Here is a 135,105-nt window from a genome sequence, read left to right on the forward strand (position 1 = left end):
AAAGATAACACAGCTAAAAGTGCTAGCAATACCATAAATAAGACCAAGTCTAGACTACTTGAAAGACAGGTTTTATGTCTGGAATCCCAAACACTACAAGTTGGAGGCCCAACAGGAGCAAATTATTTTCCTCAATATAAACTCAACAGTTAAAATATATCAAGGACATAAAGCTCTAGGTGGGTTGGCAAGGTATCCTCAGAAGGGGGATTTTTTTTTTTTTTTTAATAAAACAGTTCTGCAGTTAGTAGTCATAACGACAGTACTATACACAGCAGGATTAGATAAAATCTTAGTACTAACATTTATTGACTGTAAAACATGAAGATATGAAGATGAACTGGATTTTTTTTTTAATAGTTGCTGAACAATTTTTGTTGATTTTTGTTTCACCTTGTAAAGAAGCATAAAACACAAAATTCAGCTGAAGTCCAGCCGATAGAAGGCAAAGTTTGTGTTCCCAATTGAGGTGGAAGAATGTGGGATAAGCTGAAACTGGGCAAAGGTTCCTCCACAGGACTTGAAAATTACTCTAACACATAAAAGAAAATAGGCTAAGCAAATATACAAAACAAATTCTTCTACCAAAAACTGGAAGGATATAATACATAAACACATATCTAATTACAAATACTCTAAATTGTCTTAACAATCAGGGCTTGATTACAGGCTATTTAACTAGACTTACTTGATCTATGTTTTTTATGCCTGCACATACTCACCACTGGGAGAGTACCTTCTGCAGCAGATGGGTCAGAAAGTCAGGGATACGTTCCAGTACTAACTAGTATTTCTCTACAGCATTCTGAAACCACAGTATCTAAGTAATCCAAAAATCTACAGAATGTTTTGGGAAAGACAGAGGTATGTTTTTGCTACACTTCGTATTAGTTAAACGCAATATACCAGAGAGAGCTCTAAAAGCTGGCTGCTTCATATAAAACTGTGATGCTTTATTAATATTAATTAACATAGCAACAACTTCCACTTTGTTCCTCAAAGCAAAGGAGCATCAAAAATAAAACTGTGATGCTTTATTAATATTAATTAACATAGCAACAACTTCCACTTTGTTCCTCAAAGCAAAGGAGCATCAAAACCCCTTTCATAACTATTTGTATAAAAATAACACCAGAATGCTTTCAGTACATTAAGAGGCACTTATTTACTTCAGACATTGTGACAAAAAAAAGTTGAATCATATTTTAGGAGCATTTTGTTATTTATGTCCGGTGGGGATAAGGCCTTCTGCTACACAGAACTGTTTATGGATAAAAAGGATCAGCTGCATAACACACATTTTGAAATCAGAATGGTGCAGTGGAAGATTTATGAGCCCAAATAAAAAGGTTGACATTTTCAATGCCTACATCCATAAGAAAACAGTACAGACAATTTTATTTCACCCCTTGTCAAAAATATTACAGTGACACTAATGACTTGGTTATGCCTTAGATTTCTGCAGAACTGGAGAAAGCAGAAAGTTAAGGTTTTGGTTTTTTTAGGACTGAGTGACTGCAGCGATGTATTTACGCCTGAAGTACTAGCTAGCACACCCACACAACACACTTCTCACAGACAAAGCTCCTCATCACCTGAAACCGACTTTTTAATATCTTTTTTTTTTTTCCCCAGAATTTCCAGATTAACGTCCAGAAGTTCAGCTGTATTTGTAGATAAAATAAGTTCTTTGGGCAAGTTTAATATTCTGGAGTAATACCAACATACTTTTGATAGCTCAGTACTACCCATCAAATTGGAAGGAGTCAACACTGCTATATAGAAATTGGGTCCAAAACAACTAACTTCATCTAGAACCTAAAGGGAAAGTCATCTTCATGGAAAATCAGAGTGGTTACAGATATCGTATTTCCCAATCAATCACTGAAATGTGGTAGCGTTTTGTTTGATAAACTCCACTTCAGCATGTCTTCGAATAAAATTATCACCTTCTTAAATGCTTTTTTCCCCGCTAACACAGGAAAGATTTTCTTTGTCTTCCTGGATCACTTATTACTTATTTCTTCAAATACCTATCAAGACAGCCAGTTTTATGACGTTATCCGTCATGTGTATGTCAGAGAGGATAAAGGGCTTGAAAATCAGTTACTGATAACTAGAGGTTTTTTATTTCCTTCACAAATTAGGTATTCAACTTCAAAGCTCAAGAGACAAACGTGTGTGAAGATAACCAAGTGCAGGTATGTTTTCTCACTTTAGAGTTTATTTTCCCACTTCTCAGTACCTTACAGTTCAATATATTCTATCCTTTTACATGTAGTTACATATCACAGAATCACTAGGTTGGAAGGGACCTTCAAGATCATCAAGTCCAACCATTAATCCAGCGCCACCATGTCCCCTAAACCATGTCCTGAAGTGCCACATCCACACGTTTTTTGAACACTTCCAGAGATGGCGACTCCACCACCTCTCTGGGCAGCCTGTTCCAATGCTTGACCACCTTCTCAGTGAAGAAATTTTTCCTAACATCCAATCTAAACCTCCCCTGGCGCAACTTGAGGCCATTTCCTCTTGTCCTATCACTAGTTACTTGGGAGAAGAGACCAACACCCACGTCGCCACAACCCCCTTTCAGGTAGTTGTAGAGAGCGATAAGGTCTCCCCTCAGCCTCCTCTTCTCCAGATTGAACAACCCCAGTTCCCTCAGCCGCTCCTCATAAGACTTGTGCTCCAGACCCATCACCAGCTTCTCTGGACATACTCCAGCACCTCAATGTCCTTCTTGTCGTGAGGGGCCCAAAACTGAACACAGGATTCAAGGTGCGGCCTCACCAGTGCCAAGTTCAAGGGCACAAGCACTTTCCTACTCCTGCTGGCCACACTATTGCTGATACAGACCAGGACGCTGTTGGCCTTCTTGACCACCTGGGCACACTGCTGGCTCATGTTCAGCCGGCTGTCAGCCAGCACCCCCAGGTCCCTTTCCGCCAGGCAGCTCTCCAGCCACTCCTCCCCAAGCCTGTAGCATTGCATGGGGTTGTTGTGCCCGAAATGCAGGACCCGGCACTTGGCCTTATTAAACCTTATACAGTTGACCTTGGCCCATTGATCCAGCCTGTCCAGATCCCTCTGCAGAGCCTTCCTGTCCTCCAGCAGATCAACACTCCCACCCAGCTTGGTGTCATCTGCAAACTTACTGAGGGAGCACTCGATCCCCTCATCCAGATCATCGTTGAAGATATTGAACAAGATCGGCCCCAGAACCGAGCCCTGGGGAACACCGTTTGTGACCGGCCGCCAGCCGGATTTAACTCCACTCACCACAACTCTCTGGGCTCGGCCATCCAGCCAGTTCGTTACCCAGGGAAGAGTACACCTGTCTAAGCCACGAGCCGCCAGTTTCTCCAGGAGAATGCTGTGGGAGACGCTGTCAAAGGCTTTACTAAAGTCCAGGTACAGTATATATATATATAATATCCCAGCCTTTCCCTCATCCACTAGGCGGGCCACCTGGTCGTAGAAGGAGATCAGGTCGGTCATATCCATCAGCTGTCCCGGCCGTGCCCCTCCCAGCTTCTTGTGCACCTCCTCACTGGCAGAGGATGGAAATCTGAAAAGTCCTTGACTTAGTGTTAAGTGCTACATCTACTTAGCCACAACTAAAAACCTCAGTGTGTTATCAATATTATTCTTGTACCAACTCCAAAACATAGCACTATACCAGCTATTGGGAAGAAAAAACAACGCCATCCCAGACAAAACTAGGACAGCTACGCAGAAGGATAATGTGGGCTATAGTTACAGGTTTTTTGTCAGCTATTTAGGACAGCCAATCCTGAATATATTTGAGCCCCCATAACTTTTGCAGATGAAACACCAAACAAGAAAAAAACATATTGTCTCTATAAAAATATTTGATTAGCAGGAAGTTGGATTATACGTATCAGATGAAGACTCTGGAAGGCAGTAAGCACGTAAAATCTGCATCTATCAAACACCAGCCACCTCTGTTTAAAACAGTTTGCTTTGCTCTCCGATTTCCTGAATTGCTCTGGAGACCATCTTAGCAAGGGCACAGCATTCAGACACGCTCCCAAAAACCTGCGGTAGTACAGGAAGAATTAAGCCATTCGCTGAGGAAGGCTCACGCACACCACACAATAAAAATCTTGCTATTGATCCAGGTAATAAATATCAAATTCATACGACAAACACCATTCCCACCAGTTCACTCTGCCTTCTGGGGCCTCCAGACACGGACACGAAATGGGCCAAATGCCCTGCTGCGGAGGTAGAGAGCCCAGCCCATTGCCCACACACATGTCCTCCAGATGGTTTAACAGCTATCGCTCATGGTCAGACGTGTACCGAAATAACTGCCGTTAGCAACGACTGCACCCAGCCTGATTTCCATAGGATAACACTACTGCATTCTTCACTGCATTATTCCAGAATTTGGAAGAAAATGCTGGGGTTTAATGCGTGTAGTTTTGCTGATCCTACAATATAAATTTAACTTCAAAACTAGACAGTTAAAAATACCCAACCCTATTTCTGGAAGAAAAATGAGATCTTGGATTAAGCCAGGCATATTTAATACTAAAATTCACCTGCGAGGAGATATGTTTTTATTTAATGAGAAAGCACTGAAAGAAAGGCAGATTTTGGTACTGGTATCTTCTGGACTTAATCCTCAACATACATTTTATTAACTCACCAATGCCAGGTAATGGTTTTATCATCTAAAAGGTATGTAACACCTCTGAAGTCCCTGTAAAGTTTGCTCAAGAGCTGAGACTCCAACTTTTTACCAATTGTGTTTCTAAACAAAAATGGAACCGACATCAACAGGTTTAACTTACATCACTTAAAGGGTATGCATTTTGTTTGATACTCCGTCTCACACACCACCTTATTAAATTCAAGGCTGCTGCAGAGATCCCAGGAACCATCACAGTGAAATAAGGAAAAAGAAAGAAATTACGTTTTGTCTCCAAATGACAGTGTCAACGATCAGTTTAGAAAACAGCACCTGAAGGACATGATTATTACCTTCTAATTTAAATCATGTACTCTGTATTTTTCCCCTTCTTGAGACTTGTCAGAGACGTTAATGAAACGGGCATGTGCTACCACTCTGCAAATTACACACCTCAGCACCAGGGCAAGGAGCTCGTACTTCTCAGCAGGGGTGAGGTCTGTTTATCTTCAAGTTAAAATAAGAAATTCTGGCTTAAGCAAAGCATTATTCAAGAAAGAGAGTGTAAAAATGCCGAGTGAAACTTCTTGGTTGCTTGACTGACAAAATGCCATCTTAACTTCTACTTGACCACAGAAAATATTTATTCTGGGTCTTATGATCTGAAGACGCTGGAGGCACGAGGGCAAAAAAAAAAAAACCAACCAACTCGTAACTAATTTCAAGCCATACTCACTTTCTTTGATGATGAAGCCAATCTCAAATAGAGAAGACTAGATTTTCTGCTACTTCACCGTTAAAAATGTTACAAACACTTCTATTACAGATCAAATAGACAACATGGCTGTGAACATATAGACACAAAAAACCTCCAGAACAACCCTAAAAAGTTCCTAAGTTACTCTGCCATTAAATCATCAGCTCCTGGAAGTACCACATTCTGTGTATTGATACTCCAAACAACAGACAAAAGTACTAGAATTTGTTAAATTGAGATACATATCACTGCAATATGTCTTGACGCTTGTAAAAGATATACCGTGTACAAGGTATACCTTCCTTGTGAGAGAATTCTTCCTATATACTGAATGTTCAGTTAAAATTTGTGTTATTTATCAGATCAATCTGATCCACAAAACCTAACTTAAAGCATAAGAAATTTGTCAGTGCGGGAGATGAAAGTAGTTTGAATGGTCTACCTAAAGGTGGGAAAACACAAGAAATAGCAAGAAACTTATCTACAAAGGATGAAAGGAAAAAAAAAAAAAAGGAAGCGAAGTACAGCCCAAATGCCTTGTGTTATAGCTCAGTGATGTAAGAAGCGATAAACCAAATTTACCCAGACAGTAGCCAAAGCTGCTAGAAGGTAATCAGTACAGTAAAACATACAGAGAACATAGTACCAACCATTTAGATTAAACAGGTAATTTAAGTGGATATATCCAATGTTAAGTTAATGACAAATATCTCTTGGTAACTTTTTTTTTCCTTTTTATCTTTTTACTGTCTGTGTATATGAATTAATTAAAAAAATAAAGGGAAATTCTAGGCCAAAACCTGTATTAAGAGTTACACTCAAGAGTGAACATCTGCAACCTGGAAGTAAATACATCATAAAGAGGTAACTTCTCTCAAACCAGCTACTGTTTACATACCATACTTCGTTACTCAGTACTTTTGTTATTTGTATAAAAATAATCTGCACGGATGCGTTACCTGCCTTAAAGATTATCAGGCATTGTACGGTCCATCACTTGGAAGACTCGTCTTAACCTACTGAACTAAGAAGTTGACCAAGGTTAAGATTTCTCAACCATTTGATTATTTCCTCAGCCATTTGAAGCAACAATTATTATTCTTTAACTATTTAAAGAAAACTCAAAATAGGCAAATTAAGCCATGAAGTACACTGAAAAATAAGTTTTGGTACACTGAAAAATAAGTTTTGTCAGATTAGGCTAGTTACTATTTAACGGAAATGAGCAGCTTCCTGTCATCAGGGCAAACAGCGAGAGGCTTCCATTTCAAGCCTCAAGTGTTTTGTGCTCCTGCAAAGATCTGCACCACAACTTTTATTTTTGTAATATTCCACATGAAATTTGCTTCCAGGCTAAATAAAACTAAGTATGTAAATGTACTAGAACATTTCAGTTCCTTCTTCCTGCTTCTAAGCATGTTCCAAGTTCACTAAATTTTGTCTTCCAAATAAAGGTCTTGGTTCTCCTTCCACTGCAAAACTCCTCCTCTCCTGATTTTTTTCCCTACCAATTCCTGTTTAGAGCCACAGCAAACTTTTATGTGGCTTATTTGACAGACTGCTGATGATTCCCACCCCTTAGACTTCTAGGATGAAGCAGTAAGGAACATCCAAACACCTTCTCTTAATGCTTGAGTAGCTGATTCCCTTGAGGATATTTTTTTCTCTTCCTCATGATAATTTTTTAAATGACACATAGATAAAAAAGTATCCTGTTCATGTAACATGCAGTACATGCATCATGTAGATAAAAAAGTATCCTGTTCATGTAACATGCAGTACATGCATCATGTGCTTGTTTATTTATTAAAACTTTGAGGTCTGCAAACACATGATGTTACATTTTAGCACTACCAATACATGGCACCAATACAAGTAGCACGATGAGGAAGGGAATGCATTTAGCCTAATTTCAAGTTATAATAGCTCAGACTTGCACTGCCTCCAGAGTTTACTAAAATGCTCATTAATCACTGCAAGGTAGAAATAATAATCAGAAACTTCCACCACAAAGAAATAAAGATTCCCACCAAAAGCCATTAAATGGAAGAGTTACAAGCAATACACAGTGTCAATGGTTCTTCCTACATCTTTGAACAACGTCCCGTCTAACCTGGCGTGCTTCCCACCACAGGAACGGTGTGCAGGACTCTGTCCAGGCGCGCTGCCTTTCCAGATAGGGCACAGCCTGACCTGTGCTGCCCTTGCAACACCCGCCTTGGGTCTGCCAGTAAAGAACGTAACTCTGGATCTCACAGTCATGCCCACAAGCAACTAGGTTCAGACTGGTGATGCTCTTCAGGCCAGACCTGTGGTCTGTGGCAACGGAAAGGCTAGTCTTGCTGTCGCAAGGGCTGCAAGCGCTTGGATCCGCAATTAGTGCTCTTGCAAAGCAAATTTCCTATTTAGAGCTGACAAGAGATAAGCAGAGCCGGCAGCAGTCAACCCAGCAGTCAACTCAGCCAGTGAGTGCAACCAACAGTTCCTGGTCTCGCGAATCCAACTGCTTGGAGAAGTTTTGACTGGGCAGTTTGTAACATCAGTAGTTTCACCAGTAAGTTATGTGAAGTACTTTGCAAAGGAGCATAACCGAAACAAGACACCTGCAGAGCGAAACACCATTTGTGCTGCGTTTTGCTTTACCAGTGTGAATGCGCGCTCAAGTAAGATAGCGGACATACACCTCTGGGGAGACACAGGCATCCAGCACGGAAAGTCTGACCATCCAGGTTTCTAAAAAGGAAAAGCCCCCATTGAACCTGGATCTCCCTTATTTTATTAGCAGTATGTAACTAAGAAACAAACTAATTCCACTTGCAGAATTTTTGTCAGTAGTATTTCAAAACCAAACTCACGCATATCGGAAAAGTTTGTCTGTTACCAGCATCGTGCAGAACACGGCTGTGTTACCACGCCTGCTGCCTCTGCCCAAGAGCCACCGATCTGTTTTGTGCGTGCTCAAGCACACCCTGAGCAGGGCGACGGCTCGCTCGGGCCGAACGCAAGCATATCTCCGAAAAAAAAAGGCAAAAAACCGCCAGGGAAGAGCGACCGAGGGAAGGACGGCGGTTAGGTTTGCCCGAACGGAACCCCATGTACAGCTTCCACCCAAACACATTTCTGCGTGGCGACACTCTCAACGGGAGTGCTTTGAGCAGCTTCCGCCGGGAGAGCCGCTCCGAGGCGGCGCCGGGGCTCCGCGGCGCCAAGACCCGCCGGGGCTGGAGGCGGCAGCGACGCGCCCGCGCCGGCCCCAGCCGCGACCCCGCGGGGGCTTCCCGAGCTCCGCCTCGGCCACCGCATTCCGCCCGCCGTGCTGAAACCAGAGTAACTCCGGAGCAGCCCCGCTGTGCTTCCCAGCGCCGCCCCGGCGCCCGCCACCTGCAGCCGCGGGGCAGCCCCGACCCCACGGCTGCCCCCTCGGCGGGGAGGCTGCCGGGGCGCCACCGGGCTGCTGGGGCCCGGCCCGGCCCGGCCGCCGAGGCGCCGCCGGCCCGCCCTTGCCGCAGAAGGGCTCCTATCCTCGTCCACCCCTTCGGCCGGCGCGCAGGGGCGGGGGCTGCCCGGTGCGGCGGGAGCGGGACCCCGCGCCGCGGGAGCGGCGGCACTTACTGTGTGGGCGCGGGCGGGGGCGGCGGCGCCTCCTCGGGGCTGGCGGCGGGAGCGGCGGGGCCGAGGCGGTGCGGGCGCGGCGCAGGCAACGCCGGCTCCCCGCGGGGCGGGGCGGGGCGCGGCCCGGGCGGGCGGGGGGGCGGCTCTGCCCTGCGCCGCCGCTCGCCCCGGGGCGGGAGGGGAAGGTCAGGCAGGCCCCGCTCGCCCGCCCGCCCCGAGTCCCACTCGAGCTTCTGCCGCCGCCTCCCTCACCGGGGCAAGCGGCCGGTGCAGCCGCGGGGACGGGGACGGTCGGGCGGCCCGCAGAGCGGGGGGCAGCCCGGTCAGACCGCCGCCCCCCGAGCGCGCGCTGAGGAGCGCCTCAGGTGGAGAGGAGGGGGTTAAACGCGCCGGCAGAGCAATCGCAGCTCGTACCAAGAGCTTGGGGTCCAGCCCCTCTCTGCTCCTTTCCCCGCTTTGCTACCAAAGGAGGAGCGACAGGCCCCGCGGGCAGAGCCGCCCTTGCGCTCCACCGAGCCGCACACCGAGGTGCTCGTCGCTCCCGCAGCACCTTGCGTAAGCGCGTAACCGGCGCAGGGGCACTCCGCTTGGTCTCGGCTGCTAGAGGTAGGAGTGTTAAAGAGGGGGGGCCCCCCAAGGCCGTCACCGGCTTTCCAGTTTAAATGACGCGGACGAGGGGTTTAAAAAAGCTAGTTGTGGAAGAAAATGACAGCAAGCACCAGACCAGCCTCATTCCACTATTCCACTGAGAAATGACTTCGAACCAATTACAACTGATAGTTATGCACTGAATTTACAAACAAAGTATGCGCGCACACCCCCCACCTCCCCATCAAAAAGCTAACACAAGGAAAGCTAAGGTATTTAAAAAAAAACAAACAAAAAAAAGGACAGGAAAGGAGAAAGGTCAAAACCACACAGATTTTAGAGCTAGAAGTGGGGAGTAATAAGAAACACCAAGAAACTCGGTAAATCATTATCTTTATTTTATAGAAAGTACTTTGATCAGTGTGCTGAACCTGCCATTAGAGATGGTTTTGCTAATTTTTAGTAAAAATAAACATTTGAAAAAGTTAAGCTTGGAGAAGGTATGTTCTCCAAGGTATTTCCTGTTAATCACTGTTGCTTTTTTCACACCTATTGCAACTAATCTAACACTGGGTGCTCTTAAGAGGGAGTGGTACCTACAGTTTATTTCCTGTAACTGGTAGCGAGGTTCCTAAAATGCAGTAGAACATGTATAAGCTCACCTTGTGCCACAGCGGCATGGTACAAAATCTGCATCTATTCCACTCTCCACCTTTCTCCATAAACATCCTGTGACATCAGCTGTCAGCTGAGAATTTTCTGGTGAAAAGTCACTCAGCGAGCCAGTTTAAGTACCCAGATGGCCAGAGGTTTAACTCTCACGAGTTACTAAAGGAAAAGTAAAGAACTTGGATCATGTATCTGTCTGAGGTAACTGAATCGACGAGTAACACAAGAATGACACACTCCGATTCTATTATGTATTGCTACATAGACAAACACCAGTCACAACTGCTAGTCTATGATGTTTAAAGGGGACATTATCAACTACATGCATAATTATTTTGTTCATAGATGGAGTAATGGTTGATCAAGCACTGGTAAATGCGAATTTTAAGTTCAGTTTGTGCACATGGCTATTACAAGCACAGAACCTTGGGTAGCCACCATTACCCCCCTTTTGGAGCAATCTGCATAGCCACAGGAGAAAGCATTAATTGCTGGAGGACAAAAGTCAATGGAAGTTATGGGCAACAGCTGGAGGAGTTTTGAGTTCAGTTCTTCCCCACAGACAAGATATAAAGTTGAGAGCGTTCCTTTAAAAGTTTCAGATATGACAGAAGTTACCTCATTTTGATCCATCACTACAAGAAAGCTACCGGTAATTTGGCTTACGATAATTGTTAAACATTAATGAACATTATACAGGCAAGCAACTGATTCATAAATGAAGCAGCAGCGGCATGGAATTCTAGAAGGTTGAGCTTCTGCAGGATTTATTGGGAAGATTATGAAGGTGTGGCAAATACATTGTGATTTTACATAATTTAGTTTTAAGAGTAGCTTATGGTAACTACAAACATTACTGAAAATGGCTGCTTACAGTCAGTACTTTTCTGGTATAAGCGTTAAGTTTGCCAGGATTATTCACAGTGCAGCTCTACTCAGAAAAACAACAACATGGTATGTCTTGGCAAATTACATATAAAACCTGCTCAGTTCACAGATAAGACAGTTTTTTGTGATTGCCAGTACAATAAACTGAGCTTCAAATATTAAAGCTAATGAGCTATAAATATTTAAGGACAAAACATCACGGAGATCATTTTATGATGCTGCCATGATTTTTGCATGTTTTCCTTTTCTGACTGCAACTTGTTAGTTCAGTGGGTGCATAAAACTAATGCATGTACACAAGCAGCTACAAAGTCAGGGTTTTAGTTGATTCTTGAGGAGTGTGCTACTGTTATCTCCATTGTTTTTGTTCTTTCATAAGAATAAGGAATATTAGAAACTCAGCTACTAAGCAGATAGGACATACGCATTGGACAAGTCTGTTTTGTAAGGTAGTGTCGCTTTTAGTCAGTCACTTTTCTGGTCCATCACTGTACTTAAACTGTTTTGATACCAATTCTGATTTCAATTCGTAAGTGTTGTGGAAGAACAATTTTAACTGAATCACTGAACAGCTGTACCAGTTTGAAATGCTGTCACATGTTTCTTCATGGCAAAATATTCACATTCTTTTTATTGCACAATTTGAAAATTCAGTATATGTGCATAAAAACCTTCATAGTGTTTGCACTGCAACTTGCAAAACATACATTTAAAATGACCTTAATACATTTTATAAAATCTTTTTAAACAATTTCATATTCTTAAGATAAAAGCATCCTGAGAATGTTACAAAGTTCACTTTACAAGCCCTTCATTTCTGCTATGCTTTATTTATCCCCATAGTTCCTAATTTGACAAGTTTATTTTACAGTTAATATCTTGGTGCTATTATTTCACAAAATATCTTTTAGGAAAAAGTACACCATTGGCATTCAAGTAATCCAGCCTCACATGTAATTTACAAATTAAACCTTTGTCAAGCTCTCAAATCAGGAAAAGTAAAGCAAAATACTTACAGAAACAGCTTTCATCTGACTTAGAAAAAAAAGTAAAGGCTTTGTGCATCAATAATTTGGTCAAACATTTAAGTTATGCAGTTTAATATTTTGGCAAAAAAAAAACATCTATCCCTTTCAGAAATCTTTTCTTTCATTTTACACCAGATGTAAACATACAGTACAAAGACTGACAGTATTAAAGTACTTTTCTATTCAACTTTTTTTTAGTACTTAGGAAAAGCACACAAACAAGAACGTAAGTGCTAAGAATCAACTGAATATCTTTGGGCTAAATAAAAGTCTTACTGGAAAAAAATGTAAAAATAAATTAGTTTTTTTTTTTCCTCTACAGACATGTAAATAAATAGTCTTTGAAGAAATTCTAGTGCCATATCCTAAAGCAGTATCTTCCTGTATCTTTTTGATCAAGACTAAAGCTTCAGACATAATCTTGACTCTTTTACTAGGAAGATATCCATTAATATTTACATATTTTTGTAAAGGGAGTGTTCAGGGATAAAAATATATTTCTTTTTAAAAGGTAAGCCTGCCATCCTGATGGCAGTGATTCAAGCTATAGAACAGAAGACAAGTTACAGAACATCCTTCAGTTTCTTATACCCTAGATTAGAGGAAGGAGATCAGGCAAGTTAGAGAGGTAAACAGCCTGGATTCCAGGAATGGAGACAGACAGTGGCTCATTATATGAATGCTTGCAGGGCTGGGAGTATCTACTCATAAAGGCCTTGTTTCTCTTCTACACACAGGTATAAATTTTTATTGTTGGCTGACTAAACAAGTTGAGAAGAGAGACAAGTTATGGTTGCCACAGTGAAAGAGTAACATTATCTAAGGTTTCCACCTGGACCAGCCTGCTTTTAGAAAGCAGCCAGGTGTTGAATATACACAGAGGCTGTGCCCAGATGGTACCCTCCAGGTGGGAGTGTAACTACCTCAAAAGGAAGAGTAAACCAATTCAGCAACTTCTTAGTAATATTCTAAGTACATAATTCAGAGTCACATACAGCTTTTGTTTTAGGCAACGATCAAAATCTGAAGGACCTTGCTAATCTTTAAGGCATCAGTGCATCAGGGACTAAAAGCTCCAGGTAACAAATATGGGTGAGAAAAAAAGAAAAAAAAAGCGCCTGTCTTTGTGGCACAAGCTATCTTTGTTAACTAGTTCCAGGAAAAATATTTTCAGTGATGGCAGAAGGGGAATGTTATACGCTGTTCCGAGAAAAAATATTAGATCATAAATTTCACATCATTTTTCAACACATCATTTAAAGGGCTGAATCTATCAGGCAAGACTCTCATCTTTACTGTTCCATCAGCACCACAGGAGAATATGTGATTTGCTGGTCCTGTCTCAATTTGCATGACTCCCGTCCCAATGTTTCTGAAGAGAGACTGTCGAGCATGCTCATTGATGAAAGTGTGAAGAAGACTAAACGTAGACAGACTCCATACCTGGAAAAAAGCATCAAAATATAAATCCCTTATAAGGATAATTACCACGATCTTAAAATTCACCAGTAATGAGTAATGGAGAAACTGGACTACATTTTGCATTCATTTTTCTGACATCAACTGTAAAAGAAAATATATATAGCAATCCGTAATGACAGTTATAGAACATTTAACATTCATTTTCTATAATTAGGGATATATATGTGGACAAAATAAGACTAAAAGGAGGACTGCAAAGTAAGACTAACATTTCATAATTAAATTAGTAAATGTGAAAGTCAGGGTTGAGAAAAAATACAGAACGTATGACATATCTAATTATTGCATGCCTATGGAAGATTCTTTTTGAATTTAGACATCATCACCATCTTCACCTCTGCTCCCTCCCCCTCATTAATACCTTTATGTTGCCTTCAGCAGATCCTGTGACAAAATACTCTTCTGTAGGGTCAACAGCAATTGCTTTGACTGGAGAATCATGACTCTGGAGTAACTGTTGCTGCTGTTTTTGGCGAAGATCAATTATACATGTAAAGCCTTTTCTGCCTCCAGATATTAACAGCTGATGTTTTGGAGCATATGCTAGCACAGTTGCTCCACTATCATGACAGATAAAAGCTGAAAGCCAAAGAGGAGTAATTTAAATAAACACACGGTACTAACCTCAATTTCATAGTACTAACTTTAATTTTCCATCAAACTCTAATGGTTCAAGACAGTAGCAACAGTGAGTTTGATGCTGTAATCCAACTGACCACAACCAGTCCATTTACTGCAGTATATAAGTCCAGGTTGACATCAGACATCCTGAAGTTGCAGTATTCTCAAATTAAGCAGTTACAGTCTAGATTAAAAAAATAATTGTATCTTTTTTTCTATCCCTGAATAATCACAAACTATTAAGCCTTGACCAGAAACAGATTCTTTTCAAACTCTCTAATGCTTGTTATTTTAAGGCCTATGTTTCCCATAAGAAATGTCCTCCTAAATTACTTGCCCAAATATCTTCTAAGTTTCCACTGGTTATATTAATTTTAATTTGCTGCCTTTCACATTTGTTCAGATATGTCTACTCCCGCAAATGAGTGGAGGAAGTAAATGAAGATTACAATTACCAGAACAAAGCTTAGTATGGCTGAGACTAGACACTACGAATCCTAACACGTGGCATGTAGTACACTGTACTTGTAGTTCAAAGGGTTCTCTAAATTTATGTTTAGAAATTCCACGAGTCTCACACATATCATTCACCATACTTCAATTACAAGTTCACAGCTCTCTTTGAGCCTAATTCTGTATTTCATATATGGAAATGTATTTCTTCTTCACTGCAAAAAAATATTAGTAATAAAGTTAAAGTTAAACCCCGCCAAATATTTATCACATTTCAAAAAGCATACTTAGGAATAATTCTTCCAAAGTATTTTTCTAATACTACATGTATACATGCACACACACACAAAAAGCATTTAACATTCCACAGTATTTGGCATAATACACAGAATAAAAGTGCCATAGAACTGGACAATCTTGGAAAGCAAAAATGCACTACTTGACAAATACAGCAGTTAAGTTTATCTTTTAGTTCAACTCTGAAAATTATTATATAATTATGGGATCTTATTTGTACATAATATATTACTTGTTCAATATATTAATAAAAATCAATAAATATTTTCTAGAAAATTTGGCATGTTTATTCATATACATACCTTCAGAGAACTGTTATATAATTGTGGCTTCTCAGGACAGCTTTTTCACTAGCAATGAAATGCTTAGCAGTTCATAAAGAACCATGTCCTCTCCTGTTCTCCAAACAGATAATGTACCTGCAAGTGCTCAATGCTATCTTTATAGTACCATTACTTGGTCTAACACTTAATTGATAAATTTTGAGTGGGGCCTCTCTGATTTATGAGTACAGACACGGCCATAGGAACCTTGAGTTGAAGGGTATGGATGCATATCCTGCAAATACGTATCTTATAACTGCTAAAAACTGTAGTTTGACAGTGTTATAGCTATTGTCTTCTCAATATGCTAGTCGCTACAAGGAGGAGACGCTCAGAATCTTTTAAAAAGGAACTGAAATTACAGATGTCTGGCTGTCAGGGATTGCATTTCTGCTGCAAAGATACAAGGTATGCAAAGGAAGGTGCTCATGTCCATGAAACCAATATATAGCACTAAATCATTTTTCAAGAATCTGCTTTTATATTCCTGCTGGTGCACTCACACAGGACAGTGAAAGATGTTTTACTGCTAATATTAAAACTACTTCCCACAATAACTTTTCCATAAAGACAGACACACATACACACATATGTATTTTTCCTGTGATAAAATATTTTGCTGATTGTGTTTCACTTACCATGCACCAAGCTATTTGTAGGTGAAACCAAAGTATCCCAAAGACAAATATTTCTGTAGAAAAAAAAAATACATTTTAATTCAGTGACAAACATTCTAAAGTATTTTGAGCACTTGAAGTCACCTGAACCTTAAAAAGATTGTTTCAGGCATAAATGTACTGTAAACAGACTTTCAGTGATTACTTTTGAGCAGATCCCAAATTACTTTCATAGTTATATATATACTGCAAGAACATGCCCTCTACACAACCATTCTGTGACTGGTTATTCTCATAAAGGATTCAAATTGAGATTACCATCTCTTGTAGCTGAATTCAGATAAATATTAGCAGTTTTTGCTATTTCTTCATCAAAACTTACTTAAGAAAGTAAGTTGAAATGAAGAGCTAGGCACAACTCTCTTAAGTCTACAAAAATAATTTAAGACAACTCATATGAATAGAACAGAATATTTCAGTTGGAATGGACCTACAGAGATCATCTAGTCCAACTGCCCGACCTCTGCATGGCTCACCAAAAGTTAAAGCATGTTAAGGGCATTATCCAAATGCTTCTTGAACACTGATGTGCATGGGGCATCAGCCACCTTTCTAGGAAGCCTGTTCCAGTGGCTGACCACCCTCTTGGTAAAGAAATGTCTCCTAATGCTCCGTCTGAGCTGCCCCTAACACAGCTTTGAAGAATCCCCACACGTCCTGTCAGTGGATACCAGGGAGAAGAGATCAGCAACCCCTCTCCACTTCCCCTCCTCATATGGAACATGAACAGAGGATTTGTGCTTCCCTGTGGAAACTACTTTAATAGGCACATGGAATTTAGCTGTAAACATTGCTTCTCTTCCCCTTCCACAAAGAAAGAAAGAGAGCAGAAATATGCACGTTGCTCTTAAACCACTTAACAAGAATCATCAAAAAAAGGGGCAGCTGGAAGGGGAGAAAAACATGGCACCACTTCATTTCTATGCATTATCACAGCAGTTCCTACCTGTTGTCGGAAGACAATCCCGCTGTGGCTATCAAAGATGATGAACTGATGAAAACAAAGTCATTGGCTGTTTTGTTATGACACTGCCACGTCTGAAAAATTGCAGTTTAGAAATTAGTAATTAAAAATGAAATGGATTTTGTGTAAGCATGAAATCTTAAATTTCCTTGAGAAAGTAAGCTGTTTTAAAAGCAATTTAAAGAACACAGGATATAAAAGTATGTATATGCCTTCTGACACTCTTAATTTTTCATGAAAGTGTACTTTCCAGTCCTGCATTATTGACAATTAATTAACAATTGACAATTACTGACAAATCTCAAAGAAGTTATTTCCGATATAACACTGCATTGTCTACTCTCCAACTTAGTGAGTATGGACAGGATTTAAGAACTTGTCTGTCATACGGATCACAGGATGGCAACAATGTATTATTAAATCTTCATTAATACTGGTTATTAGCATAATTCCTGAGCTTTCCGAACTATTCTAAAGGGGGAAAGAAATAAGAGAGTACAACACAAGTTTATAGAAGCAAATTTAGTTTTCAGCTTACCAAATACGGTTTAGGTGAAGTTCCAGTAAGTGGGCAACATTTCCAATTTGTTTGATATAAACTTATATATCCATCAGCATCAACAATTCCAAACTGAAAAAAGATAGATTAACTTTAAGTACATATGTATGTATTACAGAGAAATTATCCACAATTCAGAGAAACTACTTTAGATTTAAAGAACGTGATGTTTCTGCTAATTTACAATTACATTGGGGAGAAGCGGGAGTGAAGAGAAGAGCGTAAGGACAGAAGCATTCTGTCAGTTACCTTATTTCCTTGGTAATTGAATCTCATTCGAGTTACCCTTGAGTTGCCACCAGACCGAAAACATGTGATTTGCTGTGCATGACCCCATTCAAACATTCTTACACTACCATCTTGAGCACCTGTCAGGTCTGCAACAGAAAATATTTACACGACTTTTCACAGATGGTGTAGTAGCTGAGCAGGAAAGTTGCTTCCAAAATTTTAAAAAAATCTCACACCAGCTCACAACATCCTCAGAATAACTACTGCCACAATATGTGCCATAGTACCTGGCATACTATAGGAGTAGTGGGTACCACTGAAACTTAAACCCATGCTATTCAAAAACCTTACTGAACTATACTTACTCACTGTTTAAGAAATGTATTCAGATAGTGCTGAAAATGAAGCTATTTACTTGGAGATAATAATGTATGTTTTCCCTACTATCTTTCATCCAAGACACAAATAAAACAGAAATATGAGTACTTTTTGCTAGAAAAAGTATCACTGTTTCTAAAGGCTATTCTACATCCCACAGTATTTTTTTTTTAATTAAAAGTAGTTTCAGTAAAATAGGGCTTATAAGCAACTTTTAACACATATAATAAATTGCTGTGCTAGTAGCATACTAAGAAACAGGCCCAATTACTAAATATATAATCTTTACATAACTTTTTTCTTTTTTTAACAAAACTGAACTTACAATATGGTAATGTTGGATGAGAAGCCATTCTTCTGACATTATTAATAGCCTTCTTGAGCAGCTGTTCAATATACAAAATAATAGAAAACAATTAAACAATACTAGTGAACAAAAAGTTACTGAACTAGAATAGTGATTGCAGAGAGTTGTTTCCTATCAAAATTCCTACTGAAAGCAAGTACTGGGTTTAGAAATTCAGAAAGTCATCAGTTTCTTCCAAGACTAGTGTAGATCTTAACACTTTTGCAGCTTTATACATCTAGGTAAATATTAACTTTTTGCTTCAGAGATTTATGGATCCAAATATAAACACTTCTTAGACTGCAGTCTTACCTCTTTTCTTGCCAATTCCCTTCTGATTCCATTAAATCTATTGGAATATTCCTGAATATTGTAAGATAAGCAAGAGAGAGGCAGAAGCATGTAAAGAAAGAGGTGAACTGTAACAGAAGTAAAAAATAGGAAGGAATATATTTTTTTTCAAATCTAGTTAATTTGTTGTCATTGATTGAAAAATTATTATTTGTGGCCATCCAGAACAAGCAATATACCTAGCAACAGGTAAATAAAAAAAATTCTTCAAAGAACTTATAATTTTGCAAATACAGATCCAATGGATTTTCACTAGCACTTCTGTTCCTAAATTCCAAACTTTGCTTCGAGCAAGGTACAGTACCAAGAATGCTGTTTTTCTCAGCTGATTAATTCCTAACTGGGATGAGTTCAACATATGAAGAGGACTGAAGACATTAGACAATTAAGATAAAAACCTCATCTAATTAAATCATAAGTCCAGGCCACAATAGGAAAGAAACAGTAGGGATTTTTCATCAGGGAAATGCATCTGTATTTTCCTTGCACGTCTCTTCCCTTCTTTTCTTTCTATTAATGTACATAAGCATTAAGTTTTCACTCTTTTACTTCCTGTTAGTTCTCCTCAAAAGCATCTTACTACTTGGAGGACTGTCTTTCCTCCGAAAATTGTTGGGACCCTGTTTGCTTATGCATGTATTATTTACCTGAACATCTCAGAGAGAAGAGGGCATAAGTTTATATCCATGCCAGATGTTACCTTTAAATGGTAACACGAACAACAGTTTGTTGCCCAAGCACTCACTTTCAACACAGCAGCTTACCACTTACTACTTTCATGGAATCATTTAGGTTGGAAAAGACTTTTAAGATCTAGTCCAACTGTGATTTTCAATTGCTATAATTTTGTAGTCACTGGCAGTGACAGCAGATAGTAAATAGAGTATTTTAAGTATGCTATTCTCCCCTGGCCTCCAATCATATCAGGGTGTCAAATGGAAGGAGGTATGAATTACAAATTTTTACTTGCTTCATATTACTAAATATGATCCAAACAGTTGAAAAGCAATGTTCTCCAAATTTTCAGTTTACAAACAAAAACGAGGAAAAACACTTGGAAGGGAAATAATTGTCTTGCTAAATTTCCTGGGGTTTGGATTAGTGGAGTAATTGCAATTCTCTTGATTACGTTTTGGAAGCAGATTTAGATCTTTCAATTCTCAAAGCTTTATTCTTTGTTGAAGAGAAAGTCTTATGCCTCTCAGTTACCCAAATTTATTTCAGAACACTCTCCTGAAGATAAAAAAAAAATCTTCAAATGCCTATTTTTCTTTTTTTTTTTTTTGTTAAGTACTTGAAATGATAAGGAAAAAAGCTCAACAGTTTGGTAAAAGATTGGTGAATAAAACAATATATACATTCTAAGATTTAAGACAACACAACAGAGGGTGATATTGTTCAAACATACACCAATCAGTAACTAACTGCAATACTTTGCTCTCTAAACTTACAATTTATCTCTATGTGTACATGAAAGAACAATTATTCATGCTCATTCTATTTCCTCACCAAAATGAAGGGCTGTGTTGAGTTTTACAACTACTAACTTTTACCCAGAAGCCAATAGTAACCATCTTCCTTCATTCAACACACAAGCATGCATCATGATCTCCTAACCCCTACTGGATTATGCTTTGGAAAAATGCAAGCTTACAGAAACGTTCCTTTGAAAGACTAAATTTATGCTACCATAAATTTATGGTACAGAGTCTCTGATTTAGAAAGCAAGTATCATTAGCAAATAGTTCCATTATGAACGTAACTGACAATGGATATACCGCTAGCTCTCAGTTTCCACTTAACAACAGCTGATAGCTAGAACACCAATTGCTTTGTTGGAGAGTTGGGTGCTTTAGGCCTAATGTACAGTAAGGCTGAAGAATAAAAAAGCTTAAAATCTGTCCCACCAGTTAGTAAACTGGTGAATAATAGTGTCAGTCATACTGGCTTGGACAACAAGCTGTTGAACATGCTTGAGTTTCAAAGCTGACAGTATGAACTATTTACTTCAGCCCCCTCTTAGAAACACCTCCTGCAAGAACTGCATAAACACACTGTACTGAAGGATCTGATGGTGAGTCTCCTTACTTACCTTGTATAAATTATGTAGCGGGAAACAGTAACGAAGAGTAACAGAAAAAACTTAGAGCTAATAAATGTTTTTAACCACCCGAGTTATCCTAAGTCCAACAGTTTCCCTTGTTGATGGAAGTGAAGCAAAGACAACGAGACTGAAAAGCCAGTAATGGTAAAGAAGAGTGGACTAGATCTACTAATTGGGCTGCAAATTATGGAAAAGCAAAGATGGGAACAAGGATCAAAAGCACTATCCAAAGGAAAAAAGTAACAAACAGTAGCAACAGAAATATTTTCATGAAGCTGGTTTTCCTCCAGACTTGAGTCCTTCCACAGTAACACTATTTCCTTCCAAGAATCCCTATATTTTCCTTCATTTACTTTCTCCTTCGTTTAGTACCTTTGTCTCCCCTCCCTAGCGGGCAGGAGTCATTGAGTGCTGTAGTTGGTTCTCTACTCTGCCAGAGCATGCCAAACAAAATTTAGGTCCACAGTTTAACACAAAGCATAGTCATATATGTTTAGGTAAGGAAGTCTTACCACATATAGAATAGAACATCATGTAAGAATAGTTTACATTAATACATTACGTAATCACTTTGTCGAGAAATACGGAAACACAGAAAAATTCTACACATATGTGTAGTGCGCATATATAAATGGAAGTGAGAGGAGAAAGTGCTAAAGGCATTCAAAGAATACTGGCAGAAGAGACCTGATTGTGATACTAGAGATGCAAAACGGGCAACTAGGACCAGCAGCTCCTAAATAGGAGAGGTGTACGTACTGGCACAATACCCACTTTCATGTGTGGACAACATTATTGTTCTTATAATGCTCATTCCTTATTTACTCCTCCTAATCATCAAATGTTAAAAAAGTCAACTACAGTATGAATTAACATATAGTTCTTTCATTCTGACACCACTAATGGACTTGCTCTGAGCTGCTAAATGCCAGAGTGCAGCCACGTCACAAGTCAGTGATGGCAACTCCACCACCTCTCTGGGCAGCCTGTTCCAATGCTTGACCACTCTCTCGGTGAAGAAATTTTTCCTAACATCTAGTCTAAACCTCCCCAGGCACAACTTGAGGCCATTTCCTCTCTTCCTATCGCTGATTCCTTGGGAGAAGAGACCAACACCCTCGTCGCCACAACCCCCTTTCAGGAAGTTGTAGAGAGCGATAAGGTCTCCCCTCAGCCTCTGCTTCTCCAGACTGAACAACCCCAGTTCCCTCAGCCACTCCTCGTAAGACTTGTGCTCGAGACCCATCACCAGCTTTGTTGCCCTTCTCTGGACACACCTGAACACCTCAACATCCTTCTTGTAGTGAGGGGCCCAAAACTGAACACAGGATTTGAGGTGCGGCCTCACCAGTGCCGAGTACAGGGGCACAATCACTTCCCTACTCTGCTGGCCACACTATTTCTGATACAGGCCAGGATGCTGTTGGCCTTCTTGGCCACCTGGGCACACTGCCGGCTCATGTTCAGCCGGCTGTCAACCAGCACCCCCAGGTCCTTTTCTGCCAGGCAGCTCTCCAGCCACTCCTCCCCAAGCCTGTAGCGTTGCATGGGGTTGGTGTGACCCAAGTGCAGGACCTGGCATTTGGCCTTACTAAACCTTATACAGTTGACCTTGGCCCATCAATCCAGCCTGTCCAGATCCCTCTGCAGAGCCTTCCTACCCTCCAGCAGATCAACACTTCCACCCAACTTGGTGTCATCTGCAAACTTACCGAGGGAGCACTCGATCCCCTCATCCAGATCATCAATAAAGATATTGAACAAGACCAGCCCCAGAACCAAGCCCTGGGGAACACCGCTTGTGATCGGCCGCCAGCTGGATTTAACACCATTCACCACAACTCTCTGGGCTCGGCCATCCAGCCAGTTCGCTACCCAGGGAAGAGTAAACCTGTCTAAGCCACAAGCCGCCAGTTTCTCCAGGAGAATGCTGTGGGAGATGCTGTCAAAGGCTTTACTAAAGTCCAGGTAGACAACATCCACAGCCTTTCCCTCATCCACCAGGCGGATCACCTGGTCATAGAAGGAGATCAGGTTGGTCAAGTAGGACCTGCCTTTCATGAACCCATGCTGGCTGAGTCTGATGCCTTGGTTGTCCTGCACATACCCTGTGAGCACCCTTCAAGATGAACCGCTCCATGATCTTTCCCGGTACCAAGGTCAGGCTGACAGGCCTGTAGTTCCCACGATCCTGCTTCCAGCCCTTCTTATAGATGGGTGTCACATTGGCAAGCCTCCAGTCATCTGGGACCTCCCCTGTTAACCACGACTGCTGATAAATGACAGAGAGTAGCTTGGCAAGCTCCTCTGCCAGCTCTCTCAGTACTCTTGGGTGGATCCCATCAAGTCCCGTAGACTTGTGTGTGTTCAAGTGGTGTAGCAGGTAGTTAACTGCTTCCTGCTGGATTATGGGGAGTTTATTCTGCTCTCCATCCCCGTCTTCCAGCTCAGGGGGCTGAATACCCTGCGGATACCTGGACTGGCTATTAAAGACTGAGGCAAAGAAGGCATTAAGTACCTCAGCCTTGTCCTCATCCTCGGTGACAATGTTCCCCCCCACATCCAATAAGGGATGGAGATTCTCCTTGGCTCTCTTTTTGTTGTTAATATATTTGTAGAATTGTTTTTTGTTATCCTTTACGACCGTGGCCAGAGAAACCAAGACTACCCATTTTTCCTAAGTTTAAGTTGCTCAGTTTCCAGAGTTCAATTAATTTCATTTGAAGTCTCTGTCCTGCCAGTGAAATCTGCTTTAGGAGTTCATTTGCTGTCCTTTCTATAATACAGGTTCATACTAATATACCGTGCACTGCAATGGCACTTTGTACTAGAGCAGAAGTTGGTAATTTTAAATAAAAACTGAAATAGTCTGGAACTCAGAATGAAACTTAAGATTATGCTTAAAATAAAAGCTACCTTGATATTTCAAACAAATACTTCTACCCAACCTTTACAAATTTATATCCTGGAATATCCTGAATATATGCTTTTCAGACACGGTATTTGGCTTCAAAACATTAAAGACAAATTTAAGCTGCAACTTCTTACCTGAACCCTGATTCTTTATTTTTAAACAATGTATCTTAAGTAAAGAAAGCATAAATGACTAAAAATTCTGCTTGCTTAGTTGGTGTATCTTAAATTCTGTGCAGTATTTTAACCTATTAATTGGATGACTACAAACAATTCCAGCTCGCCTTGATTACACAGAAAAGCTACATTTAACTTATACGCTAATTGTAAAATATAACCAGCAACACTGAACAGACAAAAGGAGAGAAGTAGATAAGTACATAAGGCTAATCTTTGACAAGTGACTTACCACAGATGCACCCCTGCCAGTTTGTGTACTACCAAGCCAAGGCATATTGATAGGTGTGCCAGGATTACTATGAGTATAAGGAGTAGTTCCCTGAACATTTACTAGATCATCACGAGCATGTATAACTAAGAAATCATCAGCCCTATAAATGAAAAAACATTGTAAGTTAGATTCCAAACAACAACATTAAATACTATGCTTTGTTACACTGGTTTATACACAGTCAAGCTGTGATATTGGAAACATAGAAAGTATACCCTTTATTTTCTATTTCCACATCATCATCAACCCAGGTATAGATCTGTGTAGCTAAAATCGCAGAGACATCTAATTCTTGAATGTCATGACTCGATGCTATTGCAATGCAGTTCCGATTTGCCTGAAAAAGTAACACACACAAAGGCAGATACAACATCAATATTCAAAGCAGTGCTTTTTTAAATTTTCTCTGGATATGTTACAGTTGTTCAAAAACATACACTTAATCAAACCCAAACATTTATGTCTACAAATTCATAAACTTACACTGTCTTAAACTTGACATTTCCCTTTTAAAAGTTTATTTGCATCTGGCATAGCATCACACATTATTTGTATTTTATAACTTTCTCAAGCAACTCTTGTTTCTGCTTGCTTTCCTCAGAGAATAAACAAGACGTAAATATACTAAAATGCTTGCAACCAACCTCCCCTCCTCCACTTCTTAAGGCTTAAATGGTTAAACAGCAGAAAAGATTAATTCCTGGTTGTCTTCAACAGTGAAGGAAAAATACTCCTACGCACAAGCTTCATGAAAAAGTAGAGGCCACCTCTCCCTTCCCTCAACCCATTGCACAATAGAAAAACAACAATTTGTAGTAGAACTGTTTAATTATGAAAAGATAATTATGAAGTGCGTTAGAGAAGGGAGCGACAAGAGTTCAAGCTGTAGCAGCACAGCTGGCAAAGGATAACTCACCCATTCACAATGGGACTGCTACCTGTATCAGGCGATAGACACAGACTTCACTCAGTTTATCCTACCTCCTTTATACTCACCTTATTGACTGCAAAAGCCGTGATGATGTCAGACTCTTTATGGATTATTCTTGCCTTGCCTCCTGGGTATCCCAAATCTAGTTCTATCTGTATTTAAAAAGGAAAGCATATTTAAACGCAGACTTCTGTGCAACACTGCTTTTCATTGGAAGTACAAAGACCAAACATTGGATGATATCAAATTTCATGTATTTTTCTCAGTTTTAATTCTAACAAATTATGAAAACTATAACCTCTAATAATTATATGTATCTGTTTTGTGTGTAATAATCCAGCTTCCCCGCTGCCATGTTGAGATTACCGCAGCAACACAGAAAGCGTAACTTGTCACAGAAAGCACAGTACTGTGTTCATTCTCAAGTTTTTCAGGGATGCTGAAAACCAGCGAGGCTACATGCACACTTGGGGGATCTTGATAATAAAAAAAGTGAATCCTGATTTTTTGTTCTTAAAAAAATTTTCAAAATCTTTTCATGTTCTTAGCAACACTTTTTGCCACTGAAACTGATGAAATAATGCAAAAGAAGGTGCAGACAAGATCCTGAGCAGGAAAATAAATATGAACTTTGTCAGCTTATCTATTCACCATTCTCCACAATTAAATAAATCTGGAATCCTGCACATTACAGTACCACAAACTTTTTACTACCATATTTTCTTTTCTTTTTTTTCCTTAATGTGATCTAATGTTGTATTTGAATCTTGTCTACAGTTTTGTATTTTAGAAATACACCAAGGTATATGCCAGAACACAACAAAAGTCTAAATTCTGATGGCATAGCTACCGAATTTGATAATACACATTTTTCTTATCTAGTTGTTTAATCCAGCTTTCTAAGATATTTCTAGCTTCAGACAGAGTCTATAATAAAACTAGTTTAACACCATCTTTTGCAAAACTGAAGCAAATGTCAGCAAAGAATTTCTTAAGTGAGATCTGCACCATTACAGAAAGGAAGTATTTCATAATGATGTAAGGTCTAATTCATTTGACTATTACTACTGTGTACCTTATTGACGATGGGCTCCTCCACCACAGAATTTTTCATGCTTTCATTGTGCTCCTCTAATGACTTCACCAAGGAAACAACAACCACAGAACAAAGAATAAAGATAAGACATAACATGCAAGGTATCAAGGAAATCCTTAATTCCTTGTTGTGTACCCCCGCACAGAACAACTGAAACACGACAGCATGTTCGCACACACACACACATTTTATGTAGGAACAGTAACTATCATATTCTAAACTCCATATTCAGTACAGAAGATGCTGATTTACCTATTATGTACTGTAACAGCATCTTGTCCATCTCAAAAGTCAGATTTATTGCAAAGTAAGCGATCTCCACTGACATTTTATAAGCAACAAGAGAATACAAAATAAAGCCAACATACTTATGCTGCATAAGGCTGTCAATGATCCTACTTGGAAACACATAAAGCACATCTAAAATACTCCAAAATACCATTCCATACAACATAGCACCATGGCTGCATTAAATAAGACTTGATCAGAAATGGTGCATCTTCAAAGGACAAGTCTGTAGTGAATACAATTAGCCACAAATACTCAAACAAGCCAATATTTTAGTTGTGACAGGACAAAGATTAGCTCATACAGAACTACTTGCTGCCACGGATTTACTACTCATGAATAATCTCCCTCCTGCATGGTTAATTCCTGCTTCTTTTTCCTATGTTTCTGCTACTCCGTGGTTTTTCTATAAGACATGTGATCCTTTTGAACTATGTGGAGTAGGGGTAAAACAGAAAAGAAGCAACTAAAGATGAAGGAAAAACGGCAAAATTCCATTACAGAACCACAACTTTAAAACATTTAACTGAATATGGAAGCTGGAATCCAGCTAGACACTGGGGTAAGTTATCAGGGACAGAAATATTAACTCTTGTATGACCATTTTTCTTATTAAAATTGAATCATAACATGATAGAAACCAGTGGATAGACCCAGGATGACTATGTTAGGGACAAATGCAAACTTTCAGAACTTGACTGATTCGGTTACTGGTTTTAATCTTTGACATTTTCAAGTTTGACATTCTTTTGAGGCTACTTTTATGCTGATCTTAAAGAGGCTGACTGTAGTTAAGTGGTCTTAGTTGTCACTCTACAGTCAAAGACTGATTATGTTTGTTTTCAATGGAACAACGGACAACGGTTTTTAATATTAAATACTGTAGATTTAAGAGTCCTAGCCAAGTATGTTATCCAGTCATGCTCTAGAAAGTCAACAAGCCAGACAAATCACTTAAGCTCACAGATTGACCTGCAACATTTTATGCATTTTATATACCGTACCAACCTCGTTTAGGCATCGTTTCTTTGCAAAAATATTTCGGATGAAAGTTTCCTGGACTTCTTCCTGTTTAACCAAGTACTGCCAGAGCCTTTTCACAGATAGTGCAACATGACTGTTAGATCTACAGAACAAAGTTAAAATAAGAATTTACATCATGCTCATACTTCTAAGAGACTGTAATAGCTTGTATTCTAACCAAACTAGTCAGAAGAAATGCTTAAGCAAAACTACAGCTCTCTAAACAAGACCTATTCAGAAGCATTCTGGTACCATCTTCCTGACAAACCTGTGAAAGGAAGTATGAAAGGAAGAAGGAAAAGAACATGTATCATTTTCACTTCCTATCTTAGGACAAATGAGAAAAATTGCTTTAGTCCACCTCATTCTTTACAACAGGGATCATTTCTGTTTATAGCTAATGAGTGCTTCTATCACATGGACAAACACTTCCTGCTAGGAACACATCATCAACTATATAAAATCTCTGAAACAACCATGACTTTTCAGTAACAAAATAGGAAGGACTGTAGAATCAGATCAGGCTTCAAATGTTTATGTTTATCCCTAGAAACTGCATGCTCAAGCAAAACTTGTAAATACAAATATAGCTGCTTATGGCAGGTCAAAAAACATCAAACCTTGAATTGCTTTAAATCATAATTTAAAAATAATGGCAGGCAGCAGACAGATGTTAAGCTGTTCCTTTTTAATCAACTTAAGGTACTAAAACTAAGTACGACAGTTGTGAGGTATTTTACAACAAAAAGACAGACTTTCTGTTGATTCTGCAACCACAGGTGATTAAGATTATAAAAGGCAGAAATCTATTTGAAAAGCAACAGTTTAAGAAACGCAACAGTTTAAGAAACTGAGCATACTCTTCTGGCTGAACATGCAATTACATCAAGTCACAACTACACAAATATTATAAATAGTAAATATTTATTCTCTGATTTTTGGAAAAATACTGGTAAGAACATAATTTTATACCCTCTGAAGGTGGGGCAATTATTTAATTAATGGTCACTCATCTTTAATTATCTCTCAAGGCAAATTTGTTATTCTTTATTTTATTGTCAAGCGTAGTTTTTCCACAGAGACACTCAAAATTAGTACGTTAAGCTTCAATAAAACCTTAAAATCAGAAACTTTTGATTGTTTTTCATGATCTTGCTTTGGGCCAGAGATGCAGGAATTCTGATGTGTACCCACAATTTCAAAGTGGATTAGAGCAAGCTTAGAAACTGGCATTGTAGATTTATTACAGTTATAGTCTATCACATGCACTAACAACATAATGCTAGATGTATATTAAAGCTATTATAGTCAGTGTTTATGGAAATTAAACTCACCTGAATGGAGTGTTTGTAGGCTCAAGTAAAGTTTTATGACGAAGCAATGCAGGACCAGCAGCTAGGGCATCTTCAGAAGCATGAACTGAAATATAATGTTGAGGTGGACCCCCATACAGCTCCAGACGTCGGAGAAGAACTTGTTCCCAGCGCTGTAGTGTTTTCAAAACTGCATGGCATATTGGGGAGCTAACTGGAAGCTCTAGAAAAACAAGTAAACAATAATAAAAAACCCCTTCCCTCTCCATTATAAAACCTTGACGAAAATAACTGCACAGTTGAAGTGTATTTCAAGTATCTCCAAAAGCACGCTTTGTTCAAACCTCAACTTGGTACTTGCAAGTATAAACAGACGAACTGCTTTGTGCTAACATTGCTAAATACAGGAACAGACTTCTCCAATGCTGATGGAAGTTAAATAACATAGAGCAGATCCTCTTGGAAGCTATGCCAAGGCATATGGATGACAGGCAGGTGATGAGAGAAAGCCAACATGGTTTCACAAAGGGCAAATCATGCCTGACTAATCTGGTGGCATTCTATGATGGACTGACTGTGCTGGTAGACAAGGGAAGACAAACTGATGCCCTCTATTTTTGACTTCTGTAAGGCCTCTGACATGGTCCCACACAACATCCTTACCTTTAAACCAGAACGTTAAGATGGATGGATAAGAAATTGGCTGACTGACTGCATCCAAGGAGTTGCAATCAATGGCTCAATGTCCAAATGGAGATCAGAAACAAGTGGTTTTCTTCCACGGTGCATACTGGGATTGGTATTGTTCAGTATCTTTGATAATGATGTAGACAGTGGTAGTGAGTTTACCCTCACCAAGTTTGCAGAAAACACCAGGATGTGTGGAGCAGCTGATTCACTACAGGCAAAGGATGTCATCCAGAGGGACCTTGACAGGCTTGAGGAGCAGGCCCATGCAAATGTCATGAGGTTCAACAAGCGCAAGGTCCTGCACCTGGGTTGGGGCAATCTCCAGTATCAGTACAGGCCAAGTAACAGATGGGCTGAGAGCAGCCCTGTGGAGAAGGACTGGAAGGTACCAGTGAATGAAAAATTGGACATGAGCCAGCAATGTGCATTTGCAGCCCAGAAAGCCAACCATACTCTGGTATGCATAAAAGGAAGGGTGGCCAGCAGGGAAGGGTACTGATTAATCTCCTCTAATTCATACTCTCTCCAGCTCTTGGGACCCAGTACAAGAAATACATGGACCCGTTGGAGCAGGTCCAGACGAGTGCCACAAAAACAGTCAAGAAAGACAGAACACCTCTCCAATCAAAAAAGAGCGAGAGAGTTGGGGTTGTTCAACCTGGAGAAGAGAAGGCTCTGGGAGACTTTATTGCAGCCTTTCAATACTTAAAAGGCACTTACAAAAAAGATGGAGAAAGACTTTTTACCAGGATCTGTAGTGGTAGGACAAGGAGTAACAGTTTTACAGTAAGAGAGTAGACTTAGACTAGATATAAGGAAGAAATTGTTTACAATGAGGATGGTGAGACACTGGAACAGGTTGCCAGAGAAGCTATAGATGCCTCATCCCTGGAAGTGTTCAAGGTCAGGTTGGATGGGCCCCTGAGCATGCTAATCTAGTTGAAGATGTCCCTGTTCATTGCAAGATCCCTTCCAACCCAAATTATTCTATGATTCCACGAAACAGTACGGATGATGTAACCTGAGTTATAAAAAAACTACAGGGTTTCCACCAAGAAATAAATGTTGTAAACATTCTTGTATGATTAAGAGGCAAAGAAAAAACTAAGTACGCAGAGACTTCTGCTAACTACTGAGCATTCCTTCTCACCCACTCACCTTACCCGCCCTCCATGTTAATTCATAAATATACCTGTATGATAAACAGTATCAGAACAATTATTCCCAGATCATGGAAAAATTAAGAACTTCTGAGCTAAAAATAAAGCTACAACATTTATATTATTCAACACATTACTGATTTCAAATGCCGTTATTAAGTATGAAAAGACAACTCTGCTGCTTATTACCTGAAAGATCATGTCCAGCCAAAGGGTAGAAAGTCTTCAAATTGTGAAGTACCAGCTGAACCATTGCCAATCTCATCAGTGCCCAACTAACAAGAAAGCACTAGTAAGTTATTTACTAATAGGAAAGTATTTTTCACTTATTCACAACTAGGATTCAAATTTAGAGCTTTAAATCCTCATTATAAACTGCTGAAAACTACAAACATTATTTTAGAATATTATAGATACTTTCAATTCAAAAGTCACTACACCATGTATTAATAAAATGAGTAAAATAATCATTGTGAAAAATCAACTACTAAGTCTAGATAATGCATTGACATGAAATATCAAGTAACTGGTGTACTATCTCAAACGTAAAAGGCCAGAAATGCAAGTCTAGCCATTGCACAACATCTTGAATTCTAAAGAGGTACTTACCTGTATGAATTTGAATTAGAATGCTCTTGGTTATGTGAATTTGATGCAAACATATCTCCATCAGTATCTTCATCATCTTCGCCACTTTCCTGACTCTCTTCTGAATCATATTCCACTCTACTTTGCGATGGAAGAAAAGGCTAAAAATTTAAACAATATTCCTTGAGTATCTTCTAGTCAACATCTAGTTTTAAATTATCTCTAAAAAATACAATGATACAATACTTAATGCTTTTTATAAAAAAGCAGGCATATAATCTTACTCAGTTCTGTAACATTTGGAGTTTGTACCTCACGAAAAGGTTAACTGTCCATGAGTATTGCATACTTCAATAGCTTAACTATTTTTTACAGTACTCAAAATTATAATGCTGAAAATGAAAATCCTAATATTTTGCTTTGCACAGATATATCAAACCACACATAGAAGACACAAGCTTGTTATGTGTCAGAAAGAAACCAAAACCATCAGTGTATTTTTCCCTTTATTTCCTTCAAGGGCTTCAGAGGACTAAAGAACAAGAAAACCCTATACCCTGTCCACAGAGTTCAGTATTTATGATAAGCCCACCATCAGTGCCCCACTATGTTATCCAGTATTTGCAATTTCTTTTTTGTCCTTGCTCCCAGAACACTGCTTACATATTTATTTTGCTGATGTGGCTAATATTTGACATAGAAATGTGCCATACAACTCCATACAACTATGTAACTTTCTACATAGAAAAATCTGCCACAGCAGACCTGACAGAAGGCAATATAATTTGATTTATAGTAAGTATACACGTTCACCCATCTGAAATAGATAAAAAGCTTCTCACATTTCCTTTTTCATCTAAATAGCTGATCCGTAATTCCCAATACATTTGTACTCCGTAACAGTAAAAAGCAACATGTTTTGTTCATACCATTATCTGAAAACAAATTAATTTCCTAACAACAATTTTTAAGAAAGCTGTTTCAAAAATACCTATAGGCAGTTTTTTCGAAAAAGCTAAATATATGTAATAAAACCAGTCAGCTTCTATCACACATCTAAATCAATACATAGAATAAAAGCCAAGAAGAAAAAAAAAATCCCCACTCCAGAAGTGATAGAAGATACTTAGCTGTCACAATAGCGAAAAATTACCTTTGCAATGAAATAATCCCAGATACTAAGCTCAGGAGGAATAAATCTTTCTTTGTATGACGGAGATTCCTGGTCTACCAATGGCAAAGGTGGCAACTGAGAACTTTCTTTTGGAGAGGTTTTTGATGGAAGTCTGTAATGTTTTTGCTGTTTCTCTCCATCGTCTACAGAGGAAGAAAACACAGTATGTTGCTTTAAATTGTCTGCTTCACCTCCCTACTGCTTTTAATAAAGGTATTTATAATAGAAAGTAAAAATCTTCATTATAAGTATTCAGAGTTTTATCTTAACATTTCTGTAGCAAAAAAGCACTGAGAATGTTAATCCTCAAATATGCAAAATTAATACATAACTAGAACTCCAGAAGGGGAAAATCCACGGAACAAATAATATAGAATAGTAGAGTGCACCCATAACTGCATTAGAAGCTTTCTTCCTACAACAAAGATGACAAAAATTGATGCTCAAACAACACTGCAAAATTACTTTAATACGCACTACTGAATACTGATTATGCTTGTTTCTTAAGACAAGCCAAGAGTCTTATCTTTCAGAATATATAGTGCAAATCTAAGCTTGCCACTCCTACTCCAAGTTTTAACTCCATGTCTCCTTCCAGAGGAGGTCTATACCTTTTTTCTAAATGTTACAATTCCGATAAATCTGTATGTCCTGACAATATATTTCTCCATCAACTATAAAAGATCCCATTTTAGCTAATATAATCTGATACATACCTTATGAAACAGGGAAGGTATAATTATTTGTAATAATACTCTAACTCTCAGGACCTGAGAGGTCCTCTCACTTCCCCAAACACTGACTTTTTTCAGAATAAGAAGTGTCTATGAGAGATTACATTCTTGATTACAGTACTCAAGGTAAGAGCTTTATCCAAGCTATCAAAAATATCTTAATGCCATTATATCACAAATGAACGAACACCGAGCTTCATTTCAGATCCCTTATTTTCTTGTTAATTGAGAGGTATCCATTTCACAAACATGGAAAAATTAATGGCTTACTTAAAAAGATGCTCACATAACCATCTGAAAACCTGAAATCATTCTGGTTCTTTGAAGGTGAATTGTATTCCAATACAGACTCCCTGTTAGCAGAGGAGGAATGATATTGATTGTCACTGTCCCTGAGCACTACATTAGTGTTCTGGCTCTCCAGGACACTTCCGAAGTGGAAGGGACAAGGGAGAATGGGAATCACATGTGGAGATTTGATACAGCATGGTGACCTTCATTCATCTTCCATTACAGACAAAATGGACTTGAGTCCATTACCTATTTGATTGTAAAATTTGGTTTTTTATTTTCAAGTAGATACATGTAAAGCACAGAGATTAGTTTCTACACTGAAACAACTGAATAGATTCAAGACTTTGGTAAAACAAAGAAAGCTAAAACATTGCTTTTTGAAGTCCACAAAATTTTCAACACTTTTTTAACTGAGTACTGAACTCTTACTTTTTTCTTAAGCATTTTACAATCTCCCTTTTCCAGTTAAGGTTTGAAAACTATCACATCACCCAAAGGAATCAGAGAACACACTTAAGTTACACCCCACTCCTTTTTTTTAAGTGAAAAAAAAAAAAAAAAAGCAGTTGGTGAAGAATACAGAAAAACTTTTTGGCTGTTTCTTGTTTAATTAAGCGGGTTTTTTGTTTTGCATGTAGCAATAATGAGACCAGGCAGATAGTTGTAAAAGGTCTCATCTAAACACCTCTAAAGTAAAGGGAAATATGGGTTGCCTCATCATTTGAGTCTTGGCTCATGTAACAGCAGTAATAAATAGGCTCCAAGCAAGAAAATCTGCAGGCTGAACAGCTAACCTAGAGATTAAATATCCCTATCACTGACTTCAAGCATCGACATGTTACACCAGTCTGATTGCAAGGATGAACTAATATCAACATTACAAACGGGTGCTTTATTGTTTTAACCTTCTGGCTACTGAGGGCCCACAAGACTAAGATCCACTGAAGCTTCTGAAATTGCTTTCTCCTGTTAATACTGCTGAGGATGGCACAAAAAGAGCCAGCATTCCTACGTATGCCTGGAGTGAACCACTAGAAAGAAGTGCTTCTTATACCCTCTTTTTTTTTGTTCATATGTTTTCTCTACAGGAGACTTTCCAGTGTTGACAGTTGGCTGAAAGACTATTTCCTTCAAAACTCTTATGAGTACTCCAATCACTTGGAAACAGAAGGTTTAACACTCTGGACAAAAGAAAAACAGTGCTCATTTAAGTAATATTCCACATATAAGACTTACATACTCATAACAAACTGAGCCAACTGTAAACCCTGAGAGAGGTAAGATGTAAGTTGATTTAAAAAAAAAAACCCACAAAACACAACTTTTGGTTTTTTTATACCGCACAACTATGCTCTTTAAAACTATTTTTTCTTTCCCAAGTGGGCAAATTCTCTGTATTCACAGTGGCTGATGGAGATTTTTCATAGTTTCTGGTCATTTTTGGACCAGAAAAAAAACATGTTTTTCCAAGGATTTTCAAAACATTTTTGACCACATATGAAGATGACCACTATCACTACAAACAGATGAACCATAAAATAGTTTTTATATAGAGTCTAATAAAAGCTGAAGACAACATTTTTCATCGTGAAACTGGGTATTTTAACAGTCTATGTTGCACTACTATACCATATCATAATGTTTCTCCACCCCCACCCCCCATTAGGGATATTATTTTAAATCAACTTACCTGTACTAAAAGTTGCAAATATAAGAGCTGCAGTACAATGCATTTTCATTTCATTATTTAAAGCTCATCAGCTAAGAAAGAGCATGCACATGCATCACTGTATGAATGTTTAGCAATTGCTTAAAAAAAAAAAAAGAAATTCACTAGGCATGAAATAAGGAGCAAGTGTTGCGTGATACAGAAATAAGCAAGTATATGCTTGGAGGTTGTTTCTCTAAGCAGAATTCAAAAAGCAAATGCTTTAGTTTAAAACATTACTTTTCTTCCACTCTGTTGAATCATTCTTTGTATTTTTAAGAGTACTGCAGGCTAACCATTGGAAAAAAATTCAATATTTAGGGCCAATGAGAATACAACCATTTAAGTGGTTTAAAATGCGTACTACTAATGCTAGTTTCTTTTTTTGCCTTCTAAAAATCTTTAAATAAAGTTAAAAATTCATTAAAAATCTGACTTTGTCATTTGGGATTTCAGATCACCAATTATATTCACTTTGAAATTTCTCACATATCTCCAGTTCAAACTCTTTTAAATTTTTTTGAATTGAAAATATTTATCTTTGGTCCTGTTTTACTTATAAAAGAAATGTAAAACGTACGTTATTTTCCAAGATTATTGGACTATTTCAGACAAGAAAAATGCTTCTATTTCTGCAAGAGCTAACACATGCAAAGATATTCAAACGACCTTTTACCCACGTTACCTCCCTTTCACCTTCCCAGGAAGGGCTAAAAGGGAGATCCCTTTCAATATAGCAAAAAACTAAAATGTAAGTCAGAGTTACTGTGTTTTACTGAAGACCATGTACAGGCATGAAGCATCAACACCCCAACACCATATGAAAAATGCAAGTCTTCATTAAGAGATGTAAAATTATGAAGTTGTTTTCTTACAAAAGCATCATCCTTGATTGCACCCATCAGCAAATATCAGCATTGCTGGGGCCCAGAACAGAGTGAAATGACAGAGACATGACAAAGAAATACTGATTTTGAATCACACCTCAAGTCATTTTACTAAGTGTAAAGCCCTGCACAGATTTCTGTAATTCTTTGGGAAGCTATGAAAGCCAACTAGAACAGCAGCCTGGTGCAAGTCTACACTGGTGGACAATTTGACTTCAAACCTAAACAGAATTTGCATTTTGCAAATCACGAAGTTTTCAACATGATATTTTACTTATTTACAGGAAATATTGTGCCCATTCAATGTGGCCAAGGTGATAAATTTAATGAATTCAATACTCAACAGTAGCAACTGCAATTAAGTTCCATAAGTTGCAGTTCGATTACTATGTGTACACAAGACTGTAAATTCTTTGCTGTATTTATGCACCATTTAATGAATAGCAATTCACTGAAAAGTTCAAAGCCGGTATATTATTAAACTCTCAGATGTTCCTGAAGACATTATATACGTTGTGGGCATTTCAAGAAATGGTGAATGGCAATCTCTCAAAAAATTACATAAGCACAGCTAAATACTTGGTGGCATTCACAAACTTTGTTGACATTTCCTGTTCTGACAATCTAAGGCTTCTTCTACTGAGCCAAAGTAACTCCACCATTCACAGTCCAAACACTTCAAGTCAAACTTCTGATCTGTTTTAATGTCTGACTTAACCAAGAATAAGACAGTAATAGTATGAAAACAGACTTATTAATATACAATAGAAAGGCCACACAAGTAATGAAGTACTCAGTACTCCAAAGTACTGTAAGAAAACAAGCCCGACATTGCAGTCTCTAATTCTGAGCTGGGATTCAAGGCAATTACTCTCACATTGATGTCAAAGTTTCCATTACTAAAAATATCACAGGGAATTCTACATTAAAAAGCAGCAGTTCGGCATGGCTGTTGTAGGTCCTTACACAAGATGGAAGGATTTAAAACATGAAGAATCTGTATCCTTTTATCTATTCTGTGATAAAGCCATTCCTGGAGATAAAGTCTAAATATGAAGAATTTTTACTGTTGTTTCCGATGTCCTGCTGAAAACTGAATAGCAGATATAGCACTCTTGGATACAGTCTGAAGCACAATGTTTCCAGTCTGAAGCACAACTAATCCAAGTTCAGCTTTTGCTGTTGTTTTGTTTTAGATTCTGGATGAAACTTACCCCACAGCAGGTACAGCAAGCAGATAAAGCCAAGAGTTCTAAAGGTTTGTTTTTTCTTTACAATTGCCTAAGCAAAACTTGACCAAACACTAAATTAATCTTCTGCTTAGATGCTCTGTTATTCTAAGTCAGACGTTGATAAAATCTGTAATGGCAGTGTATTTTCTAGGAGGTCATGAATAATGGTTTGCTGACGGCAAGCAAAAGCTAGAAATTAATTCAGAGGATCTAACAAGAGAATTACATGCATAAGACTGATAGCAGGACTGTACGTCCGATGGATAAATTTTATGCACACATCCTCATTATCAAGGCATCTCTTTCTCAAAACCTCTGGCACGTTAGGCAAAACTCAGCACAGTAAGAGCTAACATTTTATTCTCCCTACCAAAGTACTCAGAAATAATACTTGTGTTAAAACTAATTTAATTGCTTGGAGAGTTAGGATAATCAGCGGAGAAAAATATCTTGTCTTAACCTGCTATGCTTTGTCTGATCTTTACTGTGAAAGAGGCAATAAAACAGTTTTTAATAGAAACTAATTCCTAACAGAGGTCAAGATTTTACAGTACTACCAGGAACTATTTTTTGGTTACTGTTTTTTAGTTTGTGTCTAAAAGAAAGGCCATATTATTTAAAAGAAATTTTATATCCAAAGCTATTATATGCTCAAGTCAACTAAAGTAAAGAGCAGAAAGTAAATCACATAACTTTATTGGCCAGCACTGTACATGATACTATAATCTCCTAAAACAAGTTTGAAACTTGGAGATCAACATCTGCATACAGATAAAGTCCTAAAGGATTGGGAGGAGACACAAGGAGAAGACATGCAGTACACATAGTGTTATTATATTAGAATTTGTAGAACTAAGAATTTTTGTCTTTTGATCTCCATTTGAGAGTGAAAATATTTCACAAAAATCTAAAAATAAACTTAAGGGAAAAGACTCTATGCGTAACAAAATCAGAAGCTATACAAAGTCTAAATCATATCACAGAAGAATGTGACATAGTTGACTGGAATGAGCATTCCAGTCACTTCTCAGTGTTCACTTAGGGGTGTCAGAAGAAAAAGTAAGAGATGACAGTACAGGCACAAAAACATAGCTGATTTTAATCCAACTGCTCTGCTTCACTGGGGGTCTATATTTTTTCCTACCTTTTTTTTTTTTTAATTTTATTAAAGTGACAGAGAAAGATGATTCTCCAAAATTCTTTCCCCCACAGTTGTTCTAGATAAACATACATTAAAAAAAAACAATAGACCTACAGAATCCTAGAATTATGTAGGCTGGAAGGGACCTGGTCCTATCCCTTGCTCAGAACATGGATGACTTAAGTAATGACCTAGTTTGTTCAAGTTCTGAATAACTCCAAAGATGGAGACTCCACAACCTCTCCAGGCCCCCTTTCCAGTGTTTGATTATCCCTACAAGTTAGTATTTAAAAAGATCCCTTCCTCCCTTAAATTTTCAGTTTCAGCTTCTTGAGTCTTCCAGCAGCAGTTTTACTAATTCTGCCATCTGACAGACAGCATTCATTTTTAATAAAAACATTTGATAGGCATTTAGTATACTTTTCAGAATACATTTAAAATTGTAATTGTTTTTACATAGTAAACAGAAGTAGCAGCAGCATTACCACACCTCAGTATACAGGTACTAATGCCTAGGAAACAGATTAGCCAACAAAAGCTAGTTCTGCCTTCCAACAATTCTGATACGGCAAATATTTTCACCTTAACAAAATGATAATGAGAAATATTTATCCAATACCACAAAGAAAGTTCATCAGATCTAGGATAAGAACTCACTTTTGATTAAAGATCTCTACTCAAAAAATACTTTTTAAAATGTCTGACAAAGTCTGTATTTAAACAGACTACATTTTCAGTTTTCCTTAAATGCCAAGAAAGAGATTTTTATATGTAACATACATCTACTATCAATAATAAGAAAATACTAATTATATAGTTTAAGTTACTATAGTAACTTATATAGTTAATATAATTATTATATATTCAGATGTGATGTACAAAGTCGCCATACTTTAAGTAAATTTATCTTCACAAAATCTTTCTTTTAAAAAATTAGATCACCTATAGAATTGTTGCTTTTCGTTTTATAGAAGTCCACCTAAATTAGAAAGCATAAATCTGTACCAAGAAGAAAAGCATTACAGAATTCATTCTGGATCTCAGGATAATTTATAATCATCTGAATTTAAAACCTGAAGATTGTTTGCTTTCCTAAGGGGTTCTCAGACTATCAAAACTGAATTATCATCAAGACACCTTTTCTTTGTAATGTCTAGAATGAACACTTAGAAATCCACATGCATAATAATGCTTATACTCAAAAAGCAAAAAACCAAGCAGCTCTCCAACAAAGATATGAAACACTTCTGATTCTTTCAAACCATGGTCAAAGTAATTTTGTATTTAATATTGATTTCAAATGAAATATAGTAAGAATACAACAGTACTGCCAATTTTCTTTTTTAAAAAGGCCCAGTTCAACTGCTGCTTTAATTACAAAATTTCACTTTAAATTTTGATGTCATGGCTTGCAAACAGAAGTTTTTCTGTCTTTCTACATATGCAAAAAAATCACACATAGCAAACTGCATGTAGAGGCCTCATACTAAATCTAGTTTCTTGCCTGAAGATTTGGTAGGACTATGAGTACTGAAGGCAGTAAGGGATTTGGAAAACCCCACGCATTCCATGGAGAACACTACTACCTGATGTGGGCTAGGCATTGGGAAGTGCCTACCTGCCAAAGAAAGAAAACATACTGTATTTGTAAAATGGGAATATATTCCTGTTATGAGAGAATTGGAAAGCTTTAAAATTAACATTAAAAACTAGGCTGTAATAGTACCATAAGTTTTCTCTTTAAAATGAACTTAACCCAGTTACACTACAGCAGTTGTGCTACTTGGAAACCTTATTTCAGTAACATACACTTCCTACTCCCTTCTACGAAGTATCTATGCCAATAATTCTAGATCCTTGTTTTTCTTTGCAGATCGAAAAACATACCGAATTCTTACTGAACATGTTAACGCATTTACTCTTAAGCTTTCAGAAGTCACATTGTTTCTTAAAAAACCCACAAGACAAATGTAAGTAAAACAATAGAACCAACCAGTTTTTGTCTTTAATTGCAGTTGTCCTCTGCTGGGCGTATGAGCTCCTCCTCCAAAGACAGCAGACCACATTTTGTTGTTAAGTGGATGAGCCATAATTCTATACAACTCATTGGTAGAATGTGTTGCCAGGCCGTGGATGAACAGACTCAGATAGACTGCAGTTAGAATTTCACAAAGTAAAACGGTGAGACCTGGCCGGGCTTCCTCACCAGCAGAATTCAAGAGACGTATTAGAGCTGTTATTCCTGTTTATTTAATTAAAAAAAAAAAAAAAGCATATATGTGTGTGTGAACATACTCTGGATTACCATGGATATTTTGACTGGCAACCTGTTATTTAGTACTTTCTAGTATAGAAAAAGTCTAAGTTTCTCATGCAGTTTTCAACTTCCTCTAAAAGTGGTATGCTATTTATTTTTAACAGTTCATTATAGCTTTTCAGCTTCACGTTTTAGACTAACAACTGAAGAAATACGTAGCAATTTCTCAAGGGGGGGGGGAACCCCCAAAAGTACTCAAATTTTGGGACATAGCTTAAATAAAACACTGCCAGCTTTAATTCAACTCCCTGGTACTGATTACTTACATGAACCTTTCTTCCCACCATGTCTCAAGCTCTCTTTTCTGGCTCCTCAATTCTTTCAGCAAAGGCTTAGCTCTTCATTCTCTACTTTTAATCCAGTGTCTCACAGTATATTCAATACATAGCATCCAAATAGTATTCTTAAAATAAAAATACTAATCTGCTCATTGACTTTCCTGTGGTGCTTGTTTCACCAGTTAGGTTTACAACTCTAGCATAGCATTCTAAGTTGAAATGCTATATTCCCACTTTACAGTAGTAAAACCAACCAAAAATCATGGGTATCAAGTTGAACTATGCATTGTCTGACAAGTGTTCTTTGACTCAACTGAACATCTTGTAGTGTTTGTATGCTCCCACAAAAAGTTGTAGAGTTTCATATGTGGCTCTGACTGTGTTGCTTTGTGCACATAAATGAAAATACAAACAGCAGTGGCCAAAGAATTCTGCTTTGTGTCATATTCTCCCATTTACACATAAAGCATGTGAAGCTATGAAAAAGAAATAATGAAATCAGTTCAAGGTGATGTTACCTACAAGAACAACTGCTAACAATCCCTTCTCTCATTTGTTAGAAATTTAACTCTGCAACTAACGAAATAAGGAGAAAACAGATGACAATCTGATTTCTCTTTAAAAATCTGTAGATTCAGTGACAGAACATTTTGCAGAAAAGAGAAAACAGTATAGTATGTAACACAAAGACCGCTTGAGGTTCTCCGAAAAGATGTTTTTTAATGTCAAATTTTCTTATTGAAAAAAACAAATCCCGTAATATGAAAGCATATTGTTTGGTTATGCTTAACGTCAGTGCTGTGAAGTGAAGCTCATACAGACATACATTACATAGCTTACACTGCCTCTAGTGTGACCAGTGTAGCTTCATTAGCATAGAATCCAGTACACATTAAGAACTACCTTAAGTCTAACATGGGTTTTAGAGCTGCAGAAAAACATTAAATCGTTACAAACTTCTCATTGCCAATAGTTTCAAGTTACTTCAAATGTTGTACATAACCTTCAATCATTCTGAGATGCAGCACAAACTAAGACAGTCTTTCGAGTCCTTTTCAAGAGTAAGGAAATAGAGCAATGGTGAGACTGATCTGTTGCCTGCAGGGGGAGCAAGTAGAGCACAGGACAACACTTCACCCTACTTTCCATTTACTTTCCCTTTTACTAGAGGCCCCACTAATTTTTTTTGGCAAGAGAAAGCAATATAAATCAATTTGACTTAGTGAATAACGCAAATTACTAGCCTACAGCTTCTGAAAAGTTAAGATAAAATTTGATTATAAGAGCGTATTTTTACCACACAGCTTTTACAAATACTAGTAGGAAGTCCAGAGCATAGCTACATGCTCTCACAGTGGATCCAGACAATTAAGTTTTCCTTAAGAAGAAAGAAAAAAATCAACTCTAGATACCTGGCCACTGAGCAGGTGATGTATTGGGAGTCACTGTTTCTTCTAAGCTTGCTGTTCTTAGAGAATGACGCTGAGTTAATAGCACTGTCTGATACACCGTTCCAGTGAACTGATTTGCTTGAAATGAGCTGTGAAACAGAAAAGTGGGATGTTGTATTTATAAAAAAAAGAAAGTTTTGTTTAAAACTATTCAAGTAATAGCCCCTTCTAGATGTAGGCAGGTGTGAGCACTGCCTTCTGGTGCACTATCTATTATTATACCATCGCTACAGTGAGACAGTGTATTGACCATTCTTTAAAAAGTAACTTTTCATAGACCTTTACCTGTAGCTGTGGCCATCACAAAGACATTGGTAGATGCAAGCAGAGAGTGATGCTGCTAAGGTATGCATTACATATATCTGTAAGACAAAGTTTTATGGAACATATTACACTCAAGATGAACACTGGTTAGTATCATAGCATTTAAGGCATTACAGATCTGTAACAGTGGAACAAGCACTGAACAGGGAGGATATAAGCATTCATGACAAAAATCACTTACAAAGCCACCTTCTCTTCAGAACCCATTTCAGATAAATCAATTAACTTTGCTGTGAAAGGGATGAGGAAGCACTCACGCCACCAATCAACAATCACACATCAGCTCTAGCTGCAACATTTTCAACTAAGAAACAGCAACGTATTAAACCTCTATACAACAGTCATAAGTGATTATACCCTAAGATGGTAGCAATATGTTGGCTCAGAATACAAAGGCTTTGCTTCAGAATGAAAATTATAATGCAGCTTAGTTTTTGACCAATTCTTGTGCAGTTCTCAGACACGCACACAATTTACTCAGTATCACACTGATCAGTATTTTTATCCTAGCTGACACTTTTCTTAATGTATCACAAAACATCCATATAGAGCTAGAGAATCTGTTGATCAAAAAGGTTCAGTTAAAAAAATGAGTTTATTATACTTATTTGTCTGTTCCCTCTGAAACTAAGCACAGACCAAGAACTGAGCAATGTCTTCAGTGTTCTCTAGAAAACCCCAGTAAAAGTAAACATGATTTGGGACCTAACACATACAAAACTCAGAGAAGATTTAACCTAACACTTTAAGTTTGGTTTCCAGTCCAGTGTTAAATACAGAAGGAACCTTACAGAAAAATAGCTTTAAAAAAATAGACTATATTTTACTGTATGAACTGTTATATATACTGTTTCACAAAAAAGTCTGAGTTTACTGCACTTCGCTGACAATCAGTTTTTATACTTCAAAACTTAATTTTACTTAGATCTAGGACTGAAATGCAGAGGTTACCATTAATATAACAGGAGTAATGTTCATATTGTCATGAAGACAAATGTGACACTGATAGGGTAGTACAACATGTTTTCTGTAACAGATGTCACCTTGAACAAATAGCCGGTCCTGAGAAAGGCCAGTCTATTTCAGCTTGTTGAATCAGATGCTCCACACCTCAACAATAAGTAATAATCAGTGGACATTATTCGAGCTCAAAATAAGTACTACAGGAAATATGTTCCACAGTTTTATTACTTGTCACAGGTAGGCACACCAAGAAGTTTTCATGCTGTCAGAAAAAGATTCATGACTTCAAACTGGACAATGAAAACAACAACAAACCCAAACAACTATAAAAAACACACCTTGTTGTTCTGAGTATCTGGATGAGGTGGCGAATCAAGGTTGATTATGGCATGTAATATATCATGAGTTAAGTTACCAAGATGTAGCAATGGATTAGCCACCACTGTTTTGGCACTAGCTGTGCAAGCAAATAGGAGAGGTATGGAGCTCTGCTCTGGTAGAGGGCTGGAAGGGATCTGTATTGACTGCTCCTAAAAACAAGCAAGAAACACACACAAAGTGACAGTACAGCTTCCTAAAGGGAACAGAAGAACTTTTGAAAGAGGGGAAGGGGATTCTAAACAACAAAAAAACTCCCCATAATCTACAAAAAATGTAACATGTTAAAAACAGTGTTACATTTATTATAAAACAGATGCATACTATAATAGGAAAACTTCAAGAATAATACAAAACACATACCCCAAAAAATCTAAAACAAACCTGACACCAAGAAAACACAAACTAAGCTCCCCCACATACCTGCTGAGATTCCTGCAATAGTAGAATTAATTCCATTCTGACAGATGCCAAACCTCCACCGTGAGAGCCATGAAGTATACAGTAACTAAGGAACATTCTTAGGAGAGACTGGTATTTCAGAAGCCACTGACGTCTTTTCTGAAAGTCTTCTTTCTGTAGCATATTTTTTTGCTGGTCAGCTAAGTCTTCGGTGTTTTCATGTAATGTAGCTTCCTCTGGTATCACACTAATTCCTGACTGTATCTCTTCTACTTCAACATTATAATCACAGGTCTTTTGAAGAGCTACCACTTCTCTTTCAAGCCACTGATAAAGCTGATACCTCAGCTTCCCACCATCTACCTCATAACCAGTGGACAGTGTACGAAGCTCTACAGTAAGAATTTTCAGGCACGCTCTAAACTTCAGCTGTGCTGAAATTACATCTTCTGATGGACTTAGAATATCTTTGTCATCAACTACACTAAAAGATTCTGTGTAGCTAGAACTTGTTTCGTATAATTTTTCAGTTTTCTTCAGGGGTTTTAACTTTTTCATTACCAGGGAAGAATCTTCACTCTCGTCACTTTCATCACTGTCTGACTGTAGTTTCAAGTGTTCATCTTGGAATACCACACTTGGCTGGCTCCAGTCAAAGGAAAGAGTTGAACTTGAGTGTTTTCCTGATGAACAATCTGAAGATGAACCTAAACCGTTCAATACTGGCTGTGACCAATCAACACTGGAGGACTGATCTTTTGTTTCCAACTCTTTAACCGGAGAAGATGGTGAGAAATCTTTACTACTATCCATTAAACTAGGGGATCTGCAGAATGACTTTGAACTGTTGACAACTTTGGGCATCTTTGATAACACTTCTAACGCCAACATAGGACAACCAGCTTTTAGATGAGCATATGCAGTGGTGAAAAACAGCCGTCTTTCGCCTAGGTTGATTTTGTCAGCTAATCCATTTTCTACTGTGAGGCAAATGTGTGTGGAAGATGTATCAGAAGAGCCAAAATGACGTCTCAACAAGAGAGGGTGTGTTCTTAAGTAGTTATAAAAGTTAAACACTGCAGGGTTACAACATGAGCCACCTCCTTCATCTGAAAAGACATTGTATCATGAGGAAAATCTACCATTCTGTACAAAATAATCCATCTGCAAATTTTAAATTCATCAGAAGGCTATTAGGTCTTAATATTCATTCTATTGTTTACTTCATTGCGCCCCCCTTTTCACCTTCCTTTTCACCTTTATCATTTGAGTATCTTGGGAGGGAGGACATTGCCAAACTTAATCACTACTAAAAAGAGAACCTTGTGTGGGAGAGCAGGTAAGACCTTTAATTTAAAACAGCTGCCATTTCTCTTCCTTGCAGTCAGGCCAGTTCTACTGTAGTCAAACAAGACCACATTCCTGTTCAGTTTAGATTTCTGAAATCTCCGTCACTAAACAACAATAAGATGTTACATCTTACTAAAGATTTTTACTTTAAAAAAAAAATTTTTTTTTTTTAATTTTGGACTAGTATTTGTTTTATCTACCTCTTAAAAAAATGCAACTTATAATAAAACTAGGAAATCCATAACATTTAGATGTATTGATATCAGTATTACATATATATGAATTGCATACAGATGGCACAGCTACTGCCAAAGTTATCTACAAGTAGATGAATTACACAGCGGTGCAGCACCTACACATTTTATTTTCGTGTCCAAAACCAGAACGTGAAAAACCCTGAAAAGATATGAGCATCAGCATAGGACAATTCACACAGCTTTCAAAGAGTCCATCTGAGCTGAGATAGACCCGTACTGTTGCCTCTATCAGGGGTTATGGCACAAGTAACTATACATAACAGGGAAAGGTACATGAAAAAGCACCTTTTAAGTAAGATAATAACGCAAAACACCACAAACAAGCCACTGAACTGATTAAAGAAGAATTAGTAACATTTAAAAAGTATTTTACACAGGAGGATGTGACCAAGAGGTAAATAACTGAACACTACATCCCTCATTTGCTCAAAATTATCCTGAGGCATGTAACTTCTACTAAAATCAGTTTTTAAAATTAATTACATAATTCTAGGGATTCAAGTCTTCATTTATCCCATCAGGTTTCTCTCAGTAGCCAGGACTGAAACCAGCTAGCATGCTAAATACTAAGGACTTGAAACATTTAACTTTCTTGAGAACATTAACTTTAGGAAATAATAAAACTGGTTCTTAGAAGGCCTATAAAGCTAGCAACTGAATAAGGAGAAGAATAATTTTAGGAGACTTACATGCTATTTCAATCACTACGTGGGCCTCCTTGTACCATAGAAAACATCAAAATATTTTCTATGGCAGTTTATCATTGTGGTCAACCATTCTTCCCAAGGACTAAATGCTACAAAACAATATGTCTTCCAGACTCTGCTATGTAACTGTGCAATCAGAGGTTTTTTCTCATGGAGTCAAATTAACTAACAAAGTTAATTTGCCTCATCATCTTTAAACTTCTGCTGGAAAAACAGCTGCATCACTGCAGGGTCATTCTCATTTTTCTGATACTCACATACCTAAAGGATAAATTAAATATCCATTCATAGGATACAGGATAATAAAAACACAGTCACCACAATTACTATAAAAAACACATACACTTGCTATAGCAAGCTATTTACTCACAATTGTGTGCAACTGTGCAATACCTGGTCTTATTCAGACTACGCTTTAAGAAACTACTACTTAAATGAACTAACAGTTAAAACGAACCTAACAGACAAAATACTTATATTCTTACCTCCTTCATCTTCAACAGAATGTTTAATCAAAGTGTCAAGAGCCTTGCTATAATCTTCCAAAATCCAGTAAGCCATACTTCGCAGAAAAGGGTCACAGTGCATGTTTCCTGAGCTCTCTTTTCCAGGAAACACACTTCCCAAAATTCTCTTCTGTAGTACAGATTTATAAGTACTAGATACTTCAAACTCCGACTCATAAAGTCTTGATATTACAAGAGCCAACTGAATGTCATTAAGTTTTTCAAGACAGACCTAATTGAAAATAAATATATTCAGAAGATCAAACATTATAAATTCTCCTCTGGTTAAAATGATCACAGGACAGGAAGTGACATGAATCTGTTCAGATTGAGATAAATAGGTCTATCAATTCCCTAAAAAATTAGCAGAAACTATGCAGAATACCTGTGGCAAACTATTATATGCAAAATGTGATTTGCAAATTCTTCAGTTTAAGTCTGACATGACTTTGAAATCAGTTGGCTTCAATAAATCATTGTCAGTGTTCACATGCCACCTCTTGAAGCTGGATGTGTTGGTTACGAAGCTTTATGGACCAAATCCTTCATTATCAAAATGATTAATTTCCTCCCAACTTTTCAATTCAAACAGACCCAGAACTAATTTTTTTTTTTTGTGAAGGGATTCTAGGAACCAACCCACATCACTGCCAAAAAGCCTTCATTTTCAGACCTGGAACTTCCTAATGAAAAACTGTTGTCTTCATATATGACAGGGCAAACAACCTGGAAGCAAGTTAGCAGTAGGTAGGCCTCTCAATATTATTATGGAGAAATTAACCATAGCACTTTTTAAGTACCACTAAAATGAGAGTAAAACAGAAACAGAATCAAAATGTAAAGACCAAGGATTTGTATTTGTCATTAATTTGGGAGGATTAGGGGTGGAGAGGGAAAGACCTCAAACAAACCAGAATCTTCAGGGGTCACAGTTATGCAAAATGCAAGTCATATACAATATATTTGTAAGTTTGGGACAGTCTTAAACATTAAAAAAGTTCATTATTTTATTACCTCCACTGCATCTTTTAAGTGTCCTGCCAGCAAGAAAAATGCTGCAGAATGTTCAAAACGCTGTTTGCCAAGCAAAGAAAAAGCATTCTTTAATGCTGCTTTACGCCATCTGTCCTCAGTAAAGTTGTTTCCAAAAAATTGTGTCATTTTAGTATCTTTTTGGGACCTGCATATTGAACATAATTGATAAAAGCATTATGTATTTTACGAGGTGCATTACACTCTTCATTTCCTCAGTTGCCAGCAGAATTTTACACACATCTTTTCAGTTTCATGCAGAGGCTCTCACCACACTGGGAGCATAGGAGGCTTCATATTTGGAAATAACAAAAACTTTAATAAATACAAAAACTAACTGTATCAGGTTAATTGAAAATACCAACACAGAAAAGCTCATTTTTCCCATGTGAGCTCTTAAGTGACAACGCAAACTACTTTTCAAAAAAGTTTACTTTACGTTATGAAATGCCAGTTTGAAAGAAAGACTTAATTTAGTTCTCTGAACTTAAGGTAAAATTCGTAACAAACACTTTTCTAGAAGATAGCCAGGTCGTTCCACAAACACCACAGGTAGTCTGCAAAAGTAAATCATAATTAAGCAATGATTGAAGTTACAGTATATTTGAGACTAAAACTTGAAGTATCTACCTTCAGAAATAACAACTAAATTACCTTAATTAATACAAGAAGCTTAAAAAACTTGTAAATACAAGAAGCTTAAAAACTACCCACTCAATGTAGTGACTAATTTAGAAATCAAATTTCTACTTTGAATGGTAATATTTGTGCTTCTTCTGGATTACCATCACATTCAACTTTTTTCCCAGAATTACACCAGACAGTATGAAACTCCATGTAAGAGCTTGCAAGTCTCCTACCTGTATAATCCCCAGATCACAGCTTTCTTTTTCATTGCGAGGTAAAAAATGGCTGCATCAAGTGGATCATTGTTTCGCTGAAAGGCTGCTTTAGCCACCTGTGAAGACAGTTGAACAGCAAAGAAACAACCAAAATTTAACTCAATTTTAAATGGGATCCTTGTTGCTTCTGGTATCTCATGCCCCATGGTGTTTGGAAGGTCTCTTTAATACAGGATCCCCTCCTCTCACTATGAGTCTGATGTAAGAATGCGTGAAGATACCACAGCTTCAACCGCTTTTCTTCGATATTATTTGGCTAACATTTCTCCAGTTCTAGAAGCTTTTTAGCAGAACAGATGGGAATGCCTACCTCTGAAATCAGTTCCTGAACTCATAACAAAATTAATTCATTAGTTGCTCTAGTAATCAAAGGATAGATGGAGTCTTGAAGAACAGGCTGGCACCAATCACACAGGTGAAAAGTTGTTTACAGGAGATGACTTTTGGAGGTTGGAAAGGAAAAAGGGGTAAATGGCAGCAAGAATAGTCCAAGACCCATGTATGGTAACCTTAAATGCAGGCCCAAAATACTCGGAATTTTTTAAATGCAAGGCAGGTTAAGTTTCATAAAGTGATGATTAATCGATGAAGATTGAAAAAGTAAAAGTAGAGACATGCATTTTACCACTTTGTGCTTTGTAGTCAAAGTATCTTGTGCATGTCACTTTCTAGCTCAACACACTTGGCTTTTCCAAGAGCTTAAAACAAGTAATAATGAGGTTAGGCTTACTGCCGCATCTGTGATGATTAAAATACATATTTAAAAAAAACACCACCACCACAAACCAAGCCAAAACAAAACAATAGGAGATTTTGTTATCATGGAAATGTATCTATTTGCAAGACAGATGTACAATATCTTAGTTAGACCCCACTTCCAATAGGTTTCTAAGGAGAAACTTTTTCTGTAACTTGTTTCCTAATTGTCTTAATTCCTTGTCTCTCCCTAATTTTACTACAGAAAACAATTATACACTCATTCTGTATCTTGAGCATCCACAATGAGCACTGTACACTGCCACCTTCCCAATGGAATACCTAAAAGCCAAAAATGTACTTTACACTGGAATTTGAAACCTAAAGTACTAAAAAAAGTTAAATAATAAAGTTTATGCAATAAATATGCAAATAATTAAGTATATGCAATAAACTATATGTACAGAAAAATACAGCACGAAACATTCAGAAACACTGAACATACCTAAAAATTTAAAACCACATAAATAGAAAGTAAACAGAGGACAACTGTTGGACAAAAGTTTGGTAATTTTGTTTCAGAATGCTATGATTACCTTTTCTATGCATCTCCGCAGGCTATGGATATTTCGAACCCACCATCCTATACCCATAGCTCTGAGTTCTGACCATGTTGGATCTCCTTTCTGCACTGCAGGGAGCATGCTCAGTAGTTCTTCTTCTGCCACTGAATGAAACGCCCAGGCAAAATGACTAGTAGATAAGCCTACATAATAAGCCATTAAAAAAAAAAAAAAAAAAAGATTCACTAATAAAATAATCCAGAATCTGAAGTCAAAGGGGTTGGAAAGGGAGAAGGGAAGAAGGTCAAATTGTTTATTTTGGATTGCTAAGTGCATTGCTGATGAGGCAACAGACATTTAAGAGTACTTGCAAGCATTGCATATCAAATACTACAGAAAGCTCATACAGATAAAAACACTTTTTTTCACCTGCAAACTCTTTATGTAAGTTTGCAAAGAACCGAGTTACTGACAGAAGCTCAAAATATACTTATAGTGGGTGGCATTAAGATTAGCCATGATACGAATTGCAACATTCTGGTTAAACTTTTTAAAGTTTTGAAAGGTAGGTTCACTATTTTGACTTGGATTAGAAAATGCAAAGTCTCAGATAATCACAGTACAGAACAGGTTTGAGGACAGAGATACAAAATGAAACTGGAATAAAAAAAAAAATCACATGAGGAAGACAGCAATTACTAAGTAGCAGCACAGCTGGCTATATGTAATTGCAACTCTAGTGAGGGCCAGGAGATGCTTCCTTGCACAGAGGCACACTCTGCTGCACCTCTGCAGATGCCTTGGAGGCACTTTCTTTCACCAATTTCTGAGCTCAGCCGGAACAGAAGTATCACAACGAAAATTATTCCGTCAGAGAGCTAACTCAGCATTACTCTTCTGGTAGTCCTGGCAAATCCCAGTCCCTGATGCAGTTGAGGTGTGACAAGCCATGAGATTGGAAATGCCACCAGCTGTCATGATAACTAATGAAAGGGTAAAGAAGCAAATCACAGCCAGTCCTGTATATTTGATTAGGCCTAATCAAATCCATCTCATTGTCTTCTGCAATTATCAGGTTGGAACTACTTAAAACTATACCAAAGAAAACTACTTGAAACAGCTCATTGGGTAATTAGAGTAAGCATATGAAGAAACTCAGACTGTAAGATTTTTTTCCCCCCCCCAAATACATCTTTTAAAAACTAAGTAACATACTCTATTTTCTACTGCATTATTCCTGCAGAAGGTTATTGGAACAACATGGTGCTAGAAGTACAGAAAAGCCAGTTCTTTTCATAGAATAGAATCATCAAATAGTTTCTGCTGGAAATGACCTTTAGGGGTCATCTAGTCCAACGCCCCTGCAATAAGCAGGGACATCTTCAACTAGATCAGGTTGCTCAGAGCCCCATCCAACCTGACCTAGAATGTTTCCAGGGATGGGGCAATAGAAAAAAATTAAAATGAAAAAACTGGGGTGGGGTGGGGGGGTGGGTGGAGACGACACACAGGACGACACACATCATTCAGTTCTAAGATTTCTACCTAAAATGAAACAGACATTTTCTGCTCCGGCATACATTCATATTGAACAATTTTTTTTTTTTAAACCAACAAAGTAACTCCTTGATTCTGCTGAGGCATGTCAACAGCACAGCAACTGTGTGTACAGCTAAGTCACCAAGATTCACCTCATCTAGGAAAACACATCAGTTACCTTGGTGAAGCAGTTGAGCCCGATGTACAGGAGGAAGTGAAGTTGTTAGAAACGTGTGAAGCCGAACAGCCAATAAAAATTTTAAGCCACACTCATCAAGAGTTTCTCCACCTGGAATTAAATATTTTTATACAAACTTTAGAGAAACTACTAAAATTAGCTATTGGGTGCCTCAACTGAAGAAATACTTTACAACCCTATGACTACTAATGCTTTAAATTCATAAATACAATAGCATTGTAATTCTTCCCTTCAAGGAAAAGTAAAGAGGAAAATTTCAAATATAAAAAGTTTTGAAGTCATTTGTTCTTAATGCAAAAAAACAGAAAAAGTGCTCTCATATTAAAAAAATCCAAAACCTTATTTTTCAATTTCTCTACATAATGCAACAAACTCTGTCCATTAAGAAAGTTGTCTCTTCAAAAATGAATTAGAAACAATTAAGGTAGGTGGACTGATGGACTAGCACTGGCATTAACAGTTAGTAATACAAAATTTTATTTTATGAAAGTCTGAAGTCTTGAAACTTTAGTTGAATAGCAAATACTGTGATGGCACAGTAAATAATACAGGCTATACTATGAAACAAAACTATGATATGCTTTCATAAGCCACAAAAATATTCCAAAATAGAAAAAATTCCCCAAAAATATTTTAAAGCACAGCAGTACACTTAACTGGGAAGAAACAGCTTACCCTGATTTCTGTCTCTGCTCTCTCCAATGTCAGTACTTGTAGTAGCAATTGTATCTGCCAACGCCATCAATGACATTTGCTCCATCCTTGTCAGACCTGGCAAGCTTGAATGAAGCAAGTGACGAGAAAGAACCTGAGCATGCTCTGGTCCAAAGTAAGTTGGGCTGTATTGAGAAAGATCAATGACTTTTGGTTTCGAACTGTCTTCATCTGCATCAAATGTAACAAATTCATCTGCACTTAGAACAGTATTTTGAAAGAGATCTTCATAATTGTCATTAGACATATCTTTTTTATTTTGACTATTAGACTTCTCTGAACAGGTATGAGATGAATCGTCATCTGCAGCAAGCAAAGCGTACAAAGGCAATGGTGGAACAGAGTCTATTTCGATATAGTCTGTCATCTCAGTTTTGCTGAACGTTTTGGGATCTCTTGAAGTACTTCCACTAGCACTGATGGTCAGAGATCTAAGCCTCTTATCATGATTAGGTTCAGATTCATTTATAGCAACAACTTCTCCAGCAATGCACTTCACCAGATGGGACAGAATGGCTTTTGCCCTACGTACTTTACCAAGATCCATGAGTTCCAACAGCTGATAAGGATGATACTGAGGTAAAGTGGGAGATAATGTATGAGCTGCTTCAAAAAGACCAGAATCTTCCATTTCTGTAGACAGATCACAGGCAGATCTTTTCCCACTAAGCTTCTGTGCAAGGCTGGTCATAGATCTGGTCAAGGTTCGCTTTGGTGGATGCAGACCTGAGGCGGCTGACTGGCTCTGTTTCATTGAGCTAGCTATACACGGCATACTTCCACTGCAAGAACCTGTACGAACTAGTTCCTGCTTGGAAGGAGATTGCCACTGGGAATAAACATGCATTTCACAATCCATTCCAACTACAAGAATGCCATCACGCACCCAAGACAAAGAGACTGGGAAAGGAGGTGACCCCTCTACAGATGAAACCAAGTCAACACAACGTAGCAGAACAAACCTAGAAAGGGCTGTAGCCTTCGTACTGCCACTATGGGAGATTGCTGCAATCTCCTTACCATTTTGTTCTTGCTTTTTCCCAGAAAGCTGACCAAACATATAAAGTTTTGATCCAATTCCTACTGTTAGAATATGTGAACCATCTTCCCTAGACATCCAGTCTAAGTGCACCAAGTGCTTAGTGCTAGCCATAGTATTTCCACCATGAGACAAAGAAATGTCTTGTCGGTTATATGCCACTAAATTACTATCAATACTAACACCAGAGTCTAACATGGTGCCTATCTCATCTAAATGAAGAGTCTGTTCTAGAATCCAAGAAGAACCCCCTGTAGATTCACATTCAAAAATACTAACATGCATTATAAAATCTTGAGAAAGATGACTATTTTTAGATGCTACCTGCTTGTATGCTACTGCTAATCTGTTTGTGTGTGCACAGCTAACTTCAGTTGGCCTTCCTGGAACATTAATAGCACTACTACTAAGAAGTCCATCCTCAATCAGTAACGGCCATTCCTCCCATAAATATGTAACATCACTATGTGCTCTATATTCTGGCATAGAAGCAGCTGATGATTCAGTGGTAACTCTGCATCTCCAGAATCGAACTTTTCCATCAGAGCATGAAGTAGCCAGCAGATATGGTGCACGACAAACAGGATATATGGAAGAAGAACTCAGATGTCCTAAAATTAAATAAAATACACTTTTACAGGGGAAAGTATTAAAAAACAAGTGAAAAAGTAAAGTTGTTATTGTTCAGCTATAGTTTTATTATTCCAAAATGAACAAACAAAAATTAGCATTTTCTCACAAAGAGGACTGTTTGCAGGGTCTCTCAATGAAGATGTGACAAAAACACTATGAAACCATTTTACCCGTTGTTTCCATTTCATGCTCTAGAGAACAGTCAAATTATGTAATTTAGACATGAATATTAATATCTATCATCTCTCCCATCAAACAAGTATTTCCCATTTAGATATCTAAAAATCTTCATAAAATATTTTTTGAAAGATTACAGATAGAAACCTTAGAATTTAAGTATAGATCCTACATAAAACTTCATGCATGACTGCAAAACCAAAACTGTGTTCCTATAATTCCTTTTATTGCAAGAACCTGGAATTCAATAAATACTATACTTTAAATAAAAGCTTTATTTTAGTATGTGTTCCCAGATGGACTTATAAAGTCAGGGGAGCAAGTTTTAGCAAAACTTGTGGATCCCCCTACAGATGTTTTAATTTTAACAACAAATACCAAACTTTCTATTATTTTGTTTCCATTTTAAGACCAAAGTCAGAAAGGCAAGAATTCCTCACTCTACTTTTTTAAAAAAAATTACAAACCTGCTGATGGCTTTACACTTATTATCTCTACTCCTTCTGGCAAATTCAACTCTTGACTATACACCATTTTGGAAGACAGAGTAAGCCAGCTGGTGCTCTGAAGGTTTGCTCTACAGGCCTGATATTTTTGAATGAAAGGTGACTGGATCTTCTCTGGATCTGGTGAAGAGTACAATTCTTCTGTTTGTGTTGCTGCTTCAGGTGTACTTGAATCTATCTTTTCATCTAAAAAAAGTTTGCATTGTTAATTTTAAAAAGTCAATGACTTTTTAACCTAAAGAAGTAATTTTACTCACCTTAAAAGTTCCAAAAAATACAGATAAAACATGACTTAAAATTTTACTTCCATCTTACTGAAATCTGATTCCTTCAGATTTAATGAGAAATGCTAGCATATCTCAGATTAAATACTTCTGAAATTCTGTAACTGCTGAGAAGTTTTAGCTTTAAACTTTAGACTTAAAACAATCAAACTGTAACCAGAAACACCAAAACTGCAGATGAAAGAGGTATGTATGTGGTTATCCATGGAAATTAACACTTCACGAAGCACAAAATACCTGCAGCTAGATAAAATTAAATTAAGACCTCCATGTCTTACCTTACAAATTGGGGAAAAGTATTTTTCAGAAAAGTTTTGTTAATATTTGCTTAAAATGTAGTATCTCTGAGATTATGTGATACAATCGCTTCATTACTTCTTTTAATTTAAACTCAACAGTTGAAGTATGAATTTGATGGATTTGGAACACGAAAATTGCCAACTGCTTGGTTGAAAAGCCTTATCAGTAATGTCCTCATCGCATAAGTAGATCAGAAAATTTGGATCTTTAGCCTTCTTATGAATTTATAAACTAATTGCAATAATACTTAAAATTTTAACTGAAGAAATTCTGCCTTTGAAAGCAACAGTAAGACAAATACCATTTGGTTTCAATGACAGAAACATGCATTAGAACAGATTCTTCTAGTATGTGGTGAATGCCTGATTTATTTTTTTCTTAAAATCTTTAAATATTAACACAAAACTACTTAAGTGTATCTTAGCTTACTTAAAAACTTTTCTAGCTTTTGTGGTAGTTTGGTGGTCTGAAAGAGAACCAGTGGATTTCAGAACTTCAAAATTGTTCGTAATTGTAATTATATCCCTGATGTTTAGGTGCTTCAGACTATGGTCCAATTGAGAACTTGTATGTAAACTCAAAAATTGCAGAACAAAAACTTCTGAGAAGCAAAATATCTTAACTGTTAGGCTGTACATCAAACTCCAGGCTCAGGCTGAACTCAAAAGCTTCAGCATTCTGAAGATTAAGAAATAATCACAAAAGGACAGGTTGTGAAAGACTGGAATCAAGGAATTGCAGATTCTTTTCAACAAGCTGAAATATAATTTAGAAAATGCTGAATAGCAGATATATTCACAAGATATTGTGTTTTTTTTAAACAGAAAACTACAAGAAAGAGGGCTTACCTACTGAGACAGGAATTGACTTCAAATGTAAATGCCACATATGTAGTAATGAATGGTTTTGCGTATACTCTATTACTATCAAGTAGAATTTTTCAGAGAATCCATTCTGCTGGTTTCCTGATGAAATTCAGAATAGGAAGATCTTAGGGGTTATTCACCTGAAAGCAGAACTAAACTTTGCTGGCTAGCAAATAATCATATTACGCTATTGCAAACTAATACTGAAATGCAGTGGTTTGACTACATCCAAGACTGTTATATCGGTTTTCTTAGTATTTTGTCACAAGCAAGAACCTCTACAATTATAGGTACACACGTGAAGAACTGTCAAGTGTTTTCTTTTAGAGAGGACAACGTATTTGCCTGAATTTGCTGTGTTTACAGTTAAATTCCAGAACGTACTCCCAGCTTTACACCTTTGTCTTTTACAGTTTCTTAGCTATATGTTCCTGGCAGCATTAACAGTTAAGAGAGTGAGCTAGACAGAGGTTTGGCCTTTAATATATAAAAAGTATCAAGCTACATCTAGAGAATAAATACCATGTCTACAGTTGGGAAAGTCACAGCCTGGTCTAATGGACAGGCTCATAAATCACAACCCAGCCAGACCAACTATATACTCTGAAATGCACCAGGGGTACAATGCTCCTTCCTAATATATTATTTGCTGTGGTTTCACTCTGAGAATAGATGACACAAGTTATAATATCAGTAGGAGCCCATTTCTGGAGAGTGCACTGAGCCGTTTTCCTTCCTCAGCACCCAAGTAAACCCATTAGGGCCTGTCCTGGTTTCAGCTGGAATAGAGTTAATTTCCTTCGTAGAAGCTTGTATGACACTATGCTTTGGATTTGGGATGAGATGATGTTGATAATATGCTGATATTTTGGGTTGTTGCTAAGCAGTCAAGGACTGTCTGGCTTTTCATGCTGGGCTGCCAGCGAGCAGGCTGGGGGTGCACGGGGAGCTGGGAGGGGACACAGCCAGGACAGCTGGCCCAGGCTGGCCAAAGGGGTATTCCATACCATATGATGTCATGCTCAGTATATAAACCTGGGGCGAAGAAGAAGGAGGGGGAAAGGGGACATTTGAAGTTACGGCATCTGTCTTCCCAAGAAACCATTACACGTGATGCAGCCCTGCTTCCCTGGAGATGGCTGAACCCCTGCCTGACCATGGAGAGTGGGGAATGGATTCCTGGTTTTGCTTTGCTTGTGTGTGTGGCTTTTGCTTTACTTATTAAGCTGTCTTTATCTCAAACCATGTTATTTATATTATTCTTCTGATTCTCTCCTCCCTCCCACCATGGGGGAGTGAGCGAGCGGCTGCGTGGGGCTTAGCTGCTGTATGGGGTTAAACCACAACAGAGCCAAGAAGGAATAGTTAGTTTAGTGACCATCTTTCCTGCATGATTCTTTCTTTACGTGTGCATCTACATAAAACTCCATGAAGAATAAGCTGTATTTGCCCTGTGGGTTTGACCTTGGGTTGCTTATGTTACTATACAAAAATGCAAGTGAATTCATTCTTTTTTAAAAAGCAATGAGCTAAACACAATGATTTATTAAAAAGGAAAGCATTGGGGTTTTTAAAACTAAAGAGCTTTACAGTACTACAAAATATTTTCAAATTAGAATGTATGCAAATCCTATGCTTCTTATTTACAGTTTTTCAGAGTCCAGTTAGCCCAATTTCTTACACTGCAGCAATCCATACAGACCTTCAGAACAGGTACAGATGTATAAATCTTTGCCATTTTCTACGATCAAATAGCTTCTTGTATTTCTTAAGTCCTTTCTACATATCACACTCAAGTTGTGAACATGTAACAAACTTATGCTGCAGAGTAACACTTCTTTTTATTCTCTATTTTGTTCCTAATTTTCAGTACCCCATTTGTGGTTTTTTGATCTCTACTGAGAGTTGGGTTGACATTTTCATACATCACCTCTATTCCTCCAAATCTCTTTCTTGACTAGAAACACCTAATTCAGAATTAATCACTATGTATATACAGTTCAGATAATACTTGCCTAAGTGTCTCCCTTTTCTTCTAACAATAATAAATTTTGTGTACCAAGTTATTATGCAACATTTGGACACCATTCCACAACTTTGCTTCCTGTTACTCAGCATTCCCTTTACTACTGCAGATGACTTGGTATGACAAAGTTTACTCTGACCCTGTTTTCCCACATTATTTCCCTGGAACAGAACAAAACAAAACTGACATGCCTATGTAACACAAACACTGATCCACTCTAAGGAAAACTCATCATTTATTCCAGATCTGCCCCAAGACCTACAAATCCACACACTACTCTTAGTATTGTATTTTATAGTTGTGTTTTGGGGGATTTGTTTGGCCTGTCATTTATTATACTATGCAAAGCCTAAGGAGCAGTATTTAGCTGATGTAGAGGATGAACATCCATCATGAAAGGATGCAATTAAGATTTGTCTATGTCATATACCTTGCAGCTACAGGCTCTACATTTAAAACATTTAAAACCCTTTCCCCCTCATGTAAGAGAGGTATCAGCAATGGAATGTTTAATATAGTACATGATGGGTATCTCATGGTTTAAGCTACTTTATCTGAAACTTGGTTGCACACTACTCTTAAAGGAAGAGAAACACCCATGAGTTTTATTAGACTACATTTTCTTCTTTGGTGTATATAAAGATCTCAAATAAAGTAAGGTATTTGACCTTAAAGTAGTAAAAGCTATGTCACAAGTTCTGTTTCCTCTGTAGAATGATAAATATAATACTTTGTCTTCAATGTTCTGTGAAAAAGAACTAGTTACCAGAGTCTGATAAATTGTTCTTTTCTTCAGGTTTTTCCTCCTCCTGGTTATTTAAAATGAAGTCTTCTTGAAAAACATGGAATAACTGCGTTTTCTTGCCATGCTAAGAAAGTAAAAACACACACAAGAAGTGAACATCATGGAGTATGCTGTTTAAGATTGCTCTCTAAGATGGAAGCTTTTAACTTGGTAAGTTATACACATCAATGAAAGTTTTCAAGAAAATGCACCTTCATTACATTCTTTTCATTTACAGGTACTATTAAACCAAAGCAAGTATATGTCAGAATCAATATTTAAATACTTACTCTTTACTTGACAGAGCGCTACACGTACAGCCTCTGTTATTAAAACTTTTTAAACAAGCTAATTATGGTATAAAATGAGTACAGAAAAAGAACTTACAAGTTCTGTGATAGCATCCAGTTCAATGATACATCCTGGGCGAGCTGTAGATTGCTGACTTATGATGTTAAAAACTTCACCAACATATTTCTGCTTAAAAAGAGGGGGGGGGGGTGGTCTTGTTAACTCAGTTTTGTGCATTTCTGTGGCTAGGTAGGTGCAACATCACTAAAGGTTAACTAAGTCATTAAATATACACTCATTGCAATCCACCAAGAACACGGGTAACATTCCCAGTTTTTTCAAGAGTCGCATTGTTTTCAATGGCTGAAAAGTGACAAGAACATCTGGAAAGCCTGGCTTTCAGCGGTTTATTGTCATTCCCCCAAGCTGCACTGTCATCTCAATTTTTCCTTAGGATTGACAGTGCACACACACAGTTTGTTATTACTCCTTGTAGTGCAAGCGTTTCAGAGCTATTTCCCAACCAAACACTGACCTGCCTCAATATGCAGAGTTTGATGTTAAATGGAATGCAGTACAGCTACAGTGCTAAAAAGCTTTACCATATCTGTTTTAACAAGCAGAGCTAAACTACCATAATCTGTTAAATCCTCAGCAAACAGCTTAGTCCGTTACCAACTAGTCTGAAACTAATGCTACTGAATGAAGTTCCAACCTCCAAAGAATTGAGACAGCTTTTCACTTACAGAAATTTGTGGATTGGAGAGCTCACACAAAAGTTTCTTAGCATCTATTACAGCTTGATATAATCTCAAATGCTGTCCGTCACTAGCCACAAAGCAGGCACTTGGAGAATTACAGTATGCACCTAAAAAATAAGAATGTAAAAAGTGCTCAAACATTCAAGCACCAACTTACTTTTTTTTTTTTGAAAGAGGCAATTATGAAGTTATGAAAGCAAACAATATAGCATGAGAAAAATTCTCTTGTTAATTTCTGTTGACAAGCAAGAACTACAAAGTTTAACACTGCAATCAGCAACCAAATTGAAGTGATGAAAGGAAATGGGAATACCATTTGCAAACCAGAGCAAAATCTACCTCTACTTTTAAATGTTTAACATATTCTGAAGTATGCACTAGCATCTCAGAACTTTACTGCACTACCTCCTAAAAGATAAAACACATAAAAGCCAGAATCACAGAATATTAAGGTTGGAAAGGACTTTTAAGATCATCAAGTCCAACCATCAAGCCAACACCACCATGCCCACTAAACCATATCCTGAAGTGCCACGTTCGCATGTTTTTTGAATGCTTCCAATGATGCTTACTCCACCACCTCCCTGGGCAGCCTGTTCCAATGCTCGACCACTCTCTCTGTAAAGAAATTTTTCCTAATATCTAAACCTCCCTTGCTGCAACTTGAGGCCATTTCCTCTTCTCCCAAGTAGCTAGTGATAGGATGAGAGACGAACACCCCCCTCACCACAACCCCCTTTCAGGTAGTTATAGAGAGCGATAAGGTCTCCCCTCAGCCTCCTCTTCCCCACACTGAACAACCCCAGTTCCCCAGAAGGAACACAGCAATTCTTCACACAGAAATAAACAACTTCCAAGTATCAGCAGCTTGGTAATTTGTGAACTAAAGGACCCATGCTTAACATTTTTTCCAATGCATTCAAATATATCTACATTATCTATTTAATAGTATTATTAGGTTATATTACTTTTATTCTAGAACACTTCACAAATGAGAAAATGAAACTCACCAAGGCAATAGCTGGGTATAAGTGTGGGCAGCCATGCAACATTAGAAAAAGCTGAAACATGGAGAGAATTGATCCGAGCAAGTTCAGAAACTCCACCAGAAAAGGACAAAGGCCCTACAGGGTCAACTCTCCAAAGAATAAGTTCACTGTAAACTGCATTGGGATCCTGGGATGTTACATTTGCATTGCCTCTACTTTGAAGTATTACTGGTGACTCCTGAGACTTTAAAGAATCATTTGCCTGCTTTGCATTCTCAACATCTGGTGAAATTAGAGCATTGTGATGTGAAGTTGTAAGCAGCAGTGGTAACACTGAGTGGCAAGCCAAGTCATTAAGATGAAAACGGTGACCACAGTATCGGTATTTATGTGAAATACTGAGTACAGTTGAAAAAGCAGACTCCTCAGCAAAACTCACTAGCCACTGGTTCAATGACCCATCTGCATGTTTGGAAATCATCATAACATTGGGTGTGAAAATACTTAGTTTTAAACTATTGGTTGATTTGCTGTGTCCAGAAGAGATAAGCATAGATGAAGATCGTGTAAGGCCAGGAGGCTTTTGTTTGCCTTGTTGAATAGCTAAGTCAACGTTTTTGGTACAAGCATACATCACTATACTTCTGCAAAGAGAGTTTGCATCACCCGTTGGAAATGCAACAGGAATTCGTGAGACAAATGACACCTGGAATTTTAAGAAAGAGAAAAAGAGTAAGTATTAAAGTTATTTTCTCATCATATTTCTCACTGAATAACAATGCATAATCCAGAAAAAACTGAAGTACCTGCACCTGGCGAAACATGCCAGGCTGGTATTCATCTAGCCAGTCCACATGCCATACCAGCAGTGAACCATCCATAGGATGTATACTGAATAGCATGTCAGCATTTTTATTCCATTCAGAAAGTAGCACTTCAATCTCATGATCAATAATAGCAGAAGATAAAGGAACAAGACTTGAATTTGCAGTAGTTTTCTCATCACTCAGTTCCTTCTTTTCTTGGTTTCCTTTTTGTTCATCTCCATTTTCATCAACTTCTAGAACACAGAGAGAGATATATTGTATTCAAAAGCAGAAGTATAGCAAGCAGTGTTATTCAGGCACAAGAGCACCTTTCAGGCCTTTTATAAGCCACTCATATAAGCACACATTTAAAACAATGAAAATTTTAACCAGAAATCCTCTAGTGGACCTCAGTCAATGACTAACAAACCAAAATAACTTACATTTTTTATAAATACTTTTAGTTTTCCCATTTTATATAAATTTTTGCATGCCTAGGCAGAACAAAAGCAGCCATCTCTGAACTGTATGTATATAAATTAATTGACTATATTATGTTACAGAATAAAACTATTTAAATTACATGAGCTTTAATATATAAAAAAGTAAATCCTAAGGTTGCACCTGCTTCTTTAAAAATGTTAAAATAACACACTCTCATGCAAAGGACTCCAGGTAAGTCTGAGTAAGTAATATAGTTTTCAGCATAAATAACTCAATCTCTGGAACAACCATAAACAAATTCAGAATTTCTAGACACGGATTTTTAAAAGTCACTTAGGTACTTCCAGCATAAGGGAAGGAAATGCACAGAAATGGTACTGTAATCTGTCTGTATCCATCCAGTTGGATGTTCGCATCCCGAGGGTAGTGGTCAATGGCTCAATGTTCAGATGGAGATCAGTGATGAGTGGTGGTTTCCCATCAATCATCACAAGGCCCTGAAGTCTCTTTTGATCTCTTCAGTCTCTTTTGACATCTTGATCAATGACATAGACAGGGGGATGAAGTGCACCATCAGCAAGTTTGCAGATGACACCAAGCTGAGTGGTGCAGTTGACACACCTGATGCACGGGAGGCCATCCAGAGAGACCTGGACAAGCTCAAAGAATGATGAAGGCCCATGTGAATGTCATGAGGTTCAACAAGGCCAAGTGCAGGGTTCTGCACCTGGGTTGGGGCAACCCCCGGTATCAATACAGGCTGGGGGATTAAGGGAATGAGGCCAGCCCTGCCAAGAAGGATTGGGGGTCCTGGTGGATGAAAAGTTGGACATAAGCCAGCAGTGTGCACTCACAGCCCAGGCGGCCAACTATATTCTGGGCTGCATGGCCAGCAGGTCGAGGGAGGCGATTCTGCCCCTCTACTCCACTCTGGTCAGACCCCACCTGGAGTCCTGCGTCTGGCTCTGGAGTCCGCAGCACAGGAAAGACATGGACCTGTTGGAGCGGCTCCAGAGGAAGGCCACAAAATTTGTATCAGAGGGATGGAACAGCTCTCCTATGATGACAGGGAGAGTTGGGGTTGTTCAGCCTGGAGAAGAGAAGGCTCTGGGGAGACCTTGTTGCTGCCGTACAGTACTTAAAGGGGGCTTCTAAGAAAGATGGGGACAGACTTTTTAGCAGGGCCTGTAGCAATGGGACACAAGGGGTAATGGTTTTAAACTAAAAGAGGGCAGATTTTGACTAGATCTAAGGAAGAAATTTTTCCTAATGAGGGTGGTGAAGCACTGGCACAGGTTGCCCAGAGAGGTGGTAGATGCCCCATCCCTGGAAACATTCCAGGTCAGGTTGGACACAGCTCTGAGCAACCAGCAGTTGTCCCTGGTCATTGCAGGGGGGTTGGACTAGATGACCTTTAAAGGTGCCCTCTAACAAAAGCTATTCTATGACTGTATGGTTCTATCCGTACATGTAAAGTTGCCTACTTATTTCACGTGAAATAATATTACAAATTACTTTGTTTATAACATGAAAGCCATTTGTCTATGATAAGACTTTTACCTTCTTCTGATCTGCCATCCATTTCATTAGACTCCTCCGTGGTAGTCTCAGGAGAATGATGTTCAAAACTTTTTTTAAGTTGTTGCAAAAATACTTCCATGGATAAGGTAAAATGAAGTTCTTTATTGTTTAGCCAGTGCACAACAAAAGGTCCACTTTTTTCTTCATTTTCACCAAGACTCAGAGATGTAATAGACGGGAGTAAAGGAATATCTACCAGAAAAAGACATTGAAATTTTTGAAAACCTAGTACTTGGGTCAAAAAATAATTTTAGAAAAAAATTTTTTAAGCAGAAACCCTACCATGAAAAAAATACACTAAGTGTATTGCTACTTGTCATTCCTTTCATCAACATCAACATCATCTACTTTCAAGTATTAAATTGCCTGACTTGTCTACTACAAGAGATGATCCACAGCTTTGGTACGCTTATATTAGGCTTACAGTATGGCCCTGTGCTGTTACATCTTCATGACAGTAACACTGTCTGTACAGGTTAATTTACCTCATCCTTTGATACTATAGCTCAGTAGAAACCAAACAATTTAAGTGTAACTTCCCAACATTTAGTCATACGACATACATACGACAGGGCTTACAGTAGAAAAAACCGGTACAGTGACCAGATTATGTCCACTGTAACACCATCACATAAAGCCAGGATTTCTGATTCCTATGGATTCCATTATTATTTTGCATTGCCCTATAATGCTACTTGGTGTCCCAGGCAGCTGTGAAAAATAAAGCAGTAATCACAAAGTGACAGAAGCAAATACCAGGCTGCTTGCAGAGTAACAGCATCTAAATTATGTGTGGCTAAAAGAGCATCTAGGTGATTTACTGCAACTTCTTCAAATGAGCCATACAGCAACATTCCTAAAAGCTCAACCTGCATTAATTTCCATCTAGAAGTCTCCATATATACTTTCTCATCTTCTTTTTCCTATTTATGTAGCATTATTTAAATTCCATGCCCTGGGAGACAAAATACTTTTTAGTCCAATTGTGCGATTTTTTTCATAGCCAGTGATGGCTTTGAATTACCCTCCAGTCTAGCCTAAAAAAATGATAACTGAGAGCACACAGATAGAAGAAAAGGACCATGAGGACTGCCAGCAATTTTGTCGTGGAAAGGGGATGCATTTCCATTCTCCTACCTCAAAACTACCAACTTGTAACTGATGCTCAGCTCTGGACAAAATCCTTAGTGAATTTTTATTTGCTTCATAAATCCTATTTGTGCCTTCCAGAAAACTTCTAAGGTCTCTGGATTCAAGAATTTTTTCTGGATTTGACTAAGAATTTTGTACTAACAACCACTGCTTATTCATTTCACTGAACTCTACCCAGGCTGCATACCAGTTCAAGTAATACTCTAGTATAAAAGAAGGTCTCAAGGATTCTGTTGCTATAAGAAAATGAGTTTCAAAATTAACAAGAGAACAGAAATGCAATAAAAATTAAAAGGACATTTATTCTTATATATTGACAGCATTACTATTCTTCAAAAAGCGAAATGAATGAGAGATAAAGCTGCTTCGACCTCAGTTTTTATCAAGTACTCTGAATGTTGTAGTAAGGGCAAATTTTCAGGTGAGAGATCATAAACCAATTTGGTTTAAATTAAGTCAAAGAAAAGACAACTAGGTTTTCAGATTAAATTTAATTTCAAAAGGACAACATAAAAAGATTACTTAGAGAATCTGGTTAGACTGAGGTATTTAAGGACTTGACTGTGAGGGACAACAGGTATTTCTTCAAATTGAGATTTAAGATGTGAAGGTTACTTCAAAGAGAGGTTCTGCATTGAAGAACAACCTGCTGTCCTCCAATCTAGTGAGTTAAACACCAAGTGATCCAAAACACAGTATCAAGATATACAATATTAACACAGATGACATAGAAGGAATACAAGATTGAAAAGGCCAAAGCCAAGTGTTAGAAACTTAAGAAAACCTTTTACTATTCTTTTACAGAATGGAATGAAAGTAATTTTGGGAGTTTGCTGTTGGGTACGTTTATATTGCAATATCTATCAAAGCAAAATTAATAGTTATTATGTATAAGCAAACAAGGAAAGAAGTGCATTAAGAGTACGTATTAAAAAAGATAGTGAAAGATTATGTGCTAGCCACATGAAAATGTTAGCTAGCTCCTTATGCAAACTGAAGACGCAGAAATACAGAGAGGAGAACTAAAAATCTCCAAGCAGTTTTGGAGAAGTTTTCCTTTATGACGTTGGATAGTAACATATGTAATGACTGGAGACATTTCCTGGAAAACAGAATGGCATCAATGGTACAGCACAAAACTGCAAGAAGCTTCCTTCTTGTAGGCTGGGATGTGATTCTAGTTATATCTGTTAAAAGAAACATGAAATAATACTAAAGAAGGTGAAGACTAACTCTAATCTTCCAAGAGCAAATGTTTACAGCTTGCTTAGCCCAGCAACAGTAATGGAAACCAATAGTTCTTTACAATCATACTATACAGCTACAGATATGAAATAATCATGAATGCCTTTAGGTCAAATTTGGCCTTTCAAACAAGGGTCAGTAGGAACAAAAAAATAATTTAAAAGTGCTATTTATAAGACAGAGTTTAACTAGTTTAAGAAAAGGATTACATAATACGTTTGTTCATTAAGTCTAGACACAGGAAATCACATCACAGCAGTAAAATCTTAATGATAGGCCATTCAATATTGCATTTCTATTCAGTTTTTCAATGAGCAGATATGCACTTCATTTTCAGCGTACACAAACAATTATGAAGACAGAAACATTAGCAGCTGTAGGGAATTCTCTGTGATGCCTAGCAACATATTCCTTGAGTGCAATAGAATACTGAAGTTTATGGAACACAAGATAAAGGCACGTTTTTCTTCGTTCAAAGACAGAACAGAAGTACAGGGATGTGTAGATACTTCAGAGACTTACTGTCAGGTACTCATTTGAAGAAGCTTGGAAATATTTGATTTATCAGTACACATACCGTACACAATTTCCAGTAAATTTGTAACTTCAGTTAAAAATACTTAGCCTTCTGCACCTCAGACCACTGTGAACCTCAGTTAAAAGATGACCAAAAATGAAAGACAGGATTACTGTAGAGGAAATTTATTCAGGTCATTTAATTACTGTAGAAGAAGGTTCTTTTGTGCATTAAATGAAACCAATATGCTAGTAATTTTGTATGATCATATAAATACTGTACAAATACATCTGAGAGTTAAGCCTACACAGACATCTAACCGAAATTGTAGGTCACCCTGTAGGAAGGACTTACCACACGTCTTACCTGTGGCTGGATTAATACTGGCAGCAATATGGAAGTGACAAAGTGCATTTGCATGAGGAGTGATGTTCCTGTGAACTTCGTGGGGATCTTGCTGATGTGGAGCATATCCAGTATGTGCTACAACAGCACCAGACCTCCTCCTTCCTCGTCGAAAGTGCCTCAGGTTTAACTGCATGAAGAATAAGGTGTCATTTTAATTCCTTTCAAAAAGAAAAAGCAGATTTCATCTGTAAGTGGTTTTCTAGACACTACTGAATGAAATTTTTCAGTTTAAAAGCTACTTTTAAAGCATCAGTGGAGTTTCTTGCAAAAATTACACTCCAGGTTGTGTCTGCAGTAGAGAGATACTAATGCCTTCAAATTCATTTATGAAGGCCCATACAGCACTTTGACATAGTAACTGCTTCATATTTCCGTGTGCAGACAATACTTATACAGTTTTTATACTTAAACAGAAAATACTAGTGTTTCATAAGCGTATACTATGCTTACTCAAGATACCGCACAAAGCAGCAGATCTGAATAATTTCATTTCAGAGACTGAAAAACTGGATCAATACTTTGGATCTAATCAGATAAGTACTTCCACTCCTATCAGAAGGGCCCAATGAGTTTTAAGGTCTTCCCCCCTTCATGCAAATATATGCTTCCAAGGGAAAAAAAAAAGAAACGAAATTTTTAAGATTGACTATGCCAGTATTAAAAAGTCTCACTCACATACTGCACAGTTCAAGTCCAATGTGCTGCAGATATCTAAACAGGCACCAAAATGTACAAGAAGATACAGGATTTGTAGTAAGGATGGTACTACCTTCCCGCCATTCCTTTTCACTTGCTCTCCTTTGCATCTTAACATAGCATGCTCAAGTAAAATAGTTTTCTCTCAATTTTTATGTAATTGTTATTTCTGATCTCTAATCATAGAATCATATAGAATCATAGAATCTTTGTGTTGGAAGGGACCTTTTAAGGTCATCTCATCCAACCCCCCTGCAACGAGCAGTGACATCTTCAGCTAGATCAAGTTGCCTCTTATTTTCAACATGAACACAGAACTGCCCCCAACTTGCTCTCCCCTCCCTGTTTTGCATATTTTTTCTTTGCTGTATTGTGCCTTTCATCCTGTCATATTTTTCATCTATGCCACATATGCTAAGCAAGCACCATGAGCATGCTAAATGCACTGTGATAAAAGCACAGTGCCCACATACTCTTTACACAGCTTTGTAGGAGACCACTAATGCTTCACCCTCCCCCTGCTTCCCACTGGTTAGAAAATACTATCCAGTAAGGATCATTTGCCTTAGAGATACAGCTTACGAGCAGTCTGCTCTACTTGAGGACTACAGCAGAAAGGCAACAGAGGCTATCTTTCTTCCCTCCGCATTATCACTGTTTTTCCCACTTGCAGAAGCCAGAGAACATCCCAGAACTTCAGAGGTAACAATGCATTTTAAGGCAGCATCATTAGTGGGTTTCACATAACCTACATACAGTACATGCTCCACACTGTTCCTAGCCCACTGAACTAGATACTGCAGAGCACTTTGCTTCAGTCACCAAAACAAAATAGGTAGTAGTGATGTAAGAACAGTGTGACTTCTAATGTGAAAGCTCAGTAGGACAGCTGTCAGCTTAGCCTTCCTAAGTCAGATTTCAAGTAAATTCACTCTTTCGTAACATTTTATGCACCTCTATGGTATTAAAGGATTTCAGCTTATGATACATGTTCAAGTTACTAATTATAACCCTGTCTAAAATTACATTTGTGTACATGCAGTTATTCTCATGTTCAATTTCAATTCTTACCTCTAAAGCATTTTGCACTTTTTCCTTACTTGAAGTATTTCTCTTGAAGTTATTTGTGAAGTTCACTGCTTCACTCCAATTGTCATATCCTCCACCATACAAGAGACTGTCATTGGGTAACAAAGTCTCTGCCCAGAGACGACAAACATTATCCTTACAGCAAGTCAGGAGTACATTGCAGACAGCACCACTAATGAAAGAAAATTTAAGGTGTGAAGAAGCTGCTTACTATCACAGAGCATCAAAAGAAAGCAACAGTACCAAACAGTTTTCCATTATCAGTTTTCAGAATTGCACCAAGTAACTTAAAGGTACTAAGGAAAGAAAAACTCAACAATACATTCTTAGGAAAACAAATGATGTATGAAAAGCTTTCATATCTATTCAAGTATCTGAGGATAAATTACCTCAAACTTCGTTATACAACTGTGGAAAACCAAATCATGGATTTCAGTTTACAAGATTAGTCATAGCTGGAATACCAAAATTTATGTTTTTCTTTTTAAAGTCCTTCACATAAATTCTGGATATCCATTCTCAATTCCCCAGATCTTACTGCTATACACCACTTACAAAATTATACACCCAAAACAGAGAAACCAAAGTAATACCAGGACTAAAACAGCCAATTTAAAACTACATATTTTTCATAATTACTATTTTTCAAAATGCAATTTCTGTTACATATATATCAAAAAAATCCTATTAACCTAAACTAGGCACTGAAAAAAAACTATGCAGATCATCAGGTTTCCAGTTTGCGTAAATTGACAATTTAGTTTTAGCTAAGACTCAAAACATATATGGATCATCTGACTGGACTGTCCAGCAGCAAACTCTCTTCGGTATCATGGCATAGGTGGGTTTTCAAAACTGATTTAAGGACTACAGTCATGGTTTTATGAAGAGTATTCTACTTACAGGTTGATATAAAAGACACCATAAACTTGCTCAAACACACAAAGGTATGCAGAATTCAAATGGCTACTATTTGGAATAATATAGCAAAAAGATGGTTGCAGGGCACAAAATTGCTAATGCTACTTCAGTCTGAGGCTGCAATTTACTGGTGAAAACAAGGGACAGGTGATTTAGGAATTGTCAGAACACAAAAAACCCCCAGACCCAAAATACCAGTTCTGAACTATCATTTTAATTCAATTTCCAGATACTGTTTATGACAGAGGTCTAGTTTTGTACTATGTAAAGAAATCAACTGAAAGACATGGGAATATTTGAATGTTTGAGAAATACAATGTAAAATGACAGGACATTTGAATCGCTCTGATTCCATTAGGACAGAAAGAGAGGAACATGCTGGGATCAAATGCATGAATGGTCATTTAAGACCGTGCAATCAAAACAGTGCAAAGAGGTAATTTTGCAACAGCTGATTTTATATTTAGTCCAACCTCTAAGACCATGTGCGGGACTCCCTTTCTTTCCAGTTCCTTCCCAGGTAAAAGGAGGCCGACCATCCTCTCAAGAACTTCAGTGTGAAGGAATTATATGAACACATACAAACAACATACCAGGAGCACAAACTCAATTAGTAACTGAAGTAAACTCTACAACATGTGTGACTGTTGACTGGGCACAAAAAGCCTCTAACTATATAGCTGGGAAGACCGTACAGTTTGGGGTTTTTTTGGGCAATTTACAAACCTCAGGTTTTTAGAATTACTGACCGTGGCATGAATTTACTTGTCTTCCTCCATGAAAATGCATTTACTGATCGAGGATGAGCCAAATAAACAAATGAAAAATCAACTTCTTTTGCTTGTTTTTCTGGACTTGTGCCAGGTGGTGTTATGGCTGATCGCCAGCTGTCTGTATTGTACCATACCTTCACAAGACAATCATCCTGGGAAAAGAAAAAAAGACAGTAAATAAGACTACCTTGCATAAGAATATGATGCACTTCAAGTACTTCTGGGTATGTTTCCTGGGTTTTTGTTTTTCTTTTAAGTAAAATACTTTTCTGATGACAGAAAGTAAGCTCGGTAAATAGAACTTGAACTGGTCTTAAAACATGGTAGCAGAGCTTCCTTTTAATCTCTCTTGCCATTACTAACTCAGATTTAATTTTGCTCCTGATTAGCTGCCAGTTTTTAACCACAAAAATGCAAGCTGTACTGGCTTGAACTGGTATTTAAATGTTATTTCAGCTGATTGTAATTTGATAGAAAACCCCCAAAACACAAATTTAAATTTTAGGAATGCAAAGTTCAAAGAGGACATCTCAAAAACCACACTCAGTACTGCTTTTTAGATACACACATACTTAAATTGAAAAAATCATGTTCCTAATGTCCTTGTCCTTTGAGAACCAGATCAGTTATTCTGGATCTAGATTTGTAAGTTGTTGATCAACGATTAAATATGAGTGGTTCTGAAATATTGTATTAACCTGGGTATGCTTAACATGATGCTATTGGGGGCAGTGGGAGGGTTTTTTTTGCTGACCAGCATCTTCTCTCATAAAAAAATTAAACAAAGACAACAGAAACGAAGATGCTTTTCAAAGATACTGCAGGCAGGTATTTAACTTAGTCATTTATGGTAAAAAATCCATTATTAATTTTCCTACTTTAGTTAGTGATTTTTCCTACTTATTCCTACTAATTTAGTAATCGTGCTTTGCATGAGTTTATCATGTAAGATAATGCAATAGGACATAAGACACTCCAGCCAAAAACTCCACAAGGATACTACCTCTATAGAAGCTATTTGCGGATTAATTTATTTTTCTACCATTCAATCACACCATAAACATTAGAATCCATTAAAACTTGACTTTTACAATAAATATTAACTCCTATCCATAAAAAAAAATGAAAAAGTCTATGTTGTCAACAGTGACAAACCAATTTTTTGATAAAACCTGTATTTGAACAATTTTAGAAGTCCTAGTTATCTTAAACATGACTGGGATGACTCTCCTTTCAGCCAATAAATGGCTAAAGACATCACAGAACATATGGCAAGCAATATGATATCCCAAATAAACAAAACAGGAATGGAGCATGAGAATTTGTTTCTTTGTTATTTCACACAATACACTTTATCATCAACAAAATCTTAAATTTCACTTCACATTGGAAACTAGCCTATTGGAATACAGTTTACCTAGAAAAAGACATCTACATTATTTAACAGATTTGTTACATCTTTCTGGCTTCCTTAAAGATAGCAAATGCCTTAAAAGTTAGACTTCTAAGCAAGTATAATGATCTGAAATGGCAAGCGTTAGAGAAAAAAACACACACAACTCAGCAAAACTTATTTTACTCATTTGTTCTTGATGCATACAACTGAATCACACAAAATATGCATGACAACTACCTTTTAAAAGCAAGACATTCACAGACTGAACCATCCTTGAATCTTTATGCTTCAAGCATGTATTGAGGGACATTATGATCCAAAGAGCAACAGGAAAGTTCAATGTACTACTACTAAATCAAACACTGTTCTAACCAATCTTTATGTGTACATAGTAATTTTTCATTCACGCTTCCAAGACAGGTTAGACCAAACTGCATGACTGTCTTCCATTCTGAAGTCTGAAACTCATCCTGTCAGGTTAATACTGCTCTGGATTCTGTGACACTTAAAGCAGGTTTTTACTAATCTCAGCAATTGCATTATCCCAATTAACCTTACATAATGTCATTTTGTTTCCTTTTTAATAATTCTGCAGTCTCTGCTAGGTTCTTTAGTTGGTGGCATAAACTTGATGCCTACCTGCATCTGTTCATGTATGCTAAAACTGCTTATACTGTTAAATTTTCTTTTTTTCAAAAAAACAGTAATCTGAAAAAAGAATTTTCCCCACAATGTACTTTGATAATTCCATAAATTCTCACAAGATGGGTCTGGACATTCTTAATGGAACTTTTTGATGAATGTCAGTGTGACTCCACCATCGAATAAAGACAACAGTATTATTTGCAGAAAACAATTACTCATTTCACATCCCTTAAAAAGTAGTTATCAATTCTTGTATGGATTTGTCACACTTTTTCACTGGATCCTCTACATTATCTGGATTTTCTTCTGCTTTGACTTGTTTGAATATTATTCTCTTACAAAACCTGACCAACAAGTTTTGTAGTATAAATAAGAAAGATTACTCTGTCAGTGTTTCAGGAAGTTAAAACATAAGACAGTGACATTTTGTTTCAATTTTTTTTGCTTATTTTGCCACAGGATTTTATTGCTTTTGCTGATAAACCACTCAGTGCTGAGCACACAGAACTAATCTGTAAGATTGATCACAGTGACATAACTACATGCAAACATACCTGTGGAGGGAAATGTGAATTCTCTTCTACATACACGAACAGGCATACAGATACACTTACACAAAAAGATTTTAAAGAGCTATTTTTGATCAATGTTGTCACAAAAATAGTGAAATACTGAATATATTTCCTTGCTAGAAGCATATCCAGCAGTGAACTCATCCACAGTTCTCCCCCACTGCCCAAAACTCTTATCTTTCTGTTGTCTTAATAATGTGGTACTGATTAAAAATGGGTATTTTCAAGTACTAAGCAGTGAATATTTCTTGGGCTCCCTCCACCCCCCAAACTACCTTTCTCCCAAATTCTTATTTACTAAAATGTAACGATCCATAGGATTACTGGAAATACTATGCAAAAAATTTAAAAAACTCATTTAAAAGATTTTTTTTAAAAAAATGTGTTTGTTTTGTTTGCTTTAATAGTTTATCTGGATTAGTACAAAACAAGTAGAAAAATTCTTACCTTGCCAGCAGTAGCAAAAAACTCCCCGTCTGGTGAGAATTTCATTAAACAAACTTGAGAAGCAGTTCTATGAAAGAGACAGTTAAAAACAGAATTTTAAGAACTTTTTCAGAAGTCTAAACAGCTTTTTTCTCCTTGAACTCAAGAAAGTGATTTAATTCTTATATGCAAGTATCCATTCTATTGTGTGAAACATCTTAAGCTTTAAGAAAGTCCAGAAGGACTAGCAGGTAAACTTGTGTGCAACACATGGTTGTGGTCACACAGGAAAAACAGAAACCCAAAAAGCTGCAGCTGAGGGTGCTACAATATCCAATATCCCAAATTATCATAAGCTGCTAACAGATTAAACCATATGCAGACATGCTCTACTTCCACTTCACAATCATTTGTATTTCAAATTGATTTCTGCTGTCCCGTATTATCTTCCGACTTATCTGAAAGACGCCTCCATTTCTTGTATTTCCTACAGCTGTAACTCAAGAAAACAAACAGGCAGAAAAAGAATAATGTAGTTAAGAAGTCTCTGAAAGCATTTTTTACACTAATGGTCACACTGGTAAAAGATGCCACATCAAAATAATCTAAACCTAAGTATGTAGTTAATTTTTGCTCTATTTTACTTTCATTGGAAATACTAATAAATGAGCTTCTTTTACAGGTTTTGAAGCATCAAGCTATTGCTGAAGTGACCAGCTTATTAATGGCAACAAGAACATACAAGAACTTAATTGTGCAGCACGAGTACAGTATACATTTTCATCTTGAATGTATTAGACACGTATAACAAGTTGCAAGGCCTAACTTTAAGGAAGGATTAAGTTAGCCATCAGGTCAACAGAAGCATGATGCATTTAGTGTGTGCAGTAACATCAGCAAGTCAATTACAAAAGCCGTGCATCAAAGAAAGCCAATTTCCTCCGAGGTTTAAGCAACATTCTCCTAGTAGGGCTACTATGAAGACATTTGGGAATGCATCCTTCAGACATTAAAAATTATTCTGGCAAAGGGTAGTACTGCAAAATCTCTACGTTGCAAACTTCTCCTTAAGAAAAACCTATTCTAAATCTAACTGAAGTACATATGCCAAAAGACATATAGGCATAAAAGGGGAACTGACAAAGCAAGTGTAGTGGGTTGACCTTGGCTAGAGGCCAGGTACCCACCAAGCCACTCTATCACTCCACTCCTCAGCAGGACAGGGGTGTAGAAAATAAGATAGAAGAAACCACCTGGGTCAAGATAAAGACACTTTAATAAAGCAAAAGCAAAGGCTGCACCTGGAAGGGAGGGAAAACAAAAGATTTATTCTCTACTTCCCATCAGCAGGCAATGTCCAGCCACTTCCTGGGAAACAGGGCTTCAGTATGCATAGCAGTTTCTCCGGAAGACAAAAGTAAAAAATGAATGCCCCCATATCCCTTTGGTCAGTTTGGGTCTGCTGCCCTGGCGATGTCCCCTCCCAAGATCTTGCCCACCCCCAGCCTACTGGTGAGGGGGGGAAATGTTGGAGAGGCAGCCTTGATGCTGTGTGAGCACTGCTCAGCAGTAGCCAAAACACTGGTGTGTTATCAACACCTTTCTAGCTGCCAGTACAAAGCACAGCACTGTGAGGGCTGCTGTGGGGAAAATTAACTGCATCTCAGCCAGACCCAATAAAGCAAGTTCTGTTGATCTTTTTCAGGACCTACTGGTTTAAAGTACACAACACTTAGCTCTCTCTCCTCTACAGAAGAGTTTAAAAGAGGGAAACAAGTGTTAGAAAAGTCATCCTATGGCAAGACCATGACTTAAATTGTCTTATAAACTGAAGTACTAAACTAAAACTCTTCTGAATGTACCAATACACAGACACAAAGATTAAAATCAACATGAATACAAGAGCAGCACTCAGAGATGCAGTAAAACAGAATACATCCCTCTTTGCATGACTGTTCCAAATATGCATAATAAACACAGAAAGAGTAAAAGTTGTGTGAAGGGGGAGATGTGTGAGAAGGCAAGAAAGGTGCAGTACACTGGACATAGAAGGAAGTTTATTTTAATCAATCCTTCAGGCACACTAATTTACAAATATGCACCTTCCACCTTACTTCTTGTACAAGGAACATAGTCTACTGGGACAGTCTTAATAGCAGCCGTCCCTCGGTATCTTATTAGTGTTCAATATAACTGAAGAACTACCTAAGAACATAAATTACCTCAAAACCAATCACAACTGGTCTTGTAAGAACAAAGAAATGTCACATATTCATGGGAAATATGATTCAAGTTTATCCCGTATCAATTGTATTTGTCAAATAACAGTATACAATAGGATTTCACTGAACTACACTAAGTATTTCATCTGAAAGGTATGAATCAGCAAGGAAAAAGGAATTACTTGTCTTTAGATGAGTTTCTTACTTGCATTTCCAGATACACTTCCATTCTCCAAGTCCAACATCTGTTCTTTCAGTATTGTCATTGTCAGAAAGGTTTTCCAAAGGAACATTAGACCAAAGCTGAAGACAACTGGAACCAGTCAAAAGGCGAGTGCCTAAAACAAATATTTGTAACAATATAACTACAAAACAAGTAGCACAATATAGACTTCTATAAAAGGAGAGGAAAAAAAAAGTTTTGCAAAGCTGAAACTGCAGAACAAAATATACCACATATTATCTTAACACATTTTCTATAGCAAAGTTACTGTAATAGCTGCATGCCTTTTACACATTCCCCTATGTCCCATGAATATAGATAGGGTCAGTCTGGCAAGAAGATACTCTCACATATTGCAAAACATTTTGATTTGAGTATCTACAGTTCAAATTGTGAAAAATAATCAAAATTTCAAAGTAGTTATTCTCTAAAAGAAACACCTAGAGCTACTGTACACATCCCTCTTTCACAACAAGTACTTACCATTTAAGCCATGTTTTCAGACATTAGATACTGCCAAGATTAGAATAATCCAGTAAAACCATACAGATGCACCTAGTATTTTGGCTTCCCTCTAACAAGCGACAAAGGTAGATTTCACTCCACTGTGGTGTCCTCTATCATGCTAGGACAAAACAAGGATCTCTTCCTTGCCCCCAAAGAATGGTGAAATTTAAATAAAAAATTAGTTGCAGTAACAAAGATAGGTGGTTCTTTTATTCTATTCTTACCTGTGGGATCCCATGTCAGATTATGTGCTATGGCTTCCAGTAAGATTTGAGCATTCTTCTGCCACTGATAATGTAATGTCTGAAATGTTAAGTATTCACAAACATTAGCATGAAAATGCTTCCTTCCCCTCCTTTCCACTTTTATAATAGAAATAGTATATCTTCACTGCACTCTCCAACTTTCATGAAGGTTGTGTTTAAAATAAATTACCACTTATCTAATAAAAATCGATTTGTTCTGATTTTTAAACAAAATGTATTTATATGGTCAGATTAATGGAAAGCTAGGTTTCTAACTTCTTATTTTAAGAACATAGTCTGAAAAAAATTCAGTACATGGAATCATCATGAGAACTGGAGATTTTTTTAAAGAGCAGTCTGGTTTTACTTTTGGAAAAAAGAAAAGATATATTAAAACTGAAATACACTAAATGCACCTGGTGTTTGATATCAGTAGTATTGTCGAATTAAAGGATTTTAATAAGGTCAAAATAACATACATGATACTCCCCTCCCTTCTTATTTTAAATATATGCAACAGGACAATCAACTATCTTCAGATTTTTGCATCATTACTTTATGCACTGCAACGATTAAATTCACAAAGTATTTATCTGGTCTGTTTTCATAATAGGTTCCAAAGTTTTGATGTATTGACTTATAACAGAAACTGAAATAATTACTGGAAATAATATTAAAAGCAAACAGGGTTTTCTCTTAATTCACAAAGACAGACATTTTTAAAGCCATCATCCCCCACCGCAAAAATATCGACCCAATAGATATGAAAGTTAAAACGTAACAAATAAACCTTTCAGAAGTGCAGTAGAAAACAGTAAGAAGTACCTGCAGATAAGGACCTAAATTAAATACCTTTGAAGCTTTTTTAAATTTTTTAGATCCTGAACATTCTAGTAAATGGAAGAGAGAGATACTCTTACAACCACCTAAATATGCTGAAAATTACTGCACAGAGGTTAACTGCAAGAATGCGGTAACAGAGTATTTCTTCAATCGTAAGGCTTTGAAAGCAAATCATGGGTAGAGAGTGTTTCCTCTGCTGCTTACAGTTACTACCCTAACTTCAAAGTTTCAAGCTAAGTGTACTGTTAACCTGCAAAGAAAAACGTTCAGGGTTGATTCAATGGCTCAAATGATCAAAAAGAGAGCAGTACTTCTAAAAAGATCAGATGTGTGTAGGAAGCCACATTTTGCCACTATTTTCTTCCACTGCTTTCCAGTGGTGTAAGTTACAGTATATTCAATACCAGCTATTTAATTAAAATAGAAAATACCGCTGGTTTACAGGTACATCAAGAACCATATGACTGAGCTGGTTAGTATAAAGAAGGGAATCCACTATATGGCTGTATAAACAATTTACTAATACAAACGGAGAGACCAAACCCCTGAAGAGGGAGACAGAAGCTCCTTGAGCAATTGCAGTCAAAGCTCTCATATCAAACTGACTTTAATTAGTCTCTAATGCTTCTAATTATAAGACTAATACTCTCCATGTACCAAGCATGGTTAAATAACTTGCTCTAAATCATATTATTAGCCAGAAATTAAGATTGTGGCTGCTAATTCACTAAACCACTGCCACTGAAACTAAGCCAAGCAATCAAGAGAATAAATATTGTCCTTATTGACCATTACAACACCAAAGTATAAGCGTTCAGTCAAATCTTCCAAAAAAGCCATAGACTTTTTGAAAGTATTACAGATTTGATCATGAGCATCTAGTTTCATAACCCAAAGTTAAAATAAGAATTGTAAAACACATCAGGACATAAAGGCTACACAGGATGGTTCAAAAAGGAATTCCTATTATAAGGGCTATACTCTTTGGAGAACAGGGCTGTGCACATCTTTTTGGGTTCTGGAATACTTCAGTTATGAATTGTAGGGTTAGATGATCAGTAATATGAAGCATTACAGTAAAACCTATTTAAAAAAACCCACATTTTAAATAACGTGTCTCTGCCCTCCTCCTACCATTTTAATTTCCCAAGGACCATCTTATGTCTCAATTTTATTCTAGCATTAAAAGAACACATCAAAGAAATTGTCAACTTTAAAGCAAACCAGAAAAATCAGTGAGGCTTTATAACTGAGTAAAGGAATTAAGGAGTGATGAATTACTTACATTATGATGACTGCTGTTCTGCTTCAAGAGGCTAACTGGCTCAAAGATACAAATCACCTTTCCGTAAGAAGCTGCAATCTAAAGCAATTTACATTTATATGTACGTTAACACACACAGAAGAAACAAGCTATAGAACAAACAAGAATAAAATGCAAATTGTTGATTCTACTTTTAACACTCATTGTAGACAGAACTGAAGCTCACATCCATATTCCCTTTTGATAACAGTAAAACAACATCTAGCAAAAAATCATGATGCAAGTGTTGACGAGAATAAAAATACAATTATTTGTTTACACATTAGTTCCGATGAACTACTGAGAGTACAGGTGGACATGAGCTTTTTTTAAAATCAGATCTAATATCAATATTCTTTCCACATTAAATTAGGTAAATTTAGACTCAAGGAGTCTGTACAGTTCACATTCTCAGAAACAGAACCAACAACAGTTCAGGGTACTTTTGTGGACTTCCCTGACATGAGAACATGCTACATTATAAAAAATGAATTCATAAGACTCGAGCTATGCAAGCTAAACAGAAAAACTACTAAATGCTAAAATAAAATACTTGATAAAAAGCTACAGTATGGTCAGCTTTAGCTGGTATTTTAAAGTCTTATTCCATCAGTGGTATCAGCGACCCCGAACTGGCATTAAGACAAAAGAGTATTTTATCTCAAAGTATTTACATAAAAGCAAGTTTAAAAGACTGGCTAAGAAGAGCCAAAACAAGCCTAATGTATGTTAAAGACCTCAAGCAGAGAGCCCGAGAACACTGTTATACAAGGCAATGTTGACTAAAATACTCTGAAATATAGATTTACAAAAATGATGAGTTTGCATAATGGACATCTTGCATTCTGAAGGGATGCTCAATGTTAAAAGGAGTACATGTACAGTTCTATATGCTGCAATAGTCAATTTCCTATTTCTGTGAAATTCTGCCTCAGAAAGTATTCCCAGTTTCCCTTTAAGAACATTAAAGAAAGTCAGAGTCACTTTATAAAATACATTTTGATTTTAGTATCAGCCACAACAGCTTTAAGAAAAAAAAGCACTAAACTGTCATACTTATTTACAGAGCTGTTAATTACAGATGTACACAATCTGTACAAATGTACATGTCTGTACAGATCCTAAAATCTGCACATCCATAGCTTCAAGAGAAACCCTCTACATTAAAAAGAACAGATAGTTAAATACATTTCTATCACACTAACAACCTAAACATCAGCCTGACCCAAAAATGCCAAGAATAATTTTGTCACAGTTGCAAAACGCCTGAAGAAACTTTTTCCTTACATCTCAGACTAATATTTCCCCTCTCTAATTCTCTTTAACTACCTCACTTACTCTTTTATTTTCATAATTCCATTCCATACACCAACAGCAAGAAGTTTATATAAACTTTTTCCAAGAATGAACAGTTCTTCCATTTTTCATTGCTTAGTGCGTTTTTAAAGCAAACTAACACTAGCATGCCAAAAACACAAAACAAATACTGTCCAGAGCAACTGCTACCCCCAAAAGTTTCCACAGGCTTCCACAATGATACAGCCTCTCAGAGTAGTCCACACAGAGAAGCATGCCACCACAAAGAATAATGGAAATTTGCGTGTTGAAGTAATTCTCAAACCACCCAGACATCAAAAAAACCCAAGTTCTGTTATCAGAAATAGGAAGCAGAGAAGCCTTACTGACTTGTAAGAGAGAGGTTACAGTCATTCCTAATGATAGACAGTGGTGTGAGTGCACTCTCAGCAAGTCTGCAGAATGACACCAAGATGACTGGTGTACCTGATTTGCTAGAGGGAAGGGATGCCATCCAGAGGGACCTTGACAACCTTGGGGAGTGGCCAATGTGAACTTCATGAGGTTCAACATGGAAAGTGCAAGGTCCTGCACCTGGGTCAGGGCAATCCCCAGTATCAGTAGAGACAGAGGAATGAATGGATTGAGAGCAGCCCAGCTGAGGAGGACTTCACGGTACTGCTGGGTGAAATATTGAACATGAGCTGGCAGCCCAGAAAACCAACCGTATCCTCGGCTGCACAAAAAGAAGCGTGGTCAGAAGACTGACGGAGGCAATTCTCCCACTCTAGTGGGACCCCACCTGATGTACTACATCCAGCCCTGGTGTCCCCAGAACCAGAAAACTGTTGGAGCAGGTCCAGAGGAGGGCCACAAAAATGGTCAGAGCTTGAACACCTCTCCTATGAAAAAAGACTGTGGGAGTTGGGGTTGTTCAGCCTGGAGAAGGAAAGGTTCTAGGGAGACATTATTGTGGCCTTTCGATACTTAAAGGGGACTTAAAGCTGGAGAAGGACTTTTGAGCAGGGCCTGTAGTTATAGAACAAGGAGTAATGGTTTTAAATTAAAAGAGGGTAGATTTACATTAGATATAAGGAAGAATTTTTTACAATGAGGATGGTGACACACTGCCACAGGTTGCCCAGAGAGGTTGTGGATGCCCCATCCCTGGAAGTGTTCAAGGTCAGGTCAGATGGGGCTTTGTCAACACAATCTAGTGACAGATGTCCCTGCCCACAAAAGGGGGTGGCTTGGACTAGACACAGAGATTGGTAGGTCCCTTCCAGCACAAACCATTCTATCTCTGTAATTCTTGCACCGCCACAAAAGAATAAAGCATTAGTCCTTGGGGCAACAACTTTGTCCACTCTCAGCACCCTGTCCAAAGTAGGATTATAACTGGCAGCATCAGATGCTCATTTTGTAAAGCTTTAGTATCATCCAAATAGATTCTTGATACACAGGTTTTTCTCCACCAGGCCTCCATATTGCACAGAAGCTCTCAACATTTTTCTCATTCATCAAAAGGTCTGTAACTCGTCCTAAGTTACATGATCACTCACTACCAAACAACAGACAATAAGATAATCACAGTTCCTTTGAAATGAACACACAGACAGCCTGCTAAAATAAACAAACAAAAAACCCCACCATACTATAGTTCATGAAATTACAAACCCTGGACTCAAAACTGAGCTTTCATACTCAAAATAATTAGTAGTTCTATTAGTATGAAAAAAAAAAAAGTCTTATTTAAAAATGTCTTATTTAACAAACTTATAGTTTTATTTACCAATTTTCCACAGGTAAACAATTTGCATGTAAACCAAATTAAATTTTTTTTTTCAATTTTTTTTGACCTCAGTAAAATAGTTTGTTCCATAAAGAAACCACTTCATGTACTTTGTAACACTGCAGTCACCAGCCATGACGCAAACAACTTTGATTACATACTTCAAATGATCTGAAGCTAAGACCATCTTCTTCTACCCTTTTAGGTATTTGTACAAACCAAACCACAAAAATAATTACATTTTTGTCAGGTTATTAAAAGTTTTGGCCTTAATTCACATGTTCACTAAATGAAGCGGAAAGAGGCTTGTAGCTTACATTGTGTGAGACAAAATCAAGTACTGCACCCACTCACAAATAAATCGTTGATTAAGAAGTTGCCTACAACCAGAGGGAAGAGACTGCATTCAGTAGCCTAAGATTAAACTGTCCTGTTTGTAAAACTAGTCCTTGCAAATCTATAGGAGACTTTTAAAAAAGTGTATATACATACACATACAAACACATGTAAATATAAACATAAACATATATGCTTTCTTGGGATGGTTAAAAATTCTCATTCATTTTTTCCCCTTATCTCATTCTTGGAAACAGAGAATTAAGTTTATCTCCAAAACTAGACTAGGAAGAGAAAAGATGGTGCCATGTTCCCCACACCCTTCAAAGCCAAGGGAGACGTGGGTCGTACACGAACTTCTACGCTGTTGGCATTTCAGTGTAGCTTCACAAGGCACTAGGTTCCCAATAAACTAGAATTAGGAGGCAACAATAGAGAAAAATTTCAACTCATTACTTTCATAACTAGAAAATAACTCTTTCACAAACCAATTTTTTCATGTAAAGGGAGAATGATGGAGATCCTTCAAAGAAAGTAAAGGCCATGGAGAAAATGCTTGATAGCAGCTGTCCATAAAGTAAAAAATTAAAAAGGTACATAATTCATAAGCTACAAATTATAACTGGATACTTTCTACAAAGGTTCAAAATTGCAACCTAAGTAAACTTCATTATTTGCATTCTGCTTCTTCCTATAGATTTTAAACAACAAAGAATAATCTGGATGTAAACTGAAGAGAAATCTCTGTGTCAATACTGATGAAGCAGCTGTAAGAAGAAATTTTATCCTTGCAACAGTGAATTGGAAATTTATTGATTAGTCTGGTCAATAAGTAGATTCCTACCCATTCATTGCTTAGTATTTTCAGCACTCTGCCAATACAACTAGTCTAATTTCTAACAGCAAATGATATCAACTTGCAGAATCAAAATGACCACATAGGTCTACTTAAGAAATTAAAAAATGTGAAAGTTTGTTAAGCTTGACAGTTTGATATATTCATATGTGCTAATTAACAATTCAAGGACAGTTTGTCATTTAAATGCATACAGAACTGCTATCGTGCAGTCAAAATGACCTTGCAAATTCACAGAAAAATTTTGTAAGATTAACTGTGGTCCGTGATCTGCATGTGTATTTCACCATCTGTTACTATAAGGCCAGTGAACTCAAAAAAACTTCCTAGTTAAAGCAGCCAATTGAGAAACACATGCAGTCTTTCTGGCTACAAGGTACCAGACACACAGAAAACATTTCCTCATTTTCATTTATGTTCCTTCACTACCTTTGCAAGAGTTTATGACTCAAAACATTGAAAATCGGGAACAGAGAGTGGCTGTCATCATCATAGACTTCACATGTAAACATGAACTGGTTTGCATGCAGAGGTCTTGCCTCAAGATGGACACCAGAATCTCACCAAAGCTCTTATCAACTCCCAAGGCTTGTAGTGATGTACAGAAGGCTCATGTTATCTCCTCACTAGGATGGGCTTAAAGACAGCAACAAAGTAAAAAAACTCTCTTGTATGAGCAAACATGTACCCAGAACCAATGCCTACTGAACTGGTGAATAGCTTAATCGCACTGTGACACCCCAATGGATAGAGCTACCTGGTTATTTTTCACTGTGACAGAACAATTGAGACAGACCTTTGTAACAAGGACTTGAAACCTGAACGTCTAAAATGCAACATTTCTGATCCAATTTACCTACATAAGAAAAAGAAAAGCTGAGAATTGAAGAAAGCAAAACCCTGTCCAAGAGCAATTTTAAGCGTTTATGAACTGCTTGAAAAGAATGTCATTCTTCTGTATGACTGGAAAATTATTTTTGTGGAAGCACTCATCTGCTGCCAGCCCCTAGCATGTCAAAGCATGTTGATGACATGCCCAGTAGTGTGAAGCCATACTGAATAAATTTACCTTTGCTTCCACCTTATTCATCTTTTAGTCAAAGTCTTGCTATCTCTTTTATCTGTATCTTCCTGTGCAGCCCTACATATTTTCTAACCTCATGTTATGGTTACTATTTCACATTCACTGTGCTGCTTACTGCAAATAAAGACATGAAGTAATCACCCACTTTGTGTATCTGCCTTAACTTGCAAGTATCCACACTCTTGAGAAGGCGCTTAACATGACATTGCTAGAACATTATGAGAAACACTTCTCTACGTACCTTCCCCTGTTGCATTGAACAGTCCACACATCCCACTTGAACGTTTCCATGTTTTGCTCCAGGGATTATCTGTAATCTTTCAAAGTCAGTCCCCAATACCACAATATCACATCCTGATGCATATGCCTGAAAAGGAAAAAAGAAACAAGAATTAAGTAAAGCTTTAGCAACTTTGAGCATATCAGTGAAGTATGAAACAGTATAGTCCATGTATCCTATCCATGTAGAACACTATAGACAGAAGTACAGAGGTATTTGCAGAGATCAAATAGATGTCTATGATTTCAATCAAGCAACAGAAGTGGGAAATTACTCTTCCTCCATGCTTAGAAGTTTGTCACAATACTTGTGTAACAAGCAAACAGTGGTTTGGGATAGAAGTGGCAAAAAAGATGAAGTTATGAAAACATCCAATAAGGAAGAAGCATCATGAAGAACAAAGTTCATGCAGAGTAGGAAAAAGTAATATATTTCCTAGACTAGAGACAGAAGCATTTAAAAACATTTTTTTGAAAAGGGGGAACAGAACTAAGAAGCTAAAATGGTACAAGGCATTTAGTAAGGAACAGAGCAAAGGAAATATTCAAAAGGGTAACAGAATTAGGCTTAGTTACAGAAAAGCCTTCCGTGTTTTCAGACTTGTTGAGTCTCCTGTTACTTGCATTCCATGGATTAATTTTATTTTCTCTTAAATTTATACTGTCACTAAGTAATTTGATGTATCTAACACATTCACAGAGACATCTGATTGAGTACTGCAATGTCTGAATCATAATTTCTTCCTAACTTTATGCAAGTTTTGTTAGAAACTGAGCACACGTTAAAATGGAGAGAAAGATTAAATGTTGGAGAAGCTTATGAAAATAACAGTTAGCAGAGTAATATGATAAGCGTAAGAATATAGCATTCAAGGATGAAAGTCCTAGAACAAGGAATGCACATCCTTTAAAAAGTTAGAACTAGGAAGCCAACAACAAAATTAAGAGCACAAACAACAGTATTCTGTTAGTGCACAAGAGAATGACAAAAAGGCCAAAAATTGGCCTATTTTACTTGGGCAAAAGATTCAAGAGCAGAACAGTCTGAAATCTGATGATCATGCTTTCAGGTGTTTCATGTGAAAGAGTACTTCTACCACACCTGACCCAGACTACCATACCATCACATACATTAAAACACATAAAATTTTTTAAATGGAAATTCAAGTCCAAAGACAATTTTTCCCACAAAGGGTTCAGTGATACTTCACAAAATGATCATACCCAGGATACTATGATCAACATTCTCAGCCAATATTCAGTTATTACTTTCCAACCAGCAGACCACCAGCCACCCTTAAAATACCCTGATAATCAAAAATGTCGCCTATAATGTTTCCGCAGACTAAATATAACCATATAGTTATTTATGATAATTTATTATTTGTCAGGTTTTTGAGCCCCTTCCTGTACTGTCCCCTCTTCAGCTTCAAGAAGATGTTCAAGCAGTGTCATTCCTCCTGTCAAAAGAGCAGCATTTGTTACAAATTGACATATTAAACTGCACAATCCAAATCAGTCTAATTTTAAAACTCATTCCAAAAGAGGAGACTGAGTCCTATTTTTTGTTCAAATGTTAAAGTGATTATTCTGATATCTCAATGACATGGACTTTAGACCTGTTCCTCATAGAACATTTTTTTCTTTAGTTAAAAAGAACTATCTTTTCTTTAGTCACCATCTCACCTGGTGACTCACTGATTACATCTGTAATCCATCAGGCGAAGGTTATTCAGAAGTACCATATATACAATTTTTCCCAAAGCCATTTTGTCGAATTTAGTGTTCCGTATGCATGCAATTTTAGGGGGGAAAAAGGAAGTGCTTAACTTTAAAGAGATAAAATGGCTTTATTAAAAATGTCTTTGAAAGACTGACGTGCCAAAGACTGTACGAAGCACACCTGCTCTTCTGTAGATCATATTGCATCACAACACTACAACATTTCCATCACAGTGAGCAGGAACTATAGCATATACAGTAACATATACGATCAGCAGGAATCCCAAAGTTCATAAACTAACCATCTTAATGAGAGCAAGTACTCGACCAGTTTTAATATATAAAAAAAGAGTCCTTTTTTTATATATTAAAATGCAAAAGTGGCATTTTGCACTGGAAGAACTCTAAAGTAACTATCAAAGACTACACACTGGAGTCTTTAAGAACTGGTACATTCACCAAAGTATAAGGCACAAGGACTTAAAACAGTATCAAAACTCAGGCTATCTCCTGTTAACCCAGGCTATGCCGGACAGCAGTAGTTCACCGTTACACAGAGGTGTGTAAACTTCCTAGACTTGCCATTTCCTGAAAATATCCCCTTTATGAATATAAACCCTTGGCCAAGAGCTCCTCCTCCCTTTCGCTATGTTTAAACATGGCTATTATTTGATGTTTAATACCCGTTTCTTGCCCAATCTCATATGCTCTGTGTTTAAAAAAACTTGTAAAATCAGGGATGAACTTTCTGAAGAAAAGTTGGGGAATACCTTCTCATCCTAGCAGTTCTCATTTCTAACAATTAATTATAAGAGCACTTGTAAGAAACCAGATCAGGGTGGGGCGAAAGGAGTACCCTTTTAAAATCTTACTCTTGGAAGAAAAAAACAGTCATTCCATCTTTATGTTGTGGTAATTCTCCACATTACCTGAAAAAAATTGACATTCAGGAAAAAAAGAATCACTTCTGACAGTCTATTCAGATGGATTAGAGCATACTGGGTCACATTGGCTTCCCAATTCCCAATAAGCTGCAGAACCACTGACTAGCTCTTAAGCCTATGGAGCTGATCTGTCCCCAAAGAGGTAGAAAGGAAAAACAAAGCATTTTCAAAGAGCTTCCACATATAACCACAGCTAAGCATAAGGATGATGACTTGGAGGTTACTTTTAGTCAATACTCATCTGCAGGAGAACCACAATTTCAAAGACAAAAGGCAAGGGATGCAGAGAGGAAGGAAACTATGTATTTTTTTTAAAAAAAGTGTTTGAATAGAAGGTAACTAAGCTGTCTGGCAAATGAAACGGGAACAGGCTCCCTTTTCTACTGTTGCCTACCATCCCAATCCCATTAAACCTCACACTGACCAGACACTTTGAGAGGGAAGCTTGAGTATTCCACGTCTCCTAAGGTGTCCTTCCTTTGGTTCTTTGTTGTCCCCACTGCAACTTGCCTATTAAACTGTTTCCACATAGAGAAGTCACATCTTCATAAACACTCACTGGAACCCTGACTCCAGCTACAAATGATGTTTCTAAGCAGTAGTATCCTATAAAGACATTTCTCTAAAACAAGAGCAGAAAACCAACTGCTGGACAAATTTTACACTTAAAATTTTCTCAGGTGAAAATAATGTAAGAGGTATTTTAGCATAGTATAATGGAAGCCAGTACTCAGGAGTGAGAGGTACTTTCTATACCCTAACAGTCTCTCAGATACAACAAAAATGAATTCTGCCTACCAGTCAACGTTTTACTATCTACTTTTTACTGCAAGACTTGTCCACAATAGTTCACGTGTCACTCATTTTCATTTTGACAGAAGCTACTGAGACTGCATTTTCATAAGTTATGGAAACTAAGGAAAAAAGTAATTCAAGTATTGTGTGTAGGGCAAGAAGCAATTTCAGAGTGTAAGCATTTTTCATACCTACACTCTTGTCTACATTATCTGGCACTTGAGGGGAGGGTGCAAAATGCTGCCATACAGTTCAATGAGGAAATAATTCCTTAAATATGTGGAGTGGTTTTTTTTAATAATAATAAAACACCAAGATGCCTTTTATAAGCAAGCAGAGCCTCTGAGTCTGATTCTGGCAAGCCATAAAAGCCTTTCACCTTAAGAAAGTCCTAGAATATTTCCAATAAAGTTGTCTTTGCACAATGGGACAAGCAGGTAATGTTGACATTATCATGCTCTTGGAATGTTTATTAAACAATGCTTTGTTCTTCTGTTACACAAATAAACAGGACAGAACTAGTTCAAGCTGCATGAACATGGATTTCACTAGCTGTTGACACAGCAAAACAAGCCTGAAATTAGGAAGTGAAAAGATGTTTCAGGCCTATGAAAATAAGTGTGATTTTGCATGCAGTACTGAGTTTTCATGTAATTTCTACCCACTCTTTTAATCAGATGTCAGCTGCTATTTCTAAAAGTTGTATTTCTTTGGAGAAGACTAACAGATACTTTGACAATAACAGTGCTTTAATAACATGTTAGTTTTAACAGAAAACAGTAAAGACAATCGTATGAACTATTCTAATTTTTTTCTAAAGTGAAAGCCTGTTATTCACAACACCTAACAGCAGAGAATAATACCGGCAAATCAGACTCTACTCCCAACAGAAGAAGGGCAAATGAGCAGGGGTCTTGACCTCCTACATAGCACAGCACCTCCCAAGCGATTATTTCCGTTAACACTCAACCCTCTTTATATATTTCTTCTATGTACTGACATACAGAGTTTTTGCTATAGTTTATTCTACAGCTACAGAAGGACTGACACATTATCTTGCACCAACTTTATTAGCCTACATCTCTTACACAAAGGGCACCAGTACACCTACTGTAAACTGCCAGCTATTATCCACAGGTGAATGCAGCAGTATGTGTGTGCATATATGCACATTTATAAAGTGATAGATAAACAAACACATGCAAATATATATGGGATGAACATACAGACTAGCAAGATAATGCAGAACTCTGTGCTGGGCCCAAGGTCATACAGAACCACCTGGATGATGCAGACCAAGGGACCGCATTTAACAGTTCACAGTAACTTATTTGGAAATGTTCTCTCCCTGCTATAGCTGTACTGGAAGTTTACCAGTACAACAACCCACATTATCTTTTGCTTCTTTTGTTCTGTATCCAATTCAGTTACTGTATCGGAGGTAATTCTCAAGCCACATCAACGCCATTTTTATCACTCATGGGTCTTGAGGGTTCTTATGTCCCTTGCAAATGAAATGAAGCAAGTCCCGAAGGTCAGGATGCCAGGGGTCACAATCAAACTGACCAATTATAAAGATTTTACCAAAATTCTGTAACAGCTGAATAATATTTCCATCACAAGTTTGAAAGCAGAATTTTGTAATAGGTATTTTTATGACCTTTACAACCACCATACCTTAGGGAAGATTAATTTCACAGTGGTTTTTTTTTTTTACATCTGTTCCAAGGAAAAGCATTGTAGACTAGGAACAAAAACTTATTACCAAAAAATAGAAAAACTCATTTTTATTCATTAAATCAGGTACCTGTTTCTTCTGCTGGCTTGAGCACATAAACATAATACATTCTCAGCCTGCAAGGGCTTATATGCAATAAATAGGCACAGATGGAAAAGGAATATTTCCGTCTGTGTAACTTCTCTTACTTTTCACCCTCTTCCCATTGATTTTTCTTCTAAAAGTTTACAACAAAGGTCATTCTTATGAAAGGTGAAGATAAAAATCAAAGGCAATAAATCTATTAAGCAGGTGATAGCAATAACATCTGTATTTTCCTCCTTTGCACGAATGGTCAATATCGAAAAGCACAGTCACCATGAACCACATGGTACCTTACTGAATTACTCTATTAAAAAAAAAAACACAACTCATCCATGCGGACATAAATTTGCACTAGTCTTAGCATGGTCTCTCCCCACCCCCATTATTGCATCAAAATTTACACTAGAATAAGTATTGCATTAGATATCTTTTTTTTTTTATTAAGATAAATTTAATTTAAGAAATACTCTTTCATCATACTTAGGAAAAAAAAACCCAAACAACTTTCTAATCTACCAAAGGTACTTGAAATAATATACTTCTTTAAGTGGTAAACTGATTGGCCATGCACTTAGAAGTCTCACTGAAACTACTTTTCACTGAGTGTAAGGGGGATAAAACCTCTTTTTTTGTTGTTTTTAGGATTAATTCAGTTAAACTGATGCATTTCTTCAGTTCAGAAAAGGTTAACTGGAACATGGATAAAAATAAGTATCAAAAAGGTTTCCTTCCCTTTTCGAAATCACAATCAAGAAGCAGGTGTAAACAGTGTAACTTCTTGTGTGACTTTTACAACCGGTCAGGTAATTTTTTTAACTATAGATATCCATGGAGTTCTAAATACAAAGAAAATTTTACGTATTTTCTAGACAGATAAGTAACAATTTTATTGAGCCACAGAATCTACTTTTGTTTATCAAAAAATTTACACAGCTGGAAAACTTTGTATCACAACCCAATACCTTTGGAAAATTCAGCGTGGTCTTGACCAAACTATCCAAAAAAACACATTTTCCATGTGCTTTTCAATTTAATGTTTCAAGTTCACAGTTTTATCAGTCATAAAAAGCACGTCTGAAGTCCAGGTGAGTGTAATCACACACAGAGAAGAAATCTGTCCAGAAAGTATTCTGGTTGCATCGAAATAAACCATGCAATTTATCTTTCTTTCACAAATTTTTACCCCTACAAATAATCCCTCTTTTGTGACTTCCATTACCAGTCTTGGGACTTGTGCTTGTAAATGTGCTATTACTCTCATGGTGATTCCCCCCATCCCTCTTCTGACACTTGGGAAAAAAAACAAAAGCAAAAAAATATTACCGAAGCAGAACTGAATAAGCAAAAATGCTTAAACAAAGCAAACCAATCACAAAAGTGGTATCAGTGCTGGTTACACAATAACTTAAATACCACTTAAGATATTTGCTGTACTAGTTATTACTGACGTGATGAACTCCATGAACTTACTAAACCAATGTTTTTTACTCAAATATTTCAGATCTGAAAACAACGAAAGAAAGCAAAGGAATGTCTTGCACTGTGGACAAGCACACAGAAAATAAAACAATTTGATTTCAGGAGAAGCACATAGAGAGTGAACAGTTGAATTCCGACTTCTGAGGGCTGAGTTCTCTTTAATTCAGGCTACCACACATTATTACCACCCGCTCTCAGCAGATGAATAACAGGCATGCTTCTTCGGATATCTTAATGCTTATGAGCCTTTTTCTATATATAGATAGATAAAAGATGTGCCAAAAACTCTTTATCAGTGCTCTTGCCAAGGAAGCTCGTGCTCCACTTGACACTTCACATCCTAAAAAAAAAACAAAGGCCAGAACAACAAACCTGCACACCATTAGGGCAAGTATCTCAAATACTATCTTAAAACAGAACTGTACATATTCAAAAAGGTGCATGCAATTAAGTGGGTATGGGCACTTTTACTAGTTTCGCTTCCAATCTTTCAGAGTTTAGGAGAGGAATCTGTTATTTTTATCTTAAAATGGTAATATTTTTAAACTTCGTACCTTAAATATTCAGTACAGCTTAATCAGACAATATTCTGAACCATACTGTATAAAAAAAAAAAAAATCAAGGTATTACAGACCAAGTTCTCTTGTCAGACAACTAAGGTAACTCAGCCCACCTGTACTGTACGTAAGCCTGAAATATCAGCTCCTATGAGTTTTCAGTCATGAAAACTGAAACCATAGAAGTTTGACAAGACATGTTTTGTCCATTTCTAAGATATCATTCAACAGTTTTTATACTTATTAATGCTTATATCGTTATTTCAGATATGAGAAAACAACTGTCCATTTTCTTGTTGGATTTTCTAAAGGTTAAGTCCACCATTTCTTTACAAACAGGCAGAAATTAGCTTCAGTACCTTTCACTTCTTAATCCTTCTAAGCAACCTCATAAACTCAACATAGTATTATAAAATGAGTAACAGCAACAACAACAACAAAAGAAAAACCCTGAAGCAGTCAAGGATATTTCTGTTAGCAGTTTTAAATCTCTGGAAAATAACTCCTTTAATAACCTTCTGGGGAAAAGAACAAAACAAAGGAAGATGAATGCATCTATTGTGAACGTTGTTACTATACATAATGTCAAAATAGCTTTTGTAAAAAAAAAGAGACCATAGAAACAGTTACTGAAAACTGCACTTCCCAATCATTCCTTTCTCCACAAAGAGAGATTCTTACTCTTCTTATCCATTGGGGAGCTCTAACACTTTTGACAAGTTAGGCCATAACAGGGAGAGAGTGCTTCCGTGACATTAGTAGCTCAAAATACTTCCGTCAAAAAAGAGTGATATCAAAATGGGAAACTTCTGAGAACATACTTTGAAAGCTTACTCGCATTTCACTGCATAGGAAACCTGCTTGTCTCTTACCAAATGGCTTCCCACCACTGGTGGGTCTTTACCATTTCTGGATATGTAAAATCAGAAAGTTTGGCACAGCTGGAATTTGAAGTCCCAATTGCTGCAGTTTAAGAAATCTTCCAACATTAACTTATTTAGAGGATTCATTTTTGGGGACACAAGCACATCACCAGACGAGGCTGGACAAGGCTGTAGGTTAAATAGGCTTTGCAAAGCCAGCCTAACACTGGGGAAGCAGCTTCACTCCGAACGCTGACTGTACCCCCTTTTTCCAGCACTGACACTGCACCTCTGCCGCAGGGAGAAGCTGCAAGTAGCCAGCGGAATTTAACTGCGTATGCCAAACGGGACAGAAGAAAAAAAAAAAGGTTTCTTAACTCTTGCATTCTTGCGTTTACATCTATCACTCCCCTATCAAACTCAAAACCGCACTATTCCTGTGTGTATAATTAGGGGCAGCCAGAAAAGGTGAGGTTAAAGACACTCAAAGCTGCTGCACTGAGCAACTTTACTGTGTCCTATTTCGTTCCTCTCCAGCCCAAAAGGGAAGGCAAGAAGGGTTTGTTTCGCAGGGAGGGCGGGAAGAAAAGCTCAACAACAGAAGTCTGTTTACAAAACAAAAGTGAAAAGGAGGAAAACAAACACTAATAAAAGGCTTCAGCCTTTACTAAATAGTGCAAGGGGTTTTCTTCTCCACTAAGTATAAACATCGCCAGGAAGTTTAAAAACGGTTTTAAATCCTCAACACTCGGGCACGGTATTTCACGATCTTCAACTACGGCCGGTACTGATCTCAGCTACGCATCCGACAGAAAGCGAGCGCCGAAATTCCCGTCCACGGAAAGTCGCGTGTACTGGCTGACGTTTATGTAATCTTTCATCACAGCCACCATATTCCTGCCGTAGCAAGCCCCGCTCAGGGCGGCATGCCCGTGCCTGCCTCCGCCGGGCACCGGCAGCGCCCCTTCCCTCCCTGCCCGGCCCGGCCTCCAGCACCTCCAGGCTGGGGAGCCGGCGCCGGCTCCGGGAAAGTTTTGCACGCCTCCCCCGGCTCCTGCCCGGCCACGGGCAGGGGTGCCTCAGGCCCTTCGGGGCAGCCGTCCTCCGGCGACGGGCAGTGCCGCTACCGGCTGACGACGGTACCGGGTGCGAGGCGCCCCGCTCCAAGGGCTGGCTGCCGCCGCCGCGCCTGACGCAGCCGCTCTCGGCGCCGGGGAGCGCGGCGCAAGGGCGCGGGCCCGGCGGAGGCGCCCGGGCCCCGGCGGGGGACTCACCGTGAAGGGCTGGTCGTGCAGGCTCCCCACGGAGAAGCAGTTGTCCCCGGGGTTCACTGCCCCCGTCAGCACCTGGTGCAGGTTCATGGCGAGAGGGCGCCGCCGGCCCGCCGGCTCCTGCCGCTCGGCCACCCCTCGTCCCGCGGGCGGCGGCACATACTGCGGGGCGGAGCCTCGCCGGGTGGGCGGGGCGCGGCGGCTCTTGCGGCCCCCGCCACGCGCAGCGCCCCCTGCCGCCCGCCCGCTCCCTGCCTCCGCGCCCGCCGACTGGCCGGGCCGGGCCGCGCCGGCTCTCGCGAGAGTCCGCTCCGGCGGCGTCACCGGCACCGCCCGCCCCGAACGGCAGGACCCCGCTCCGCTCGGCCTGCCCCACTGCCCAGCCGGCTCCAGCCGCCGCGCATGCGCGCCGGCGGCCACAGGCGACGCCAAGGGCGGGACGAGGGGGCGGATCGTATCTGCGCATGTGCCGCCCGTCAGGGCAGGCATGCGGGGTGACGGGTTGTTACCTTAGTGCGGGTTGGGTGGCCAGTCTTGAACGGCCCACGGTCGGTAGGGCGGACTGTGAGTAACGGTAGCTCGGTGGTGAATATAACTTTGTTATTAAAATGGGCTTGGAACGTGCTGCCTCGGCCTGGTGGCAAGGGAATCGATGTGGCCGAGCCAGGGCGTGGGCTGAAGGAGGGGGACTCAAAACTGCCGCTCCACCTCCCGCCTTGCTGGAGCAGGCACTGGAATCGGTAACCCTTACAAGAGTCAATAACCCCAAATGCATCCCCTTCTAGCCCACGTAATTTCACAAGTGGAGGGTCTCGGCCGCAGCCTTTGCACAGGCCATTAACAGAGGAAGCATCTGGCATGAGAGGCGTGGATCGCTGAGACTTGCGAATGAAAGATGACGATTTCCTGGGGCAGTGGGTTAGCTGTAGGCAACTGGGGTTTTCACCTTCCTCATACCATGAGGAAAAAGAAAATGGGAGCCATCGGGGATGGGTATTGCTTTACACACAACTTAAGAGCGGAATCAGTAGAGGCCAGTTTGGTCCAACAAGATGAGGTAAGGTCAAGTCAGGCCCAAGTGTGACAGGCAGTGTAACCTGCCCTGTCCAACCAGGGCACCTCACCATTTAAGTAGCTCTTCACCTCTAAATGGACTGAAAGATTGAGATGTCTCCCAGCTGTAAGAAAGCACAGCCATGCTGCTACTGAAAGCACTTTATGTCTTGTTATTTCTATTTCTTTCCACTCTAACTAGTTTTTAGTATTCCACCAATTACTTATAGAAACATAAGTTTACTTGTGTTTTCCCTGGTAAATTACGGGTCCCACTTCACTCTTAGTTCTTACTTTACCCTATCATCGAATAATAGAGCCTCTTTCTGCCCACCAGCTGTTCCAAGAAAGAACATAAAATCAAAATCATTTTATGATGTATAAGCATAACTTTGTGTATCATATCCCACAATATTTATAAGGTTATGATAAGTATCTGTACATGGCAATGCTTTTCTTCTTTTGTCGCTTTTCCAGTCCTTGTATAAGCAAGGTCAACCTCATAACCTTTCAGGAATGGTCTCTCACACATTATTTTAGTAAATATAAGCCTCACACCCTTTGAAAAGCAGATTGAAAAGCATCTCACCATAACACTGGTTGCTGCAATAATTCATGCAAATTAAAGTTTTCTCCTATTTTCTAAAGTCTTCTGATACAAGAAAAACCCACCAGATTTGCCACTGTGTATATAGACATCCCTTCAAAGAGCTATGGTTTTCTCAGGCTGGTTATAAACTGCAATCACCCTAATCACTTTTGTTTTGGAAAGGATCAAAAAGCTCAAATTGTCTTATCAATGAATAGTGTACCGACACTTGCCAGGAGCGCTTATCACTGATAAGTGATCTTATCCCTCTGCCAGCTGCATAATCTCATAAAGCATTCATAAATCCTTAGCGGATTTTTAAGTTAACAAACCTTATTTTCATTGGGTTCTAAACAAGAAAGTGAATTGTGACTGAAAACAGTAAGAGGTTCTTATTCGTCATTTTCAGCACAGCTGTCTGCTTCTGGGCTCAGACTGTGAAGCACGCCGACTTTGGCTGCAGCCAGCTGATACTTCTTCCCACAAGAACTGCTCTGGAATATGCTGGACAGAAAAGGTCAGAGATCCTGTAGAACCATATTGGTTCTTGAAGCTTTCTTGACTCCACAGGTGTAAAGCACATTGGATTTGCAATATGACAAGATAGCAGGGTAACAGTAGGCAGCAATCCCAGACCCCAGTCTAAGGAAGGTGAAGAATTCAGGAAAAACATGCTGATATGGTAAGAAAATACGGAACTTCTCAATGTCCTTCCTAACTAGATTTGGTCTGTGTGACTATTCAGATGAATATGTTACTTCATAACAGAAAGGACATTACATTTTATCCTCTGCTCTGTGGATAGAGTGAGAGACCTATGTAATGACATGCCAGGCACATGCATCCATATCCTGGTTCCCATCCCCAAGGGCATGGGTCATCACCTTCCCCTTCCCACGTCTGCTGTCAGCAGTGAGCCGTAGTGCAGGAGCTCTCACTCCTTGCTGTTGATTCCAGACGCTGCTGGTGTGCCTCTTTCACTTCTCAGCCTGGGCGAAGGCAAGGGCAGCCACCAGAAGTGGGACTTGGGCACAAGTCCTTCAGTTTGGTGCCTATTCTCACTTCTCTTGCAACATCGGTTAATTCAGCTACAGATAAATTATGTACTGCACATTTTATTATAATATCAAAGTGAATGCACTGTGGGACACTAATGAATTTCAACTCTGACCTTTGCAATTTCGTACTGCAGGCATTAAAAAAAGCTTAAAATTATTCAAAACAATTAAAAGTATATTTATACATTGTGCTTTTGACAAAAAAACAAAACTTGGTATTGCTCAGAATTTCAAAACTTGTCGATTATTGGAAGAAAAAAAAAAGCTCAGAAAGCTAATAACAACAACAAGGGTGTGTTTCCTGTTTTTTTGTTTATTCTGCATACCTCTCTCACCTTCTTAGTAAACAGTTTTATCCAAAAAGTCCTGTGTTTCGGCTTTCACTCAGAAGTATGTAAAAACAAAAAAAGGCATTGAGTTTGCCCTAGAGGATTACAAAATACTGTCACTAGCTCCTTTCCATTGTTTTTCCCCCTAACATCAGTAAATCTTTCTTTGAGTCTTTCAGGAGCTGTAATTCTTCGCACAAGCTGCTAACTCCTGTCATTCACAACTGCTACTGAACGTGCTCACTCAGTCCTTGCCTTTGGCTTTATAAAGAGGCAGTATACAAAATTTTCTCAATATCAGAATAGCAGAAGACAGGAAAGAGTATCACTTCCCAATATTTAACATAGAGTCGCTGTGGCTGTCCTGCCAGGATTTCAGCATTTGTCCACACATAGAAGGACTTGGAAGTGAATGATTTACTGCTTTTTGGTTATTGACTAAAGAATTGCTTTTTCAATAACAAAAAGGCCTTTGAATGCTCCAGAAAACAATACCAAGTATATATATATGCATTTTTAATTATTTAATCCTGCTTATATTTCCCTAGTAAAGTCAGAGGAAATTCCAAATGAGAATTTTAAATCATACTCCCACAAGTCTCTCTTAAATTCAAAATTGCACCTCTGCAAAGCAAATCCATATTATCAATATTCTTCAGTTTAATGCAGTAGAAAATTTATGTATATTTGTAAATTATTCCATTTGCACAAGTACAATGACATACTTTGTGTTCTTTCTGTACAATCAACATCCATGAGTCACTCATTAACAGCAGTGAGCTTGCTTATGTCAATGATACACAGGCAGCTTTGAAAGAAGCTGGCATTTTAAGTGGCATGTTTAGAGCTTGTCTACAGTACTAGAAAATGTTGATTTCTTCCCTGATTTCTGAATAATAAGCTACAGGCAGGTAGCATTCTTTTTTTTTTTTCCTCTGAAATAATTTATCTTATGTAATTAAGTATATTTTAACTTTCTTCTTAGGAAAACAATGCACTGCAGCTGAGAAAACTGTTCCACCTCATATACTCTTTGACCTTGAATTTGTTGCCCTTGATCTTTCTGCAGGGTTTCTTTGTCTTGTGAATACCCGAGGCAGAATTCTGACATTAATGAGGTCAAGAGAAAAAACCCTTACTGATCTCCATAAGATCTGGAGTTCCCCCTCAGTGCCCACAGTGGGAATCACTTGAAGAAGTACTTGATTCTCTTCTTGAGCTTTTGTGACTTTCAGCAGTGTAAAAAGAGTCAAAACACACCATGGCATCTTGGGAAAACATAAAAAGCATAAATACATAAACATTCAATTTAGTAGTATGGTCCCAAAGAGTTGACCACTTTGTGAAACCTTTGTTTGCAAAAAGCTTGGTTTGTTCATGTCTTCAGTACCCTGTGTTTTTTATCTGTAGCCTGCAGGTTAGAGTGATATTTGCTTCTTTTTTTGTACTTTTTTCATTTGGTGAAAGGCATTTTATAACAGCTCATGTTGCTGTCACATCTCTTAACGTGTACAGTGCAGTACATTCTCTTTCACTTCAGTGCTCTGAGATAACCTTTTACTTGGTGAAGGAGATATATGCCAACTGGTGTCCTTTGTTAACAAGAGATTAGTAAAGATGTTTTGATTTATTCAATTCACCTTTACACTTCACATATCACCATGGCTTTTGGTGATACTTCCATTTTATAAGCTCAGAGTGTCGTTAGTAGTTGTTCCCAATGTAAAAGCCAACCATTATTAAATTTTTCAGGCTTGCAAATTAATAGTTAACTATTAACAAACTTAAAATTTCCATTCATATTCAGAGTTTTACTTTCATTTCACAGACTGAGATTAAAGCTACTTTTGAAGAAAATCATAAAAGGGCTGCTGGATAATACATTAACTGTCCACTCTTTCCCTGTGTATTTATAAAATATTCTACTAATTTAGAAAATGGAAATTAGGATTTTTTTTCTTTGCATCATTTACTGATCCCTGTATCAGTAAGCTCAGTTTGTGCTCACCAGTTCATCCAGGCCCAGTGAGCTTCACGGGAAGACTGGGCCAGGCCCTGTCCTACCTCCTATTCAATGTTTCTTTATCCCTGAGCTCCAGACAGTGGTGTTTTAAAGCGTGATTTGGAAAGCTCCAGTCTGTGTCAGTGGCATGCATTTCACTCCTTCCCAGCCAGCACCAGCAGGATTGGGGCCAGGCGAGGTCAGGGGGGAGCAGAGGGCAGCTGAGGATGCTGAGATAGACTTCATCTCTCAAGCGAGGGTGGCGGGCGGCCCTGGGGAGGTTTCTCACAGATCCCTCCATCGTATCTCAAGCAGGTTGCTGCCAGGCCATGGGGCTGCACTGCAGCAAGGCTGTGAGAGCCAGGCAGGCTGCTCTGGCATGGAGCCGCTGTGCAAAATACCCGCTGGTGGACCCTGCAGCGTGCGTGGCTGAGAGTGATGTTGCATGGCACGTAGGAGTCCTGCCTTACTGCAAATGCTAAGCAGTGCCCATTTCCAGACACATCAGTCAATTTTCAAATGTCATCAGTCTTCTTGTTCACAGGGTACTTTTTGCGCCACGGTGCAGTAGTCAGTATCCTGGAAATGACTGAGCCAGTCTTTCTCCACGAATAAAAAGATACCCTTTTAGTTGGTCACTTCTTTGTGTAGACCTGGGAGACTGCGTGTGGTGTTGGAGGAGTTCCTCTGACAGCTCACCTGCTGGCAGTGAACTCTGATTAAGCTGCTCATATATAGTCCGTTACTTGAAATTCACATGAAAGGTTATTGAAATATGCATTATGCAGTACTATTTACCAGAATGTATTTGTCCTTTTTATGTATACCCTAAATTATTCAGTAAGTCTATTCTTTTCTCAGACATACTGTCAATTTCACTGAGTATAATACCAAGTATTTATTTTTTAGTTTACTCTGAAACGTTAAATGATATGTAAATAAATATATAGACCTCACATTCACATAATGAATATTCTATTTGTACTGCCAGTCTATTCTAATAAAGAATATACCATTATATATTTTGAACTTTCATATATGTTGTCCATATCATATTTAAAAGGGTAACACCCTTTATAGGTGTTCCTAACAAACTTGTCCAAGGTGTAATGTAAAGAACTTTACTGTTCTTTTCATGTTTATATCAAGTGTTTGGATATATATGTTTCCAAACTTGGTATCAGCATATCTCCATGAATCTATCCCATGTGGATGTTTATATGTAGGCCTTTAATACGGCTTAAGGTGCTCAAGGGCTAGCCTGAAAAAAAGAAAAAGTAATTTTATACCATTTTTTCAGCCTTTTACCTCTTTAAGGTTCTTTGTGGTTAGGTTTTAACCTCATAAAAGGGCAGTGTGAACTTGTGACAGAGGACTGGTTATTACCCTATACACAGGTTTAAGCAGATGGCCATTCAAGTATTGGTAAAGGAAAAATAAATACAAAACATATCAGCATGTTGCTCTCTCCTGTTGCAGTGTAACTCAAATATAAACTATTTTCCCCTCAAAGGCATAAACCCTCCTCTTACCTCACAGCCACTTCGTGATGTAGCCTCACTTTTTATTCTTTTGCCAGCAGTTTGTGGTATACAGTGAAAGCTCATGAGTTGTTTCTTTTTCTGCTTGCTACATTTCTAGTAACGGAGCCATGTTCCTCTACTCAGGTATTCATAGACACATACGCAGGGTATCTGACCAGTTAGGCATACTTGCTTTTTTAATAAATATTACCTTTTTTATATGGTTTTTATCCCCCTAAGTAGAGAAGAGAAAGCAAGAGCAACAAAATCAAGGGGAGCACATCTTTGTGTTACTGCAAATTCCTTCCACCATTTGATGGCATATTTATAGCTCTGTAGAAACATAAAAAACAAAGGCGCTCAGACTAATAAAACACTAGCATTTCAGCCTACTGGTAGATTCACAGTTGACTGCTACATGCTGAGTAGAAAATGGCATTGCAGTTACTGATTGTGGGTGGAACTAACCACACTTAACAAAGCTTGAAAAGAGCTATTAAACTTGCCGTATTTTTCTCATCATTTGATGATGATCATCATTTGATCACCTGTATGTCATCTGTTTTTCTTTATCTGGTAATAAAGTGTTTGTGTTTTTATAGAAGAGAATGGTGTTGAAACAACCTCCCTTTTATGAACAAAATTTGTAAGGTATTTTAACATAGATGTTGACAGGATCTGAAATTTACACATGCACATTTTAAGACATATTGAAGGGTGGTGGGTTGTCTATGAATATCAGATTTCATCTGTTTTGGAACTAAAGAAAATCACTCTTTGACTAGATTTAAAAAAAAAACAAAATGCAATTTCCTTGTTTAAATTTTGCTGTGCATGTAAAGTGTCACTGCGTTTTGTAAAGACTGTGACTTTCCTGAAACAGCATGTGGTTTTGTGATGTAAACTGCTTAATCTGCCCAGGAGCAATCATAGTTTCTCGTGACTCTTCCTCCACCACATATTGTACACTCCATCTCAATGGGCTGATTTTATGTACTGCTGAGTCAATATTTACCACTTTGCTACTGTCTGCAGTAGTTTTAATCCCTGTCTGAGCAACTGAATGGTACCAGGAGCTTTTTAAAGCATTTAGGCCTTAATCCTGTCATATTCAATGGGTTCCTAGTGAAAGTTAAGGGGGCCCAACACCCCAAAGCACTAGAATGAAAGTCTGATTGCAGAAACCATGTGAAATGGAGCAGCTCTGAGAAATACATATTTTTCCATTTAAAGTTTCATTCTTCTTGTAGCATAACATTATTTTTTTTCTGTACGTGAGTTAATATGTCATTGCAGAGACTCGTCAGGAAATATTTTTGCTGTATAAAACACTTGCTTTCACAGATGAGAGACGGCACGGGCAACAGCAGGATCTCCTTGCCTGTCCTAGCTCCTGTTAGCAGGTGGAATTGCAGAAGTGCATTTAAATGTAATGCGTAGGGGGAAAAAAGGGACTACAGAGAAGAGCTACAGCAGAAAATTATCTCAGGTGTTTTGTGAAGACAAGGGGGTGTTTGCTGTTGCTGATAATCACAAGTTGATACGTGTTTGTTGGAGCAGGCAGCAGGAGGAAAGGAGGAAACTGAAAGGAGGAAAACAGGCTGTCACTTTTACTGGGGCAGGCACCAGAGGTACAGGCAGCTGCCTGTGCGTCAGCTTACGTGGTGATGACAGCAGGGAAGGTTTTCCTGTCATACATGGATGGGGGGTGGGAAGGATGCTGGCAATATTTTATTTGCCTAGGCCTTGGTTATTACTGTTTATTGCTTGTATTGCAATAGTCCCGTAGGACTTGATTGGGGAAATTCTGTGTGAGGCAGGGCATGTGTAAAACCTGGAAGGTGCATTTTCCACAGCGTTGTTCTACCCCTACGGAGCAAGTAATGGGGTTTTTTCCGTGCTTGTGGGAACAGAAGGGATCCTGTTGTGCCTGAAGCACACACCTGAGAAAGACACAAACCTAAGAGAAAGTAAAAGAGAAATTAAATAACAACAGCCATCAAGAAGCAGGTGTCCTACTCTGCTTTGATACACTAGATCACTGTGTAAACACAGACTCAGATCCAGGCAAGGCTGTTTCAGTCATTTCTTCCATGTTAGGTGTATTTTTTTTGTAAGCAGTTTGCCAGTTTTTCAGGCAATGATTTAAAAACACAGTATCTGCTTGAACCATACAGATATTAAAATGCCAACAGGGAAAAAAAAAAAAAGCTGTGCAAAGCTGTATTCAATAAATACAGTTAGCTTGCATGTAAAGAATTGTAACTGGTTGGGGTACACTATCAGCTGCACTATAGAGATTATGCCCTTAAACACTCGTAGGAGGAAGTGAAATAAATTTCTCTTCTTCAATTCTAGTGTCTTATTCTGCATGTTAACTGCTGAACTTCCACTGGAAAGGCCATTGTGATTCAGTGGCACTCATAAATAAGTGTAGTGCTTTAATCAATACCATTGTCTATAAGGAATTTTTTTTTTTAACTTTACATCAAGTATATTATCTCTCTTTTTTCAGGAGGACTTTGCAAAGAAACAGGTAGCAAATACAGTCACAAGGCAAGAGAGAAGCATGGTATGCATTCTGTGTTTGCTTTTACAGCTTACTTTACTTCCTAAATAAAAATAGAAAGACCCAGCCTTGCCGCAAATAGCACTGAAAAGCCTAAAACTGGCAGTTCAGTCTAGGAAATTGTTTCCTGCTCTCAACTTCCATGTAAATATTAAACAGTCCTGCTTACCTTTTGGGGGGTCTGTGTGTGCATATATGTGCATCCATATGTGTGTGTTTTTGTGTGCAAGAAAGAAAGACTATGAATCATCACTAACGCATGCTACTTGGCATGTTTTCAGAATGCATAGCAATCAGCAATGATTGCTTGAAATATAAGGAGATATGAATCTTTAGTTATTTCTTTGCTAGATGACTAAACCAAAAGCTCATCACCCTTTGGTTTACAAGATTTTTACCATTCTAAGAATTCACAGTTTTTTCATATTACATAAGAAGTACTGTCTAATATAAAGTGGATTTTTTCTTAAAGTGTAGCACTACATTTTTTGCATTAACATCAAATAACTATTTGACAAATCAATATTTCATTATTTTAATGTGCTATATAATAAGCAACAGAAAAGATGAAACAATATCTGAAAACCATTAAAATCACTGGTTTGTTTTTTATCATAGCTTGGTAAAATTTACTGTGACAACTGTAATTTTCCACTGAATGCTTGATACACATGTAATTCAAAATAACTGTCCTCAGGAAAGTGCCAGTGAAGTATTATATCTCTTTTTCAGTACTGTTTGTGCAATTCTAGAAGTCTTGTCTTCAATGGCTTACAAAACCATAAGCAAAAGAGAGCTCAAAAAAAAATTAAAAAGCCCCTAGAACTCTTTAATAAAGCACTGTACCCATTTTACCAAAGGTTATAGATATTTCTGGCGGAAAAAATGAGGTGTTCAGATTTCATATTCTGTAACTTACATGTTAATTCTAAACTGTTTTTAGTTATGAAAGCTTTGAATTTACGGGGTTCCAACTTAAATGCTATCACTGCATTCTTTTTTACGGAGATACCTTGCATAAAGTACAGAAATACATTTTACGTTTGGGAAATAGTAATCATTACAAGGCCAATTTGCATAACATTATATTAAGTAAAATGATTTAATTGGCAGAAATGTAAAGTTTCATAAAAGAAGGAAAAATGAGCGGACTTGCTGCACAATTATATATTGTCCACTGGTCAGATGACAGGAAGGAGAATGTAAATTAAAGCACAATGCAAATCATGCACTAAATGTATCAGCTGCTAATTTTTTCAGTTTTGGAGAAATCTAATGAGAAAAATGTCTACAAATAATTTCATTTCTTCCTAAAGCAAGTGATCTAAGACTCAGTCAAGTGCGGATTTTATTTACTGATGAGAAGAAAGGAACTGAGAGGCGTACCTGGGAATTTTCCAAACTCCTACGTAGATATCAAATATATACAAAATAAGAATGTGATCCTCTCTTATGTAAATCAGATAAGTGACATCCGACTCGGGGTGCGAAGCGGAAGAATACTTAAGTATATAAATATTGGTGAAACACCCTACCGGGCAGTATGCCTGGGAACCTGCCGGCGGAGCGGGGCGAGAAGCTCACTAGTGCCCTCGCAAGACGGTACTTGTCGCCCGTCTATTGCAAATACTTGGCAATAAGCCCCAGCTGACTACCGCAGGGCGCAGTGGGCAGGAATACACTGCGTAGAGAGGGAAGCGTGCCCCTTCTATCCATTGCCGCTGTTAAGCCAAATACGTGAGCTCTTGGCCTAAGACGGCCATTATCCACAGCTGCCATTATTAAGGTGTAAGTTTTTTTAAACATACCTTCCAGTGCTTGGCCGACCGGCCCTGCTGCGGCAGCAGTCAGCAGCATAAACCTGCCTGTCGCGTCTGTCCAGGCTGCTGCGTGGCTCCCGTTGCTGCCGCTTTCAATCTCCGTACAAACGGGCCGTGGGCGCGGGACGAATCAGGGGACGTGCAGGTTGGTGCAAGCTAGGTTGTTTTACAGTGAGCTGCTGTAAAATTAAGAACTATACTTCTCTGCCTCTACATGAAGGAGTTCATTTGGTGTAGTGCAGACGCTGAGCACCTGAAGGTGGTGTAAATGTACATTCCCAATAACTTAATGTACTCATTCATACACCTTTCTGACCTCAGAGTGCAGACATCACGCCAACAATATTTCTCTTGCACTCTAGTAAGCAGGCTGCATGCAAACCAAGGCAATGTGCAGATAAACCCTTTACAAGCTCCGCTACAAATTCATCACCTTTATTCATACCAGCACAGGCTTTTTAACATAGAGACTGTTTTATTAATTTTACACCTGAGAAGGGCGCACAAAATTGACATACTACAACTCTATTCCATTTCTCTGTTTCATAACTTTAGGTGGCAGCACCATAACAAAGACCTTTGCTGCCCATGATCACACAGATGCACGATGGCCAAAATCAGTGTCAGATGCAGCTCAAACTACAGAAGACTACAAAACGTGCAGCTTTGCATAATATTGTGCAGCCACAAGCCGCACTAATCGCAGTATTTGTGTTGTTTGGCTGTGAAGTGGCTTTTCTTTCAGCATCGCATAGACAACGGTGCTGTTGCTTTTGTGATTTTCTTTTTCCGTGAGGATGTCACCTTAAGCTGGCCTTGAACATGCGGGAGGATTATTCCTTCCAGTCTATTTCCCACTGAAGTGCATGCTGATTTTTCTTACTGATCTCAGAGGAAGGGCATTGAGCCATCTTTTCCTATTACCTCACAGCAGTTCTTCACTCTGTGGGCCGCAGTGTTGTAGCATGGCACTTTGAATTCCTCTGCGCTCCGGATCATACTTGTCACGGGAAATGATAGGGTGTGATTATTTTAGGCCTGTTCAGTGAAGTGCTTCCATGTCCTCAAATACAAGTCTATATGTGCACAGAATTAATACTATGAAAAAAATACAGCGTCCTCTATTAATTTTATCTTTTGGGTTTTCTTTTCCCACAAAACTTTTAGTGTTTACAAGGGGAATATATGGGGATGTTTCAAGCTTCTTAAGGAAGCAGACCTGTAGCCAGACTCACAGTTCAAGTGCGACTGAACATGCTACAGCAGACGGGAGAGACCCTGTGGCCGGGACCTCCGCGGGACACGCTGCCAGGTTCCCAGCCTGCTCCGGCGCCGGGCGCCGAGGCTGGAGCAGCGGGGCTGGCTCAGCCCGTGCAAGGTGGGGCCTGGGGGCACCTGACAGCAGCCGCGGTGCCTGTGAGGGGCTGTCAGGGAGCCGGGCTGCTCTCAGCAGGGCACGGCAGGAGGGCGAGGGGCAGGAGAGGCTGGGGCGGCTGTAGGGAAACCTTTCCCCAGCAGGAAAGCCAAGCGGTGGCACAGGCTGCCTGGGGGCTGTGCAGGCTCCCTCCCTCCCTGAGCAGCCTGGCCTGACCCCGTGGCTGATCCTGCTGGGAGCAGCCTCTGCTACTAGGCACCTCCCGAGCGATCTTCCCACCTGGATTATCCTGTGGCACTGTGGGCCTTTGAAATTAGTCCTCGCTCGCTCTTAACGACAGTGAGCCTATCCTTGGCATTAACAGAAAAACATTTAACCTTGTAATTTTATATTACAGCCTCTTATATTAAACGCACTTTCAACATTAACCATCTTGAAAGTGCTCAGGAAGCCTTTCAAGAGTGTGTTTGATGAAGCAGATCCCTAAGATGCACTTTTTTCTCCCTCCTGCTTGCCACAGCTACTGACTCTTTTTTCCATGTGAGAGCTGGCAGAAACAGATTTCTACACTTATTCCACTTTATGTTTACTTCGCTGCTACACGTTCCTCCTTCATATCTCCCACTAAAGATAAAGAAAAGGGGAAATGACAGCTTTTTCCTGAAAGATTGTCATTTGAAAGCTAATGTTTCACAGGGGTATGAGCAGGTTCTTCAGTAATGATAGCCCTTTGAGCCTACCACATGCTGCTGTGCCTGTAAATATCATCTTGGGGCTTTAGCATCCTGCAGCCCCAGCCATTTTACTTTTCTTTGCATTTTTATGATGGTTTTAATTAATTGGGGTCAATTATGCTTTTTGCTGTCTTGGTTAAAGAAAGTTTTCTGGCTACTATTTCATGTTAATTAACAGCTCCCCTGGGGATTTTCTGTATTTTAAGGCACTGTTCTGAAGTTCAGCGGAGTCAAGCTTGGATCCTTTGTTAAAGGCTAAACTTTGGAAAATCTGTTTGCTCTTTCATTGCTCTTTCTAGTAAACAGTTCAGTGGATAACATCTGGTAAGTATGTTTCTCATTTAACTCTTTAATCCTCCACTATTTTTTTTAAATCCTGACCACTTGCAATGAGCTATTAGTAGTCACATCAACTTTTAATATTTTATATTTGACAAATATAGATTTATGGTGTGGTGTGACATGATTTGTTATTAGAATCTCTGATAATGTAATTTCAGGCTAATGACACAACATTATAACATCATCATTGCCAAAATATATGTACTTTAGACTTTGGCTTCTGCATGTCCATAACTGCATTCATCCACTTTATTATTTTTTACAGGTTTCGTAATTCTTATATTTTTTTCTCTCTCCACCGACTTTTTTTAACAGTTTGTTACACCATATGACTGCCACATATTTTTCTGAAGCCTGCTATAATACTTGCGCTGACATAATTTTATTACCGTAAGTAGTAAGTCATCAATGATATGTGTCTCTGAATTGAGCTGGTAATAAGGGGCTCAGTGTGTCCTTCCCTGGCTGCCTCACTGGGATGACCTTAATGAGTGTTTGCAATGTGTCATCTTTTGCTGTGATTGCCGTGAATTTTTTCTTGTTATTTCTGAGACTGGATAATCTAAGAAATTTACTTATAACAGCCTATCATTTTCAAATACAATTGTCAAATGCTTTAGAAGCTTTCATCTTATCAGATGCCTCACCAATCTTTATTTCCCTGTTTAAATCCTATTATTGAATCATAGAGTATTATCAGGGGGAAAAAACCCCAGTCACTGTATTTTGGGAGACATGCCCATTTGCCTCTCCTTTTCTATGGATATTGTGAGTTTCTAATTTGCTTCTACAACAAGGAATATCTCAAAAAGAATGTCACATGTTTGATCACCCCAAGAACTCCAGTTAGAATCTGTTATCGTCTTTTCTTACATACCATAACTAATAGGATCTTCTGTTTTTACTAATTACTTCTAATGTAAAAGGATGTTTACACTGTGCTTGGAGCATCTTTCCCAAGACTAGAGAAATGCATCTGGGATGAGGAATCCCTGGACAGTTACTTGATATTCCACAGGGTCCACAGCCAGTTTTATTCTGCTACTAAAGATACACTGATAAAGATATACTATTTCTTTTGCTGCTTTTTCTCTTGACAACAAATTACTGCAAAATGTTTACATTGTTCTGCAGCTGTCACAAGGATTGTTCAGGTGCTGGACACTGTTAGCAGCTGTGCATACTCCCTGTTTTTGCTCTAGACTCTCTTCTGAAACGTCTTCCAGCTTTTCAAGCTCCTCCTCTGGAGGACAGTCTACTTACTGTAGTTGTGTCTTTTCTCTCTAGCATTTTATTTCTAGCCAATTTCTGTATCTTCTACCAGTCTTTTCCACACTTTGTATTCTTGATTTCAGTTACTGTATGATAACAAGTAAGTATAATTGAGATAAATATGAGGAATATGATGAAGTATGCCTGAATCATTATTTAAAGTTCAGTAAAAAAATTCTTTAGAGAATTCTCCTCCCTTCTGCAGTCTGGTGTGAAATCTGCATTTTTTTCAAAAGTAGCTTTTCCTAGATATGCAGTTATCCTTCAGATTACTGTCTATAATATCTCACTACTTGTCTTCTTGTCCTAATTTATTAAAAATTCCAGCAATATTCAAGAAAATCAGCAGTTTCTATGAGTCTTCTTTCTTCTTGGATCCAGCTTGTTAAAAGCTCTGTTACTTTTCCCCAGTATTTCACATTGTCAGTAAGTTTCAAGCCTTCTAATTATTTATTTTTTCATCCCAAAAGTCCTCTTGGAGGATCCCACTGCTGCTAGTGAACAGTGGTTGGGATTCCTCAGAGGTAGAGGGCCAAATCAGAATGTATATTAGGAAAGGCTTAATGGTATTCCATTCAAATAGGAGGGCAGTGCATGTGGGCCACTGCCAGCCTTCCCAAAATCTAGACAGGTGACAGAGCCTACGATGGCTCTGCAACAGCCTGTTCCTTACACACGCACTTCTCGTAGTGCTTTTAAGCTAGTTTGAGATCGTGGCTGTTCAGACTATGCCAAATGACTAGTTCAGGGCAAAATCAGGCCTTGGTCTTGGAAAGAAAATGATGCCAGTTGGCTCTTTGGGATTCACTGCTCCCACTGATTTCAAAGCTGACTCTGATTCTCCCGAGAACACACTCGTTACTGGAATGTCTGCCCGACACCGTGAGTGACCATTCTCCCTCTTACCGGACAATACTGTAAAATGCAAATATATACCTTAAGTTCACAGCCAGGGTGTTCCTTACGCAGGGACCTACCTTGTCATAGCCACATACCCCCTGCCTCCTGTGTCCTTATGCTATTTTTAATGATTTTGCTCACCTGGTGTCTACAGTGCTATATAAAATAGCCTTTTCCTCCTTCTCTGTCTTCCCCATCCCTCCTGTGCAGCCTCACGACTAAAATCATCTACATTACGTGCCTGAAGGAATGCATTTGGTGCCTGCATAGGGGCAGCCCTGTTTAGGAGTGTGAGGACACCCCGTCACTCCATTTAACATCCACAGAGTTTGCTGTCCTTCCAGAGACAACGTCCGGGGGGAAACAGTCCTCGCATCCTTTTAAGAAAATCTCTCTCATGACTTATTGCAAGGCCAGAGGGGTTTTGTAGAATGCCAGAAGTCTAGCTGAGGTTGCAGATGAAAGAGAATATAGATGCCATGTCCTTGCCTGGGGACTGCCCTAGGAAGTATATTGCAAGGCCATTATGTCCACATTATATCAAGGTTTCTACTGACATAATTGATCTTGCCTACTACATTATCTATCAGGCAGATGGTAGAGCTGCAGTAACAATAAATTATCTATCTGCACTACCACAACTATTTACTCTGCACGGCCACTCCATGGAACTACATATTTAGGTTATCTAGCTTTATTCAAAGTCTTCTCTAGCAGTTAAAACTTCTTGGGAAAAGAGATTCAGTCCAGTCTAAGGAAAATAATTTGGTTGGGGTCTGGCAAAGCATCCAAATCAGGCTATTAAAAAAGAAACTGACTGCCCAGCAAAATAGAGAGATTTCTAAAATAAATAAGGCAGTTTATTTTTACTCCCTCTGATTTGCTAGCTACTGGAAGAAAAAACATATTTTTCCTGACAGTTCTTTTTATTATGTAAACAACTCTTTGTAGGGGAAACAAATCCATGAACTTCAACTTAACTTCCTTAAGTGCCTGATATCATTAACGATATTGTTGGGATGATGAAGGATTAGTAAGTACATTGCCAGAGTAAGCAAAATGATCAGAAGCGAAGCAAAACAAAAACAGAATCACAGAAGTCAAGATATTTCAGCAGAGGTAACTAAAGGGGACATTATTACATCATGCATCACTGCTAGCATTTTGTCTAAAAATGATCTTAGTTGTTCATATGGGTCCATTTAACAATCCAGACTTAACCGTAAGAATAAATATAAACTAAAGATACAGCTGTGATAGATGCAGAGTGGAACAACAACATGGAAGACAGGGATAAGAAACAGTACCTAACAGCAGCAGATATAGGACGTCTACACTGTTAGAAACAGGGTGAAAGGACTGATTTGCCCTGTGACAGTGAGCAGAAAGCATCCGAGCAAAGCCTTGTCCAGGACCAGCTGGCACCCTGAATCATTTCTTTTAATTGCACTTGCCAGGACTTGATAGCACAGAGGAGAAGATGATCTGCGGTGCTATATGTTTTGCTGTCTAAGGCATATTTTTGTTTAAAGTTCCTTCTGCTGGAAATACATGTCTCATAAATACACCTCTCTTTCCATGCCACATACTATTTTCTCTTCTCTTACTACACAGGGTGAACATCTGGTACCATATTCGTGCCTTTCACACTTTATAGTGGTCCGTATTCAAACTACAGTCTAGTCCTACAGTAGAGTGGCAGATATCCAGATACACTATTTAATACTGAGTTAGGGTTTGGTCTATACATCCAGGACAATTGTTCTGCATGAATACTACTGTGGAAGAAGAAAGCTTTTCTGGCTTGCTGTATGCTTTCACATCTGTCAATAATTTTCTTAAGCAGTCTAGAGATGAAAGAGTGAGATGCTCACATTTTACAGACTGATAGTGTTATTTTATTGTTCTTTACAAGAAATTTCAGCTGAAGCTCCTGTGCTATTGCTGTAACTTGAGGCTTTTGCTCCATTTGATGTAGACTTGTCTGGGAGACTACATTTAAAGAACCAAAAAAACAGATCCTATGGAATGTGTTCTGCATCTGTTCTGTGAAACTGCCCAACCTAAGCAATGACAAGACGTTGCTAAGCACGTGGGAATAAGTAAAGGTGCCCTGACATTTCCTCTCTGCATTCTCATGTTTTCCAAATGACCAGAGAGAGGTACTTCTTCTATTTGGAGGTGCATTCTTGTAGCCAAGAATAAATTACAGTGGTCATCTCTGTTGGAGGAACAGTGGACAAGCTGCATGTTACATTGCAAGACAGGCCAAGTTTGGACTTCTTCCACCCTTAAAGCTTTTTGCTTGTTTGTTTGTTAAGACCAAAAGTAATGCAGCTACACTTACTGTGGGAGGTGAGTTAAAGAAGAGGAAGCAATTTCCACGTGGGTGGAACCTGCCCCCTTTGACCACCTAGGGTAGGGCATACCATTTACTGACACCAGAGCAGGAAACACTAAAGAAATAGTGTAATTATGATGTTTTGACCAGATTCCCAACACAGGTTTGTGAAACACACTCAGGTGCTATCTTTCGTATGACTTTGAAATGACTTGCTGAATGCAAAGCTAAATGTAAAGCGAATGAAAAAAGGGCTTCTGACATCCCAGAGTGCCCCATAAAAGTACAGCTGAACAGAACATCGACTTCCAGAGGCCTTTAATAAAAGCTCTCAGTTAAAGATTTCAGTCAGTATTCCTTAACCAGTGCACTCACAATCTTTTCTCTCCCTGTGATGTGAGGACATGTAGCATACAGGAGTCTCCACCGGGTAGTCCTGCAAACAGGAACTGTCTTGTGTAGCTCTAAAGCTATGAAGCTTACATTGACCCTTACCTACAGTATTTTCACTGATACCACTTCAAAGGCTATCTGCCTGCTGCTTATTTTAATCTCTCCATCACTGAATTTCACCTCTTCTCTTTTGCACCTACTCTTTGTATTTTCAACTGCATTTTACACATACCGAGAAACATACACAGCATACCAAGATTATATGACCAACTATACTTGTATCTATTGTATCTAGTGCATAGATTTTGATTTTTGAATCTGATTTTAGGCAAGGATTTTCAAATTAGCGTGATATTCTCAGTTACCTATTATTGTAATGTGCTCCAGGTCACCAGAGTTGCAATCACAGGCTGCAATTATAGGTTTAATGATTAGAATTACTTCTGTTATCAACTCAGTATCATGAGTGAGGCCATGATGCAATCAAAAGCCTTGTTACCAAACTTTCAGATCACCACTGAAAAGACTGTGTTTGAAAATGTGTTTCCCTTTTCCCAATGTTCGCTTTATTGTTTTATAAAAGAAGCAAATGAAAGTGAATGATCTGTCAGCTGATGTATTTCACGTACCTCGGATGTTTGGTCTAAGCTGTTTCAAAAGGGAGATGACACTTGCATGTGACCTCATAAAATACCTTCATGAAAATGTGAGTTTCTTGTGCAAAATGTGAGATCTACTTGCGATAGATAAAATCAAAAGCAACTGAGAAGGCAGTTAGTTTTTACAAACATTAAAACATCCAGACTCATGAGCTGACTTTGACAACCGAAATAGTACTTTAATGTATTTTTTCTGGATTATGATCTCTTCCACATCTTTTGCAAGTAACCACTAACAACAGAAAGAAGAATAGAGTACACAGAGATTTGCGAGGTCACGGAAAAGCAGCACCGTGCGATGCGGCACGCTGGCGGGCAGCGCAGCTGAGCAGCGGGCTGGCGTGTTGCTTGACAGCAGCCTGTGGCACCGACAAGACAGCAGCAGGGCAAGAGGAGAGGAGAAGTGGCAGCTTGCAAAGGGAAGGGTGACAGAAAAAAACACAAGTGAAGCTGCCACAAAGAGTTATTTTTAGCTGGCAAGACTTGGATATATTGCCATTTGACCTTTCAGCAGTTTATGACTGTACCCTGCACGGGGCTAGCCCACATGGAGACGGTGATGGGGGACGGAGGCTAGCCCCCGCAGGCAGCAGCACATGCCCCAGGAAAGCAGTATTTTTTTTCCCAGCATTTACATTTTCACTCTTTTTTTTTTTTTACTGACGTTACAGATCTGAATGGAAAGATGGGACTTTTTTCTCTTTCTCATTCCTCCTTCCAGCACGCTTACGCCGACAGTAGTGCCTGGATAGCCACAGGGTAAACTCAGCTGGTCTATCCGAGAAAAAACAAGAGAAAGGATCTTGCATGGTGGCTGTGTGGGCACACGACGACTCACGATAGCACCGGGGAGATGGGGAAGGTGGGGCAAAAGGCAAGATCATCACCTTCAGCAGCAGTGACAATTTATGTACACCCTCAAATTTTTTGTCGCATTTAGAAACATGCTGTGACTTTTCAAGTTTGCTAAACGTATGTAGGCTCATCTGAGCTTAATGGAAATTGGCTGGAGGCGGCCAGCAGTAGCATCGTCTGACACCTGCTACACTGCCAGCACTCACCAGTTTCTGAGCCACAACAAGAGAACTTTATTTGACAAGAACTCAGTGTGTGCATGTGTGTTGATAGTTCTTGTTAGGAGAAAGGATCACGAATCCACCATTAAAAGTGACTGCCTTATCAGGCATAAACGCCTGCGGAGCCATGGGCTTCTGCACACCAAATGCAGAATGCTGAACTCCCAAGTGCAGGTAGACTGCAAACATCCATCCAAGCACTGCAGTATTTATTAAATTCATTTGGAGTAGCAGTATTTCTGTCTAACTAGTAACACTTCACAATAACAAATGCAACCAAAATGCTCAAAAGGTGCCTCTCAGTAGTATCGGCTGGCATAATTGCATCTATGCCAGAGGCTTTGGGCTCTGCTAGTATACCTGTAGGTATTAGGTATACTATATTAATACATTAGGTAAAATGTATTTGCAAGCAATGAATGATGCTGGTGGAAGTATGTAGTTGCAGTCCAATCTGCAGCTTCCTAAGGTATTCTCTCTTCAAAATGGGACAAAACTATCTAAGCCACTTAGACTGACCTGGGTGATACTTCAAAAGCAAAGCTGCAGTCTGTATCAGTATTGGTCCTGCCCCAGTACTTTCCATCCTCTTGGAAGAAAAATACTACAGTGTAACTACCTCGATGGTAGTTGAAATTAGTTCCAATGCAGATTCCCAAACAGGTTGAATTAAGACTGAGTAAAGAAATATGGTTCTACTCATTATATGTATCATTGTCTACACTATTACTTTTTCAAAATGGAAGGTAATTATCCCCAAGTGAAAGGGAGAAAGAAGAAAAACACTTTCTGGTATTAACAGCATGTGAAAAAATGCACACTGACAGTTTTGTGATGTAGTAGTTACCTTGCAAAGTCAAACCCTCATTATTTCATGGTAGCTCATTTGTGTAGTTATAACCGAAAATAAAAGTGTATGTACAGGAGTTAGCATGAGACAGCTGGGATGGAATAGTATTTTGAGCTGTTTCCTCACATGGAAATAGTTCTTAACGGCGCTTCCTTACAGGGTATCTCCAGGCTGTGGAGAAAAAAAAAGTTTTAATGGATGAACATTATTATCCCCCAAATCCTGTGATTCTGAGAAGGAAATGATGTTATGGAAAGTATCTCTCTTTTGGCAAACATTGTAGAAAAGAGGCACTAAAGAACAACAGTCAGCTCTGCAGAGTGATTTTCATCAGACAGAATAAAGGTAGAATCACTGCTGCAAAGCATTTTGGACATGACTGCACACATTTTAGTTCTTATGTCAACAGAAAAATTGCAGATGAAGATTAAGCAACAAACAGGATGTTTCTGTCGCTGCTGCTGTTTCTCTAGTTTATGTAAGGACATTTCCAACCACCCAGTAGTGCCAAAAATATCTGAAATTAATCCTGTGTTTTTCAAGTCGCTCACTGTCAGTTTTTACAATGCAGTGAGTTATCGTGAATGACAGACAAATCCAAAGACTTTAAATAGAACAGGTAATGTCTGAAGCCCACAGGTTCAACAGATTAGGAGACAACATTATGCACTGTACATAATTGTTACACTGTTCCTACCTTCAGTACTGGATGGCTAAATCCTTCTCACTGTTTTTTTCAGGTGGCTTTTTTTCCCTTCCTCCCCCCCACCCTTTATCCGCAATCCTTAGCTGCCCAAGCAAACAAGTAAGATAGGATATTTTACTCACAGCTTTTGTGTTGCAAATAAAATTACAGTAAGGCACCTTCTAGAACGGAAATAGTCACAGACAGCTTTTGCCCTGGAGCCTCGCAGCGCCTCTGTGCATATGGAAAAATGCAGCATATCTAGCGTAGTCGCCAAGTCCCCAGTGGGAGGCTGGAGTTGCATTATTCCGGCCAGCTCCCCTGTCTCGCTCAGCCATTCTTTTTGCTTCAAGAAGGCCTGCCTCGGGAAAGAAGTGGGCTGGCAAACCAGGTCAGTGCATGCTTGCGTCAACTCTTCCCCACAACTCACCGGTTTCTGGTTTTGAGTTCAGGCACCCCCCAGCTTGTCCTGCATAGAGCTCTATTGCCACCCATAGTGGTATTTACCAACGTTGCTCATGAACCCCCTTATCTAATATACTGGCTTCTATATGAGCATGTAGGCATCTGTTCACATATGTTGCCAGCTGAGAAGGTGTTTTATTAATACTATTCTTTTGTATAAATAGCAAGATGTCTGTCTGCCCTCTGTTGTGAGGAACTGAGGCAGAAATACAGGAGAACAAACAGAATCATCACCTTCTTTTTCACTGCAGCCTTTGTTCGCGCATCTCCCAGCTCTCCTGTCTCCAACCTTGTTTCCCCCTGGCTCACAGTCCTCGGAGCTAGTCAGTTCTCCAGGCTCACGTGTGGTGCACTGAGACAGCAGCTTACCGGGTCATGGCTTCCAAGCTCCCAGCTCTGACTCCACTTAGGCAGCCTACGCCTCATGCTGACACCAGTGACTGTGCAGAGAGCCCGTTCAGGCGGTTCATCCAGCTTAACTGCTGGCTTCTGGATCAATCCCCTGAATATATGGCCAAGCACAGGGGTGGACAGGAAAGAAAAAACACACCTGGCCTGAATTCAATGTTTGTGAGCTGCCATGAAAGCAAATTCTGTACGAGGATATAGCTTTTGCAAAAAAAGATTATAAATCCAGCAGGATTTCAAGTTACTTAACGTTGGTTTTTGAAACCATGAGTCAAGTCACGGCACTTTGAATTAAAATGGTTAAAGCTGCTGGAGAACTACCCCTGCCAATTTGAATATGCTTGTTTGAGAACTGCCATCCTGGCAGCTTAAATTTGAACTTCTTGGAGCGGGGGATGATGACTTTTCTGGGTACACCACTTGTAACAGCAAGAAATGTAACTTGTTTTTACTTAAGAAAGGCTAATCCTAGAATAAAAGAGAAATGGTTTATGTAGGGATGCAAAAGAGATCGGACGTGCAGAGGAGTGGTACTTTCCATAGAATTTAATGGACTTTCCATACTACAGTGAGTCTGAGTCTACAGCTAGTCACTAAACATGTGATCATTCATGATCCCAAAAAGGAAACAGTGCAGTACATCAAAGAGTATTAAATGCAAGTAAGAAGCTCCCAGTCACATCATTGTTTAGGTCTGTAAATTCACAAATTGCAAACACTGGTCTGAAGAGACGCTGAGTTCCTCAGGTTTCTAATATAGAAGTGAAAGTGTTAATTTGGATTTAAGTATGCACATCAAATACTCAAGGTAGTCACGCATTAAATATGTAATGTGGCTATATCTACCTATTAGCCTGCAAAAGATTATGATAAAGACCTGCTATAAAAACTATCTTACTTTTTGCCTCAATCTTCGATATTCAGGCATTTCTCCTCTTATACTTGTTCTGTTGTTTAAGACTTTAGGCTTAAAAATCATACTTCCAGTATTTTTAAAGGAGTATTTAATGTCAGATTGTAGTTTGCTGGCCAGTAGTCAGAGAAGTTCCTGGTCTGTTAAGCTCTGGAACAACATGCATATAGCAAACTCTCTCTCTGTTCCAAAAAATGCTAGGGTTGAGCTGGCTTTTAATCCCTTCTGGTTTTGTTGGTAGTCCAACACAGCAATGTTCTGATAACAGGAACCCTCTATCTTCAAGCCTACAGGCAGACTTTTAGTCACAGGCAGTTTATCCTAACTTGATCTCATGCCAACATTTTACTTCAGTTTAAACTGCTCACTTTGCTCTTCAGATGTATATACACAGGGAAAAGCTATAGCGTGATCTCTCTGTTTGGCCTTAGTAGCTATTCCCTGCTACATTTGCCTATCCCCTTTGCAATAAAACTACTTCATCTCATTATCACATTTATTTTAGGCATCTATCTGCAGATCAGTTTTCTTCTTCTGTGTAGTCAGACCAGAATGGTTTACAATGGTTTACTTTTAAGCTTATGACTGAAGCCGATTATTCTTACCAGACCAGATAAAACCTCACTCTTTTGAGGACTCTCGTGGGAAGCTGTGAAGGCATATCTAAGCTCCTGTCAGTAGCACTGCATGGGCACTCTCTTCAATAAGGTGGAAGCAGTAAGGTGACTCTGGACTAAGTCATCAATACTCCTTCTCCTGTCTCCTACAACTGTGTTACTTCTCATAATCAGCTTAAATAAGCTCTTTGTAGTTTATACCAACTCATCTTGTGACAAGGCTTTCAGTTTAATAGAAAAGTTTACCCCCCACAATATTGGTCCTCCTGTCCTAATTTAGGTGACATATAATACTAGCAATAAATGACTTTATATTTTAAAATTTACATGGTGGTATTTTCCTTACCTTTTTTTTTTTTTTTTTTGTATTTATGCTGTGTAATTTTACAGCCAGCTTCAGAATCACTGGTCTCTGATTTTGAGTAAAATGCATTCTATCTGCTATACAAGAAAATTAATTCACTTGTAGCTTGAGCTACAAATAAAAAACCACAGTACAAAAATACAAAACCTAAAAGCAAAACCATCTTGACATTGTGCATGTATCTAGTACCAGCAGGCCTGAACTATAATGAATGACTCTGAAGTTTGTAAATATGTAAACACATTTTATTTTGCATGCAGAACAGAAAACAGGAAATTACACTTCCAGCCAACTTCTCTCCAGTCGCTAATTTCAGAAGAGGATCTGTTGCGTGGAGATTCACTAGTCACTATATTTCAGTAGATTTCTAAGGTAAACTGCAACAACCTCAAAGTTGAATTTAATTTTACTGTATAATACACTCCAGTATATTATTATAATATCTGACTTAATGAGCAGAGTATAACTTGCATCTAAATCCTACTCTATAGCTACAGCTTCTTTTATTTCTTAAAGGCAGGTGCTACTGAGGTTGGAAAAGACAGTTAGAACTTACCCATTACTTTACCATCCTCCCACTAGCATTGACTTGTGCTGCAGCCTCCCTCCTAGAGTTGTTTGAATTCTAAGAGTGTAAAAGGATACCTAAAGAACTGGGAAGGCCCAAACGTCTATTCTGAAGCACTTCAAATACCAATTTAAATGGTCATATACGTCATTACCGATCAGCAGTTAATTAAAAAAAAAAACCAAACATCAATTTCAATCTCCACTGTAACCGTCGCTGGCACCAGGAGACTGTTTCCTACAGGTCTACAAGCTGAGCAGGAGGCCAGCAGCTCCTTGGCTGGGTTTTCTCACACCTCGCGGTTCCACAGAGCAGCCGGCGACCACACAGGCCCCGAGCCAGGCTCCGGCCAGGCCCGCCGTCCCCCCCCCGCCCCACCCCAGGTACCGCTCGGACAGGCCGAGAGGCACGGGCTGTCCAAGGCATAGGCCAAGCTGCAATTCGCGCGGAAGGAGACGCTGCCGGGCAGCAGCGCCTGTCGCCAGACCCGGGCGCTGCGGTGGGCAAGGCCGAGGCCTGCCGGGAGGCGCTAGGCCCAGCCCCGTCGGCTCTGCCGCTGTGACAGGCGGGCTGCTAGCGCGGCTCCCGCCGCCTAGAGGCGCCGACACCCTTCCGGGTAAAGGCAGGGGCAGCTCCGCGCTGCCGGGGCCTCAGGCACGCACCACGCCGGCTGCCTCACCCTGCGGAGGCGGCGGGAAAGGCCTTAGAGGCAAGAGCACTCCCCGAGCAGCGCCGCACGCGCCACCGGCGCCCCCTGCCGGCCGCGCCGCACCCCAACACGCCGGGCGATCGGCTCCCCGCGCCCCGATTGGATGAGCGCCCTCCGCCAGGGCTCCCCGCGCCCCGATTGGACGAGCCCCCGCGAAGGGGCGACCCCCAGCGAGGGGCGGGGGCACCCCACGTGAGCGGAGACGGCAGCTTTTCCTGCCCGCCGGCACCATCTGGCGGCGGCCAGCGCGTCCGGCCGCCCCAGCATGGAGCGGGGCAGCGCCCCGGCCCCGGCCCGGAGCGAGGAGGATGAGGAGCGTGAGGGCTGCGCGGGCCTGTGGGAGCTGCCGGTGGAGCGCTGCGAGAGGCGGCCGGAGTGCGGGCGCTGCAGGTGACGCGCGGGGCAGCGCCGCTGAGGAGCCGTGGGGCCGGCGGGCCCGGCCGGCCTTCGCCCCGCCCCGGTCCTCGGGAGGCTGCGCTGAGGCCCCGGGGCGGTGCGTGGTGGCGGCGGCGACGGGGGGAGGCGCAGAGCTCGGGGCAGAGGGGGTTTGGTTGCTTAGCAACGGGCTAGAGCGGGGCTTTGTTCCTTAGCAGGGAAGAAGTCGCCCTCTTACACATCAGTAGCGGCTTCAGCTTAGCTGAAAGCGCCCGTGTCTCCGTGTGAGACCCGCTGCGTCTCCGTGGCAGCGTATGTACCTGCCTCACCGCGACGTACGTCCATGCGCAGGCAGCGGAGCTGGCGGTGGAGCCGAGTTTCGGGCCACGTGTCGGCCGTTTCACCTCAGGAAACCGCCTTCCCTGCGGCGGTGGGGGGCGGGCAGGTGGGGTGGGCTTGGCGGGGCGTACGGAGCCTGGCAACGAACTGGTGTAAAGTTTTATTTTTAATTCTTCAAGAAGTCAAGCTTCTCACCAGGCGTGTAAATTGGGCTGTACTGGTGTAGACCCCCAGGCCCCTCTTTCTAAGCACAGGCTGCCTCTGTGGCACCTGGACGAGGTGGGAAATGTTCCACGACATCTGCGGGAGGATGAGGCGGGAAGGGGAGGGTGCGGTGTCCTCCGAGTGCCACGCAGCGAAGTGCCTGAGACGTTATCACGGCTGCTCAGTCTTTGGTGCTTTATCAAAAGAAAACAAGAAACTAGCATCATCTAACTAGTTTACAGCTAATTTTGAAATCCATTCAAGCACTGGGGAATGGAAGGGTTAATATAACTTCATGTGAACTCGGGTATCTTTTTGAAGCAGGTAGTGACTTTTTGATCTTAGAGAAATATCTTGTAACCTGATTATATGTCTCTGTATGTATGTCCTTCTAATGGAGCAAGTTGTCACTGTGTCAGTTGTTCCTGAAAGGAAAAGTTTGTGCAAAACCGCCAAAGAAAAAATTTTCTAGTATCTGTATTGAGTTCATCTGTTTCTGTTGATTGGTGTTACAGAAACTGTTTTACTAACAAACAGTGTAGTTGTAGTCTCTTTAAAGTGTCAGAGTTCAGGAGCTTATTTTTGGTGAGGTTCCTGTGTATAAGAAATCATAAAAACAGGTATGTTTTATTTATTTAAAAATATGGATATTTTTATATATATAAGTCATAGCATTTGTAAATGTTAACTATTAACAAGAAAGTCATGGGCAATAGTTGGTGCCTAAAGATGAAAACCGAGCAGATGCACGATAGTCCCCCCTTTTGCTACTCTGTTTTTCTCCAGTGAGTTTTAGCTCAGGGGACTCCTTGAGCTAGATGTGGTTTTGTGTTGATTTAAGATGCCCTGGTAGATATTTTTTTTTTTTCTTCTATGAATTACTCTAGTCTCCCTTGAGCCCATGTCAAGTTCTTCTGTCTGCAACATCTGGCTGGCAAGAAGACACCTCAGACCTACAAACACTGGGTGGGAAGAATTACCTTTTTGTTTATTTTGGTTGTGGCTTCTACTGTCCTCTTTTGCACATAGTATTAAAGATGTGAGCAAGCCAGAGTTTTATACTTCGGATAATGTGTTTCGGCTTATTCTTATAAAGACCCTTCCTCATGCTGTGGCTAGTTTCCTAGTAACCTTTTGGTAAGGGACTTTGTTAAAAGCCTTTTGGAAAGTCAAAGTTGATTTTTGACAACTACAGCACCCTCAACCCCATGTTTGTTGAATCTTTCAGAGATTTTAAGTAGTTTTGCAAAAGCCGAATTTCCTTTTGCAAAAGCCGAATTTCCTTTTGCAAAAGCCATGCCAATTCTTCTCATGTAAATAATTTATTTCTGTAAGTGTTCACTAACCATATTTTTAATTATAGTTTCTGCTTACATTAACAGTTTTATTTGTTGCATTTTTTTTAATTGCTTCATGTTTGCCATTTCTAGTCCTGAGGTGCTAAGGAACTGCTGAATGAGAGTTAACCCACTGTCATTCCTTATTCAGCTATTTAACCTTGAGTTCTTTCAAAATGTCTGGGTGCTGCTTATTATTGTTTATTTTGTCCATGTGTTTCATAACTTCTGCTCTAGTTCCTTCCATTTTGGACAGATTCTCTGATGAGTCACACCCAAAAATGGTTTCCAGAACAGACATCTCCCTGTTTCCTTTCATAGTAAAACCTGGTGGAACGTATTCAGTCAGCTCCTCATCACCATGTAGTATTAGAGCTCTAAATGAATTACACTTGCTGTGAAGAGCATGGGTACAATGAGGACAGACACGGAAAGAAATGTAGGGGCAAAGAAACCAAGGAGGATAAAAAGGCCACAGAGCTGCTTGCTTTTTAAGAAACAAGGAAAGTAGCGATGTTTTCAAAACTAAAGTTTTGATGAATATTGTGATGCAAGACTGAATTGTGCAATTTTTGCGGTGTATCTTCTCCATCCTCTTCCTCAGGAATACAACTAAATTACGCTTGTCATTGAGCACAGCATTCTGTATCATGACTTGAAGTAAAAGTAAGTCAGTGACTGAGAGTACATAATGGGAAGGAATATTGTGAAACTTTGTTATTACCCTGAACATTATGGTGATGGTTGGGGGCAGGTATCTTTAACTGAACCCCTTATAGAGATTTTTACTGCAAAGCGCCTTGAAGAATTTGAGAGTGTTTGGAATCAGTGTTTATAATGGTGATGGTCTGATTTCAATACAAAAGCACAGAAGAATGGTTTCTCTTTAGCATCATCTGGTGATTCCTTATGGGGACTGACTTACAGTTTTGGCTTTTTTTTAAGATGGCAAAACAGCTGATGACAGCTTTCTAACAAGTACTCGATCAGTTAGGATGTGAAACAGAAAGGTGTGAGTAAGGTAGGTAAGTTTTCATTTTGGATTGTGTGAAAGACTTGAGTGTCCTGAAGGAAGAGAGTATTTCTAAGTATTACGTATTTGAGACTTTCTGTTGCCTATTGTCATTGTGGAGAAAATGCTAGCATTTGCAGGAGGTTATGGTGGAGAATTTAAATAAAATAATGCAATGAAATTTTACATTTTGAAGGTTGTTCTCTGTGTAAATGCTAGTTTAAAAAAAATTTTAGAAAATGATCCCACACATAGTTGGTGTTTGAGATGGTAAACCGCTGATGCAAATGAAGTATGTGCACTTGACTTTATGCCGGTTTATTCTTCAGGCTACAATTTAATATGTATTCTGTTTGTCTGCCAAAACCAAAAGGTCAGTGGTGATAAACTTTGAATCACTGATGGTTATTTGATCATGTCTTAAGGCTTTCTCAGCTGACTTAAATGTTCAGCTTGCTTTCAGAAGTTAAAGCCCCACACTCAAACATTTAAATTGGAGAATAAGCTCAATATAGTTTCCAAAATGAGCAGGCCCCACAACTGAAGTCATATAGGACAACAATTTGATTTTGTGGTGTGACGCTCTGAGAGCAATACAACATTTTGAAATAGTGACTTTGTGTGGGTCAGAGTTTGCTCTTTTCTAGATGCTTAGTGTGCTGCTAGGGAAAAAGCCTTTTGGGAAGTACAAAAGCAATAAATGTACAATGTCTTGTTACGACAGATCTTGACTGTGCATGTGCAGAATTTTACTATAGTAGGAGAACTTCTGAGGAATGTCTTCAGGAAAAACTAAGATTCTTAACTATAAGTATTTATGATCTATGGGCATTGCTAGGTCTGTTGCAGGCCATCACAAATCCCTACTGGCAACAGTCCTCTGTCTTGGCAGGTGTGCTGATTTCGGCTGGAATAGAGTAAATTTTCTTCATAGTAACTGGTATGGGGCTATGTTTTGGATTTGTGCTGAAAACAGTGTTGATAACACAGGGATGTTGTGGTTATTGCTGAACAGTGCTTACATAAAGTCAAGGCCTTTTCAGCCTCACACCACTCCACCAGCGAGAAGGCTGGGCGTGTACAAAAAGATGGGAGGGGACATAGCTGGGACAGCTGACTCCAACTGACCAAAATGATGTTCCATACCATATGATGTCATGCTCAGCATATAAAGCTGGGGGGAAGAAGAAGGAAGTGGGGGAACCTGAGCTGATCCTGCCTCTCTACTCTGCTCTCATGAGACCTCATCTGAAGTACTGCATCCAGCTCTGGAGCCCTCAGCACAGGAAAGACATGGATCTGTTGGAGTGTGTCCAGAGGAGGGCCACAAAAATGATCCGAGGGATGGAACAGCTCTCCTGTAAGGACAGGCTGAGAGACTTGGTCTTGTTCAGCCTGGAGAAGAGAAGGCTCTGGGGAGACCTTATTGCAGCCTTCCAGTACTTAAAGGGGGCTTGTAAGAAAGATGGGGGCAGACTTTTTATCAGGGCCCATTGTGACAGGGTCAGGAGTAATGGTTTTAAACTAGAAAAGGATAGATTTAGACTATATTTAAGGAAGAAATTTTTCCCAGTGAGGGTGGTGAAACACTGGCCCAGGTTGCCCAGAGAGGTGGTAGATGCCCCATCCTGGAACCATTCAAGGTCAGGTTGGACAGGGCTCTGGGCAAGCTGATCTAGGTGAAGATGTCCCTGCTCATTGCAGGGGGGTTGGACTAGATTACTTTTAAATGTCCCTTCCAACCCAAAGATTCTGTAATTCTATGAAATAAGGTGTTTCTGCAGAGTTTAGAAGGAGCTGAGTTTGTGCATCATCAGGACACAGAAAGGAAAAGGCTGAGGAGATGAAGCAAAAATGAGATGCATTCACATGCATGTTAAATTTGGCAGCAGCTAAAAGCCAGGTTGTGCCAGTAATTGTTTTCCTTCATTGGGAGAGTTGGGTTCACTGTGTGACTGGAAAGACTGTTACGGGATTTCAGGAGGGAGTTGCTGTATCTCATCATTTGGTATTAGTGTGTGTATGTATGGCCCTACTGTGAAGGAGACTTAAGTATCATCTAGTCTATGGGCATCTCTGTTATTTGTGGTTGGTGCAGCAGTGATAATAAGATCCTAGTGTCGTGGTTTAGCCCCAGCCGGCGACTAAGCCCCACACAGCCGCTCGCTCACTCCCCCACGGTGGGACGGGGGAGAATCAGAAGAGTAAAAGTGAGGAAATTCATGGTTTCAGATAAAGACAGTTTAATAGGGAAAGCAAAAGCTGCGCACGCAAGCAAAGCAAAACAAGGAATTAATTCACCACTCTCCATAGGCAGGCAGGTGTTCAGCCATCTCCAGGGAAGCAGGGCTGCATCATGCGTAATGGTTTCTTGGGAAGACAGACGCCATAATTCCGAACATCCCTCCACCCCTTCCTTCTTCTTCGTCCCAGCTTTATATACTGAGCATGATGTTATATGGTATGGAATATCCCTTTGGCCAGCCTGGGTCAGCTGTCCCAGCTGTGTCCCCTCCCAACTTCCCATGCACTCGCAGCCTTCTTGTTAGCCGGCCAGCACGAGAAGCTGGACTGTCCTTGAGTACTTAGCAACAACTCAAAACATCAGCACGTTATCAACATTTTCTCATCCCAAATCCAAAACATAGCCTCACACTAGCTTCTATGAAGAAAATGAACTCTACCCTGGCTGAAACCAGGACAACTAGTAATATAGCTCCTTCTCCAAATGCTGGTGAAAAGGAGCTGTATTATGCCATACTTCTGGGTCATTTTTTTTTTCCACTTCACAGGTTTTCTCTTTTGCTGTGTGAAGAGAAGTACCCACTTCCTATCAGAACATAACTGTCAATGACTAGTCTCACAGCCTGGCAGGGTTAGGGTTCATTGCTGTGGCTGTAGTATGATCACTCTGCATGTCACTGTTGCTTACATCAGAGTCATAGTATGGGTGAAGTTGGCAGAGACCACTTGATATCATCTAGTTCAGACCCCTGTTCAAGCAGGGACAGATAGAGCAGATTGCCTGGGACCATGTCTAGCTGGGATTTGAGTATCTCCAAAGATGGAGATTCCACAACCACTCTGGGAATCTCTTCCAGTGTTTGACCAGTAAAAAAGTGTTTTCCTGTGTTCAGGTGGAGTTTCATGTGTTTTACTTGTGCCCATTGCCTCTTGCCCTGATAGTGGGCACTGCTGAGAAGAGCCTGGCTCTTTTTTCTTCATTCCCTCCCATCAGGCATTTACACACATTGATAAGATCCTCCTGAGCCTTGTCTTTTTGAGGCTGAAGAGTCCCAGCTCTCAGCCTCTTTTCATATGAAGAATGTTCCAGTGCATTAGTCATCTTTGGCTGTGTGCTGGTCATGCTCCAGTAAGTTTGTCTGTCTTGTACTGGCAAACCCAGAACTGAGCCTGACACTCCCGATGTGGCCTGACCAGTGCTGAGTAGAGAGTAAGGATCACCTCCCTTGACCGCCAGGCAGTGTTCTCAGTGCAGCCGAGGATGCTGTTGGCTGCCTTTGTGGCAAGGACAGGGACACTTTGCTGGCTCATAATTAGCTTGTTGTCTGCCAGGTCCTTCTCTACAGACCTGTTTTCCAGCCATTGGGTCCCAAAACAGGTACTGGTGCCTGGGGTTATTCTTCCCCACATGTAGGACTTTGCATTTCCCTGTGTTGAAACTTCATGAGGTTCCTTGTCAGCCCATTTCTGTAGCCTGTCAAGGTCCTTCTTCTCAGAGTCCAATATTCCCTGGTGAGGTTCTTTTAGATATCCCGCAAGAGAAAGGCTGGAAGTTTAATAGTAGGTTTATTTATTTGAACATACCTGACATTACATGAATTTTGATTTAGCAGCGTGATACAGCAGTGTACTGAAATCACAACAGATTCACAATAAGGCAGTTGCAATCTACAGTGGATATTGGATCACGACAGAAATGTGTTTGCTGGTCTCTCTATGCTAGCCATCACTACACCATGTGTCCGAAGTTGCTGGGAAGGAATGCATAGGTTGAACCTAGCTCAAGCCCATTGTTCGCTTCAAAGATCATTTGGTGTTTGTTCAGCTTTTATACTATGCTGAGCTGAGCCTTAAAAATACTTTCTCCATGCTGGTCTGGCTGGATCAGGAAGATACCCACTCAACTGATAGAGCAGTTTGTCTAAAGCAAAGGCCACTCTCCAGCCCTCTTTGTGTTGAAATAAGTCCAGCTTTCTTTATGATAGTTGTGGTGACTTCCTATGTTGCTTTCTGAGCCTTTTCTTCAGAGGCTTCTTCATTTATTGGTCACACCTCTGGATGGCAGCACAGCCATGCACCTACCACTCCTTACAGTGAATCATCTGTGAACTTGATAAAGTTGCACTCTGAGCATCCAGGTCAGTAATGAAGAAGTTAAACAGTATTGGCCCCAGTATCAACAGCTGGCGTACTCCACTAGCGACTTGCCTCCAACTGGGCTTTGTCCCACTGGTCACAACCCTCTGCACCTGGATGTTCAGACAGTTCTCACTGTCGGCTTACCTAAGTGCTACTTTATCAGCTTCTCTGTTAGGGTGTTATAGGAGGCTGAGACACTGTTAGAAGCGTTACCAAAGTTGAGATAAACAGCATCCACTGCACTCCCCTCAACCACGAAGCTGTAGAAGGCCATCAGGTTGGTCAAACATGATTTTACCTTTGTAGGTCCATCTGACTACTCACAATCCCCTCCCTGTTCTTCATGTATATTTGGAAATGGTTTCCATGAGGATTTTCTTCACTACCTTACCAGGGATTAATATGAGGTTGACTGACCTGTAGTTTCCTGGTTCTTCTTGCCCTTCTTGCAGACAGGAATGACATTTGCTTTCTTTCAGTCTTCAGCAACCACTCTCCCACTATCCAGAGATAATCAGAATTGGCCTCACAATAGCAATCAGCCAGTTCCCTTAGCATGCATGGATGCAACCATCAGACCCTGTGGACTTCTGAACATCCAGTTTGTTTACGTGCTCCCTAACCTTGTCCTCCTCCATAAGTCTTTCTCGCTCCATACTTTCCCCTCTGGTTTCAAGGGCCTGGGATTCCCAAAGGCTGGTTTTACTGATAAAGACAGAGGCAAAAAAGGCATAGAGCACCTCAGCCTTTTCCCTGTTCTGTGTCACCAGTTCCCCTGCCCCTTTCAGCAGCAGGCTCATGTTTTCCGTAGCCACCTTTTTGCTGTTGATGTACTTGTAGAAGCCTTGCTTGTTGCCCTTCACATCCCTTACCAGATTAAACTCCAGGTCAGCCTCAGCCGTCCCTCCATGCTTGGACAGCAGCTCTGTATTCCTCCCGGGTCACCTGTCCCTGCTTCCATCTCTTGTATATTTCTCTGGTTTTTTTGAAGTCTGAATTTAGTCAGGAGCTCCTGACTCATCCGTGCAGGCTTCCTGCCATCTCTGCTGATTTCCTGCTTGTTGGGATGGGTCTTTCCTGAGCTTGGAGGAGGTCATCCTTGAATATGAGCCAACTCTCCTTGACTGCTTTTCTGTTCATGGCCACATCCCATGTGATTCTTCCAAGCAGATCCCTGAAGAGGCTGAAGTCTGCTCTCTGGAAATGCAAGGCAATGGTCCTACTTTTTGCTCCACTCTCTCTTAAGATCCTGAACTCAGCATCTTATGGTTATGCCAAGGCTGCCTCTCCTTTGTTTGTAAGTATCATATTCAGCAGAGCAACTTTCCTTGTGGGTTCCTCAATCACCCGTGCCAGGAATTTGTCATCAATGTACTCAGTCTCCTAGATTGCTTGAGCCCTGCTGTGTTGTCCTTCCAACAGATATCAGGATGGTTAAAGCTGTGCATGAGGATCAAGGCCTGTGAGTTTAAGGCTTCTTACAGTTGCTTGAGGAAAGCTTCATCTGCTTCTACTTGATCAGGAGGTCTAGAGTAGATATCCACTACAAAACACCTGTGATGGTGTGCCTGCTAATCTTGACCCATATGTTCTTAACTGACTCCTGACCTGTCCCAAGGCTGAGCTCCAGACATTTCAGCTGTTGTCTCACATAAAGGGCAACTTGCCCTCTTTGCCTTCCCAGGCTGTCCTTCCTAAAAAGCCCATATTACTCTGTCACAGCCTGCCAGTCATGTAAGATATCCCGCCATGTCTCCATGATCCCAGTGAGGGTGTAGCCCTATAACTGCACACAGACTTCTTTCTCTTCCTGACAGCAGGCCGAGGGAGGTTATCCTTCCTCTCTGCTCAGCACTGATGTTTGTTCCCACCCTGAGTCTAGAAGCATTTCAGAGAGGCACCCAAGCATGCCGATGCCTGCCCCAGTACAGGTTTAAGAGCCTTCCCCATTAGGCTGTTCTGCAAGCAGCTCCTTCACATGCCTGTCCTTACTTCATCTCTGGTTTTTTGGTTGCTGTATCCCTTCTGTTCCCATCACCGTAAGTTTTGCCTACCCAACTTCTTTACTTGTTTGTTGAGGAATCACTTCCTTCCCCATAATTTCTAGTTTAAGGCTCTCCCTGGCAATAGTTTGGCCAAAGGTAGTTTTACCCCATTTAGTCAATGCATCCCATTTCTTTCAAGTCGCTGTTGACCCTCAAGGAGGATCCTATGGTTGTAGAAACAAAAACCCTGCTGCTGACACTAGCTTCACAACCAGTTATTAACCTGCAGGGTCTCCCAAGTCCTTCTGACACCCCTCCACCTCAGCAGGATTGACAAGAACACCACCAGTTCCCTAGACTGCCACCTCCAGAGCTCTGTAGTCATGCTTGATACTTCTCATGTCACCCCAACAGTGTCATTGGTGCCTACATGGAAGAACAGCAGAGGGTAGTAGAGGGCCAGATGAGCCATGATCCCTTTTCCACAATATCCCAAATATGAGCCCCCAGCAAGCAGTAACCTTCCCTAGAAGGCAGATCGTGGCGGGGTTTCCATCCTCTGCAGCAGGGAATCTTCTGCTACTATCACTTCCTGCTTCCTTCTAGTGGTCCTGAGTGGGGCTGTCAGAGCTGCTCCATTGGACAGCAGTCCCAGCTTCCCATCAGCTATAAAGACAATGAACCTCTTGTGTAACTGCAAGTCACTGGGTGGGGCAGGAGCCTTCCTCCTAGTGTGAGAGGTCGCCACCTTCCAGTCTTCATTATAATAGGAGTCCTATCTTACCAGCTTCGTGCCCCTCTGTGACAGCTGAAGGTTCAGGGTCTCAGAAGGGAACCAGCTGATCTTTTTTAAGCTCTTTGATGCTGTGCAGGATGACTTCTTCCCACAGCTCTTTCACTTTTTGGCACAGCAGCTAGGGAACAGCTGCATACCTCCTGCAGGCTAGAAGACCACATGGCCTAGTGGTGGACCTCAAGCACTCCTTGCAGCCTGAGGCTTGCAGAGGTGTGTCCTCCTTCTGAAGCTCCTTCTGGTTCTTATAGTCTAATAGCAACGGGGTGGTTACTCCAGTGGTGCCTGAGAACCATGACCTGTGACCACTGTTGCTGAGAGCAATGTTCTAATCCAATTTAGATTAATTATCATAGAATATCTCAAGTTGGAAGGGACCTATAAAGATCAGGGAGTTCAACTCGCTGCTCCTTGAAGGATTACCTAAAACTAGACCATATGACTAGGAGGAGGCATCCAAATGCTTCTTGAACTCTGACAGTCTTGGTGCCGTGACTACTTCCTTGGGGAGCCTGTTCTAGTGACCAGCTGCTCTCTCAGTGAATATCCTCTCCCTAATGTCCAGTCTGAACTTCCCCTGACACAGCTTCATTCCATTTCCATGTGTCCTGTTGCTGGTCACCAGAGGGAGGAGATCAGCACCTCCTCCTCTGCTGCCCCCCTTGAGAAAGTTGTAAGCTTCGATGAGGGCAGTCTTCTCTTCTCCTAGCTGAACAAACCAATTAGCTGTTCTGCTGCTGAGTTTTCTGCTGGACAAGCTTTTAACAGCTTTCTGCTTGCTGTGGGTAGGGTTATCAGACTGGAGGTAGAAGGTGGAATTGTGGAAGCTTGGCTTGGATAAGCTCTTGAAAGAGCACCAAGATAACGTAGTACTACTAAATCAAAAGTATCCCCATTCAAAATAAATGAAAATTAAATATATATAACTTTCTCGTGAGATACAGAAGATAATAATGTAACCACTGATGATGAGCTGATATTAATATTGTAATTCTTGGCCATTTGACCAAAAGCTGGCAGAAAGAAGTAGTGATTTAAACAGAGAAGTTGGTCTTGGCGAAATTATAGGATAGTAATGAGACAATGGAAGATTAGAGATCTGCTGGAAGAGCACAAGTAGCTGGTAATAAAGTATAATTCTGAGATAAGGCAAACCCCTCTAGAAATATTAATCTTCTGTAAATGTGAAACTGTCTTTCCAGTTCTTAGTGGCAGTCAAAAGTAGCATTATGAAGATGCTATGTGTTGTAGTTTACATGACAGTATCTCAAGAGTGTCTGCAGCATCAGCATTTGCTGAGGAAGATATTTTGGTAGGTAGTATTCAGTATTTTGAAGATATGTCTAACAGAGCACGTGTGAAGCGTGATTATGCTGAAGACATGAAATCTTAGATTTGCCTTTGGATTTGTGTGGAGAGACCTCGACAGTGACACAACTCGAGTTTGCGGCTGGGGAAGAGGAGAGTCCCTAGCAGGGGAACACTGGTGAGAGGAATTATCTTTTTTAAAAGTGTTGTCTTCGGCTGTTGTTGTTCATAGCAAAGCAGGTAAATTATTCTGATACCTTCAGCTATACTGCAACACAGAAATTATTTACCTTTTTATGGATTTTTGGCCTATGGAACTGAATTTTATTTCTTGTGACTTTTTTCATTTATTACTTTTCGAAAAACATGGTGCATTTGCAATTCTCTTGTACCCTTGCGTTGGCCTAGTAATTGCATGTGTAAATTTTTCAGTGTTGTCCAAATGTGGGGAGGGAAATCCCTGAACGGGTGAATTGATGAGACTTTTGTAAACTAGTTTCAACACCCTTTTATTAATATTACTTTAAATGATCGTAGTTTACACACTAATTTCTGTGGCTTCTATAGGTTAGAATTATAAATATCAAGCTATACATTGGTCAGTGGGTTTCGGTTTGTTTTTGTTCTGTGTTTAGCAGTTACTGTATCAAGGGTAGTTTCTCATTCTGTTGTTTCTTTGGCCTTTGTTAGCAGTAATGAGTCGTGCCAGAAGTGTTGATGAATTAAAAATTTTAGTGACTTGAATGTTACTTCTTTCTACTGGGCTAAATTTCAAGGGCATTTATTCATTTCCTATTATATTGTGATCAGATTAATGAGTAGTGACCTTTTTAGGCCACTTACTTTGTGCTTGGCTGACTTGGTTAGCATCCATTTTGATCTGCTGGCATTAAAATTAAAAAAAAAAAAAAAAGGTATGTCAGACTGGCAACCTCCTTTTGACTATGGACAGCAATAGGTTAGTAGGAGCACAACCAGAGATGAGAACTGCAGCAGAGAATAATCTTGTTAATTAAAGCAACTCTAGTACCTTTGAACTGCTGCTTTTCTGTAATTACATCAAGTGCAACTTTGCCTTGGGGATGGTAGTGTATTGTAAGAGAAGCCAAAGATGTTTCAACATTGATCAAGGCTTCCCAATTTAATCATAAGGAATACTAAAAATACCATTGTTTCTTTCACAATAATTGCTATTGATTTTTATAAGCATAACACAAAGCAAAAACCTAAAAAAAAAAGTATTTTACTTTTCATACTGTGATGATTACAAAAGGAGGTGAGAGCTGAAGACTGTTATCCATACACCCAAATAAGAGTTGGTTTAAGTGCAACTAATTCTCTGATTTTTCTTGTGATTTCTGAGGCTTGCATCTGAGATTGGCATAGGTGAATTTCACCTGGAAAGTGTTGCTATGAAACAGAACAGTATTTCGTTTTGAGGAAAGCCAGCCCTAACATATCCCAGGGTTGTTGATGACATAAAAGAACTGTAGAGCTTGTCTGAACATCCCGTGACTGCTGTGGTCTTACTTCATGTAAATTCTTCTTCAGTTACCCCATGGGGTTTTTTTTGTTTTTTTTTTTTTTTCTTTTTTTTTCCCGCAGCCTAACTGAGTTTCATTTTTACAAAACCAAGTTTTCCTGTCACTTCAGGTGCACCATGCAAACCTTTCTCCCTTCTTGAATCTGTATGTCTAGAATTTCTTAGGGTTTGTTTTTCGGGTTTTTTTGTTTTTTTTTTTTAGTTCCTAAAGAAGGAATTACCAGGGTTATCTGCCTTCTTCCACCTCTAATTTTTCTGGCTGCCTTTCATTTATGAGTTGTTTTTCCAACACACATGTTGGTGTGTCTTCCATTTCAGTTGTGGAAGGTAGTTGTTGGAGTCTTCTCTCCTCCTTTTAGTGACTGTATTTCATTCCACCATCTGATCTCCCATCCAGGTTTACCCCTTGCAATGTACCTGTGTCACTTTCTCATTTTTTAAGTCAAACACTGTCTTCTAAGCACTGGATTCCATTTTCGCTGGGCTCTTTCATAGCTTTACCAGGATCGTACTTTTGTTCCACAAGCTCTGCTGAAATGTTTTTTGTCAAAGTCTGTAATGCTTTCTGCTTGGAACAAGTAATGTGACTTCAAACTCCTGGATATGCCGGCCTAGTAGTTGCCTGTGTTAGTGGAAGCATGTTGGGATCACCCTGCATGGCTCGACCTTAAGGAGAAGGAGCTGTGGCGTTGATATGCATGGCTCGACCTTAAGGAGAAGGAGCTGTGGCACTGAGAAGCTGGTAAACAGCTGGATATCTGCATGGCTCAGCCTTGAGGAGAAGGAGCTGTGATTAAACAACTAAGAAGAAGCGAGGAAAACAGGAACACCTGCAAGCAACAATCCTGACTGTGTGAGGGGCGTGTGGACAGCGCGTGATATTTTGTATATAGCCAATTGCAATAGTGTGTGTAACAAGTTGTAACCAATCATGAGTGTGTGCGCAGTGACTAAGCGAAAATTATGATATATATTGGAGTCAGACAAGACAATAAACGGCTTCGGAATATAACTCTCATAGAGTTGTGAAGTCCATCCTTCTCCCACAGAAGCATGGTTCTCCTTTGGCTTCTAAGACATAGTCCTCAGCTGTTTTTTTCCTCCATCTTTCTACATACCATTTCTGAGTTACACCAATGATGCCTGTCATTTCTGGTAAGAGCTTGTAAAATTCTTGTCCTCAGTTCTTAAAGCTATTAAATATCTATCACAATATTGAAGGCCTGCAAACTGCCTGTAACAGGTGTTTTTTG

General features: G+C 39.2%; 2 protein-coding genes across 2 annotated transcripts in view; one reads left to right on the forward strand and one right to left on the reverse strand.

Annotated features, from left to right (window-relative positions):
• Positions 1–13,423: 13,423 nt before the first annotated feature.
• On the reverse strand, positions 13,424–95,049 carry DMXL1 (Dmx like 1; the record flags this gene model as incomplete). Its single annotated transcript, XM_082013019.1, has 46 exons — positions 13,424–13,648; positions 14,049–14,266; positions 16,020–16,072; positions 17,005–17,096; positions 17,561–17,653; positions 17,831–17,958; positions 18,516–18,576; positions 18,849–18,899; positions 24,314–24,455; positions 24,571–24,692; positions 25,352–25,438; positions 26,362–26,424; positions 27,679–27,796; positions 29,028–29,229; positions 31,046–31,131; positions 31,466–31,605; positions 32,598–32,761; positions 40,119–40,228; positions 40,604–40,856; positions 42,622–42,749; positions 42,946–43,022; positions 44,286–44,477; positions 44,749–45,836; positions 47,527–47,779; positions 48,562–48,727; positions 49,440–49,537; positions 50,774–50,943; positions 52,458–52,568; positions 53,154–54,842; positions 55,509–55,733; positions 56,980–57,096; positions 59,790–59,892; positions 60,195–60,284; positions 60,845–60,966; positions 61,870–62,554; positions 62,655–62,908; positions 64,659–64,871; positions 67,960–68,128; positions 69,769–69,958; positions 71,457–71,632; positions 74,541–74,607; positions 76,947–77,079; positions 77,696–77,774; positions 79,845–79,922; positions 85,468–85,593; positions 94,963–95,049. The coding sequence occupies 46 exons, from the start codon at positions 95,047–95,049 to the stop codon at positions 13,424–13,426; spliced, it is 9,294 nt and encodes a 3,097-aa protein (XP_081869145.1).
• Positions 95,050–120,838: 25,789 nt separating this feature from the next.
• Positions 120,839–135,105, forward strand: part of DTWD2 (DTW domain containing 2) — a gene marked incomplete at both ends in the record, with an annotated part of 92,503 nt that continues 78,236 nt past the window's right edge. The window contains one exon of the mRNA XM_082013056.1: positions 120,839–120,963. Coding sequence (XP_081869182.1) covers positions 120,839–120,963 — 125 coding nt within the window. The remainder of the gene's footprint in view (positions 120,964–135,105) is intronic.

Source organism: Phaethon aethereus (assembly GCF_964289735.1).
Source record: "Phaethon aethereus genome assembly, chromosome: Z".
Lineage (NCBI taxonomy): Eukaryota > Metazoa > Chordata > Aves > Phaethontiformes > Phaethontidae > Phaethon > Phaethon aethereus.